A 114,605-nucleotide genomic window follows, 5' to 3' on the forward strand; every position below is an offset into this window, starting at 1 on the left:
GGCTGCAAGAGGAGGGGGGACGAGGGTAATTTGGTGAGGATGAAAATGAGGCAGCAGCATCATTCTGAATGAGCAGCGGGGGCTGGAAGAAGTGTTTTGGAAGGAGTAGGAGGAGGGAGTTGCAAGGGAAATGATTAAAGCTTGAACGTGGAGCTGGGTTGAGTGTAGTGCACATTGTAGGTGGAGATCACTTAGAGAATACATAAACTGATGGATGATGAGTGGACACACGGCGCGGGGACAATCTTGACTTTGGTTGAGCCCATTAAAGCTTAGAACTCGTCTCTCAAAGAATAACAATCTCTCAAGAACATGAAGTTTGGGGTTCTTCAAGACTTGTCACGGTGCATCTTATCGCCTTGTGTGGCTTTGTTTTCCTTTTTGTTGTGCACGTACCAGGAGACCCATTTCCCCATTTCTAATTGACATTCCCTGTTGCATAATGTTTCTAACTGACTGATCAGGTATCAGAGATGGAGTTCTTTGTGTAAATGCAGTTTGAATAATTCATACAGGGCTGTCAGAGAGAGAGAGAAGGGGCATTTTGGAAATCAGCTCGCTAGGCCCCTGACCATGAATAATTGATCTGAACTGATTAAAATTTGCCGTGATTACCCCTCACCTCCCCAACAGATAAACCGTGCCACACCTGTGTTTGCTGTCTCTTCACTTATTCTCCCCTTTCTTCCCCTTCTTCTCACTCAAACATGTTTCAATTAACCGCTCGCTGTCACACAGTGTGGAGGAAGGTACGACGCTTCGACTTTGTTTGCCATTTCATATTGTCAATTGGATTTCCAGCAACAAGCTGAATTTTCTTCTCTTTCATGTGCATTCACAGGCGCGCTCAAGCCGAATTCAGTTCATTAAATGCTCTGTTTGTATTCAGAAAACAGTATTGTGCTACTGTTCTCCATGTCCCCGATGAAAAATACAATTAATCTATGCTCTTACTGCTATTCCAAATATTAGACCTTGATTAGCTGATATTGCTGCAAAACATTGCTTCTCCTGTTCTCGCCTCAGGCATCCTCAGACAGCGGTAGACTCAAACACAACTGCAATTGCAAACAGCATACTGTCTGATAAGTTGCATCACTTAAGGAGACTGTGCTACCTTAACCAACCTGTCCCCACTCACTGCACATTTGCACATCAGATAACAGGCATGCACACACACACACACAAAGCGGGCTCGTTCTGCATTGAGATCGCTTCTCACTTCTCTTAACCTTCAAAGTCCAACTAAGGATGGCACTTAGACCTGTGTTCCAGAGCCGGAGAAAGAAAAGCGTGACAGAGAGCGACTTGAAGGAAGGGAGAGGCAAGGAGCGGGAGGAAGTGCGGGAGAGTGACAGCTAATGACAGTAGCTACAAGCTGTGACCTTTAGAGCGATCACACAAGCATGACGAACCAGGCTCAAGGTGACAGAGAAGCGGGCTACTTTGGAAGAGGATGTTACGGACAACAAAGCTTTGTGTGTCTCTGGTTTAGCAGCCATGGTGCGGCAGTGGTAATGGAGATTATAGGTGCACAGGTGATCAATACTACTGTCATTTCTGTCACAGAACAGTGGTTAACTATGTATCCATGTGCAGTTAAGATAGTGTGTAAGTGCACTTAAAGATAATAGGTTCACTCAGCAGTAACATTATTTACCTTTTTAACCATTATCTATCCAGGAAGGTCAAATGTGAACACACATGCTTTGCATCACTATCCACACATACAGTCTTTTTCTGTTCACCTCGCTCAAGAGTACATTGACAGCAGTTGCAGAGCAGAAAATGTTTTGTCATTAGATTTGCCTTCGAATCAGAAACTTTGCATTTTCTAAGATCTGAATGAGTGGTTTTGCATGTTTAATGTCTTTTGCCACTAGACCCCATTGTGATGTCATCTTAACGGCACAGTGATGCCATGGCTTTTACAGAGAAACCCACTGATGGAGTCTCAACACTGGTGGTGGCAAAAGAGTGAAGAGTGATGCTAACCAGGATTTCTGATGAGCACAATGTAAGGACCCCTGCACGCTGAATGTGATGACGACTGGAGGTGAATGGTGTGGAGGAGGGTCTCTCGATTTGTTTGAAATTACAGCTGACAGCAGCAAAATGAAGAACATCAACACATTACAGACAATAAAACAGGTTGCTCATTACATTTTGAATGTTTAACCCAGCCACCCCCTGGACTCCCATTCCTACCCCCACACCCCTCTCTTCATCTCTCTCTCATTCACCAACCAACAGGACAGTGATACCTACACAGGCAGAGCATGTTTAAAGAAATGTTCAAAAATCTCCAAAGTCAGTGAATACTTGAGATATCAGGAGGAGGTCTCCAATGCTGGGCTACAGTAGACTGGAACAGTTTTAAACTTTGACAGCAATAAAATGATCATGGGGTCATGGCAAAATATGACAGCTTTAACTGAAAGAGTGAAATGCCTAAGGTCAGCTTGGAGCAATAAGGGAGCATGAAGATTCAACTTCATCCTGATTCAACTTCCAATAAGCTGCATATAGCGTAGTTGACAATATTTCTGACCATTTTCTAAGGATTTTTTGGATTGATCTTTCCAGGCACCCATTGTTTTCCACAAATATCATTATTCTACAAAAAATATCAATGTGCTGAATTTGCTTCATATGGAAATCCATCATTGTGGGCCATCTGTCACCCCTCTTTTTTATCAGAGGTATTGTTGTGTAGAGATACATCTGCAGCTCTGTACTAAACGCTAATGTCAGCATGCTAACAAGCTCACAATGACAATGCTAGCAAATGACACAAAGCAGGTGTAATGTTAATCACGTTTGTCATCTTAGTTTAGCATGTTAGCATCCTAAAGTTTGCTGATGAAGGTGCTAGTTGAAAAGTCAGCTCACCAAAGTCATTTTCATTTCCATCCCTGTACCCATGCCCAGGGCCGTATTAATAGGACAGATTACACTAGGCAGACTACATTTTGGGGCCCCTCATACATACAGTTTTTACAAAAATTGATTTAACTGCCACAAGATTATTATGCTCATTAATTTGGTTAGGTTGTATTTTACCTTGTCTATTATTATCTTCATTTCAATATTCAAGCACAGTTGGTTAGTCATGCCTTTTTAGAAAAAGTAAACCAAACTTTTGATGTAGGACATGACCAAGTGTAAACCCCCCATGACATCACCCATTAGTTTGTAGACTATTGTTTTGTAGCCTCAGGTTTGACATTATGGCCGTCACCATCTTGTTTTGGTTTGGAACCAGTAATGACCATATTTGGTAAAGAGGCTGGAGATGGGGAGGACTTCCTGTTTTGATCTGACTGAGAATGTGAAGTCATGCCGTGGTTGCAACTTGTCAACCACAAGGTAGCCGCGCCCTCATGCAAGCCCTGCTTTATCGTCTCTTTTACTCAAAATGGGATATCAATTTACAAAATGAACATCATGTTGTATCAGAGAAGACCTGAAATTAGCAATTGAGGCCATAAAGTCATTAAGAAAATATTTACTCAGTTAATGAATGAGTAGGGTCATATTCTCATAAGCTTACTTTATATTGGGCTCCTTTTTGCCACCAGTGGAGGCGATTAGGAAGAATGCAGGTTTAAGGTAGTTCAGCAATGGCTTCATTTTATTTTATACAGTCATGGACATAACCAAATTTTCCATTTTCTCCTACACACCAGACTTATTCATTAATATTACCTCTGTCAGAAAAGTAACTTTTTCAAGTCGAAGTTTGTAAAACAATCACAAAATGTACGGCATGCGTTAGAAATGCTTGGCATTGATGTAAATTACTGTATATTCCATTTGTAGTTAATGGTGTGATACACAAAAAGGTGGTCCCCTTGTGTTCAGTCAGTCCACATGTCACGGTGGACTCACATCAGCAGGTCTAGGTCATGTTTAGGTCAACACATGACTATGAGAATTAATGCTTCAGCCTCAAGAAGAAGTCATCAGTTCTCTCAGGTCCAGTATGAGAATAGGCGGTCCACACAGTAAACCCATTGATCTACAGGTTTTTGTTTTTTTAAATGTGGGGGGAGGGAAAAAGGAGGTGTACTGGGAGGATGTGTCCAGTCCAGGTCCCTGGTGGAGGTTTTCAAGTGGCTGGCCGCTGTGTCTGTCCTGTCAGCCCTGAGCAAACACCCCAGCCTAAAAAGGAAGAAGGGGAAAAAAACTCGCAGCTAGCATCACACACGGCTGGCCAGGGCCTCACTAGCAGTCCACTTGTCTGCTCTCCCCTCCGCAGAGCCTTCACAAGAGATGGGAGGAATACTAAGAGAGCAGGCATAGATTTTCTGCTGGGGGGAGTGGAGGAAGAGAGGGAAGGCTGTTGGAGGGTGGTGGGGTTGACTGCCCACATCAAACTCCCCTCCTTTTCTCTCACCCCTCTCCCTTTCTCCTCCTCTCCTTCTCATCTGCCTGGCTCTGGAGGGACCCTCTGTTTGTCAGCCAGGCAGTGGAGCGTCTCCCTCTAACCCCACCTCCTCCTGGTTCTCTGTCTTTTTCCTTTTCTTTCTCGGTTTCTCTCTTTCTCAAAACGTCCACCTCTCTGCTGCTCTGTTTTCCTTGTCTTTTCACAATCCCTGTTTCTCCCTTTCCTCAGGTCTGTTAAACAGCATCTTCTGTCTTTAAGGGAGCGTCTATTGATGAAGACAATAAAGGCCCGAGACACGCGATTGAGTGTGTGGGGTAGCTTTGCTCTACAGAGCAGTGGGAGAGATGACGGGATTAATTTGATTCAAAGAAATTTTCCAACGATGTTGTTAAGAAAAATGTTGTGAATTACTGATAGCAAGTTGGCGAATGAGAGAAACTGACTCGCCGTAAGAAATCAATTCAAGGTCTGCGCAGCATTTCAAACATTATATAATTTTAAATGTTGCTTCATTATACTAATATATTGCACTGCAATGCACTGCAGGTGTGTCCTTGTGTAGCCTTGCAGCTTTTGTGAATTCCTACTTAAAGGGGAATTCCATCGATTTTATACATCAAAGTCTGTTTACTTGTCTCGGGGAGGACTATGTGAGAAAAGTTGTATAAAGCTTTTTGTGGCACCAGAGGGAGAAGTGTGAAATCTGATAAAGTGCCTCAAAAGAAGTCACTTGAGTCAGCACTAGTTGGGGACTGCAAGTCTAAAAATGAGAGAAATCTAGAGTTGTACCAGACCTCTGCAGCCTTGAGGCTACATCAGCCACTACTAGTGTAACACAGCCAAATCTCAAACCACACTGTCAATGGTCAAGTTGCATTGTGGGTAATGTAAGCAGTGGGGTTTTCACAAAGAAGATGATTGTATGAAGTAAAAAAAAAATGATGTTACCGTTGCATTTATTTTATATATTTTCAATGCTGAATTGGTGGTGGGGTCCAGTGTGTAGGATGTAGAGGGGGATAATTGGAGTATAATATTCATTATTACGTTTTCATTCATGTATAATAAATCTGAAACTAAGAACCGTTGTGTTTTCCCTGCATCAGACCGAGCCTCTTTTGTCTACAGAGGGAGCAGGTCCTCTTTCAAATATATCCAGCTGCAGCACAAACGTGAAGAACGAACATGAAGGGAGCAGAAGAAAGTTAAACTTCTAAATATGGTGTTTTGCAGGGGTCACAAAGACGTCATTTTCCAAAACAAAAAAATCTACATCCTGCCATCACACCGCTGATGACACATGTTGTTATTTAGCCCTGGTGGCATCTTGCCATGCAGATAGTTTTTGTTGAATTTCCCCAGCTTTTGAGATATTTGTTGTTCAGTTTTCTGCTGCTACCCCGGGACAACTGAGGTGAATGGAATTTTGTTTGTGATGCACTCAGTGTTAAAAAACAGTCGCTGTCACTGCAGATGAGCCACAGACCGATCAACTGGTTTTAAAAGGACTATTTCTTCAATGCGAAAGTCATTCTGAGGAAAACTGTTTATTCTTTTATTATTACATTTTATTAGCACCAAAAACAACATGTATTTTTCTTCCACTGTAGAAGGGGGAGCCAGAAGATGGAAAGCTAAAATCCTAAAAATAGAGGAAACTGAGAGAATATGTTGTTTTTTCATAATTTGGGTAAAACAACTCTTCTAATTTCAGCCTCTTTTCATTTCCTAATCTGAACTGAAACCTCATTATCTCCCAGGAACACATCCCCTCCCTCAGTCCACCCTCACCTTTCTTCCTCTCTTTCTTCACTGCCCACCCCCTTCACTCCTCTTTCTGCTCCCCTGCCTCCTTTTTGCTCCAGACGTGTGCCAAGATTAGAGGCAGAACGTAGGGCTTTATTGATTTCTGAAGCTGTGAGATGACAAGTTTGGTCTCAGATCTCCCTGTTTACATCTGATTCCCTGCAAGCTGCTTGCGGTCTCGGAGAAAGGGAGACAATAAGAGACAAAAAGCACCAATATTCCCCTCGTCTGAAGGAGATGGTGTCATGTTATTCTGCACTGCTGCATGTACGGGCATGTACACTCTCTATCCTCTGTGTCTTCAACATACAATTCTTTAGGGCTGTGTTTGTGAAAGTGCCAGGGGCGAGTCCATTGTGGCACACCACCGAGCTGCCAGGTCAGATTGTAGCAAACACTGAAACGGACGACGGTGAGTTGCAGTGGCGTTTGGAGGAGGAGGTCCCTGCTGACAGGATCCATCACGCCTGCAGATGTGGCCTGCAGCTGGGGCAGGTGGATCAGAAACTGCCACAACAACGGCAGATAAGAGTGAGGAGGTGTTCATCGACTAGATCACCGCGACTCAACACCATCCCATTAAAGGAAAGCCCCTCCACCCTCACTACAGACAGGAGAAACTGTGGCTGAGGTCCGTCTCAGAGGGATTAGATTTGACAACGTTTACTGATCCGTCATCGTTTTGTCAGACAAACCCCTGAATCCGTGTGACCTTTGACCACTGAGCTCGTTTCCCCTTATTCTTCGAGACATCTGACATGCAAAGGCGTGTCACGTACATTACAACGGTTATATGGGCCTGTTTTGGTGCGACATACACGACAAGCGTGCATCGGTTTTGTTCTGCTCACCGTGTCGATCAGCCAGGTGTGTGGCATTTTCCTCCTTAAGGATTCTATGCATCACTGGATGTATAAATCAGCCTTACATCAGACGCTGGTGTCACTGAAATGTGGACATTAACGGCTGACAGTCTATTGACTGGCCTGCCAAGCCTTGTTAAACCAACTGGCAGCTTTTTCCGAGACCAAAGCACACAACGCATCCTTTTATACCAACAACAAGCTTCCTTCCTCCCCTGCAGCTATTTATCTACCTTTCAATTCATGTCACCTTTCATTTCTCGCTATTGTTTTCAGCTGTCTTCTCCCATGACCCCTGGTCTCTCTTGAAAGAAGCATGTGGATTTCTGGCAGCTGACTGGCGTTTTTTCCCCCCCTACCGATATGCCACAATTCTATGATTAGCCTATTAAGGTCTCTTTGAAGCCTTCCTGCATCTCTCTAAACATCTGGGGCAACATCAAAGATCACACATTACAGGGGGCCAGAGTTCAACTGGGAGCCACTGCGATTCAAGCATCATCTCTTCTTTTCCCGTTCCCCCTCTTCTTCAGGGGTCTTGTTTCTGCACAGCGCGACTAAAGGAGAAGGATAGTGAGCAGGGAGGGGGGGAAACGGGAGGAGGAGGAGGAGGCAGCTTCTCTTCCTGCGTTTGTGTCCATCATGTGTCATGGCCGCTCTTGGCTTTCATGTTCTGTCTGGCTGAGTCTCCTGCTCCAGCAGTCTCTGTTTCCTCGCTGAAAATCGGTGTCCCTCAGAGGCAGGAGACGCGCTCTCTCCTCTGCATCCATTTCAGCTCAGCTCAGCTCAGCTCAGTGTAGCTGGGCTCTGCGCTCACCTTGCTGACACCAGCTCCTCAGCAGACACCTCCTCCCTGCATGGGCTCAGCTGGCTGACAGGCAGCTGTCCGTCTGGATAAAGCCGGAGAGGACACACACACTGTAGTATGCAGTCACCGTCACTGCCTACTTTCCTAACACCTTTGCTATTGCCCCCTCTTTGATTTACACTCTTCTTTTGGAGGCATCTCACGCTACCTCGCCAAAAGAAACTGTACCTAAAGTGACATCGGGTGATGTTTTTCTTACACAGGTTATACTTTTTATGTATTTTGTAGCTTCATTCTTGTTCGTTGTTTGTTTTTTACTTCACAAAATACCCTCTTCACCCTTTCATCCTGCTTTTTTGCTAACGTAGAATAATTATCCCCGCTACATCTCAAGTGTGGCTAATTGTTGAGTCTAATATAGCAGACTTTGACTCAAAAAACACTCGAGTCTGTGTTTGATTACCACGGGAAGGAGAATTCAGTCGCAGGGGCCCAAAACAAGCCAGCAGCTGATGAAGACAAATGTGCAAACACATGTTGGCAGAATTGCTTTTTGGTTGAGCGTGATCGGCTACGCTCAGGAGGGCGGAACCAGGAGTTGTGATTTATAGTTTTGTGCTGTCCCTGGACCACCACTGTCTGCTGCCTCCCACTACTGTAATTACCATGTGTGTCTATTAGAATAGTCCTGCTGCCCACAATGCATCACCTCAGCCGAGAGGAGAGGAGAGTTAGCACTCGCCCAGAGATAGTCTTGTTATTCAAACGGTGTTCTCTACAAAAGCATGATACACAGGCAGAGTGGAAAGCAAAAATACACTGCAGATGATGTGATAAAGGTCAAAAAGAACAATGCTGAAAGGTTGAGGGGTGTATTGAAAGAGGGTGTCTCCCTTCAGGAGGACATGTATGACTTTATTTGGATGCTTAACCATATAAAAATGTTAGCTATAGTATAAATCCACAATCATTCAAACTTAAAGCCGTCCAGCCTTTTTGTATTCTGTCATGAATGGAATTTACTTATATCATTTCAACAAACAAGTTGTTTTTATGTTTTTTCAAGCAGCCTCACCTGTGGATTTCACAACATATTCAACCATGTTTTACATGACATGTCCTCCTAGATCCCTGCTGACCACTTCAAAGTCTGCTGGTCTGGATTCAGTTTGCTTTGCCTTGGGCTTAATAGCATCTCCTAGTGGGCAAACTGCCCGCTGTTTTCAGTCCCATGAAAATTAATGCTTTGAATAATGCGATTCAGTCAATACCTTCAGGTAACCTGACAAGTAAGAGAACTTGACATATTCTGAGCTTGTTTATAAGTTGGATTTCTCTGCAGTGTTTCCATTATGGATCATTTTCCTTCGCTGTTTTGTAGTCAGAATGTGTGCTCAGTCCACTTCCCACAGACTTTGTCAAAACATTTGTATCCGTCTGCATCAATTACAGTTTTGTTTAGAGCTAATAACCCGTTTTCCATAAGATAACTCAGATCCTTTTCTTTCTCAAATGAATAATATTTGTTTCGTCTACCTAAGAGGAACTATATCACCTTTTTTTCTTCTTCATGAGAGCCCTGAACCGATAATGAGACCTGGCACTGAGCTCTGGCCAGTGTCATTTATGCTGTAATTGGCCTGAGGGTGTAAAGGGCAGCCATGCATCAGAGAAGGCAGAAAACTAAGTGGCTTACAATGACAGGACTGAGAGGTTGAAATACAAGTAGAGGACTCGCATAAGTCACAAACTGGGAGAGTTTATGAGCTGGTTTATGATAAGACATGCATTATGGCTACAAATATACATGATGAATATTACATAGATTAATAAATGCATGATTGATTGAATGAATAAATGGGCTTTTTTCATGCCATACCATCAAAGAGCTATTCAACAAGGGACACACTCACTCACACTCACATTTTCTGAATGTACTTGTTTTAACTAAATAATCTGAATGCAAAAGTTTATTTCTTGTTTTGAAAAATTAAATGATTAAATTACTAATCTTATTTTTCTTCTATGATGTGCACATCATTTTAAGATTTATATATCACTGCAAGAGCTGCATAAGAGGTATTGGCGGACTCAGGATGTTTGAGGGGCAGGGGCAAAAAAAATAAAAAAGGGCACCAGCTGTACGCGGTGGGGCACCAGCAAGGAGAAAGGTCACTGAGGGCACCCTAGAGGGCACTTTATCATGTCTTATCTGCCATAGGGGCATCCAAGAGGAACATGAACATAGGCGTACAGGAGGGTACAAAAAAAAGCATCTTATATCCAGATGTAAGAGAAAAGTCCAAACTAAACTCCTATTACTAAATAACAAAATTTATATTTATTCCATTATTGAAGTTTCCTTTCAAAATTCAAAGCATGTTTTTCCATACGTATTGTTGATATAGTCTGGCGAAAGGTAGTTTGTTTGAACCAATAAATATCTTATATACCTCAATGGAATCTGCTCACATGCTTTGTAAACTTGTAATCCCAATATATTACTCCAGAACATATATACAATAAATAAGATGTTGTTTAACATGGTTGAATCAAGGGTCACGGGAATGATTGAGGTTACACGGAGGATGGGGTTGTGTTGTTCACACTGATATCATCGCTCATTAGAGAAATAAACATGGTCTCAATTGATCTCTGTGACCACAAGCTCAAGTGGTTTCGGCTGAATTTGTGAGCCATTGATTTCTATGGCTTATTAAAGGTACGAGTATCTTATTGTACAGAAAGATGTGAAAGCAGGATTACCGGGAAATAGAGGTATTGATTGGGTCAAGAAGCTGCAGGCATTTCAAATTCCACCAGAGAGACAGGATTTGACATAAGAACGGTGTTGACTGAAAGATATGGGAAAATATTGTGATGAGTCATTCCTGTGTTTAAAAATGTGTTAAAAACACAGAATATTGATGTTTTGTTATTGTAAATAAATGGGGTTGTTCAGACCACAGCCAACAGTGTAGCACATAAATCTGGGCCTTGTACATACTGCATGGGGCCTCAGTGAGACCGCTTCTCCTTCTAACACATTTTCAAGTCTGCACAAAAAACTGAATCAGCAAGTGAACACGTGTATCTGCAGTGGTTATAAATTGAATCAGTAAAGAAGCATTTATAACACATCTAAGACAGTCTGCATAATCTAAAATCACATCATCTTGCTTTAAAATTATTTCTTTATTAGTTATATATATTTATAGTTATATTTATTAGTTTTTTAGGTCTTAGGTCCTAGCCATAAGACAAAGAAGGAATACCATTTTATTTATATTTTATTGTATTTCAAAATAAAAGACTAGGATAGCTCAAATATTAAAACAGAAAACACGGGATTAGAGTCTGTTATCACTGTTAGACAGATTGACTGGTTTTAGTAAATGGAGGGAATAAACTATTTAACATTTATGTGAGATTATTTGCATCAGTAATGTTTGTAGACACAATAGTAAAACTGATCAAGATGCAGATAGAGGCTTAAATATAGTTTAGAAAAAAATAAATAGTCTGTCAAACATTTATTTGGCCCAGTGATACCACTATGTTCATATAACTATACATCATACTTTATTGCATTATCATATGTTGTGTATGTAAAATATTAGTCTGTAAAGTTACTTGTGACTATAGCTGTGAAATAACATGGAGTAAAAGGTTTTAATTTAAATTCTTATCTGTTTCTATATTTTTGTCCAGTAGGTGGCAGTGTCGCTACATGCTCCATCCTGCATCATGACGGGACGACAACCCGGAAGTTGGAAGCCCAATATTCATATGTGCGATCTTTCTTAAAACAGCTAGCTGGTGCGCAGCTACATCCTGCATGCATAGCAAAAACAAACACTTGACCTACTATTACACCGTACGTAAAGTATTATGCTTGTTTTGTATTATCAAAAGGCTCGTTTTTAGTTTTAGTGTTGTCGCAGTGAAGTTTTTTGTGTCGCTTGTTTCCTTGCTAGCTAGCTAGCTAGCTAACCGCTATCTCTGTTGTTAAACTGACAGATGTTACGTTACTTGGTGTTGTTGTGTCTTGACAGAGCATTGCGGGTGGCTCTGCATCCGTCGAGCAGATCTTCTTGCCAGAGGGAAAATGTCGTCTGGCAGGGGAGGATCATGGACCTTTGCTGGAGCTGCAGTAGTGGCCTTGTTGCTGCTGGATGTTGTTGATTTTGCCCAGACGAAGGTAAAAATATACACGCAGCTAAAAACCTGATAGATACAGGCATTTGGCCTATAACTGAATCCCTTTGGCAAAGAAACTTAAAAATTAAGTCATAAATCTATCTGAAAGACTGGACTAACACTTCTCGTCATTGTAATACATTGACTTGTTTGATTTGTGTAAAGATTATCAGTAACTTTGTAGGTGTTTATTTCTATTTTCTTTTTTTGGGTGTGTTTATGAATACAAAATTTGTTTGATTTAATTTGAATTGGGTAAAACTAAGAGCAACATTTCTTATTGTATCGAAACATTAAGGAGGTTTGATATTATCAGAAATAAGTTTCTACAGTTTCATACGCAGACCAAAACAAATGCACCAACTTTCCTCTGCAGTTCCCTGCAAAAAGTACCTTTCATATATAAGCCTTTTTAAAGTTTCTGTCAATGATAATTGGCTTGATTTAAATTGATATATATTTCTAAAACCGTGTCCTTTCAGAGCTGTTGTGTTTTTTTAAGCTGGAATAACTGGAACTTTATGTACATGCCTTGTTTTTGTTGTGTAACTCAGTTTTCTTAATAAGGAGGAAATAAAGGTTGTTGCCATGGGACAATGGATAGCTGAGCTATAATATTAAATCAGCAGTTGGTCTCACATCAATGCAATTTATTTTTTTACTATTACAGAACTTTGAGGATGTTCGCTGCAAGTGCATCTGCCCGCCATACAGAAACATCTCTGGCCACATATATAACAGAAATGTCTCCCAGAAGGATTGGTAAGAGAAACACGTTATCTAGACTTTAAGTCATCTTCAGCTTGTTTTTGCCTTGTAAAGTAGCATAAGTAATAATTCATCAATTATTGCGGGTCATGAGGGGAGTGTAGCCAATCTCAGCTGACATTGTGCATGACTCACATAGAGACGGACAACCATTCATGCTGACATTCACACCTACAGGCAATTTAGGGTTACCAATTAACCTAACCTGCATGTCTTTGGACTTTGGTAGAAACCTATGCAGGGGAAGGGAAGCTGGTCGGCAGGTTCAGACCCAGAACTTGCTTGCTATGAACAGTGCCACCCACCTGTGACTGTGTAGAAGTAAAGACCTTGTATTTGTGAAAAAATGTCTAACCCACTGATGTATTTTCCAGTAACTGCCTCCATGTAGTGGAGCCCATGCCGGTGCCCGGCCATGATGTGGAAGCGTACTGCCTGTTGTGTGAGTGCAAGTACGAGGAACGGAGTAGCAACACCATCAAGGTACTACTGACTTTATTTGGGTTTTAATCTGACTTCTGGCAGTTTATGTTATTCAGTCTTATATCTTGAGTCACACTAAACAAGATTAACAGGGTTGCTGTAATTTGAGTGATCATGAAATCTCTAAAGTTTGTCTGTTCAATCAAAAGAAATATAAACTGTGAGAGAAATGTGTAACAGTGTTAGTGTTAACAGTTGATGTAACATTTGCTTCTTCCGGCACACATTACTGAAGAAATAGAGAAATTTACTTTCTGTTAATATTTTCACAATCTTTTATATCTCGAATTTTTAGTTTTAACATCCAACAATTTTAGTATTTCTAAATGTTTTTTTCTTCCATTCTGTGTCCCAGGTAACCATCATCATTTACCTGTCTGTTGTTGGCGCACTGCTGCTCTACATGCTGTTCCTGCTCCTGGTAGATCCTCTAATCCGCAAACATGACCCGTACACGCAGCCACTGCACAATGAGGAGGACTCTGAGGTAACCATTCAAACACATGCATTTATTTAATTTCATATGAATGTGATGTCCTTGAATTAATTTTTAGTTTTTGTATGTGTGTGTTCAGGAGATGCGTCCGCCAGTGGACCCCCAGGCCAGAGGAAACACAGTGCTGGAGCGGGTCGAGGGAGCACAGCAGCGCTGGAAAAAGCAGGTCCAGGAACAGCGCAAGACTGTTTTTGACCGCCACAAGATGCTTAGTTAAGCCCTACGGGTGACCTCAGACCAGGGTTAGAGTAGTCACCTTCTCTGGGCTCAGTGCTCTTACACTGTCACCAGCTGCACTATCACTAACCTCTTCATCACTGCTGTGCACTGCACCCTCTGAATAAATATTTCCTCACTAAGAAACATTTAAACGTTTTGATCTAACAAGCAGATGTTTTTAATTTATCGTATGTAAGACTTGAGGCTTAGTTGCAGTTGTGAAAGGAACTGCATGTATTAACTGCTAGAAATCATCTCAATCATTTCAGCAATTTTCAATGCAACAGATTTTGAATGTCTTGATACAATTAGATCCCTTATTACCCTTATTACCCTCATCAATTAGTCAGACTGTGAATGGCTTTTACGCTTCCGTGTGACAGTTTTTCCTGTTTGCTTTTGCAAAATTGGTATAATATTAAGTTGTTTTTCTTGTAATATAATTTATAAAGTTGCCTCAGGACAGGTAAACTTTATGTATGTGAATTGTCAATTTAGGTTAGAAATGGTACCCTACCTGTGCTATTGCCAAGCATTGCACATCTTTACAAGTTTAGCTCCGATAATAATTTATTTCTAGTAATTATTATTATCATGTGTTTTTTCCCCTAATGCTGTGAATAGTAACCTTGGCATAATTAGTATCATTTGCACTCGTAGAGATATTAAAGGATTGTACATTTTGTTTTTTTGTCATTTTAAAGCTTTTACATTGCTTCCTTTAAGATAGCCCAAACATGTGCCTTCTACTGTTTCTCTCCTTGTGTGGCTAAATGTGTGAGCAAAACTTGGCTCTTAAGTGTTAAAGATTCAGAGCTTGTAAAACATAACCCATACTTACAGAAAGGTCTACCAATACATTTTGGCGAGAATATTGTATATCAATTAGTAGCTGTACATTAACTGAAATCTTTTATCTTGAATCTGATCAGTGGAAGCTGATTGGAAAACAGTTTGTTCTGTGAGGTAGGCACAAGGCCACATTTGTGTCCAGTGCTTTGCAGTTTGATGGAACATACTTTCCCATGCAAAGAGAGAAATGGAGAACGGGGCATTAACAGAGCTTTAAAGCTGTCCTCAGTTTGGTCCAATCTCTGCCACTGGAGAATGTCCTAAATCAGTAAAGCTGCTGATAATGCGGTTAAGTGTGGCAGGATCGGGACGCCTCACGGCTTTGAAGTGCAGTGTGCGTCGTTATGTGTCAGTGAGTGTTCCCCCTCACATCCGACTACTGAAGCTCCAGCTGGGGAATTTATTAATACGATAAAGAGAGGATCACTGACTCACATTACCTCATGCACAACATGAAGTACTGAATTTTATTTGTCTGTAATGGATCGTTTTTATCACTGAAGTGTTTTTGATTGATTTATAAATATAATTTGATATCACTGGTATCAATGTTTTGTAATTATATTTTACTCCAGGCTAACTGGAGTTTTGCACTGCACGTGTCTATACATTCAGCTTGATGTGAAATAAAAAGACCAAAATATTCTGGTTGAGTACAAAATGTTTTTTTTTCCATTCCTTCAGATGTTTGGGAGTATTATTTTGTTTGGCACTAGGGGGCGACAGAGTACACAGTATGTAGTTTGCACACAGAAATGCATCATCAAAGTTATCCTCACGATGTGATTCACCTCTGTCTTATGGAAGATTATGTTGTTCGTATAAAAAGTCTTAAACTGTTGGTTCCCTTACACTTTGCACTATCAGCACTAATCTGTTTAGGGCTAGTTCATTTTTTATAATTTCTTGACTTTGATTTGCATTTTGTAGTGATCATGTGAGCGTATTGTGCTATTGTTTTATAAAAATCAGTGGTACATAGGAATAATTCTATGCACATTTTAATAAAGTCCCAAACCCAATATTAATTTAATTAAATATCAGTTGGATTAATTTGGAATTTTTTTATTTTCTATATTATGACGCACACTGGAAACACTTCCACACCTTCTATTTAACTTGAAATAGCACCACATAAATGTTTATCAAATGATTTATAATGCATTATAATGTTTTTACCAGACGTGGACATATTTAAAGGTGTAGTGTGAAGGATTTAAGGGGCTCTATTGGCCCGATAGGGCTATTTGCGTTTTTTTTGTTGTTGTTGTCGTTTGGTTTGTTAGCGCCCACCATAGGGGAGGGTGAGATGAGGTGTCCAGTTGGTTAGCTATAGATGCCACAAAATCTTACACACTGGACCTTTAACTGTTTATTAATGTACACTGTTTATCAGCAATTATAGCTTCTGCTATGAAAACATATTTTATTATTACAACAGTGTTTTACTAATTGTCATTCAACACGGGAGTTATAGGCAGTATTAAATCCATAAATACTTATAGCTGCTTACAACTACATAATAGTGTGATATAGACCATTTAACTAATGTTTATATACTGCCTCTAAATGTGTAATTGGAGAAGTTACAGTCAAGTTTTACCAACCACCTTACCCTGCCTTAAATGTCTTTCATGAAGGATTCACATGGAGAAAAATGCCCCACATGTAAACACACTGTGAAGGTTTGCTCCTGCAGTGAATATTTCCACCTGCACAATGTCACAACGAAGGCAGACACAGCGGTGTGTCTTCTCTGCTCCTTATTTTGCCACAGTTTAGGTTTCAACACCAGTGTGCAGCAGCAGAGCAACTGAGTCTGTTTTGAAAGGAAGTGCAGGTTCAGGGGCTTAGTGGTGATATTCTACTAGTGTAAGACCCCCCAAACTGTTTCTCTCCCCTTCTTTGTGCTCTCATATGCCACTGCTGCCCTGCCCCAACCCCCCTTTGATCCCATTTACTCCCATCTTCAACCTTCTACTCCCCCCCCCTCTCTCTTAACCATCCCCAAGCATGGCCTGTCACTGGTACACAATCTAAATTTAAACTGCAGCAGGGCCAACTGCTCCTCTAGCTTCTCTGGGCTCCTGTTATTTTTCCCTACTGAGGGGGCTTTTTCTGTCAGAGGCCCTCAGCCAGGAGGAGAGGCCTGTGGCTCTGTGTGTGTGGGACTGAGTCAGAGGAAGAGGAGCAGAGGGGAGAGAGGGTGGCGAAGGAGCGCATGAAGGATCAGCAGGTCTGGAACCTAGAGAGGGCCTTCACAACGGGGAGCTATACCTTGCCTCAGTTTGGGATTATACAGTGAGGACACATTTCTACAGGACTGGGAGCTTGTCTCAGGTGGAGGCTTCAAGATGGCGTCCAACGCAGAAGCCAAGCCGGTCATCATGAATGAGGAGGAACTGAAGAGGAAGCAGAGGGAGAAGCTGAAGAAGCTGCAGGCCACAGGGGGCAACCCTCGACCTGCGAGATCCCTCTTCTTCTTCACCCTGAAAAATCCCTTCCGCAAGGCTTGCATCAACATTGTGGAGTGGAAGTATCCTTTATATTACACACAGACACACACACACACTCCTACATTACACTTTGAGCTATTAAGTAGGCCTCAAAACATGCCCTTTAAGAAGTACTTTACTCTTAAAGGAAGGTATTATACAGTTATTACAGCAGCTGGCCTCTGGTTAAGACAGCCACAGAAATAAGGTGTCTGCAGGCCTGTGAATTATCAGCCATGTAGTTCACCTGTGGCAGGCCAAGTCTCTTTTGAATCAGTTGTAAGGCGATCCCTGTAGTGTTAAGACTTATGTTATGTATTTGGCAGCCCTGTGTCAAAGTCAGTCATGTCAGTTTGTAGCCTTCATATTTTCACCTGTAGAGCTTCTTAAGCTTATCTGTGTACATCTGGCCGACAGAAACAATTAACGGAGCCACCTCCTGGCATCCTGATAGCTGACATTCTGCTTTTAATGTGGAAAGAGCCACGCTGAAATGCTGTCACTCTATGAGGCTTGGCGCATGAACACAAGGCAGGCTGCTGAGTGATGTTATGGAACCTATGGGGAGTTTCCTGCTTTTAGCCTGACGTCCATTACTAGATAATATACATATGTGACACCCAAAGAATCATCTAGGCATATCTTCTATTCACAAAATGGTTACAGAGTTGAACAGTGAATGAGAATTTTATAACGTTAGTGTAGTTTTACTGAACAGTTGTGTCCATATGCTCTGGCAGGTCATGGGTTTTTTACTGCAGCAGTTTAATCACATTGGTATGTGATTCTGTAACACGGGGGATGTGTGCTGTATTTAGAGCCAAATTAGAGAAAAATGGACGAAACCTCTTTAATCCTCCTTATTTTAATTATTATAATTCTACCAGTGCTCACAAATTGTAGAATTAAAAAAAAATATCCAAGCATCTTTTTTTCCTGATGAGTGGTCTGTGTTTAAAATGTTTGGTCATATTCTTGGGCTGTGCAGCTGTCCCGCGGCATCACAGGGAGACATGATGCTGACCAGGCAGGGGAATTTCTTTGAGAGAGCCCCCTATGGATGAGAATGAAGCAGCACAGCAGACAAGATTACATTCAGGGTGACTGCTTTGCTGGCTACCCAATGGGCTGTTATAGGGATGATGTTTCAGGCAGCATTAACAGGCACTGACCGATGTTAGCTTTGTAGAGCTGTGTGATTTATTCAATTGATTTAATCACACTACATCCCAAGAAACGCACATGGAGAAAGAAATTGACTGATGATTTAAGTGTTTCTTACCCTTCCATTGTTAATATTAACTAGACATGTACTCAGTGTTGTAAAAAGTACCCAAAAGCCATACTTGAGTAAAAGTAAAGATATCCTGTTAAAATATTACTTTGGTAAAAGTGAAAGTCACCCACACGAATAGTACTCAAGTTAAAGTATCTGATATGATATGTACTTAAGTATTAAAAGAAATTTTCTGGCAATAAGTGTACAACTGAAAAGTAAGTAAAAGTAAATTATACATGTGTTTACCTGTACGTATAAACTGTACACTTAGTGTTGACTTGCCATTGGCGTTACCAGCATTGGCCTTTTCAATCTTGCCAATTATTGGATCTAATATTCAGCATTTTTCTGATTATCAGAATCAATGTTTTTGTTTTTTGTCAGATTGCAGATAAACTAGTAACTAAAGATATCAAGTAAATTTAGTGAAAAGTACAACATTTACCTCCAAAATTTAGTGAAGTGGAAGTATAAAGTGACTTCAGATTTAGAATGCTGTTGTACAAGTACCTCAAAGTTGTACTTAAGTACAGTACTTGAGTAAATGTTCTTGGTTACGTTCCCTCACTGCATGTACTGCTACATGATAACTCAGATATTATCATCATGAATTATTCGAGACTGATTAATGTTTCGTTTTTAACTGCATCAGTCCTCCTCATGTGTTGTTGTTATGATCCTGAGCTTCCTTGTCCAGAACCTTTGAGATCATCATCTTATTGACCATCTTTGCAAACTGTATCGCTTTGGCTGTGTTCCTGCCCATGCCTGAGGAAGACAGTAATAACACCAACACTAACTTGGTGAGTATAAACATACCTTTTTTTTTTTTTTATGTATGACTCAGAATGTGGTATTGGCATTTGTTGGTCATGCTTGGTCTTTTGTTTCAACATGACCAGGCAATATTCAGCTGTGCAGCTCTGTCCAATGAATTAATGTGACTGCTTTGAGCCAACAACGTCAGTCACTTTATAGCTAAGTGTTTCAGCTGGTCAGCCGAGTGCCAAGCCCCATTTAAATGCCTCCAGACACAACTCAGTTCTTTATTTGGAGTCCCATCTGCGTCTGCAGAGGAACAGTCTGTCAAACAATGTGCTATTAGTTTATCCTCTAACTGTTATAAGTTTGTCCTTCTCTGACCAGCAACTGGCTGTTAGAGAAGATAACTGTACAAGCATGATATGATGTGTGTAAATTACAAAGATGTTAAATCAGAAATGCCTTTAATGGCTATTAATGGCTAAAATCGCTTTAAAGCAACACAATGTAACTTCCTTTAGAATGATGGTTATTTGTTGAGTCTCTTTTTGTCCGTGCATCCATTACCCATATATCATCTGCAGGGCTGGAGTCAATCAAAGCTAACATTATGCGAGGGGCGGGGTCCATTAGTCTCAGGGTCTTTGGCTTTCGGACCCGAACGTGAACCCACAGTGTTGGTATTTGACGATGTGGGAATAAGACTCAACAATAAACTACCTTCCTCCAGAATTACTTTCAAAGTTACGTAGTGATGCTTTAATGTCTGTTTTTATGATTTTGTGCTTGGATTGAAATGCCTCCCAAACAGGTTGAAATATACAAGCTACTGAAACTGAGCTCGTTTTTGCTACATCAAAAATTGAGTAGGGTTTCATGACTCCTTTCAGTCTAGATAGCAGATGATTCACAGTCTCTCTCCGGTGCAGATGTTCGACCTCTGGATGCTTCTGCTATTATATTTCAGCCTCACAGGTGGTGGGTGTTTACACTGCTGCGAGGACGTGGACAGGAGAGTGTGTTGGTAGCTTGGGGACCAACTGAAACGACTCAGGGATTGTCAAACTGTGAACTTGTGGTGTAGTGAGCAACAGATATGTTTGCTCTTGCAGAGTGTACACATCCTGCCAATGTCTAGATATTTGAGGTTGTATTGACACTGGGTGTTATGATATTGAGGAGGCTCGTTGTGTGAGACTTGATATGTGGATCTCTGACAGCTCAAATGTCAATATATAACACCATCTGAAGCTAGCCAGCGCCTGCTTTCCAACATTCAGTCAATAAACTCCACACATCAATAGGTCAGAGCTATCAGTCTTGTTGGTGCCCAGCTGATTGACCTGCACCCCGCAGAATTTGATCAAGTCATCAGGTATCTGGACCTGAAACTGACCCCATTTGTGTGATATCTTTGCTTTGGCCGTGCTCACCAGCCTCCCAGCCAAATCCTTCTTACTTCTCACTGCACCATTCCTCAGAGGTGAGCAGTGTAAGAAGAGCAGGTCAGCTTCGCCCCCCTTCCCCCGTTGCTGTTAGAAGTAGGTCGACACAGAGAGCGTCACTCACCCGACTGACGCAGGTGGATGCATGTCGCCTCATGTAACCACTCATGGGTTCATAAAATATGATGGTTTGTAACATTGATACGCTGCAACGTTGTTGCCCCACTTAGTTTCATTTCATTTCTTCTTACTTGCAGGGTTGGCCTTGGAGGTTGTAACTGATTAGCGGTTTTGAGTCTGCTGCCGGATGGTTGAGCCAAACATTATGACCTGATTTGTTCAGAAGGACCAAACAGCCAATCAGATATAGTTTATAGTATACTATACCTCAAATGAACTCTCTCGATGATACTGTGACTCCATCATACTGTCCTCATATTACAGCCTCTACTCGTACATCATCTCTATTTACAGCGGTGATTAAGAGTGAAAGCAGAAGTAGTCTCTCTATTGATGACAATTTCAAGCTGCTTTTGTATGCAAATATGTGCGTTGGAGTGTTTTGATAGCACCTCATGTTTTCTCTGAAAATATCAACACTGATTATAAAAACACAGATTCAGCCACGCTGATCTTTACATGTTTACCACCTCCGAAATAATTTCATTTTCTGCAAACAGTTTGCGTCGTACAGTGTGACAAGGCTCTTACTTGTTCAATCGTGGCTCAATTTATTTCATTAATCACAATGTGACTCATGGGCCACCCATCTGTTCAGACCTTATGAGGTCATGTTTAATCTGCAAGAGGTTGTAAAAGCTAATGAGTTCATCTAATACGAGCAACATCTATTGCTTTTCCCCAGAGGGGCTGCTTAAATGCCAAAGTTGTCATTTACTCCAATTATTCCATATTCCACTAGAGAATCAAACCTGAAGGTGGTTTAAAAAAGGTAATTTGTTTGTTTGTCTTTCTGCAGGAGAGCCTGGAGTACATCTTCCTGATCATATTCACGTTAGAGTGCTTTCTGAAGATAGTGGCGTACGGGCTCGTGTTCCATGAAGGCGCCTATTTACGGAACTGTTGGAACATATTGGACTTTGTCATCGTCTTCATGGGGTAAGACGAGCTCAGAGCTGCAGCAAAGGACACAGCTTCCCACTGAGCACATCTAAGAAATGACCACTGACACTTAAAGGTTCATCATGTAGCAATCTACATAATTAGCAGTTAACAGTTTGGACATTATGCTAATCAGCTAGCCCTGGCCCATCCTGGTCCAAAGCTCCAATTTTAGCAGTGTAAACACTAACGCTCCCCTGGTGCCCCAAGCTCCCAGTCTGAACTGCTAGCTGCATGATTAACTGAGCTAACCACAGCTGGAGTTAGCAACTGTTGTTGTTATTCTGGTGATATGCTGGACCCTTATTTGTTTTATGTATGAATTCAACGAATGCCAATTCTTACATATTGCACCTTTAAATTTTAAGTGTAGAAAATGTAATATCTGACAATCATATCAAAACTGGAATAGTGTTCTGATGAATGCCCATTTTGTAACGCTCAGTTAAGTTATTGTAGGGGTAGACAGTTACGGTTCTCTAATCTTTTCCTACAGTCTCTTCACCTTTGCCTTGGATACCATCAATAAGATAGCAGGAGTGCCAATGGAGAAAGGTGGAGGGTTTGACATGAAGGCACTGAGAGCCTTCAGAGTGCTGCGGCCCTTACGTCTCGTCTCTGGAGTCCCCAGTAAGAGCCTAAAAAACCCTGTATTTATGTTACACTGGAAATATTGTACAGTATATGTCAAGAACGCTTTCTGGAGACGGCGCTGAGAAAATGTTTGTCAGGTTTTTGTTGTAATGTTTGGTTTTACTGTTCCTGTTCAGGCCTGCAGGTGGTGATGAACTCCATCCTCAAAGCCATGCTGCCGCTGCTGCACATCGCCCTGCTGGTCTTTCTGCTGGTCACCATCTATGCCATCATGGGACTGGAGCTCTTCAAGTGCAAAATGCATAAGACCTGCTATTACACTGGCACAAGTATGCATAAATATGTTGTCAGTTATAGTCATACCTAATATATTATCTGTTATAAATCCATGAAGCTAAATTCAAAAAATGATATTCATCTCGTCTCTTTGGTCCACAGATATCTACTCCACAGCAGAAGGTGAGCTGCCCGCTCCCTGCGCTCAGGCTGGTAACGGACGTCGCTGCTTGATCAACGGCTCTGAGTGTCGGCCAAACTGGGAAGGTCCCAACAACGGCATCACCCACTTTGATAACATTGGCTTTGCCATGCTGACAGTCTACCAGTGCATCACCATGGAGGGCTGGACCAAAGTGCTCTACTGGGTCAGTGACTGCTTGAACATCACCTCAGTTGTTTTTCAGTTTCAGGGTTGGGGAATTGTGCTCATGCCATCAAAACCTTTACATTTAAGGTATTTATTGTATATTTATTGTAAGTATATGGTACACCTAATACAACACATTGTTTCTGTCTCTCAGGTTAATGATGCTATAGGAAATGAATGGCCCTGGATCTACTTTGTTCCCCTCATTCTGATCGGCTCCTTCTTCGTGCTCAATCTCGTTCTGGGTGTGCTCAGTGGGTAAGACAACTAAAATCTTCTGTTCCTGCACCTATCTCTTAACATGAACAAACTTTAAAAATGATCACATGTGCTATGTAACTCTTTGCACTCAGAGAGTTTACCAAAGAGCGAGAGAAGGCCAGGTCACGTGGAGAGTTTCAGAAGTTGCGAGAGCGTCAGCAGCTTGACGAAGACCTGCACGGCTACATGGAGTGGATCACTCACGCTGAAGTCCTGGATGCCGACCGAGAGGGCAAAGGTCAGCGCTGTGAAGTGAACAACCTCAGCACCAAACCAATGTTGAGATACTGTTGACTTACACCTGTTATTCTCTTGTATGACAGGACTCCTGCCTTTGACCAGTGGAGATTCAGACACAGACAGTCTGTATGACCTGGAAGGCAAGACTCGAATTGTCTACTACTAGTGAGTCTGCTGTAAATGCGTAAATGTTTACAGGCAATATTCACCGCCACTTGGCAAATTAAGGCAGGTTTATTTTTCTGTTTAGCCGCCTGGCCCGTCGCTGGAACCGTTTCTTCAGGATGAAGTGTCTGGTGTATGTGAAAACAAAGGGCTTTTACTGGCTAGTCATGTTCCTCGTCTTCCTCAACACCCTGACCATAGCAACAGAGCACCACCATCAGTCTGACGGGCTCACTTCCCTACAAGGTTGGTGATGAATACATATATTATTGTAACCATTTTTGTTCATACATTAAATTATTTCACTCCCGACTTCATCCATTCATCTCTCTCCTCTCATATCTTCTCAGATGTGGCCAGTCGTGTCCTGCTGGTGCTGTTTATCATAGAGATGTTTGTGAAGATGTATGCGCTGGGTCCCAGAGCATATTTCATGTCTCTGTTTAACCGTTTTGACTTCTTTGTGGTCCTGTGCGGCATCCTGGAGATGATCATGTTTTCTGCAGGAGCCGTGGCTCCCCTGGGTTTCTCTGTACTCAGGTGTATCCGACTGCTAAGGATCCTCAAAGTCACAAAGTAAGTCACGTCCCCGTCAAAGGATCGTGTCATATTAAATTAGTTGTTGTATGATTTAATGTCATTTAACAGCTCTCTTCTTCCAACCGTTTTGCAGGTACTGGACCTCCTTGAGTAATCTTGTGGCCTCTCTCCTCAACTCTGTGCGCTCCATCGCCTCCCTGCTCCTTCTTCTCTTCCTCTTCATTGTCATTTTCTCGCTCCTGGGCATGCAGGTGTTTGGGGGGAAATTCAACTTTTCTGACCACAGACCCAGACGCAGCAACTTTGACAACTTCCCTCAGGCCCTCATCAGTGTGTTTCAGGTGAGGCTGGACACGGATTCATAAATACAGCACTATCAGCAATGTCTGTTTTGAGTTTTTTCCTGATTTTCTGGATCTATGCAGCATATCTACCCCATCCCTTTATAGCTCACATGAATGTATAATTTTTAACACTTGACTGTCTCTCAGATCCTAACAGGAGAGGACTGGACCGCCATCATGTACAATGGCATTATGGCTTATGGAGGGCCTGAGATTCCTGGCATCCTGGTCTCCATCTACTTTATTGTCCTCTTTGTCTGTGGAAACTGTATCCTTCAAATACACTTACAATGTCATCAAGAATTCAACAAGGTAACAAGTTTAAAGCCTTGTTAGCTGCTCTGGGATTTAGATAGTCCATCAGATCTGCTGTTTTAATTTCTTTTTTGTTTTGGAGTACTTGTTTAGGTGTACTGTTTATGATTTGGGCATACTTTTTGTTTATGTTTGTATAATTTATTCTTTCTGCATTTAGTTTTTTGTGTAAAGAGTGTGAATAATGTAATTTTAATATTTCAGATATCTTTTGATCATGTAAAGTTTTAAAAAAGCAGCTCTGCACAGCCGGAGGCCCACATCAGCACAGCTGTACTTTCAATTGAATGCTAATATCACCATGCTCACATGCTAGCATCAACAATGCTAACACCCTGATTTTTAGCAGGTATAATGTTTATCCTGTTTACCATCTCAGATTAGCATGTTAGCAAGCTAACATTTGCTAATTAGCACAGCATAATGTACAGTTGAGGCTAACTGAAGTGGATTTTACAAATATAAGTTTTAATCTGATAATAATAATAAAATTTGTACAAAAGAAAAATTGTAAACATAACAATAATGTTTAATAAAAATTAGAAAAAGTTTTCCTGAGCTCGGACGTCAGACATCCTCCTCAATGTCTTCTTGGCGATCGCCGTCGACAACCTGGCGGAGGCTGAGAGTCTGACTTCAGCTCAGAAAGAAAAGGCGGAAGAGAAGATGAGGAGAAAGCTACTTCGGTAATGAAAAAAATGCCAAAAGTCTGAGATGATCTACTCTGTCTCCTCATATTTAAACTCTACTCCATTCCCTGCCTCTCTTACCCTCCAGGTCCAAAATGCCTGATAAGACTGATGAGGAGAGGGAGAGGATAGCTAAGAAACTGGCAGAGCAAAGAGCCAAGGTGGAGAACATGCCCACCACAGCCAAGGTTAGCTTTGTTTCTGATTACATATCACACTCAGTAAAGTTTCAGGAAAGCCACTATGATACATTTATATTGTTTTCTTTTTCAGCTTAAAATTGATGAGTTTGAGTCCAATGTCAATGAAGTGAAAGACCCATTCCCACCTGATGACTTCCCAGGTAACACAAAAACTGTCCAAACCTGAACTTTCCTCCAACATCTCCAACTCTTAAACCTCCCACATTTATCAGTTGAAGCAGAAGGATGTCTCTGATTGCAGGAGTTCATATTCATTACACTGGCTTACCAGGGCGGCTGTGTTGGATATGTTACAGTATAAGTATAGTGACCCCTCATTATTATTAGACTCAGCCGATTACCTGAGCCAAGTTTATAACAGAGTCTAAAGTTAGGCTGTTTTCACACTACTCTGGTGACTACCATATAAAGTCTACAACAGGAGATTTCATGCTCTAACATAACTACTGGCAGTGAATAAATCTGTCATTACACTATAGTATTTTTCCCCCCACATCATAGGTGATGATGAGGAGGAAGAGCCTGAAATCCCCATCAGCCCTCGGCCCCGACCGATGGCCGACCTGCAGCTGAAAGAAGAAGCCGTTCCTTTGCCTGAAGCCAGCTCCTTTTTCATTTTTGGCCCTCAGAACAAGTAGGAACCAGACATAACACCAGAGTGTTTCAGTGTTTTCTCATACTGTGTCATGATAACGTAACAGTGACGGTATCTCCTTGCATATCCATCTGTATTCAGGTTCCGTAAGCTGTGCTACAAGATCATCAACGCCTCATCCTTCACCAACTTAATCCTTCTCTTCATCCTGCTCTCCTCCATCTCCCTGGCAGCTGAGGACCCCATCGACCCCAAGTCCTACAGAAACCAGGTGACAACCATGTCTACCACTTCACATTGGACATTAACTGTTGACAGAAGGCCACATCTGATAACAACTCGCTTTTCCTGCAGATCTTGGCCTATGCTGACATCGTCTTCACAACTGTGTTCACCATTGAGATTGTACTGAAGGTAATGTGCTGTTTTGCCATAATTGGGTTTGTCATGATACTAGATAACAGATATTGGTATTTTTGTCTTGAAGCTAATGATAAACATTGTTTTCTGATATTTTATGTTTTTAGATTTGATCATTTTATAGCAGATATGACAGAAAACAACTCAGTCTCTAATGTTATTGTTGGCAGAGAAAATGCCTCTGAAACAGCATTATGAGGAACAGGCAACTAAAGTCTTCGCTCATAATAATGAAAATGTTTTATGAGGGGTAGAAGTATGCCTGAGCAGGACGTGGCAGGTTTTCTTTGCAGGTCTTACATATTTCCACTGAGAACATCAAGGAATTGCTGCAAGCCTCCTTAATTTGCATTGATAGTAGCTATTGCCCTGCTAAATTATAAACACTAAACTCAGTGATATGTGTTTCAGCACTGCTGGAAGAAAAATCATGACATTTTTTTAGGGCTGCAACTAGCAATTATTTTTTAATGACTGATCTGTCAGTCATCTTCTCGGTTAACAGACGAATCATTTGGTCAAAAAGTGTCAGAAAAAAGTAAAAAATGTCATAGTTTTTTGGTTTTTCCGAAGATATTCAGTTTAAACGTGTGCTATGTACTCTTGTTGTATCTCACTGACAGATGACAGTATATGGAGCATTCATGCACGAGGGCTCCTTCTGCCGAAACTCCTTCAACATCCTGGATCTGATTGTGGTTGGAGTCTCGCTGCTTTCTATGGGAATGGAGTGAGTGAACATTTTGAGATTGCCGTATTAGATGTAGAACATCCCTAATCTTATTTTTTGTCCAAAATTGCAAAAAACACTGTTTTTCCAGATGCTCATATCAAGACTGCTTTTGTCATGTGTTACGTGCAGATCCAGTGCTATCTCCGTGGTGAAGATTCTCAGGGTGCTGAGGGTGCTGAGGCCTCTCAGGGCCATCAACAGAGCCAAGGGGTTAAAGGTACAAAATAGGCATTAATAGTTATACCCCCTCCACTGAGGAGGAAGTAGACAGATAACAGATTGTTTACTTAAGTTAAACTATCGATATAATATGTTGGACATGTTTCAGTTTCTTGAAGATGTTTCACCTCTCATCCAAGAAGTACTCTCGAAACGCGTTGTGTTGCCTACGATACAGCACTTGGTATTGATATAATAATGTAAAAATACGTAATTACCAGGCATTAGCAGGCATACCTAGGTAAGACAGCCTGACATATTTTGATCACCTCCATTTGCACCTGCTGGTTCTCTATCTTCTCTAGTTCGCCATTAAGCAAGACATTCAGCATCAAGAGCACCTCTTTGGATATGTAATGAATTTCCAGGATGTCAGAGTGCTTTTTCTTTCTGTGTAAAGTTGCTTTTGCTTTAGAGTTTTTCAAGGAGTTGATTTCCTCACAGACTGAGCGGATTTGCCTTGGATGAGTAATTCCAAGTGTTGAGAAGTCGCACGAGAGTGGAAACAAAGTCAGGAGAGTTGTCAGTATTTGGTTTTCCCTTCTTGCTCGGAGTTGGATCACACTGGACTTCAATTCATCACTCGCAGTATAGTCATGGCAGTTGTCCATTAGGGAATTGCAGCTAGCTCCTGCATTCCTACTAGAGAGGGATGTAGCATTGTTAGCAAACTTTCTGCGTTGGGTCAGGGTTAGGGGTCAGGCTTGGCTTCGGGAGTGTGTTCACAGTGCCATCTTGGATCTGCCTCCCTTTTCTCAGATACAGTTCTCCCATTCAAGTGTAACTACCTTTTCTTTAAAATGTCACGCTAAGGCTGCGACAGATATAGGTATAATATATAAGTTCATGCAAAGGGCAGCAGTAAAGTCCTTGTAGATCGTACACGGGGAGGTTTGTTAGAGGTCTCATAACACAAAGCTGATAAGCTGTGACACAAACTGAAAATCTTTGTGATTGTTGGAATAACAATAATTTCATGCAATGAGACATTTATTTACAGGGCAATGCAGCACACAGTCAGATAGATAACTGCACTCCATCCTCATCCCATCCTCCATCCTCACTGGAGAATTGTAGAGATGGACGAGGGGCAGCATACTCTGCCATATTGGGGAGTCCAGACACCACACAGCAGCTCAAGGCACTGCGTGATATCTCCATGTCACAAACATCAGTTGACATCGTAGCACTCGACGCCGTGGGTGGTGGTGCAGCCGTTGAAGCCCCCGACCACAAACAGGCGGTCATTGATCGCTGCAGTGCCGAAGTTACTGTGGGGGTTCAACACTTGACTTCACCAGTTTGTTGTCAGTGACACTGTCCATGATGTATCCTGGACTCATCAAAGCGAGCCTGACCTACACAGAGACATGAAGGTTAGAATTAAATTGTCTAAAATGCAGCCCGAAGAGAATCGTTCATCACTCACTTACTTTGGACAAAAGCAGAGAGATGTGTTCTCTGCGTTCCTCAGGTTTGTAGGCGATCCAATGAATGATAGCTTCAAACACCTCCTTCTCCTGCTTCACATTCTCAATGATTTTAGCAAGGTCCTGCATAGAGAGCAGCAGGAACTCCTCGGAGGTGGCAGCAACCTCCTTAAAGTGATTGAGCATGAAGAGGTAGGCCTTGTGTTTCAGTTCGGGGTTGTAGTAGACGTCTGTAAACCACCAGATGCCGATGCAGTTCTGTGGGGCCAGCTGCTCCTCCAGGAAGTCACTGCAGACTTGCATGATGCCCTCTACATTGAACTGGTCAGCTGCTATAAAAAGCTCCTGTATATTCTCTTGTGTCACAGGAACAGAGCCAGTGTAGGCAAACTCGATGATGAGCTTCATCATTTCAGGTGACACGTTGGGAATGTCAAAGACCTGGCTGTCTGTGGTTGACCTGCAGGCGAAGAGCGCTCTGTGGGCCAGGAAGGAGGCACAGAGAAGGGATTTCTACAGTTATGCTCAACGTGTGCAGAAAGTGAACTTAGTGCAACATCATTGTAAAATGCATCTTGGTTCATACAACTTTGTTTCACCAACTGGTTTCTCCATGAATCAGTTTCTCTCATTAATAGTGGGTTATGTTGCAGGTTTTAACCCCTTCAGCTGTTTTTCTACTTATTCAAAGAGTGTAAATTCATTAACACTTAATAATAACCGGCTCACCTGAAGTAGGGACTGCAGTCACAGAGGATGGTCTTGTGTGCTTGAAATTCAACGCCGTCCACTCTGATCACCGTGTCACAAAGATGCTGGAGCTCATGAAGCGCAGACTCCATCTTTGCTCTTCAATATGAGAACTTGAAATCTTGAAATCTTCCTGACTCTCAGTATGTGTCTCTAGTTGTCTGTGAGGGTTGTCAACTATTTATTGTCATGACAACAGTCCAGAATTGTCATGTTATATTATGTTGTGTAATGTTATGTTATTAGATATTGATTGACAGCTCATTTAAAGCTGGGGTCGGTACGTCTGAAAAACCGTCAAGTCCAGGTTAGATTTTGAAAGTATCCAGCCAGTAAGCCCCGCCCCCCGCACTCAGGCCTCTCCGCAAAGCGAACGCGCACTTTCCGAAAACTGCCGACGGAGTCCGAGTCGTCACGAAGCGGTGCATCGTTTTCATCACAGCCTCTAACTACAAGTCACTACCTCATGTCTCACCCACCTGTAAGTAAACACCTCATATTATCATATTGAACCTGAATAACCAACATAGCCATTGCTAGCGCTGACAGCTGTCAAGCTAGCTTTGTTAGCATTCAGACATTGTTTTGAAAGTGTATTTTGATGTTGTAACTTCATATGATACTATGATAACGTTAGACATGGCAAAGCTAAAACATCAAGATTAGTGGTGGGACTGCTACAAGTGATTTTTGTTACCCTCAGTGATTCACAGACGAACATGAATATTGTGTTGGACTCATGATGATACGATGTTTTGCATGTTAGCGCTTCCACGATGACTCTGATGACGAGGACACGCCAGAGCGGAGCACGTCATGACGTCAGAGGACGACAGGAGAGAGAGTGGACGTGGGAGGGCGACAGGTCAAGGAGCAGATGTTCAATTTGTGTTTTGGTGCATAACAATAGACACAGTAAGTAGAAAAATGTAAAGAAAGATAAAAAGCTGGTAGTCTGACAGACTGTCGTTCTGTATTTACTCCTTGTTTTGTATTATCTCTAACTTGTTTCAATAAAGTCTTGAAAATGATAAACGCCTTTTCTTTACACTTCCAGCATAAACACCCAACCCATTACAGTTCTCACACTTTACGTGCTGCACTAATCATTTTACATACGTTTGTTCTGTAATAATCATTCAAATACATTCATTTGAAGGATGCCCAAGTCAACATTATTCAAAACCTTTACTCTATTAGCATATGAAAGGGACAATTCAATCATTTTCCCAAATCATTATCACTAAACAACTCATAGTAAGTCTTCTGTTGATCACTCTATAAAATATACAGACTCAAATGTTAAGCAAAATGGCCCTATGAGTCAGTAATGTTACCGTGAGGGTCAACTTTCACTTATGTTCCTCTTTCCTACTGTACATTCAGTTTTTCCATTTTTGGAATTTGTCGTCATGATATTTATAACACCTTTATTAAAGTTTATGGCTTACCTTTCAGCAGATTTTTAGTGTTTATGGAGCATTTTATGCCCTTTATGGATCGTCGGCAGTAGAGAGACAGAAAAAAGAAAGAAATGCAAAGACGGTCCTCGGTAGGACACCAACCTTAACCCCGAGGCTGTTCCCTTAAAAAGTATCCTTCTGAAATGTAGTCAAGTAAAAATATAAAGTCGATGAAAAATGGAAATTCTCACAGTATTAAGTGGCCATTTGTTTTGTTTGTCTTTACCAACAGCATGTGGTCCAGTGTGTGTTTGTGGCCATCAAAACAATCGGCAACATCGTCCTGGTCACCATGCTTCTGAATTTCATGTTTGCCTGTATAGGAGTGCAACTCTTCAAGGTGAGTTTTGATGTTGACAACATATGTAGTATGAGACTTTAATATTTCCAGATGAATCTGCTGTAACATAGAGGCCTTACTACTAAAGCATTAAATGTGTCACTGATCCTTCCCCCCTCCGACAGGGTAAATTCTACAGCTGCACAGATGTGTCCAAAACGACTGAGGAGGAGTGCCAGTAAGATAAGCGTCACTCACACGTCATAGATTTAAATCCATCAAAAAGGTGTTTTAAAGTGACCGTTCTCTGGGTCTGCTTTCAGGGGATACTTCTGGAAGCACATGGATAATTCCCTACAAGACACAGTGTTGGCGAGGAGAGAATGGCTCAACAGTGATTTCAACTTTGACAATGTGCTCTATGGCATGCTGGCTCTCTTCACTGTTTCCACATTTGAGGGCTGGCCAAAGTAAGCAATCAATTTTGATTTGATAAATTGCATTTTTGTCATCCTGTCTGTCTGATTGAGTTAAAAGACAGAACATCTTATTATGTGGATATTGAGTCGGCAAGTAATTACATTATTTGGAGCCAGAGATGGTAAAAGAGGCAATATATCCTTTTTAATCTGCTGAATTATACTTTTCATCTCTACAAATTAGCCTTATTGTATCTCTGATCTTTGATCTTTGTCCTGCCAATTTCCCAACTTCCCAGGCTGCTATACAAAGCCATTGATTCAGATGAAGAAGACCAAGGTCCTGTCTTCAACAACCGCGTGGATGTTTCCATCTTCTTCATCATCTACATCATCCTCATCGCCTTCTTCATGATGAACATCTTTGTGGGCTTCGTCATCGTCACTTTCCAGGAGCAGGGCGAGGAGGAGTATAAGGACTGTGAGCTGGACAAGAACCAGGTACATGGAGACTCTCAGTGAATCTAAATCTAAAACATGTTGCTCAAATGCAGAATGACTCATTATTATGTTTTTTAACCCACTGTCTGCCTCCCTTTCAGCGTCAGTGTGTGCAGTACGCCCTGAAGGCTCGTCCTCTGAGGTGCTACATCCCCAAAAACCCCTACCAGTACAGAGTCTGGTACATTGTCACGTCCTGCTACTTCGAGTACCTCATGTTCTTCCTAATTATGCTCAACACCTTGTGTCTGGGGATGCAGGTATGCAAATTAAAGCCGTCTTGTAATTTAAAGACACTGAGATTGTATTGAGGCCGCTGACGGACAGATTCAGTGTCAATATTCAGTATCTTTTGAGAGAAGAAGAGTTCAGTGTTTGTCACAGCATTTAATTAACGATCAAGTGGAAACTTTGAAACTTTATTTCAAATACGGGACATTATGACTTTCTGGCAAAATCCCAGACTAATTAATTTTGGTGAGGATTAGGAGCGCATTAATGCAGAGTGCCCTACATAATTCTTTGTCGCTTAATTTACTAAACTTAACTTTGCATATAAATTTTAGCTGTGGTAAGAGAGGACTGGACAATACACTTAGTGGATGAGATCCAGTTGTTAAGTTTCAATATTAGCTGGATTTGATTATTATTGAGGGCTAATCTGTTTTATTACAATTTGGATCTTACAACCCCGATTCCCAAAAAGTTGGGACAACAAGTCAAACATAATGTGATAATTTGATCATCCGTTTGAACATATACTCAATTGAAAACAGTACAAATACAGTATATTTAATTAAATTTACCTCATCAACTTTATTGAATATTAATACAGACTAGAGCAAAGCATCTGATGAACACGTTTGTAATACTCACCAAGGTAATTGTGACGTAAAAGTTTGATAATGGGCCAAAGCTACAACCAAAATAAGACCTAAATTATAATAAACGGGCCCTTTGATCTTCTTGAAACTGATCTCTGCCAAAGTTAGAGCAGCTTTTGTTATTTCACATAAAACAGAATTCTGTATTCCTTCTTTTTTTTATTTTTAAGTTTGTGCTCTCTTCATTGGTTTGAAGTGGGTGGGTGCGACATCATCCATTTCAACACATGAATCAGGGGTTCAGCAACATTTGAGTCAGAATGTGATGACAGTTGGTGGGTTTGTTTTGTCTCTGTCATTCAAATCTTATCAAAACACACCCACACAGCCGCGATGAAGGAGAATAGTGAATTTCTGGGTGGTTAAACTCTTCATAAATAATAGCTGCAGATGTTGTTTTGACTCTGAAGTTGCTTCTTCGGTCATGAATATTTAACATTACGGAGAAAAACTTGAGACTTGGGTCTTCAAGGGCTTTAAGTCAGTACATTACTCGACTATTTAAGATAAGATAAGATAAGATACGATACGATAAGATAAGATAAGATAAGATAAGATAAGATAAGATAAGATAAGATAAACCTTTATTGATCCCCTGGAGGAGAAATTCATTTTGACACAAGGGAACAAAACAGTGTACAAACAAAACAAAAATTAGCAGCACGAGGTAGGAATTGACTAAGAGAAACATAAAATTGAATATAATACAAATACACTCGAATAAATAAGACTAATATAGAATAGAAATGCTAAATATACTAGATGAATCTGTGTGCATATACCTTTGCAAAGTTCATATTATATGTAATTATCCTTCTTAAAACTACATCTTCTAATAATACAACAGTTGTAACATGTTCAGATTAATATTCGCTTTCCACTTCGAAACAGCACTGCAACCAGTCGGACCATGTGACCAAGCTGTCAGACACTCTGAACTTGATCTTCACCGTGCTCTTCACTGTGGAGATGATTCTCAAACTCATGGCCTTCAAAGCGAGGGTAAGCACTCTAATGTTTGTTTTTCAAGCGGTTCTCCATCCAGTCTAGCGTCCTCTTGTCGCAGCAATGCTTTACCTCTCTGTGCAGGGCTACTTTGGGGACCCTTGGAACGTGTTTGACTTCATTATCGTCATCGGTAGCGTTGTTGATGTGATCCTGAGTGAAGTCGATGTGAGTACATATCATTAAACATTATTTAAATCAATCCGAATGAATTCCTGAGATATCAGATTATCATTGCAGGTGCTGTGTATGGAAGTCCATGGCGTTGTCATAATGAGACATTCCCAGTCAATAGTGTGATTTTAACTGAAGTGATTACATGTGTTTATTCAATGCTCTGACCCAGAAGCATACAATCGTGGCCCAACAGCTGATTGGTGCTAGCTCATAGGACATGGTCAGTACTGTTGTTGGCCTCTCTCACCCTCCTCAGTGCTTTGTCCAACCTCAGACGAGCCATTTTCATCAACAAACCACCAAACTGTTCATTATTCCAACAATGATCCATAACAATATTTCAGTAATATTCTATTATGTTCTGTTTTCTGCGTGTTGTCCAAGCACTCTCAAAAGAGCACTATATTAATTAAGGATTCTGTTTGTTTTTTTATGCTAAAGCTACACAAACTCAATATTTTCTCTTTGTCAGTGACAGTTTTCTTCCTGACATCGTTGCACTGCATTGTCCTCATCCTTTTCATCCATGAACACAAGCTTTTAGCAAATTCAGTTTTCTCCGTCCAAAGCCTATTTCACTCATATTCTTCTTCTTCTTTTGCCTCCTTTTCTTCTTCTTAATCCCTCTCAACTCCTCCGTCCTCCATGCACCTCACCTCACTCATCTGTCTACTCTCCACAGACTGCCCTGGCCTCCAGTGGAGGACTGTACTGTCTCCATGGCTGTGCTGTAAATATCTGATCTCCACTGCACTGCACTGCTGCATGAGCCTTGCTGTGAGAGCACTCCATTATGTTCTCTACTAACCTTGTAGCGCTGCTGTACTGAACCGTGTGTGGCCTTAAACTGCTGGAGAAACATCCGTGTTTCTACTGTCTGATCTTACAGAGCGAGTGTAAGATGAGACCTCGAGGTGTTTTTGCTATATTGTGTTCCAGTATGGCTCAAGTTTATACACACGGGGCTACAGCTCAACACAGAAATACTGTATGTCAGCATAGCAAGTGTTAAAGTGCCATTTTGTAAGATATGGCCAGATTTAAAAAAAAAAAAACAGAATGTGAAGAAACAACAGCATTGAAGTTGAAGTTAAAGGCGTCTGTGTACAGTGATGCTGAGATGTCTACTGAAGTTAGCATGCTAACCAGCTAGCCCGGTCCTGTCTCCCTATACCCCCTTCTAACGCAAGAGACAATAGTCTGATAGCCCTTCTAGTTTTAGCTAGGACATGTAAAAGCAGCCAGTTTGCTACTTAGTCTCATAAGTAATAAAAAATAAACTAATTAAATGTCAAGAAAGGAACTATTTTTACACCTATTTACTTTACTGAACAGAAAAATACAACAGCACACCATCTGAATTCAAGTTTCTCTCTTTTATCGGACCAAGAAAAGCTAATAGGGCCAGTTAGCTCCACGGCTAACTAAGCTACTTGCTAACTGAAGCTAGTTGCTACAGCCAAAGATTGCTATGGTGAGCAGCAGTTAGATGTTATGTTGCCCCCCCTAGTTTTGGCCATTTCTTACAAATTACACTACTTGACTTAATGGTGGCTGGATTGGCTGAAAGATGTTAATGTTAGATGTTGTCTATTAAGTGTGTTTATATTGTTTATTTGGCATGAGTTATAAATAGCAGCTGTTCTTCTAGTTTTCAGCAACTAAGACCTGGAGGCTTTGTAACTCATCAGAGGTGGAACAATGTCTCTAATATTAACCCTATTTTGTGATTTAAATCAAACCTTAATAACATTTAACAGCTGATCAATGTTATGTCTGCTATGTGCCCCTCGTTAGTGATATGGTAACTTAGGTCATATACAGCTCATGTAACCACACTATCATCTTTTCATGTTCTTTGTGCAGGAGACGAATCCTATGCAAGCAATTGCGGTAAGCCTTAAACATTCCCAGGATTAAAACCGGCAGTGTTTTTCTTTTTCTATGTTTTATTGTTCTCAAATCCTCCGGTTCTTTTCGCTGTAGGCGTCTGAAAATGCCTCAGTTTCCATCACGTTCTTCCGACTCTTCCGTGTCATGCGTCTGGTCAAGCTGCTGAACCGTTCTGAGGGCATCCGTAACCTGCTGTGGACCTTCATCAAGTCCTTCCAGGTCTGTCGCACATTCATCATTTTCACTCTTTTTATCCTGACTTTTTACACACTTTGAATGAGGTGACTGGTTTATTTCCGCAGGCTCTTCCTCACGTGGCTCTGCTCATCGTGATGCTTTTCTTTATCTATGCTGTCATCGGGATGCAGGTACAGTATTTAATATTTATTTTCTGCATGAAAACACTGTAAACTGCTGAAGATTGTAATTTGTTTCTGCTAAGACTAAGTTTTTGTATTTGGATTTTGACTGAGATTGTAACAACCTTTCAGATCTTTGGAAAGGTAGCATTAGTGGACGGCACCCAAATCAACCGCAACAACAACTTCCAGACATTCCCTCAGGCTGTTCTGATGTTATTCCGGTGAGTCTCTGAGCCAGGATCATTGGTCAAAATTACTGGTTGCAAAAACTGAGCCAAGATCTCCCTTTACGTATCCAGATGTGCTACTGGAGAGGCTTGGCAGGAGGTCATGATGGCTTCGATGTATGGGAAAAAGTGTGACCCCAAGTCTGACTTCCTGCCAGGAGAGGAGTTCACCTGCGGGTCCAACTTTGCTGTCTTCTACTTCCTCAGCTTCTACTGTCTCTGTGCCTTCCTGGTGAGCAGCATCAGGAAGTCGACATTTATTCTTTAGCTGCATTATTATCTGTTGTTAAATTTCAGTGATCATCATACAACAAAATTACTTTTTCTCTGCCTACTTCAGATCCTCAACCTGTTCGTAGCTGTCATCATGGACAACTTTGATTATCTGACCCGTGATTGGTCTCTTCTTGGTCCGCACCATCTGGATGAGTTTAAGAAGATCTGGGCTGAATATGACCCTGAAGCCACGTATGCCTGAGCACTGCTCATGAAACTTTACTCCCTCTATTTTATTTATGCTCTTACCACACAGGAACTAGGTCAGATTTAAGTGGGTGCCCTCAGACATATTGTGAGTATAAGATGTTCCTCTGATCTAACAGGGGGAGAATTAAACATCTGGACGTGGTGACGCTGCTGCGAAGCCTCCAGCCTCCACTGGGCTTTGGCAAGTTCTGCCCTCATCGTGCTGCGTGCAAGGTACATAAACAGGGTCAATGACATTGACATATATATATATATATATATTTTTATATATATATATATATATATATATATATATATATATATATATATATATATATTTAAATACAGATGATGATAAAAGACAGAATGCATTACATAAGATACAATAAATATATAAATAGATAGATGCCACTGAATAATGATTTAAAAAAGAAGAAAACAGTTAAAAATTGAGTAAAAACATTAGTCAATAAAAGTATAAAATGGGCAAAAAAATAAAAACTCAATTTCTCTCTGCTTCCTGTCCGTAGCGTTTGGTCGGTATGAACATGCCTCTCAACAGTGACGGCACTGTCACCTTCAATGCCACCCTGTTTGCTCTGGTCAGGACAGCCCTCAAGATCAAAACAGAAGGTGCAGACATTCAAAACTTGCATGGATTACAAGTCATATTGTGACATTTGAGTTTGCTTCAACTGTATGATACTGTAATTCCATTAAAATCTTAATTAACTTCTCTGATCAGGTAACTTTGAGCAGGCCAACGAGGAGCTGAGAGCCATTATAAAGCAAATCTGGAAACGCACCAGTATGAAACTGTTGGACCAGGTCATCCCCCCTATAGGAGGTGAGTCTAGTAGTTGAATTCACCTTTGTAAAATAATCCGGTCTTTCTCCCGCTGAGAGCGTTGTGACACGTCTGGTTATAGATGATGAAGTGACTGTGGGGAAGTTCTACTCCACCTTCCTGCTCCAGGACCACTTCCGTAAGTTCTTGAAGCGTCAGGAGGAGTACTACGGCTACCGGCCCTCTAAGAAGAGCGCCTCGGGCCCGGAGATCCAGGTGAGCAGTCAGAATGGGGTCAAAACCAAATGATGTTAAAATTATAGCATAATAATTTGAAATCACTCAGAAATACTCCAGAGGGATGTCGAGCATTTTTCATAATAACTAATATAATAATAATACTCTTATTACATAGTGTAACAAGTGTAACACCTCCTGCATTTTTTACACCAGTACTCAGCCTCATCTTTCCTCTCCTTGTGAACACGGCGCTACGATGCCTTTGCACTAAATTTTTTTCACACTTACTTTCTTTTTTCAGGCGGGCCTGAGGAGCATAGATGAAGAGGCAGCTCCGGAGATGCACAGAGCCATTTCAGGAGACCTGCAGAACGAGGAAGAGATGGACAGAGCTATGGAGGAGAGTGGAGAGGAGACCATTTACCATGTGAGAACCACTTTGTGTAAATTGAAATAACAGATAAAAAAAAAACAGTGTATTCATGCACATATTCTGCGTTATCATTGTTAGGAAATCTTGTCACTCTAGTTTAATTGAAACTTATTTTTGGATGGAATGAGTAGGAGTGACTGGTCAATATGTAGACTAATACTGGACTCTACATTTCCAGCGTTCACACGGCCTGTTTGGTAACCGGGTGGACTCCTTCACCAGCGAGCCCGCCAACGCGCAGTCCCAACAGATGACCCAGCAGCGGCCCCTCCAGTTCTCTGAGAGCCAGCCTGAGTCTCCACCAAACTCCTCCGGCTTGGAGCCCACGACTGAATTTTTCCCCACAATCCCGCCAAGAAGCAACACTAACAACAACGCCTTCGCCTTCGAGTGAGAGCCCAACGCACGCCTATTTATAAAGGACATGTGTGTGAACATAGGTGATGGGTGACAGTTGTTGTTGTCTTTCAGGTTTGACAGAGAAGGCAGTCCTGGAGAGTTTTATAATTCCAGTGAGGATGCAGAGCCAGGTAATCAATCAATCAATCAATCAATCAAACTTTATTTGTGTAACACCTTTCATACAGATTAGTGCAACGCCATTATTGTATTCTTTATTGACCCTCGTTTAGGCAACATGCGCTCCTGGAACTTCACAGTGAGAACAGACAAAACACAGGTAGTATTTTATTCACTCATCCAGCGTAAATGATGGTAAAAAAAACAACATATACAGACCAGACATGGCAGAATATCTTGTCTTTGCAGTTCCCTTATGACCCTGACTACGGTGACAGTCAGAGTCAGAGCTCCCATACTGCAGCCGACCAGCTCGTCCATGAGGTAAGCAAGAAGGATCTCAGACCGTCCACCTCTTTAATCACACACTAATTAATTCCCACCTCTATCAGCAGGAAATGTCCTGATGTCCACTGTCAGATCTGTCATGGACGGTGATAATGAACAGAACTCCTTCACCAATACCAGGCTCATTTCCTGGACACAAATTAAGCCTGGTGCCCTGAATTGAACCGCATTAATTTGTCCTGAAAGAGTGAACACAGTTACGTTCTAGTTTTGCTTTGTTTGAGAACTGAGTGCATTAAATTTGAGAGCTACAACATCACATAATTAGCTGCTGTATGAACACTGATTTATGACTGAATCTGTGGATTTCTTAGTGTTTTCCGATACTTTCAAACTCATTTTGGCCACTTGCTGATGCCGATACAGATATATGCAATATGTATTTTTCCACCTAATTGCAGAGAACACTAAGTCTCTACGGAAGCCCTGAGGGGCAAGTAAGAATAGTTTCGATGATCCATTATCTAAGTCCAACCAGAAAATAATTTGGATCAGACTTAGAAAATGGACCTCCACAAAAAAAAAACATTCATGATTAGGTCTAGTCTTATTGTGATGGCCCTGCTGGTAGATGCAGACATACAATGCTTTTCAAGATCAATATATTCTCTGGGCAAAATAAATCATGTTTAATCATGTTAAAGCCTGTCATATCAGCCGAAATGTTCATTTGGGGGACATTTTAAGACTTTATTGGCTGATATTGATGATGTGCCGATATTATCGTACATCCCTAATAACAAGAAACTCCACTATTTGTGATGAACTGCATGTTGTTTTCTTTTCCAGGCTCTAGTAACGGGCGGTATGGCCTCCCTGGCCAGAGACCGCGGCTTTGTCTCAGTGGCTAAAGAGCAAATGGCTGATGCCATCCGCACATCTGTGGACGATTTGGAGAGCGTGGCTCAGGGCATCCTCAGTGAACGCCCCGACAGTGTCGCCTCTGTGAAGAAGAGACGTCCCATCCCGGTCCCTCCTCCCGTCTCTGCCGCGGCAGCACTGCAATCAGGCCAGCCAGATCCCGCTGCGAGGAGAAAGAGACGTCCAATCCCAAAGATTCCCTCCGTACAGGAGGCGGCCGAGGCCGACTCCAAAGTTTAGAGGTTGAGTTAACATTACTGTGATATTTTTTTTTACACTTGCAGGTGGCTCCACCTCACCTCACTTTACCAAGCTTGTGACAATCTGTATCTACTAGCCTGTCTCAAGGCAGGTTGGCTCAGGTTTAATATATTGTCAAGTGTGGTTGACACTTAACCAAGGAGAAACAATACATCTGATGATGAAACATCCTCTTAATCTTCAGATTTATCGAAACTAATAAAGACACAAAATCGTCTCATAGCCAACAGATTGACGCACTTCTTTCTTTGTAGCGTTTGTTGAGGTTATCCATTCCATATGACTTATGGGACAACCATGTGAGTGAGCTGAGTGTCTTACTGAAGCCTCACTGAAGGAGGCAGGAAAGTGACTGAAATGACTCACTGAATATACGAGGCAGGCAGCTGTCGTTAGCGTGCTGCTGTTCAGTGAGGACAATGAGAAAGGACTCCACTTTGAGGAGACGACGACTGAGTTTCTGTGTATCCAGGCCCAGAAAAGTTCAACTGAGTATTCAGTTCACACTCTTAAAAGGGCTCTGGTGCTATGATGAGAATGAAAGTTCAAGCATTTATTTCTTTGTTGGTAAAGCAGCGTCCTCTGACAGTTCGGACCTGCTGTCTTTATTACTGAGGTTTTCTCCTGCTCACCTCTGCTCCCATGTGCAGTTGGTATCAGCATTTTTTTTAAAGAGGAAACGTCTTTTTTTTTCATTTTGGACATATGACCTATAAAATAATGATCTAATGATTTAGCTTTGTTCAATTTAGTCATACTGTAGTCAAGCAGTGCATGTGATCTTTTACCAAGTCACTTTAAGTCATGCTGCTGCTGCAGGTTTTATGTGTTTTTCATTTACATGAAGATGTCAAACCTTTTGAGTTGGGGACACTTTGCTCGACCCGTACAGTTTATGTCTCTTCAGCATACCTGGAGTATGGTGGATTTAGCTTTAAAGCTCACCTGGGCTTAAAAGAAATTGTATTCATAACTGCACGGGCATAATTAATTACAAATGGTTTCATGTTTTGTGCCTGAATGCAAACAGTGACAGGCCTTTTTCTTTTACATTACCTTCTGATCAGCCTGTTGCTGTCAAACAAACATTTTGTTCCAAGGTTTGAGATAGTTTGAGCAAACTTTATAGCTCAACCTCTCACCTCGAGTCACTTCTGAATCTGTGCCATTATGGCTGATGTCACAGTGGTGTTTTCACCATGGCAAAAGAAATAAATCATCCAAACATTCATTTTTCTGTGTTAGTTTTCTTTCTGCTGGTAAACCACAGGTGGACATCCGACAACACAGGTGAGTTTGCTGCAGTAAACAATCCAAACTAATGATAGAAAAGCCTGGAAAGTTGGGGCAGACGGAGCCTTGATGAGAGGGTAGGTGCATGCTTCAGATGCTCCCCCCTGCAGGAGTTAGTGTGAAAACTGAGAGCCTCTATAAATAGTCTTGCCTAGCAAAGCACAGACTCCCCCTTATGGAATGGAAACTAAAGCAGCAACATACATGCTGCATTATAAGTTTAACTAAAGGGAAGGAAGTGCCTTAAAACTGATGCACAGAGGGGACAGAGCATTCTTTAGTTACTTATTAATAAAAGTAAACAAAGCTTAAATAATTCAGATTTTATTTATTGAAGCAGAGCAATCAATAAAACAGACTTGACAGAAAAGTCTCATGTTGAGTTTTTGATTCACCTAATGCCGATTCAGAATGTCACTCCACGAATATGAAGAGACGGTCGTTATTGAAATAGAAATAATTTCCTGATGACAGTTTTGACAAAGCTCCATGATCTCATTTTAGCACCGCCAGCTGCAGCTAACTAGTGGCTTTATTTAGCTATCACACATGGGAATGTATCCACCACACTGTAACAACAGTGTCCTGATTAAGCTTTAAAAAAAAAAAAAAAAGGTAGCACATGAAAATTGCAAATACATTTTTAGTACACACAACAGAGGACAGGCAAAGGCTTTAAAGCACACCAGGAGGGCCATGAACAGTATAAAAGCTCTGAGAATACTTGCCTCGACACATTTCATCATGTGATACAAATTCTGCAGTCTGTTAAAAAGGTTGGATTCCCTCTCATCTTCATGATTAAAATTATTTTTAATTGATTATTATAATCACTCTTAAATGGCCAAATTGAGAAAGGGCTGGTTTATATAAATGTACATACATCCTTGGTTGTCGCAGTCTATAAAGAACGACCCCCCCACAACTAAAAAAGAAATCTCACTAATCCACTACTCTAACATATTCAAAAAATACATAATCATTAAAAAACAATAGGAAAAAATAACATGTGGGACCTAATGAGTACATGACCTGTGACTACAGAATACATTAGCGATCAAGAGAGAGTCACTGATGAACTTTCCAGTGTTTGGAGTGCTCGTCTTATTCGTTTGGATTTGGATTGGCATCAGGATACTGAGAGAGGTCAAAAGTGAGCACTTTGCTGATGACACAATCTCCTTGCTGTGAGTGGAAAAAGAAAGAGAGAAAGAAAATCACTTAGTACTTTAATCTTACGTACAGCAGATGTTACAGATGTGCATTTAATTAACAGCTCAAGACGCTTTGTTGTTACTAGCAAGTTTCTGATGGATTCTGACAGGATCAGGCATGTTTGAAATTAGATCTTCCAAATAGGACTTAAAACCTATTCTAAAAGTTTTCTGCAGAATTAAAAGGCAGTTTTTCCTCACAACTTTGGGTCTCTGTTTATTAAAGCGTATGTTCTTCACCTGCTCTATGAGAAGCGTCAGGAAATAACTTTTGTTGTGATTCGGCACAACATAAATAAACTGACATGACTATTTAAGACTAGATTTTTATTACCACATAGAATTGGATTTAATACCCTTTCCACAGTCATATCCGTCATGGAATGAAAGGAAATAAAACGAAATAAGACCCATTACTTATTAAAGCTATATGAATAACATATATATCTATAACAACATAAGTTATATAATAATCAATTAACAAGACCTCGACCCAAAGAAGTGTCAGAAATTTGATGGAGGGATTAACCTATTTAAAAATCCTTAATTAGAGTTAATTTAAGTTTTGGCTGAAAACAGCTACAGTACAGTAGCTCTGGTGATGCTGACAGAACACAAAAAGGATTTAACACCCTGCTGCAAGCAAAAATCCACCATCACACCAGTCTCACTTACACTGTAGCCTGCAACTACATCCAAATCCCTCATGACTAATGTTACTGCCTGTTACAGGCAAGAAAATATATTGATATAATAAACAATAAATGCATTAAAATATTCAAGACTTTCAGAGACTTGCAGATATCCTGACATATACACTCGTCAAAGCTTCATGGCTGCAACTTATTGAGTTATTTGTTTTTTTTGGCTGTATTTTGTATGACAATATTAAGAAACACACCTCTGGATAAACACCGATGAGCGAGTCTGCCTTGGTGTAGAATTCCTCCTTCAGAGAGATGACAATGGCCTGGAAGTTCTGCACTGACTGGTCTTTGATGTAATTGGCCACCTTGAGGGTACAGAGGGATGTATGAGTTGTAGTTTGTTTGTATTTAATGTGCAGCTATGATTAAAAAAGCACAAGACACTGAATCAAACATCTGTGAACAGACCTTGCCAATGTTAGTGTTGTCCAGAGCAGCGTCAATCTCATCCAGGACAAAGAAGGGGGCGGGTTTGTAGCTAGAAATGACAATAAACAATGTTTAAACATTGAATAACTTTATGCAAATAAACACTTCTGTGACTTTTCTTGAGACTTTTTTTTTTTATTTACTCCGTTGTTTTACCTGTGAATAGCAAAGAGCAGTGCCAGAGCTGCAACAGTCTTCTCTCCTCCAGACAAGTTGTCCATGGGTCTAAACCTCTTTCCTGGAGCCACACAGTTATAGTTGATGCCGTCCAGATATGGCTCCTCTGGGTTTTCTGGGCCCAGGAAAGCCTAAAGGGGAGGGACACATTAAATGTAAAAGGTTTCGCTCTTGATACATAAAAGCATTATTTTTAATACTTTAAAAATAAAGTTGGTACATGAGCTATGAATGTACTGAAATGGACTGAATCTATGCAGGTTATTGTAAAAGGAAAAAAACACTGAGGGATACCTGAGCACTGCTGTTGCGTGAGAGGGCCTTGTAGATCTCATCAATGTTGGTGGCCACGGACTCAAAGCAGGTATTGAAACGATCAAACCTCTCCTTCTTGATCTGCTCAAAGGCCTGTTTCGCCTTCTTGGCTCTCTTACGAGCAGCCTCAAACTCTGAGGGAAGACAAAAACAAATCCATGAGATTATTAAAAATCTAGAAAGGTGCTGTTAACCTGCATCACTTCCTTTATTCCTCATTTAATCCCGGCCTCTACCATCATTCTGTCATCTCACCGTCACTGGTCTCTTGGAACTTGTCTCTGACACTCTCGAGCTTCTCCATGGCTTTCATGTTGGGTGCGCTGATCCTCTGCAGGATACTCTGCTGCTCGTTCAGACGCTGCTGCAGTGTGTTTGTCTCCGCCTTGATCTCTTCTTCTGACAGTGCATCCTTTAGGAAGTCAAACAGGATTATACGTTTTAAGTGTACTTCATAAGCGTATTTTAACCATAGATGTCATATCTTTGCTGCAAATGTCTCTTCTTCTGCTTTTGTGTATTGTTAAACATTTCCAACTCTAAAAAAATGATGGGAGGATGTCCAGTTGGACTGTTTAAATCTAAGGCATTGGTGCGCTGTGTGCAAACTACCTTAAGGTCTTCAGACAGGTTGCTGTAGTCGATCTCTATGAGAGCCTCTTTAGCGAGAACAGTGCTGGACGTCCTCTGGCTGCTCGACTCATCATTCTGGGAGCTCCCCTGGAAAGACAAAACAAAAGAAGGATGATTATTTTCAGTTTCAGTCCCACTGGTATAAAAGTTGGACCCTGTATTAGCGTGTTTGTGTGTACCTCTCCCTGGCTGATATCATCCATTGTTCCAGAGCGTAGAGGCAGCCTGATGTCCTGCATTTTGCAGGCTTGCAGCAAGTTGTGACGGTCACTGCGCTTCTGCTCCAGTTTGGTCTCGATGGCTGTCACCTCTTTCTGGAGCTGAGTCAACTCTCTGGAACGTAGAAAAATATTTTTTTTAGTACAAAACAACTCTTTGGTAATATTTAGATTTACATGTCATGAGAATTATTGAAGTTTGTGTGTGTATTTGCAGCCACTGACTTGTTGGCACCACCCAGTTTTTTGCGGATCTCCTCCATCTCGTGGTTCTTATCATTGACTTCTGATTTCTTGGTGAGGTGCTGGTTCTTTAGGTCCTGTAGCTGGGCCATCGTCTCATCAATGATCTTCATGTGTCTGTGCTCCTCCTACAGGAAGAAACATGACAAAAAGGCAAAAAAGTGAGCATTAACTTGATGTGAAAACGGAGGACAAAATACATACGTTTTTATCTTTCACTTGATGGTTTCACCTTCTTGAGTCGCTCTATTTCAGCCTCGTCCTTCTTGACAGTCTGCTCCCACATCATGACTTTCTCCTGGTCCTCCTTCAGCTGATTCTTCTCATAGTCTACCTGGATACCCAGACGGGTCTTCTGGGTCTCGAACTCAAGACTGCAGCAAAAAGAGGGATGTCCTGTTAGACTACACCTACAACAAGTTACCTAACAATGTGTATAAGAACTGACTTAGTGCTTAACTCACCGCTTCTTGGCGATCTCGTTCTGCCTCTTGACCTTCTCCTCCTCAAACTCTCTGATGTTCCTCACTCCAATCTCCTTACAGAACTCAATAAACACCTCATCCTCCACCTGGAAAACAAACACATTTATATCAATATGACTGAAATGCAACATAGAAGTGCTTCTAAATGGACCTCGCTTTGTGTCAGTCTCACCAGGTTCATGCGGTCTCGCAGGTCAGTGATCTCCTTCTCACGGGACTGGATGATCCTCTTGATGTCGTTGATGCGAGGGCCAAAGTTCGCCAACTCGCTCTCTAGCTTAGATTTCTCCTGCATGACACAAATAAAAACAGGTTTTAGAGCAACAGTCGCCACAGAAATAATGAAGAGGGAAGAGGACAACACTGAGGTGTAACCAGGCTGTACCTGCATGTTGAGGGAGAGGTGGCGGGTTTTCGTCTGTTCAAGATCGCTCTGGGAGTACTTGAGTCTCATCTGAAGACCATGGGCCTGAGACTGCACCTGACGCAGCTCAGCCTCCTTCCTCTTGGCTTTCATTTGCTCCTACAAAGAAAAAAGAATAGACGTGGTTGTGAGTTTTCCTTGATTGACAATCCATCAAAGTTTAGCCAAAACCACAATCTCCTTAATCGAGGTACTTGTAATTTAAGTCACCTTGAGCTCTTCTGTGAGTTTTTCTTTCTTTTCCTTGAGCTTGTCTACTGCCTTCTCATCCCAGCGCCTGGCCTTGGCCTTCAGGTCACTGGCTCCTCCAGAGATGACACCAGACTTCTGGAACAAAGTGCCGTCCAGGGCTACCGTCTAGACACAAGGACAAAAGGAGAGGTTGGGTAGGGAAATAGACAAAATTGACACCTAACAAATATCCAATCCTTCCATCTTCAGTCAATGACCTAAATGAAGTGAAGTACCTTGTGTCTGTATGGCCCTCCAAAAGCAATCCTTCGTGCATCCTCCACGTTCTCACAGACCAGGGCGTTACCACATGCATATTGGAGGGCTTTCTTGATGTGGGGAGGTTCATAGCGAATGACATCGATGACCAGTTTGGCTCCTCGCAGCTCTCTCAGTTTCTCGTCTGTTGGTTTCACCTTTGATAAGACAAAAAAACAATTAGGGAATGTTTTAAAATAAAGCTATTTAAAATTCCCTTTGAGTTTACATTGTTTGAGTGTGTGTGTATGTGTGCTGCATTACAGCAGAAAAACTGGTGCCTAATATTGAGCAAGAAATTAATAGCTTAAGATAAGTGGCTGTCGAAGCTTGTTTACTAACATCCAAATTGCTGGTATTTCAATTAGTAGCTCTGAAATGAACTAATACAAATTATGTGGATGTTCATCAGCAGTGACAGACTGATTAAAGATGCTTTAAGGCAAATTCAATCTTCTTCTTTACGGAGTTTGTTTAAATTTGACATTTTCATTTAATTTTGTGATAGTCAAGACTAACATTACAAAGACTTTCAAGTAGTGCCTGTATCTATACTTTCTATTGTTCACCTCGAGGTAGTCGAGAGGAAGGAAGGTCTCAGGCTCTCCTCTCTGCTCCTTGATGTACTGAATACAATCTCTGCCAGTCTTCTCCGAGTCGACAATGATGGCATCCATGTTTTTGCCCAACACTTTGGTCACAGCGATCTGATACTTCTTCTGAGTGGGCTGGCACAGGTCGATTAGACGGCCATACTGAAGAAAGAGAGAGAAGCATTTTATTTTTTTTTACTCATCCAAAATTCTGAGTTTATTGAATACATTTACTAAATGTAGCAAGCATAAGAACGTTAGACACTATTGCACTGAGTACTGCCACCGTTGCCTTACCACAGAGCCAGGGTAGAGTCTTTTAATGCTCTCCATGATCTCGGCCTTGCGCTGCTGGCGACTGTTCTCCTGCCTGTCGATTCTGGCATCTCCCAGCTGCTCCATTACCTACAGCAAAAAAGCCAATAATAATGGGATTCGTTATGGACTATTTCACAGCTGACATTTTCACTTGTCAAACACTAATAACATTAACAACAGGGAGTGCCAAAGCCATTCCCCAGTATTGTACATGCTGGCCCACTGGCATGGATTACTGGCACACCTACCCATCATTTATTTTATTAGTCACGCGGGTGCTTTTGCCCGATATGTGACATTTTCTGCAAACGTCTATTGATTCACATGAAGAAATTTAGTTTTTTAGCTTCTCACTTCCAGGAACAGGTTAGCTATAGTTGCTCCATGCAAACATCCAGAGAAGCATCTCTAACAACTACAGCACACAGATACTATTGAGTACCTGGTTTAGCTCCATGTTGATTTCATCAATTCTCCTCTTGGCCATTTCCACCTCCTCCGTCAGCTCCTCCTCCATGCGTTTCTGCTCATCAAGTGACTGCCTGAGGGGTAACAAGACAAAAGTGTGTGAATGAAGAAGTATAATGGAGAAACCTATTAAATCAATAGGCTCAACACAGTTCTGTACAAACGGTGCAAAGATGAGAGCAGCATACCTGCTGGTGGAAATATAATCCTCTAACTTCTCAATACGTTTCTGGTTTTCCTCAATTTCACGGATCTTCTGTTTGATTTTGGCCTGGAGAGAAACGACAGAATAAATGGTTGTATGAATTCACATCAGTTAGAATCGGTTTATTGGCACAGGCTGACTTGCCATAATTATCTTATTTACCTCTGTCTCGACTTTCTTCCTCTCCTCCAAGTCGAGGCGATCCTGATCGGCCTTCTGGTCGCGGTTGAACTTCTCCAGCTCCTGTGCCAGTGTGGCAGCACGTTTACTGGCCTCCTCCTTCAAACGATGGTACTGCTTGACCTGGAGACAAAGATGAGAGAAAAATCGGGTCATGTAAAGTCATCTATATTCTAAGATCGATCTGATTTCACAACAAATATTTGTGATGCAGTTCAACACACCAAAGCTTGTTCTAGCTTTTCAATTATTCCATTTTGATGTCAAACCACAGGAAGGATTTTGAAAAGCCAAGACTGCCTACGCAAAAATGATTGTACTACAGTTGGGACATTAGTCAGATGTTTTTGCGCAGTCTTTATATAATATAAATGGCTCCCTAAGCAATACAAGAATATACTCAATAGGTTGGAAGGTACATTTACATTTTTGTTCACATGCCAGTATTTCAGTTTGATCAACGATATTCTGCATTCTACAATATTCTGACATCAGACCTGGTTTTCCTCCAGGGTAAGGTCCTGGCCCTGGCTCTGTGCCTCCTCCTCCATGCGCTCCTCAAACTCCTGCTTGGTTAACTCCACCGCCTTCATCTCTTTATCCAGCTCATCCATGTCCCCCTTACGTTTCTTGTACATCTTCTGGGCATTTTGCAATGATTTACGCGCTGCCTCAAGCTTCTTGATCTTGTGTGAAGTGTTCTCTTTAGCCTTGATGTACTGCGGCCTCTTCTGGTTCAACTCAGAGTCTTTTTCTCTGTGGGCAGAGTCAAGTGTTTAACAAAGCGCTCAGTTTTAAAAAGCATTAGCTTCACAGCAGGTCAGTAAGTGAGCTGTGATTGTCTCTTACTTGATTTCTTTCTCAATGGTCTGCTGCTCCCTCATCAGTCTACCCAGCTCCTTTTTCTTGTCCTTCAGCTCCTCCTCCACATGGTCCATCTTTTTACGATCCTTATCAATCTCCTTGTTCCGCTGTCCCAGCTCTTTGTTCAGCTTCTCGATCTCAGTCTCGTTGTGGTACAGCTTGAAGAGCTGCAACTGAACGCTGGCCCTGGCCACTTCGTCTTTCAGACGCTGGTAACGCTCCGCCTGGTGGAATAATCGGAAGAGAGAGATAGATAGTGTGATGAGGCACATTTTTTTTGTATACTGGTCCTTATTAACCCAGGAAAGTTTCAAAACAATAAAAATAGGGAACAGACAAATACTGCATTTCATTGTCCCAGTACAGTGCAGTGACAGTGAAGGTGAATCTAATATAATAACAAAGATAAGAAAGATAACACAAAATATGCACTAAGTCATGTTTTTTGTGTTTTTGTAGGATTCTGCTGCAAACCATTACCCTGTGGGGCACAATGAATATACTTTCAAACTTAAGGAGCAAAAGTTACATGAAAGCACTTAATTTCGAATCCAAACAGGACACAAGCAGATAGAAATGTAATTCCAGAGATTTAGACTGAGCGCAGAGTACATACCTCCTCTTTCTCTTGCTTGGCTTCTTTTCGCTCAGCAGCAATGTTTTTCTTACGATGGTAATTGAACTGCGTGTCCTCCTCTGCTTTCACCATCTCCTTCTTCCTGCGGTCGTACTCCTGGGCCAGCTCTCCAGAACGAGAGATTTCCTCAAACAGAGCGGTACGCTCCTTGGGGTTCTTCATGGCGATAGACTCCACAGCGCCCTAGTGGGAAAATAAGCAGAGAATAAAACAGGGGGTGCCAACAGGAACTGCAAACAGCATTTTACCAGATTTTAATCTAATTACACCAGTAAAGTGATATTTTCGGTCTCTGCTCTAACTGGCTGAGTCACATTTCAATGTGTGATGCCCACTGAAGGCACCTGTATGGATACAATAACCACACTCCAAAGTGTTCATTTAACAGATGCAATAGCACGGTAAAATCATGCAGAACAACACCTCTAAACTGTACTGAGATTACTGCAAAGCAAAAGCGTCTACCCTGTGGCCTAGTACAGAAGCATTAAAGAACATTAATGAATACATTTCTCTTAGAAGAGATTATTAGGATTTCAGTCTCACCTGGAAGACCAAGAAGTTCCTAGCCTTGATCAAAATACCAAGTTTTTCGAGCTCTTCACTGTATTCTGGCAAGCTCACCACCTTGCTGTTGATGCGGTACTCAGAAGAGGAACCTGAAACACACAATATATGCAAATTAAAAGAGATAAAACATTATAAACATATGCTTATCAAAACCACATACAAGATGCTGCATGGCTGTATGGTTTATTGTCCTTGTAAAATACAGGGTTGTACGATGAAATCCATGTAAAGATGCCTCGTTTTCAAAACAAGAGTACTTGCAGGGTTTTAAGGCAATGTTCAAAAATATTTAACACTCGTGATTGTGCAGCTATACTTGAAAATATGAGCTTACAGAAGCACTCAATGACATTAGAACAATTTCTTATGTGTTGCATTACTTCCAATTCAATTCCTTGAACTTCGATAAACTGGAAAGCACACTGAATACATGAACAGCAAAGTCAATGCCCTCTAATCGCTGATTCAAGTGACAGAAGTTAATAGAACAATATTTACGAGTTAATACAGTAACTGAACCATACAATGTAGTATGACTTTGAATGGCGGTTCATACCAATGATGACCCTTGTGAAGGAGCGCTCCTCTCCGTTATCCTCCTGGTACACCATGCTGACAAAGGCTCTGTTGGCAGCTGGCTTCCCTACGGGCGCTCCATGGATTAGATCCTTCAGAGTCTTCACACGCAGGTTGCTGGTCTTCTCTGCCAGCACGAAGCTGATGGCATCCATAAGGTTGGACTTTCCTATAACAACAGCATTCAGATTTATATTAGATTTCTATGCAACTTTAACATGAGACTACAGTATACAGATTTAAGTTTATCAGTTTATTGAGTGCACTATCCAAGTTGAACTTCATGACCTTTATAATGAATAGGTTTCAGTTAAATTCATTGTTTGTTCAGTTTGGTCTTTGTCAAAGTGGTGCCGGCTCACATCACATCATTTAAAGGGTTTCGTTAGTTGTGACGTTTCATTGTAAAGCACGTTGGACATAACCCATCTGTGATTACCTGGATGCTAAACTATAACTTTGCTCGAAAAAAAAGAAGCAATGTGATATTAACCCTTTACACAAAGTCATGTGCACAACAAATCATTTGATCTGCACACATACAACATTGCTAGTTTATAGTCACAAACCATAACACAACTAACACTGAAATAAATATCAGAATTCAGAACGGTAAGGTTGCATAATTCTTAGAGTAGGTTGTCAAAACGCTGTCAGATGCACCACAAACATAAACTACATGTGTAAACTCAAATGTGTCTAGACAGCGGAGTATTGCTGCACTGTTTACCGCTAGGCACTGCTAGCAAGCAGCCTGCATTTTCCTTTAGCCGTGAGCTAATATTTGCAATCATAACATACCAGATCCATTGGGTCCGATGATTGCAGTAAACTTATGAAAAGGTCCAATGATCTGTCTTCCCTTATATGACTTGAAGTTCTCGATCTCTATCAGCTTTAAATACCCCATCTTCGTTATATGTGTGCAGCTGTTTTGCAAAGAAAACTGCACTGAATATTAGCCAGCTAGTAAAATTTTACCTAGCTAATGCTAACAACCGATGTCTACCGGACAAGCTAGCTCAAAGACGAAGCATGCACGCAAAGAAATGAACCCCTCTGTTCAGTCGGTTGCTGGCCTATGCACAAGTGACATTATGAAGTGCATATTTAGTTTAATAATCTAAATATCTTCATAATCGTAATCAGAAAAACGCGATGCGGCGGTGACAACAATGCGCCATTTTACAATCCGACAGGAAGACCTTCGAGCGCGCGAGACACGAAACCCCACGGTTTATCGCGAGAACTCATGGAGGAATGGCTTTTTTTTACGAGCCCCCCTGGTTTGTGCCCCGTATTTCATCAAGAACAGTAAAGTATGTATGTAAACAATACATTATTTTCATTTCAAGAGCCTTTTTGTACATGTGCATCACTCGCTGTTGGGATTTATGTTAAATAAATCGTGCAGCGGCAAATTGAGATGTTGCCATGGTTACCAAGGGCCTTCAAACACAACAGGACTTGAATAGCGACACAGCTTCATTGACTGAAGTGATACTTGGACCGAAAACCCCCAAAATAAAGTGATATAATTTATCCACATCTAACGTCAGAGGTAAGTGCTGCTTTGAAAAACCTCCATCCCTTTTTTCTATCATCTTTCATTGTTTATTCATCATTTCTTTTTGCCTGTAGAGTTGATTTCACTGTCATTTGCTTTGATTATACTTTCTGACAGTTGTTTATTTTCCCTGTAAAAAGGACGAAATAAAAATTAAATCATCCATCAAGTCAGTTGCTTAAAGAGTCAGTGCAGCCTCGCCAGGTTTAAGTGTGATGTTGTCAGGTCATGATAGGATCAAATTAGGTTAAAAGGGGCACTATGGAGCTTTGGACAAGACATCAAAACTCAGTTTATTTATTATTTACATTTGATATTTATAATATTAATGATGTAATAATACAAACTCAGAAATATTCATTTTTTCCCCCAATAACTGAATAAAAAAGCTGTTCTCAGAGTAAAATAAGGTCCCAGAACACTGTTTGAAGCTGGAAAGGTGGCAGGGTCCGCCAAATATAAACAAAATTAAAACAGCATGAAATTGTGTTGTCTGTTTGTTGATTATTTATAGAATAATTTCTTTCCACAAGCCATAATAACCAGGGCTGTTATGTTGTGTCTCCCCTCTTTAGGCTCATTTGAACTTGAGAAAATGTACAAATTGGATTTGCCTGTAGACCAGACTGAAGAGAAGGCTGTGGAGAGGCGAAGGTCTGCAGAGACTACGCGGAAGGCCCGGATCTTCAACACCCGGCATCGTGTGATGGGCATTGACGTTGATGCTCTCAACCAACAGGTCCAGGAGAAAAAGCATCAGCAGAACATGGAGATGCAACGGGACAAAGCTTTTGGTAACCTACATGAGATGAGAGCCAGGGAGGAGTCAGAATTAACAGGGAATACTGAGAATACTGTCTCCATTTATGAAATTAAATTAATTATTAGCATTGATTTCTATTTATTTTCTTTACATCGCAGATAAGCTGAGAAAGTATCATGATGATGTTCTGCTGCAGCAACACATTAATGAAGAAGAGAAGCGGGCAGCTTTGCACACTGACCTGACCCAGTATTGGGCCACTCATCAGCGTGTGGAGGACTCTCGAGATGCTGATCTCAAGTGTGGCCTGAAGGGGGCATTCAGCATCACTATTCCAGAGGGCGAGCTGGGGCCTGCCAGTATGCAGATCTTTCAGGTAGGCATGGTGCAACGTGCAGGTGCATCAAAGACCAGTGAAACAAAATCTAGCGGATGGTTTAAATAAATATTCACACCACCTCCTGAGCACTGTGTTATTGTTTCATGTGCAGGGAGAGGGAACTGGAGAGGAGCAAAAGAGGAAAGAACAAATGAAGATAACAGAAAGAGATCTGCAAGCACAGAAGGAATTAAATGAGAGAAAGCACATGGGAGACAAGCACAGAGGTGAAAAGAGACGGGCACACACACCATGATCGCTGATGAGCTAACATGCTGTACCCTATAGCCTCTGTAAATCACACACATGCTTCATGCTTCCCTGCACAAACAATCACACACTCCTACGCACAGCCCTTACTGCCAGGTGGCATTGATGGATGCTCATCCCTGAGAGCCGTTATGCATGTGCGAGTGTGTCGTTGAAGAGCTTTGTACAATGGGTAATGGCTGTTGCAGGTGTGAAAAACACACAGTAGCTGATTTCCAACACGTGTGTGTGTTACAGAGGTGCTCGTGAGCAAGGAGCTGGTGCTTCAGGACCTTAGGGGGCTTCAGCTGCAGGCACTCGAGGAGGATTGTAAGAAAGCTGCCCGCATCTCGCTCGCCAACTACAATCGAGCTCTGGTACAGTACATGCATGTGCACACACAGATGGACACACAGATGCACACACATGCCACCCGCTGATGTGGGGGCTCAAAGCAAAATCCAATGGGGGTTGGAGCTCTGACGTGGTGTTCTCAGGTGGGACTGTGGAATTAAAATCGCTAATTGAAAATGTTAAGTGATGCGTGCACACACACTTGCTGCAGGAAGGCAGCCATCATATTAGTTGGTACCAAGCAACTGGATGGTTAAACTGCTTTGATGTATGCGTGGGCCCTGTCTGTTTTTTAGAAGCAGCCATTTAGCTCTCCCTTTCATTTGCCTGAATGCACTCAGCTGAAGCCTCCATTGGGAGGCATCATTATAAATCCTTCAGGTCATGCTATTTTTCATGACAATTATGTGGTTTCTCTAATAACCACTCACATGCGCACTGCACAGGCAAGTAACACTGAGTGAGTGGATCTCTCAGGGGGACGTTCACCATATGTCTGAGTCTTGCCTCTATGCTAGAAGTAACATATTAGAGGATGCTTTTCTAATCATCGAGGGCATGTTCAATCAACTGTCTGTGGATCGGTGTTACCACTTCCTGTCCCCCCCCCACAGGCTACAGAGCAGGCAGAGACACTGAAGGAGCAGCGCAGGAGGGAGGAAAGGGAGAATGTTGCAGAACTGCTGCACACACTGACGTCCGACATGATGACAGAGTGTGCAGAGGCAGCGGAGAGAGAGGTGGGAGGAGGGAGGCCGCCCCGTGTCCTCATAGACAGGTGGAAGGGGATGAGTCCTGAACAGCTGAGCGCCATCCACAGGGAGAGAGAAGAACAGCGTCTTCAGAGACAGGTGCTGGTGTCACTTTATAAAAGACAATGCAACTTCCATACACACACACACACACACACACACTCACCTCTCACTCTGCTTTACTTCAATTCTACCTTTTTTGCCAATTTCCTTTCAAACTCACAAGAAGGGATGTTAAAGGTGCAATATGTACGAATATAAGTGTTAAATGTTCAAAAATTGACTAAAAACTACTGACAGAATGTGAAGAAATAAGTGGTTTGACATTATGTCAAAGACGTCTGTTGCTTTGTAGAGATATTTACTGAATTTAGCATGCTAACCAGCTAGCCCCAGCCCGTCTTTTCTCGTATTAACACTCCCTGCTCCCAGTCCAGACCGAAAGCTGCACAGCTAACAGAGCTAACTGAGCTAACTAGCCAACAGCAGCTACAGTTAGCATCAGTTAGTGGTTAATCTGGTATTATGCTGCCCCATACTTGTTTGGAGTATGAATTCGAGAGGTGGACGATTATACATGTTGGTCTTTTAATGATCAATCATTAATCAATTAATCGCTTAAAGAATTGAACCAATTTAAAATGTTTAACTGAAGATCGTGACGGGAGAAAATATTAATTAAAATTCAAGTGATTTGTCATTTTAAAAATACAGAAAACATTCTATACAAACTAATACTATGACATTTGAGCCATTTAGTAGCCTCCATATGGGTTGGATTTTGTTGGCAGTTGTGACTAGCGACAGATGGCATATTATTTTGTGTTATTTATTTAATCATTCAATTAACTTCTTGTTTACTTAATCTGTTCTTTTAACTCCCAATGTAGCCTACTCTGATTTCCCATCAGAGATCATGTCAGTGGTTAAAACAGTTTTCTAATGGAAAATATGAACATAATTCATATGTTATTAACAATTAACCCAAAAGGGATTTTTATGGCGGCTGAGTATCAATTAAAGAAACTGCTTAAAATTTGCATCCCTACATGCAACTACTCAAAATTGGAGCATAAATTGGTGACAAATTAAAGGACAAACTAGCAAACAGTGTCTTAGCAAGGTGTAAGGCCAGAACAGCTTCAGTGCACCATTCACTGACCTGTATGGATCTGAATGTATTCTCCACTAATTTATTCAGGGTTTTCCTTCAATTTGTCATCCATGTCTATGATTATTTGTGAAACTGTCCTCACAGGTTGCATACGTCTAAAGGTTGTGACCAAAGGGATATTATGGATGCACAATATTGGATTTTTGCCAATGCTGATACTGATATATGCACATTTTTTGTTACACCTAATTGATAACAGAACATCAAGTCTGCATTGCTATTCAAAATGTTAACATTCACTGGCAAAATAAGAAAACTATTTAGTTTAACGGTTTGCAGCACATGCTCATAATTAAAGTTTCATCTTGTCGGCTACATGTATGGGTAGCAATGTTCATTTTGTGTTGTTCATCTCATTTTGAAGCCTTTATTTGCCAATACCGACACCATGCCAATATTATTATGCATCCCTAGTATTATCCCTTCTTAGATTGTTTTAAAGGTTTTTTTTCTTCTTCTTTTTTTTACTGAAGTACCAGAAAAAATAGTTTTGTGTTGCAGAAATATGATTCATCCTAGTAACCATGTTGGCACCCCTCAATTTTATCTTGCAACCTTTTTGCCATGTCCGTGGGTTTGGAAGAAAACTTTTAAAAATATTTTTAAACCCCGTATCCCACATGACAAATCTTCTCAGGTTTTGCATTGAGACCTTTTTTATTTTTGCATCTTCAGAGACAACGTGATGCTGAGAAGGCTCAGGATGCAGCCAGGGAACTCCAGCTTCTGAGGCTGACCAGAGAAGCAGAAGAGGAGGAGAGGAGAGCAGAAGAGCTCAGGAGAGAGAAGAGGCTTCAGACAGACCGTTATAACGTGCAGCTGGCCAGAGAGCAGCAGGCATAGTGAGTACAGCACACAGACATACTTACACCAACTATTCAGGCAGTAGTCAGCACATGTATTTTGGGAGAAGGTGATTTAGTACTCTTCGGTAGAATTCAGTTTCAAATAAGCATTTTTTGGAAATAGTTACTCACCATGTGTTTATTTGTGTCTCTGTCTGCCCCAGTCAGGAGTACCTGAACAAGAAGCTCTACACTAACAAACCCACCAAGAGCTACTTTAATCAATTCAACACCAGCTCCCGCTGACCACCGCAAACCTTACACAGGCTTATCCTCCTGTGACAATGTGCTAATAAAATCTATTGATTGTTGTACTCACACCGAATGTGAATTGAATCCTGAGTGATCAATACTTCCTGCTCACAACGGACACATACGCATTGACTTTATTGGCGGATACTGATGACAACAAAGGAACCCTTTTTGATACAGATTGTTCCACGTACTTTATTTTTCAGTCATATATCCAGTTACAGTGGTAGAATCATAATGCAGTTACAGTTATATTGGCCCCATGTGTGGTATAAATCCACCCAACGACATCCGACATGTTGTTCACCCCATGATACATATAGATACCACCAGTTCCATTGTGCTAATTGTGCACCCCACACACCACAAAGAGGCACATCTACACTCCGGCAGCGACAATCACTCCCTTCCTCCCCTATGTTCTCTCCCTCCCGTCCCATTCAGGCATTGTTGTTTTAAATCTGCTTGTCTGAGTTCTGAAGAAGCTTCTCTAAACAAACCAATCCACTTTTTTAATAGGTTTTTATCTTTTCACTATAAAAAGGGGGGGGGGGCAGCAGTGGAAAAGCAAAGGCCAGCATCCTCAGCTTTCCCCTCGACACATGAAAAGCAAAGAGTGAGTGGCAGTCGAGTGAGTATCTGTGTGTGTGCACTCATTCCTCATTCAAAGCTAACATTTGCCCAGAACACTGACAAACACAGATGTTTAGCAGCAGATAGTCAAGTTAGAATATTGGCATATTTTGTGTCATTCACCGCTCCTGTATGAAAATAGATTTATTTTTTTAAAAGCTTTATTTGTCCTGAGTGTGTCTGAATAACCAACAACAGGGAGCTTACACACACCTGCTTCACTGCCATCGGCCTTTTTAGACGTCCCGTATACTTTACCTCAGGGACTATCAGGTGATGTTTGGCCAGTGTCAAGCTTTTATTTGAACAGAGAGAACTGAGGCAGCAACGTTGCATATAGGTACTCCCTGTGGTATGCACAAACTGACCTGCTGCATCCCCGCCTCTCATGACTGCATCAGACAAAAACTCCACAGATATTCACTGCGCTGCAATGCATCGCTGGATGGTTATGGGCATGAACGCAATCTTAGCTTTCATTGTAATGTAACTACTACTATCACTAAATGACACTAATGTACAAGTTTTTTTTTTTCTTCAAGTGTTTGCAAACATCTACAGAACAAATGTGGATTTTTTTTTTCTCCCTTTTTTATTTTATTTTTTCCTCTACTATGAACTATTTTTGCTAAAACAGCCAAATCTCACTGCAATCGTTAGTCAAAAAAGGAAAGTTTGAATTCATAGCAACAGTACAAAGAAGAAAAATGCAACATTTTTAAATTAGGTGGTTTCAAACCTGCACATTTTCACATTTTTTTATATCAAACATGGTTGGAAAACAACTGTAAGGGTTGTATTTACATTCTGTGGGGGGAAAAACGGGCCTTACAGGTCTTTTCATAACCACTGTTATCTCTCCGGTACCTTGAAGCTCAAAATTGTGTTAATCAGTAGCATGTTGATACAATTTACACGCCCATCTTTAAAAAGAATACATTCTCTGTGTTTGATGTAAATACCAACTGCTTGTCTTTATTATACATCATCACGCCTGTCTGCAGTACACACTTGCATTGATGAGTGTCTGAAAATAAAACCTTGAGAGTGTTTCCACTCTCTGATCTGTAAATATACATAAATACTGCTCCCTCAAACAGTTTGTGTGGTATGAGATGGACAGGTATGAAAAGATTGTTAATTAGAGACAACAATGTTTTTAATACAGTGTAGAAAGAGACAAGGACAGATACAGAAAGCTACACATAGGTCTCGACACAAAAAATTACAATATCATCTCCAATAATGACATTACACTTCTGGTGGGAAGGCGAGAGAGTAATGACATCGATCTGGTGCTCTATGCAGACCCAGCAGGCACAGGAACTTAGAAGGAGCATGTACATATCTATAATACTGTATTATGGCTAAATAGATAGATGTAGATGCAGCTATATACACCAGATGCTACTCAGCATTTTCACAGCAAGTTCCCATAATGCATCCAATGTTATAGTAAGAAACTTGGCTTCACTTAGTTTCAATTAAAACAACTTTTATCTATGAAATGTGTCAATAAAGAGAAGGTTTTTTCCAATAAATGGTGTAGAAAACAATATGAAAAAGTGATGATATAAACAAATGATAACAAAAGGATGTTTTGTATTCAAACTCATTTGTAAAAAATAATAAAAAATGTCACTGGCGAGTACAATCTTAGACATCGAATGGCGTTAGACGTACAAAACACGTGCGAAAATCATATAAGGCATGATAAATATCTAAGATTCAAGACTTTACAGCAGCGTGTGCCGCCTGTTTCCCCACACTAGGCTCTACCATCATCCTCTGCATCTCTATAGGACCACACCTACGATCCCTCCGATATGTCTACCTGTACAACATTCTGTCTTTATCTTTCTATAGAGTTGTTAGCGGAAAGAGAAACAAAAGAGAGGAAAGGGAGAGAAATGAATGTTAGTCATTAAGCTCTGCTGTAAACCACACAGGTAAAGGAGGGTGAGGGGGGTCAAAGGACATCATCAGGTCAGTCAGACTTGTATCACATTGTCCACTACTTTGGACACTCCTTTGGTCAAAAAAGTCCGGTCGATCAGATGACGGCCAGGTCCATCTGAATAGTCAATATATTGATTGCGTATTGGTCGTTAAACTACGGATCAGCGAGTCAGTAGGGAACAGGAGCGTATGGGCACGTATGTGTTGACATGTTTTGGTCTGATGGTTCCCCGGCGGATGGTGGGGGTTAGGGGGTTAATCGAGAATGGTGACTGAGTTGGGCATGCCATTGGTGGCTGGAGTGATGGTGGTGGGGTTGAGCGGGGTGTTGTCTCCTGGCCCCTCGCTGGGCCTACTGAACTGGCTGGCCAGGGACTCGTCCATGTTGAGCTCCGTGGTGATGGCGCTGCTGCCGTTGTAGTCCAGGTTGTCCTCGCTGCATAGCTTGCTCTCCTCGCCCAGGGACGGCAGGCTGGCCGTGCGCTTCTCCTCGAGGTCACTGAGAGCACAGAAGGGGTCAAAGCAAGACATATTATGAAAAGGCATGCTAGAATATGAGAACGGCGACAGTTTTAACAGTATAATTACAACTTTTAAGTAACTTTTAAGTTTTAGAATGTGAAAAATTACTGATTTTCTTGATCTTACATTAAAATTAAATTGATTAGTTTTTGGGTTTGGCAAAATAAGACTTTTCATGGCAGCACGTTGGACTATAGGATAATTTAATTGCCATTTTTCAGTTTCTAATGTTCTATAGACAAATCATTTACAGCAGATTAATCAATACCAAAAGTAACACATTTCACCATGATTATACCAACTGATACAGGGGAGTCAGACTGTACGTAAGGCTTTGGGATAATAAATGAGCTGGTTTGGGATAGCAAATCACAGCACAGCATACCTTTCTAGAGATCTGCAAAGCAGGGGCAGGCATTGGGGAGAAGAGGGACAATGAAAGGAACACAAAGGGTTAGGAAAACCAAACAGTGCCGAGGGAGTCAGGGCTGTGCTAGGAATCAGAATAGAAATGATCCGCAGAAACATAATGTAACACTGAAAGAGACGACGTGCATTCAAATGACAAACCTGTACTCTCCAAAAGTCTCATCCTTCATAGGCCGCGCTTCTGAGTCCATCGGCCCCTCTTCTTTATCTTTCACTGAGGAGGAGATTATTGGATTTTATTATCAGGAAGATCTCATCCATGTTTCTCTCTAAGCCACTGTCTCAGACATGGATAATGACATTCTGTCGCACGGCGAGATAACACCAAGTGGAAAAAAGAAGATAAAAAGATTTGGCCTGATCTGTAGACAGAACCTGTTGAGCGTAAAAACTACAGCTATGAAAATTACTGTTAAAACTCAAAACAATTTAATAATTAATTAGTCAGAATGGTCGTATTTGTTATTCAATTAATCCTTGCTTTTAGCACAGACAATAAGGTTTACTTTAAAAGGAGCCAGCCACGTGTTTCTCTCTCAGGAGGAAAGAGATAAAAGGCTGGTGCTTTTCTCTGACCAGGCAGACGGTGGCCTGCAGGCTGCAGTTTCTCCTGTGGTTTGTGATTAATATTTCGCAGTCCTTTTTGGGGCAAAGCCTCTCTTTTTTATTATCACAGTAAGGAAGAGCAGGCTTCGAGGTATGTTTCACTACATGTTTGATGTGACGGCTGCGAGGAGCAAAGTTGGGCCAGCGAAAACCGGCCAATTATTTGAAGTTGAAGCCACTGTATGGATCACACCGGGAGCTGTTTGGGCAGAATTTTAAACATGGTGCAATCTTATTTAATTCTTTCCAGTAATAATAATCTTGTTTACTGCGGTGCATTACTGTAAGTGCTTGGCTTCTATTTCTACCGCAGTGTCGTTTTCATTATCAGACAGCTTTATGGCTCCAGACAGCCCAATGTTACCCTCAGAGCTTGTTTAGAGCGTGACTCAGCAGTAGTCTAACATTGTATTGTTCCTGGAAACAGCCTTAGAAGGACGACCGGGTACAGGACATTCTTAAAAAGAAAAAAAAAGAAAGCTGTATAAGGCTTCAGCCATTTTGTATTCATCAACAGTTGAGTAATCTCTACTGATGAATGCTTAACATTCATTGCACTTGCCTGAATACTTCCCCCCTTTACTCCTCTTGATGAAGCAAAGGATGAGGAGTATAAGCAGCAGCAGCACGATGGCGCTCACAACACCGATGAACCAGCCCTGCGTGGCAAAGCTTGGCTGCATCTCTGTCACACCTTCAAAAAAAAAAAAGAGGGAGAAGGAAAGAAGAGCGGGTACATTTTTTGTTTTGGTGGAAACAGGATGAAAAGGGTAGGATAAAAAAAGGAGTAGAATCTGGAGCAAAAGAGACAGCGCATTATGCAGCCTGACAGGGTGGCATTTCACTTGGGAACCAAAGAATACAGCACAATACGCCAAACAAACACGAGTAATGGATCATTTCATATGGCTAACCAAGCTCTCTTTTTTTACATAAGTCTTTGAAAGCACTTCACAGGCAGTGGAGAGAACTGCAAGACACTCTCAGTAGGATCAGGCTTTATATTTAGAAGTGGGAAGCCCAGAGGAGAGAGCGGAGAAGATGAAAGGAGAGAAGATGAATGAAGGCAGAGCGCTCGGAGTACCTGTTCCGTCTGTCTTGATGTTGGTGTCCCAGAAGGTGTTGTTGTTGTAGGTGAAGCGTAGATGATAATGAGAGCCCGGAGTCAGGCCCTGGAGTTCGTAGAAAGACTGTGAGGAGTTCACCTTCTCCGTCATCTTCCATTTACTGCCATCTGCAGAGACATGAACCATGATTGACTTTTCATCGTTTAGGATCGTTAAACTATTCCCATGATGGACTAAAAGATTGAATGTAATGAGGTTTTAGTGTACCGTACCATCTTTCTTGAGGTAGTGCACCTGGAAGCTAACATTCCTGTGTCTCTTCTTAGCCACCCAGCTGAGGTTGACTGAGTTTTCCCCCACAGACAGGCTGATGTTGGCAGGAGGCGCTGCAAGACATTCAGTCAGAGCAATCAAACTCTTGATTTAGTGTGACTTGGTCCTCTAGGTCTCAGATCTGTGATGGTGAAGCTTTGTACCTCCGTCAAGTGTGGTGGCACCCTCCCTCTTGATGGGCTCTCCATCCCCTGCAACAGTGCGGCCCCTCAGGTAGAAGCGGTAGTGGCTGTGGCGGTCCAGGCCCTTCAGGGTGAGGTGGGTGACCATGTGGTCGTCTATTGTCTCCACCTGCATGGGGCTGTCATCGCTCTCCACAACTGACCACGGCACCGCCAAAAAAACACTCAATCACTACTTGATCTTCAACACATCGTTATGGGTGACATATGACTGACTGATGAGCATCATTAGGAGGCTTTGCTTTTGACATTTTTCTAGTCTTATTGATTTAGCTGGAAATGTGTCGTGTGGTGTCATTCGCACTACTGATGTTTCTACCGATGTCTTTGTTGACACACTTATTAAAGAGAAGAATTTATGTGCCTGATATTATATTTTTTGGGATGAGGGTGTAAACGATGCTCACTCTGTTGGTACTGCAGAAGATATCCAATGAGGACTCCATTGGGCTCGCCAGGAGGCGTCCAGACGAGGGTCATTTCTGTCTCTGAGGGGCTGTCCAGCATCAGGGACATAGGAGGACCAGGAACTAGCAGAAAACAACAGGCCTGATTAAAATGCTCTTTGCTTAAAAAATCACTACTGTCACCCATATTCACCCAACATCCGGCTGCTCAATATTATCTAGCTCTGCCTCAATTTCACCCTCCTTCCATTCACTGCCATTCTCTGGATCTCAGTGTCATTTCCTCTGTTGTAACCCACCATCCACCCCTCCTCCCTCCCTCCCTCCCTCCCATCTTGCTCCATCTTTGTCTCTTCCTGTCTCTAATTAAATCTCTTCACCCACTTTATCTATCACCTCCCACCATTTGTCGCCCACATCCCTCTTCCACTCACGATTTTTCCCACTCTTTCTCATTCTCACCTCCCTCATGAGTCTTGAAGGACAGCGGCTCAGAAGGGGGTCCCTCTCCCTTGCTGTTGAATACAGTAATGGCCAGGGTATAGTGGGAGTATGGTCTGAGATCGCTGATCACCTTCCTCTCCTCATTGGCTCCAGTCTCAACCACCACGGTGCTCTCCGGCTCCCTGGCCCTCCGGTTTCTGTGGTGGGCCCTTGAGCCGATTCTGGTCAAGTAGATCTGGAACAGAGAAAGCATTTAAAATTAAAAATTTGTTTCCTACACGTCTTACACTTAAATGCAAAATATGTCATTTCTGCCTCTAGGGGTCTCAAGTCGGGTGCAGAACCAGACCTTCTGGAGGAATAAACACCCAGAATCACACCGGACTCTGCTCTGATCCAGAGCCATTTACCAATGGGAGGAGAGCTGAGAGAAGACTTTTGTGAATTAATCTTCAATCCCATTTATCAACCTGACTGCAGCAGCAATCCGCCGCGGTGACCTCCATTGTCCGGTGTTTATGTACGGTGTTGTTGGCTGCCGACTGCAGCTGAAGGGAAAATGTACTACAGGAACAAAATCAAACACCCTCTCCGTGTGCCGTTGCTTGCTAGCTTAGTGGCTTAGTGTACAGTAAAGTAATCTGGCTGTTTGGGGCAAGTAAACACCCACACGAGGCCGCTCTGCTGGTGGTGAACACACCATTTAACAACCACTGTTGCTGATAAAAATGTATCTGTTGTGATTCAGGCAGACATTTTCAGAGGAGGGGTGATATAAGTTTTATTCATGTTAAGTCTCGTTCTCGTTCGACTCTTGGTGGAAGTTATAGTGACGAGAAACCGAATGAAACACGTGATCTTGAGTAAACTGGATTGCTCTGAGTTTGAACAAAGCTGGAAACATTTAGTATAATGTAAGCACTCATGTCAACAATATATATAACTAAGGTCTGGTCGTTTTAATGCAGAATTTTTGAGTGATGTAGTCACATGTGAACCAACATTTTCCTGTGGCTGCATTAAAACTGAGTTTGCTAAAAGCTGGTTGAAAGGTATATAGAGTATGGTGTTGAATGGAACATGCATCAAAGAGAAGAGAAGCGGTAGGACTGGAGTATGGTGAGATCATCTAAAATGAAAGAAGGCTTTATTCTTCACAACCTTGAAACTAGAGAGAACTCTGAACCTCGCTTCTGCCTCTGCTCCAAACCCAGCGCATGTATTATTCATGAAGACAGGGGCTGAATATGTTATTCAAAACAACAGAGGAGATACAGCATCAGTACCTTGTACCCCTGCAGGTGTCCTCTGACCGTCTCTTTCTCCACTGGTGCCCAGGTCACTCTGATGGTAGTGCTGTTTATAAGTACAACACCCACGTCCATGGGAGCATCCAATGGAACTGAGAGACAATGACAGACAGGATGAGTGAGATGTGAGAAAGATTACCAAGCGAAATATTCCCAGAATAAGAAGAAGAGGAGATGTTTTTATTTTACCATCTTCTCCTGAGTAGCCAATGACGGGGTCTGGCTCAGGTCCCCCCCCTTTCTCATTGACAGCCTGAACTTTGATCTCAAAGGCAGAAAAGTTGCCGATGTCACTGACTGTGAATGGTGGTGCCGTTGTGTAGTTGGTGTGCCAGTTAGGCCCGCTGCCCACCACTCGCCTCCACATCACCCGGTACTTGAAGTCAGGTCCATTGAAGTTACGTTTGTCCATTTCCTGCAGAGACAGGAAGAGCACCCAATAAGGCCCAAAAACATTTTATAAATATATTTTTTGATGAATTGTACATTCAGGTAACAGACGTACCTCCCAGGTGATGACCAGAGAGTCTGGGTCTATGGACTCACTCCTCACATCTTCAGGGTTACTGTCAGGAACTGTGATTGGAAACAAGTTCAGTGTAGAGCCTTGTTTGTGCATTCATTGAGACTGAAAGCTCGTGGTTACGAAACACCAGCTCTTACCTTCAGCAAGTGTGTTGTGGGTTTCAGATGGCTTGCTAGGGTCACTCTTGCCCACATCATTGATGGCAATGACCCGGAAACGGTAGGACATGTAGGGCCACAGAGGGAGGCTAGCACGTTTCTTATTTCCTGCAACTCTCTTCAGCTCTTCCCAGCCTCTCTCCTTCGAACCTTGGTCCTCAAACTCGACCACATACTCTGTGGAGAAAGAAAGAGAGAGTCAGGGAGGGATGGGGGAGAGAGAGGAGGTAAACAAAAACAAAGCAAGCGAAACATAAATAAACAGTGAGTGACACTTTGAGCTTTATGAAGGTCTGATGCTGCAGATCAAATTATAAAACAGAGCAGCCTTTCATTTTGCCAGGGGGAGATAAATGCTATGGGTTTGTTGCTCTGAGTGTTGGAATTAGACAAGATGAAAAGTTCTGTGTTTGCATTTATGTGTGTGTCAGTGAAAATCCTCCTCACTTCTTGGCACCAGTGTAAAAGTCCAGAGTAATTGAACGTTTTCTCAAAACTCAAAAATCAAATCCATCTCAAAGCATGAAGCCGACAGGTGTGTGCAGATTAGTGGGTATCTATGTTTCTGTGTCTGTACTGAACCTAGCACGGCGCTGTTGTGGTCGTCTCCAGGAGTCCAGCTGAGGGTGACTGCACGACGCTTAGCATCAGTGATCTGGAGGAGGGCGGGAGGGTCTGGACGATCTGAAGGAGACGAGAATGACATCGTTACTGCGACAACATGCACATTACAAGTTTAAACAAGTCTAATTTTCAGAAAAAATACAAAAAAATGACTGAACAGTTTTGCAAAATTTCCACTGTTTTTGTGATCTTACCACATAAAGTGAGGGTGTTGCTGGCTTCAGCCATGTCCAGCTTAGTGATGACCTGACATGTGTACACGCCCTCATCATTTTCGCCCACGTTGGCAATTATCAGGTCAGGTCCTTCAAATGTGTATCTGAGGACAAAGGGTCATCATTGTTATCCTCATCTTTCTCTTTCTTTAAATTGTGATCACCTTCCTTCATCGTGTTTGCTTTCTTATATATGTTACCACAACTATTTATGTAATTGTTTGTTTATGTAATATAGGTAAATATTGTTACATGGGAAATGTGACAGATGCGATGTATACATGGTGTCTAGCTAAAGCTCATTTAGACACTGCTCCTTGAAAACCGGAGTTGGAGCAACGACAGGGAGCTCTATGGGGAGAAAACAGCTGTCTGTGTTGAACCTCGAACCTTGTTAGGCTTTGAGGTTCAGAGTAAAATAAAAAACGAACAAATGGATAAAATTATAATCATCCTGTCAGTGAATTCTAACACTATCATTATTATTGTCAGCGCTCTAATGCATTGAATTCAGTCTTACTTTTCGTCACTGTGGGACTCAAAGAGCTTCTGATCGTTCTTTCTCCACTGAATGAGCGGAGTGCCGAGTTTGGGGTCAACAAGGGACAGACAGGTGAAGATGGCCGTGTTCCCAGGCTGCACTTTCAGAGCCTGAGGAGGTGACAGGATCGCTGTCCTGTCTGGAGGAGAAAGCAAGGAGACATATGATGCTGAGAAAAGGCTACATGAGGTGCAAATCACATCAGCTGCTAAGGGACACGGTGTCTCACTCACTGAGCACTTCCAGCTCGGCGCTGATAGACAAGTTGCTGTTCTGCACGGTGCAGGTGTAGATGCCCTCGTCGTCGTGGGTGATATTCGAGATCTCAAGCCCCCCGTTGGTGAGCAGGTTCACTCTTGGGTCCGCCAGTAGGGAGGTCAGGCTGGCGCTCTCCCTGGAAAAGACAAACACACATGCATCCGAAAACTCACATTAGTATTATGACAGGTTTTTTTTAGCATTGTATCTAACCTGTTATTACAGCTTAATTTATCCACTTATCTCAATAAGATTTTCCTAATCCAAAAGACATTTTTGAGAATGACTAGCTTTGCTAAAAGATGAAAATTACAGACATAACTTTCTATGTAAATTGTACATTTATATCAATTAATAATTACTGGTAAGTCTTGAAAATTGGATGATTCATCCATTTTAATTTCAGAATATCTTGACAGCTTGCACTGGAGCTGGCATCGACTCAACAAGTTTGTGTAAAACCTGATGACTCATGTTATCCCAGCATGATTTGATAGAGATCCAAAGAGCTTGGAGGAAAGTCCATGACAGTCAGGACTCCTTGGTCTTCTTTGGTCCTCAAGTAGTTCTGTCAAAGCTTTGAGGTGTGTTTGCAATGATTATCCTGCTGCAGTATGAATCATTCCCCACAAAGATCAGACCAGAGGGTGTTGCACGCCTCTGAAGAATGGAGTGGTACTTCTCCTTTGTTAGGTCGGAGTCAATCCTGTCCAGAGTCAAGAGAAGGCAAAACAGCCCCCGACTTGAATCTTCCCACCACCATGTTTCACTTTCGGTTTCTTTTCACTGTGGTATTATTCTCTCTCCTGTTCATCTCCTTACATACACCCTTCTGTTGCTGCCATACATCTCTAACTTGGATTCATCAGTAAACAGGACTTTTTCCATCCACAGTGAAAGTCTGGTATTTCTTAGCCCATCTCAAGTGTGCGGCCTTGTTTTAGAAACTGCTACTCCTCCTCTGAGACCACTACATGACAGCCTTCTTTTGACAAGACTTTTGATGATTGGGGTTCGGTGTTGTTTAAGTCTGTATCTGTGATGAAGTTGCTTTTGTGTTTCTCTAAGCGTGAAGTATTGAGCTTCTGATGGTGTGGTCCCTTTGTGTCTGCCTGATCGTGCTTGAAATAATACTGATCCAGTTTCGGTAAAGCATTTTAGAGCTCCATGCACTGCCCCCTTGGAAACCTTGAGTCTAGTCATGATTTGATGCTGAGAAAGCTCCTCTTTGCTTAGAAGAACAATTCAACTTCTGATACTTTCTCTTACTTTCTGCATCCTTAGACTTTCTTATTATTTCCAGGTTTACGTGACAATATTAGAGATTTTCAATGTGGTCTCAGACTGTTGCAAATAAACTAAAAATAAAATTAGAAACTTGGCAAGCAGAGTTAGAAATAAACCTTCTCGGCTACTGAAGGTGCTGATGAATTCATCAGTTCATCTTGTCTTTTTTGCCAGAAAGAACAAAGCCTGGTTGGATACCCACCACACTGACAAAATCCACAGTCACAGCCCAGATGTAACAGCATTTGGCTGTTAATTTATGCATATGAAGAGCTACCTACGCAAAAATACCACCTCTGTGAAAAATGAAAATCTGCCAGACAGCACACTAGAATACACAATATAATACAACACAGTTAAACAGAATAAGAGGGTCTCACCATATGACTTTAGGTTTGGGAGAGCCAAAGGTCTCACAGTCCAGTGAAGCCTTCGACCCCTCTGTAAATGTGTACATATTCATGTCCTCAGTCAGGATCTGGGGAGCCAGCTCTGAAACAACACACACAAAAAGTTGAGAGAGAAGTACACACACAAAAAACTGTTAAATAAGTGACATGTACAAATCAAACATTCACCGATGACATAGACATTGGCGTTGGTCAGGATGTTCCCATGCTTGTTGGAGGCCTGGCACTGGTAGATGGCAGTGTCTCCGTAGTTGACGTCCTTTAGGATTAGAGATCCGCTCGCTGTCAGGGAACGTCTGGGTTCGGCGTCAGTCGCTGTTAAAAAAAACCCAAAAAAAACACACAGTCAAAACACACACACAGTGTTTGAGGTTGTGTGTTGTGCATTTGCGGGGGGGGGGGGGGGGGTCTGTGCACCGACCTGAGAGGGCTTTCCCGTTCCTTGTCCAGCTGATGATAGGAGAGGGGATGCCGTCTGCCTGGCAGTCTAGTTTGACAGTCTCGCCTGGGGCATATAACTGACTGACTGGTTCGTTGGTCCAGTAGGGAGCCGCTAAAAGGGACAGGATATTTAATTACAAACACAATAAGATCACAATACATAATTCTCAAAATATCCTTACTTCACATGCAATTTAGCGTATGCATGTGCAGGAGCGTGTGCGACGTACCTTCCACAGTCACAGTATAAGTGTGTGTGGCCTTCCCCTGGGAGTTCTCAGCGATACACTGGTACTCGCCCCCATCGCTCTCAGAGATATTACTGAAGCGCAGGCGGCGGTCGAACATGTCTTTGGTGGTCCGAGTTTCAGATAGCTCGCCGTCCTTTCTCACCCACGACACTTTGGGAGTCGGACTGAAGAGGAGGAGAAAAGGGGGATGTGAAAGAGGAAAGGACACATGGGACAGAGAGAGGAGAAATAAAAGTGAAGTATGTTGTTTGAAAGTGAGACATGAAATGTATAAGGCAGGCAGAGAGAGAAAGAGACATGCAGGGTGAGAAGAGAAGAAATGAAATGAGGAGGCAGTGAGAGGCAGAGTCAGCAGGAGACAGCAGAAGACAGATAATGGAATGTAGGGAGTGTAGGGAGGCGGGAGGAGGGGGGAGAGATGGATGAGAGGCAGGTAAGATTGATTAAAAGGAGTGGCTCAAGTTTTGTGATTGATGGGGGCACACACATATGCACACACAGACACTCACAGGCCTTGGACGATGCACTCAAGCTCAATGGTCTGGCCCTTGAGGGCATGGTAAGAGCTGTGACTTCCAGTAGGTCTCATCATGTGGGGCCTCCTGTTCCGCAGTACGGAGTTGGCTGAAGAAAGAGAGGTGGAAACACAAAGAGGATGCCGAGAGAGATTCATACATATGTATGGGTAATTTTCAAATTGCCGTGCTGCTGACACAGCAGCCACTTTAGAGACTCGGACACAAACACACACACGGATGCAGGGTGTGGAATCCTGCGGAGAAGACTTTAGCTTTCTAACATCGCATCATCATACAGATTTTCTAGGCACACACACATACAGAGAGGTCTCATGTTAACATGTGCTCATCCGTCTGACCTCTAGTTGGGCCACAGATGCTGGCAGCCACATCTCAGTGTGAGCTGCATCTCATTACCGCTGGACTGAGGAGGTGATGGGCCCCCTGCCGGCTCTGGGACCGTCTACTGGATACGGTGCTGCTTCGGTCAGCACTACATGTCACCACATGGGGGTGAGTTGACTTTGGTTTAACTATGTGGCCTCTTGTGGCCTCAGTGGCTCTTAAACTGTCATTCTGAATATTTATCACACTGCATCACATGGGCTAATTTCATGTACAGCCCTAAACAGTATTTTACTGTAAAAGATTTATCTTAAATAAAGAAAATGAGTAAGACAACTGGTTACTGTCAAATTGTCCAGGCTATTTTTCAAAATGACTGTACTTTATGTAATTACAATACATGTATTGAGAACATAATAATATTTGTAGCCATGCTGGCAGCGCGGTGATCATCTGACTTTTCTTCGCTCCACCAAGACGACAAGTATGTAGTTTTATAAAAAAAATGTTTCAACAGCCATTAGATGGATTGCCATGAAATCTGGCACAGACATTAATATTGCCCTCGGGATGAATTGTAATCACCATGGTGGGTTTTTTTATCGAGCACCATCATCAGGTCAAAATCGTAATCTGTTTATGATCAAATACCTGCCAATTAATGACATTCCTGTCAACCTCAGCTGTGCTCTGTGTTCAGTGCAGAGTAGCAAATGTAAGCATGTCAACACACTCAAGATCATTATACCTGCTAAACATTTTAACATAGCTATTGTAAACATTTTATCATTCTGTCATTAGCATTTGGCTGTAATCAGCACTGTGCCTAACTGCAGCGTCACAGATCTGCATTGAACCTATTTTACGCCGAAGAAAACTGTTGACAGGGTGTTAACTTCTCGACAGAGATGTTGCTGTTGCATTTATAAACTGTAATTTCTGTCAGTGAGGTGGCAGCAGAAATCTCAGATGCAGGAATATTGAAACCCATTCCTATCTGCTTGTCTAGAAACGACTAGAGGCGTAGGTGAGAAAATATCTATTTGTAATATAAGTGACTCTAAATTGTTTAAGAATACATTAGGAGAAGTGGGGCCGTTTGGTTTGACATTTACATATAGGCCCTAATATACTGTAGCCTGGATTTTCCATAGAATTACATTTTTGGAAAAATCACACATTGAACACCTGTAATGTAATGAATAAGAGCAGTCTTAGCCCAAAGATGCATCTCTGTCACTCAGTTCAGTTCAGGTCAGTTTATATTAGATCATCCCGAGCAAAACTCACAGGGGTTGACAGAAAGAGTGATGGGTTCCTTGGCCAGAATGGTGCGCGTTGCCAGGTACTGGACGTTGCAGGTGTAGTCATCCCTGCTGTCCGCAATTGTCAAATGGGCAAAGTATAGGTTGCCATCCTTCCCCACCACCACCCGATCACTGAGCTCGATATGATGCAGCCCTGCAGAAAGAGGAGACGATAACAGATAGAGGCAGCGGAAAAAAACGGGAGAGAGAAAGAGGAGCTTAACCGCAGAATAAAATAGTGAGATGAAATATCAGAGGGAGCCATTGAGATACAATGAGATGAGAGAAGTAGAGGAAATGATGATAAAGAGACGTGGGAGAAAAGGGGTAAGAATAGACTCTGCTCGGTCTACAAAAGGTACTGAAGAGGTTTTCAGAAAAGTAAAGCATCCAGGGATAGATACATTCATGGAAGGATATTCTGGACATTTCGTGAGAAATAAATAATCAACTACCTGTCTATGATGTGAAAAGAGCGGACAATGAAAGGATGGATAGAGTGTCTAAGTGGCGGATTTATCTAGGAGACGGGAAGGATGTAATGAAAGGAGAGATGGAGAGGTAATGTACTCACTCCAGTCCATCCAGTGGATGATGGGCTGCATAGAGCTCTGTGGGGGGTTGCACTTCAGAACAATACTGTTTCCCTCGTCAGACTTCACGCTGACCTTCTTTTCTTTCTGCTGGGATGGGGGAGCTAAAGGGAGGCAAGAGAGGGAAAATACACACCTGTTAGTGTGTGCACAAACATGTACACAGCCACCTGTGCACACATTTCCTGCGTCACGTCAAGATTGCCTGAGGCAATTCACATCGTGTGTTGACTTCACGCACACAATGCAGTGGATGAGGAGTTTTATCTATAAAATCCCAGTTTGAGGAACTTTAAGATTTCAGGAGAGGTGCGTTCAGAGAAGGCGCCAGGTTGTCTTTTGTCTTGCAGAAGCGGAATGACGTGATTTGTGAGTCATATGTGTTTGCCCCCCCCACCCCTTTTCTCATTGTTGATAACCCAACAGGAGCTACTGAAGAGTGCTTCACATGAAACCGTTGTCAGGGAAACTGTGAAGGAAGGAGGTCGCCCAGGAGAGAGGCAGTCACACAGGTGGATGGATACACAGAGGTGCTCTTTACTTTTGCCCAGGGGCCCATGTGTGTGTGTGTACGTGAGTGTATGCTGATTATCATGTTATTGCATGTAATTATATTCTGGGTGGCGGTATACTGGGAGCTCTCGGTGTGAGCCTCCATCTGCTAACAAATGAGCTCTCTATAAAGCAGGGCAAGGGAAAGGTTTATACGCAGGCGCCTCTCCGCTTTCACAGCTTTGTAAATCGCTCTGTTATTGCTGATAAAACCGACAACAAGAACACAGCTCGCTTCTAATCTGGACCTTGAAGGCATTCACAGGAGCGCTAACGCTGAAACTGGCATCTATAAAGGACATGTAGCTCCTCTGATGTGATGCAGCGTGTTTGAAGACATACCAGAGGATGTTTGATTAGTCTGATGCTATTTCAGCTGGTGTTATTCATGTCTCAGATCATTACAAATCAGCAAATACTCACTGAGCATGACAGAATAACAGAGTATTTAACCATCAAATTTTAATGACTGGTCAGCGGTTGCTTTAGGATTAATAAGCCGTCAGCGCGCACTTACCATCAGTGTTGAGTATGGCCTCATTAGAGACAGCAGTCCCCAGATTGTTGGTGGCGTAGCAGACGTATTTGCCTTGGTACTGCTTCAGGGTGTCCATGGTATTACTGAGTGTGTAGAACGCAGACGAGCCAGTGCGCTCAGTGACCTTCAGCTCCGGGTCGCTGCCTGGGTCAAACTCCTGTCCATCCTTGGTCCATCGGAAACTTGAGCGAAGAAAAAGAAAATCTGTAAAAAACTGATGGCGCTGTGCTCGCTCAAATATCAAAGTCAGAAAAATCATTTCCATGCCTTTGAAGAAAACAGTTTTAACACATACAAGATGTCCTTACATGTCAGTGGCTTTAATGAATTACTGCAAAATTTACACGAGATGCCCCAGTGGGACTCATAAGCTTGTGCTGTGTAATTGCGATATTCATCTTTTCCTCGCCAGTTGGAGCACTTTTCCACTTCAGAGCAGCTAAGACACTCTGAAAAGATTGCTCCAGGGCTTAATGACATTTATCCCTTGTTGGAATGAGAAGTCTGACTGGGAGAATCTGTGCCCTCATGTAATACTAATATGTAGATGTCAGCTGAACAAGGAGAGGGAAGGTCACTGTTCTCACTTGTCCAAAAAAGATAACCTGTGGCGAGGCTCCTCCATGACTAACATAGCTTATTTTTTAGTTTGTGCGTGTGTGTGAGAGGACTAACGTGGGTGAAGGGTTGCCATTGGCTTCACAGCTCATGACGAGGTCCTCGACACTAAAGACGGTGACAGACTCCGGCTGTGTGGTGATCGTAGGCGGTTTCTTGACTTCTTGGACTAAACACAGTTAAACGAGTTAAAAAGCAGGCTTGTGTGCTGTTACACACCTGTATGGTTTGAACAGATTGAGACACATGCACACACTGCAGTCTTCCTCTGCATGACCTGCTTTCATTCTGCTGTAATAACTCTAGCTATGACACAGACACATATATCACACACACATCTCTACGGCTGCAGGTAGGCTCAGCAAACAGCACAGAATAATCAGAGACACCACTCATTTTCATACTTTAACAACTGCCGATAAGTATATTCAGTCAATATCACTTAAAAAGACTCCCCAGAGGAAGAGATGAAATGTAGGACGAGGGAAATGGTGAGAGTAAGAGAGCAGGCAGGAGAAAATGGGTTGAGATGAGAGGAAATTGATATGGCGTAATGTAAAAGGGAGAGTTCATGTAGAAGAGATATACGGTGCAGCGCTCCTGGTGAGACTGAGAGACAGGAATGAGTCTGCGGGGAAATGAAGCAGGGATTTCGAAGGGGGAAAAAGTAATGACGGCCAGAAGAGGTTTCTCTTTCTCTGTCACCACTGTCCATAACAGCCATAAAGCAAAGCCTCGATAACAGACTCATAAAAACCTACACGCTGGGATTTGGTGCCACTGCTGTATTGAACCAGCGTGTTTGATTTCTTCGCATGCTTTATGGCCCATGTCATGTTTTTATGTTCTGCTATTCAATACTTATAGACAGAAATTTAAATCTTTTTTTCCTCCACAGAGCTTCGGTGACTACACACACAGCCTCGAATGGAGGTCACAGCTTGTTGGTAGAGTCTTTAATTTGACTCAAACGGAAAGAGACAGGGCCCGAGTCAGAGTCGAATTTACATTATGTAGGTAAATGAGTAAAGGAGGACACAGAGACGGAGGGTGGGGGAGAAGAAGGCGGTGGAGATGAGAGCTAAGCGGACAGGGGAGGTGGATGGAGGAGCACATGCAACAGAGGAAACAGAGCAAAGAGAGACGGAGATAGAAGGGCGGAAAACAAACAAGGGGTAGATTCACAGAGATTTAGGAGGAGACGGATAGGACGAGTGAGAGAATTTAATGAAAGAATTCCCACTGATACAGGAAATAAGCCCATTTCCTCAGCTGATCAAATTGAAGTTCGGGCTGCAGGCGCTGCTCCATTATTGGCAGAGGAGGAGGAGAGGAGCCGGTGCTTAGTGCTTTAACTCCTCTTTATTTCCCCGCGTCTTTGATCTGACAGCCCTGCTGTCTCCTCGCAGACAGCAGCTCCTCACACTTCCTCCTCCCTGCTCCTAAAGGGAACTCACCTATTGGGAGCCAATGAGGCTAAACACACACCCACGCACAGAAAAAAGAGCGCACAGAAACGGGCGCATATGCACACCACGGCACAAACACACATCCACGCAATGCAAACACACATGCGCGATAACCCTGCGTAAACATGGACACTCGCACAGAAGCATAACGCTGCAAATGCACACTAATGCCAGATTCATTAAAGTGCAGCACACAGTGCAACAGGACTTTTACTGTGTGCTGGATGGAAAATAACCTCTCCGGCATAATGAAAGTGTTTACAATAAGGTTTGCCAGCACCTGCATTAAGACAGATGGACGTCAATAAAGTCAAAAGCACTTACGATCACTTATGTGGTCTGTTAGTCCACAGTGGAGGCAAGAGTAAAGACAAGGAGGAAAAAATATTTTAGTGTCAGTGAACAAGAAGAAGAAAGGAAAAAAACAGACAGATAGATAGATAGATAGATAGATAGATAGATAGATAGATAGTTTCACTGATAATTGAACAACAATTATGATACATGGACAATAAAGCAGTGTAATGTTTCCTGTAATGGGGTGTGGCTTTTAACCCCAGCCTCCTTGACACACACATTCTAGCCCATCTCCTTTATTGATCCCGATCGTGACTCTCATTGACATGGCCGAGGCTCGCTAATTGAAAGGCAGGGGACACCTTGACCTTTTACATCTTTGACCTGCTCCTCCTTCCTCCTCCTCATCATCTTCCCTTCATCCTCCTCCGCCCTCTCGGCCCCCGTGTCACCCCGAACCTTCTGGGATTCGATCGGGAGATTTACTGCATCTCATCATCATTTACAGAGTTATGCGCGTGAGAGCGCATGTGCGGTTGCTTTGTTTGTACACACACACTTTTGAATGCTGCGTGGGCGGTGAAGGACTGACTCACTGCAAGTAGTCTTAGATAAAGAATGCACAACAAGCAGCAGTGGAAACAATATTCCCTCCCTCTCCCTCCATTGGAGCTCTGTGGGCAGGCCGGCAGCAGCAGAGGAGATGAAGATCAATTTCCCTGCAGGGCCACAAGCTCAGCTGTATTTCTAATGCCCACATATTGCATCGAGGAGGAGGAAGAAATGAGGGCGAGTGAGGAGAAACCTTGCTGGATTTTTGTTGTGTAACTCAATTGTTGATTAAATTACTCCCCAATCAGATTCTGGTTTGCACCAAGGAAACCAGATCAATACTGGGACTAATCCATGCAGTATGAGGGGATCAATTACAAAGTAATTAGACGCACCACGGGCACAGATGAGTGCGAACCAAAGAAACCTCAGACAGGGTTGAATTTCGAGCATAATAGCGCAATTCAACCCTGAACATTTGAGGTTACCGAAAGAGAAAACACATGTTCATGTCTCCTCATTTGCACTAATTAATCATGATGAAAGATCATTATTAGAGTGCTTTGATGAATCAACAATGTAATTAACACAACAAACAGATCTTTGAACCTCATGGAAGCATTCAGCTACCATTGTTATGAATGGTACGGCACAAATCTGTACTCACAGTTGGGGGGTATGTGTATGGCTGCTCGGCTGGGCTGGGCAGCGAGGGAGAGGAGGAAGAGGAGGAGGGGGAGGAGGCGTGAGGAGCACTGCCCCCTACTGCCAACCTGCTGTCGCTGCGTTTGAGGCATTGCTCACTGTCCCATCAAAGTCCCACCTGCTCACACACACGTGCAGTAAAATGCACGCAGAGGGCAACCTCACACGCACACACTTGTGCAGAGCAAGTGCGAGGCTGTGTTTCTTTTCCAGGAGGCCTTGGCTTTGCCTCGTCTGTCTTTGGTCCCCCTTGTCTTCTCTCTTTTTTTTCCCACTGTCTTCTTGAAGTCACGTCCACGCCCTCCTGCTGGTCTCCGCTCTGAAAGATAAAAGAGAGAGGGGGGGAGAGGGGGGTGTGAGGGGAGGACAAGAGGAGAAGCGAGAGGGAGGGGCAGAGCGGGGGCCATGTGTCAGAATGGGAGAAAAATTACCCTGCACCATGTGGTCAGGCCTATACACAGGCCGAGGCGTGCAGTTAACACGCCAATCAAGAGCCGACAATCACACATCCCAACAAAAAACACCAACAATGCCTATCACCGAACCTGTTCCTGTAAAACAAATCTCCATTTGGTTAATTATGTGACCAGTGGCCCATATGGAAGGGCCAGTCAGCAGGACAGATGGACAGAATACCACAACAAGAAGCTGAACAGAGCCTCCCAGCGCCCAGATGGGCTGTGGACGGACAAATGCAGACTGATGAAGTGTCAAATCAGATAATACGCAAGACAGACAAACAAATAGTTGATAATTAGGTTGACTGCTCATGGCTGCGTCACCAGAACTGAACAGTTCTCGGTGTACTTGGGCGACGACGGTGCTGTGATAAGTGTGCGATAAAGATGCTATCAGTCGCGGTGTGCGAGGCGAGCCACCCCTGCTAGGAGTCTATCCGTTCTCCATCTGTACCCTTGGATCCGGTCCTCGCCACAACATGCAGGCTGTCCTCCCCCGCGGCACCACGTGGCGCAGCCCGCTGACTGTTTACACTACTCAGTATCACACACAAAGAACTGTTACAGCACACCATGATTAAGACGTGCATGCGAGACAAAAGAAAATGGCGATAATAGAGAGAGGATGCGTCTTTGGCAGCTCTGCGGTAATGGCAGCCTGATTGAAAGAGTCTTGGCTCCACACAGAGCTGTTTTGTTGGCAGTGCCACAGCGGAGTGATGGGTGACCTTGGAGAGAGGGGGAAGGTCAGGGAGGAGAGGAGATGAGAATGATGGAGAAGAGTGGAAGTGATAAGAGGGTGGAGAGACGTCATTATCATTCATTTTCCAGTGGAAGGTTAATTACTATACTGTGGGTATCTCCACGCCACTCGTTGAAGAATGTATTGAACAATATCTCAGAAAGAGAAGCAGGGGTGTGGAGTTTGTCTACATCAATAGAGCCAAATTAGATTAAATTAAAGACCAAACAAGAGCTGAGCTCTTAATAAGGCAGTTTAAACTAAGCATTAGGATTAAATGAGCCATTACACTAACTTGCTTTCCTTGTCAGAAGAATGGAACAACAAGCGCACAGACAGGGAGAGGAAGGAGGGGTGAAGTGGGAGGACTTTAGGGGAAGATAAAGAGGAAAAGTGGAATTGAGGAGGAAAGTGGAGAGGGAGAGGCGGAGGTGAGGGAGGAGAGAGGCAGAGTGAAGGAGGGAGGGCGAGAGGTGATGGGAGGAGTGGAGGGATGTGGAGGAGGAGGGATGACAAAGGATGACAGCTGTGACGCTAATCCTTTCCATCTACTCGCGCACATACACACACATGTGCAAGCTCTCCCAATCAGTGCGCATCAGTTGTTCACTTGCTTCTTGTTTCTCTTCTTTTTCCTGTCCTCATCTTTAGTTGGTTGTTGTTCTCTGGAGACAGGGGGCCAATTACAGTGATCCTTAAACCGTCCTTTTCCGAAATGCCATTAGAGGCAGATGAATGAAGCGAGGCTAGTCAGGGTATTAGTACTGGTGTTAATGCGATCTAAGGTGGGAGCCTGCCTATCAGTGCCCCCTCCGAAGAGGCGGAGAGGGAGAGCCGAGCTGAGCTGAGCAGGACGCTGATTAACAATGTGGCACGCCGTAGCTTGTCCTGACGCCAATCACAATTCACCAAGGGAGTGTGCCGCATGTGCACACACACACACACACACATTCAGACACACACAGGCATACAAAGAAGCTTGTAATGCATGGATAGACTGACAGAAAGGAAGGCAGTCAGACAGACACACACCTCCAGTGGCCTGACAGAAGAGATCAGACAAATAAAAGTGCATGGTCCAGTGGGCTCCAGTCAGGAGGCAGACCTTGCCAAAGAATATTCCAGTCATGTTGAGTAGGAGCAGTAAAGGGGAACACTATAATGGGTTGGGAGGGGTGTGTAAAGGAGGGACTGTGGGCGAGAGAAAGGCTGAGACAGACAGAAGGAGAGTGGCATGGAAGGTTGCCATGTAACAAGGCTAACCCAGCCACCACAAACATGCTGAGAGCACAGGCTGATGTGGCCTGACACACTAACATACACACACACACTTCCAAGCTGTGTGCACGACATGCAGCCTCGTGGCGCTCCATTATCACAGGGGTGAGAGACACTGACATGGAAGCAGATGCCTGATTTCACTTCTTCAGGGTGGCCGCTGTGCAGCTGTCAGAGATCCAATCCCGGCCCTGTTACCTGCTTCATTGGACAGGGTCAAAGATCACTCCTGGGATGGCTGCTTGCAGCTGGGCTGAGATGACCCATCGCAGTGTTTCTGAGTGCTTTTAAAAACTATTATCACCGCTGGGATGTCAACTGGCGCCATCAGACGTCGTTCAATCACGGGGTGATTGCAGAGCGAGCAGCGCTGTGTGGAGATGTGAGGGCGTGGTCGTTTCTTTTTTTCCAGAAGAAAGCCCGATTGGAGAAAATTAGCTGCCAACAGGCCACATATCAAACACGGCAAATCGACCAAATCAATTTTGCAACTCCTTCAATTATTCATGAATTCCTGCTTTGAGGCGTTTTGCTCACAAAAACACAACTATTTTGTATTATGCTGCTAGTGTTGCTATCATTAGAGGAATTTAATTGCTGCAGACTATTGTGTTGTTTACCCCCCATGTCATCCATTAGACAGAAAATTGCACCCTTCCATGCTCTGCAAAACAGTAGCAATTAGGATTAAGTAGACATGTTGGGCGTTGTCAGTGCTGAATAGGCTCTCTTATCTGTGGAGGAGGGGGCAAAACACACACCAGATCAAACCTCGAGAGTCAAATCATGTTGAGAGTTTCACGCATGTTCTGAAACCCATCGTGCCAAACGCCCACAAGTGCATGAGAGACTTCTACTGTTTACTTCACATCCTCACGTATCCGTGTGAGGAGCTGCTATGTTGCTGAGTGCAGCCTGGTGTGTTTTCTCTCAACACAAGTGAGTAATGCAAATATCAACTCCGAAAGCTTCTCTGTACTTTGATCAGATGTGTTGCGCTACCGCATTTGTGTATGAGCATGTGTGAGTGTTTCTGTGTGTGTGTGTGCATGTTCAAACATGTGTGCAGGTCTTGTGTCCTGTCATGCCTTGCTTTTAAATATTAACTACCTCCAGCTGTGAAGATGTGTAGGGGGAGAGGATGCGGGACGGAAGGAGGAGGGAGAGAAAAATAAATGAATACATGCCCCCCTTTACCCCTTATTCTTCCCCCCAGGGTCTGTCTGTCTGGTGAAACATCAAGCTGAAAAGAGACAGAGGAAGAGAGACGGAGAAAGAGACAGGAAGAAGATTGAGCAATTTAGACATAAACAAAGAGAGCACTCACTAAGACTAACGGACTGATGGGCATTACAGCAAAAAAGGCAGCGAGAGATTATAAGGGTCAATGGATAGTAAAAGTGAGGAGGGGGTCTGAGAGACAAGGTGATGCTGACGGGGGGTAGATGATCAGGCCCCCTACAGAGTGAATTATTCATAGAAATCCCCTTCCTGTCGGCAAAACTTGCCCCAAATTCACCCAAATTAATAATTCATCCGCACCCCTTCGCCATACATTTGGTTTGGCCCCAGACTGATGCCGTCCATACCTGGCTGTGCGGACGTCTGACTCTCTCCTCCACTCCCTCCCCTCTTCCTCTCTCTGGCAGGGTCATACTTAATGCATGAGCCTGTTGCAGTGAGACAAGTCTCGGGCCCACTTTGTCGCTACAGCAGAAAAATACCACAAATCACGTGAAATAATACTGGCTACCTGTTTCCGCTCTGCTCTACGATACACTTCTCAGCGCAGACGTGTCTTTCATCATTCACCGCAGTGAAGATTGCGTTTCTTACAAGCTCCTCTCACATTTTCTCAAAGCGAGGAGCCGAGCCTTATAATAGGGACTGTCCAAGAACGATGAGTGCCCATTTTGCTGTCACCTTTTTATCAGTCGTCTCCTGCTCGTCTCTCAGCCCCCCCTGGTAGCTGACACTAAAAGCTTTCCTCAATTCCCCTCCGATCACTTTTCACAGTACATTTCCCAGTCCCTCCTCCTCTCTTCCTCCCCTCTTCTTTCTATATTCAACACCTTCTCTCTCTCCATCAATTTAATAAACTGCTTGCGGTAGCACTCTGGCCTGGACAATGGGCAACGCGGCTAACTAATTCAATATTTGCAACTTTAATGGAAAAGGGGCTTTAAAGCACAGTGGGAAAACCAATATCTCCCTCATGCCGGTACTCTCTGTTTAAAAGGCCACCGATGATCCATGGTCAACTCTAAATGGAAATTTACCAAGCTGCAGAGCCACAGCTTATCTGGAATCAGGGTGGACAGACAGCACATTTATCAATACCACTATTAGCATAAGCTTGGTCATTAAATACTTTGCTACTCCCACCAGTGTCAGACGCAGCTACAGAATGCACACCATGTTTTCCAAACGCCTGCACCGTTTTCGAAGACCCCGCCCCCCCTCCACCCCCCACCGGCCGTGTCAAGGGTTAGGGGTTAATATTGGAGTGACACAAAGCTGGAGAAAATAAAGGTTGTCAGAGGAGACGTGAGGGCAACCGCCCACTTTCTTCCTCCCTCGATCTCTCTTTCTCTCTCCATCCTGGTTGCCATGACAACAGGGTCTCCACACAGCATCCCCCCTTGTACATACAAATTCAGTTATTCACACACATGGACACTAACAGGTTTGCGGTATCACTTAGGTATGCGCACACACGTACACACGCACACTCATTTGCTGGCGCACATCGACAGGCCGTCCCTCAAACACACGCACGTGCAGGTGCAGGTACAAATACTAAATGTCTTCACAGCACATCCACATACTTGAACAGACCAACAGACACAACATGCAGGCTTGGCCGTGAGTGTTTAAGTTGCTCAAAGATTTATAAGGTAAAATCATTCGCAGGCTTATCCAGGAGAAAGTTAAAATACAAAACTGAAGAACAAGATTCCCAAAGTCCTCGACAAATCTCTCCCCTCCCTCTTTCTCTCCTCTGTACACCAACAAACACACACACACTCATCCCTCCTATTGCCAAGACTGCAAAAGCAGCTACCTCTGGCGTGATTTATTCATTGATGTTTTTCCCCTGAAGACACAATGGGAATGGTAGAATAAAAGAAGTGGTGAATAATTCAAGGAGAAGGGAGTGGACTCATTAAGACATCCGTGAGGGCTGGAGAAAGAGAGGAGAGGTGGAAGGATGGAAGGAGGGGACGGAGGGAGGTAAACTGACAAAGAAAGAGAAGAGAAAGGGGGCAACACCGGTGGGAGATCAGAGAGTGGGGGGGTGTCAACAAAGTCGACAACAAAAAGTCTGAAAAATTAATAAAGAGTGAAAACAAAGGGAGTGAGAGAGTAGACGGGGATGGAAAGAACTAAAAGAAAAAAAGACGGGGTGTAAATGACAGATGTGGCTGTGGGATCACTGACCAGTAAAAGCTCTGTAACGATCAAAAAAAGGGGTGTTACCCTAATGTAATAGTGTATCACATTTCCTCTATGTGTGTGTTTGTGTGCACACTTGACTCCATTTGTGTTGGCGCGCGTATCAGTAAAGATCAGCCTGTGTGTCAGCAGGTCAGCTAATCTCTCTTGTCAGCTAATGGAGCCGGTCTTGCAGATGGAGTGCTGCCTCTGGCTCTCTCTGCTTCTAGCATGTTAGCTGCGGCTGCTCACTTCAGTCCACAACTGATAAGGTAATTTGCTTATGGCTCGCCTGTCAGTCAGTCAGTCAGTCAGTCACAGGGAAATGGAGCGGTATGGTATCAACAAACAAAAAGAAAACTGAACGGGAGCAGACTGGTAGGTGTGTGTTCAGGTAGATAAAATCAGGACTGTAGGCTTTTATATGTGATGGTTAAAGGGACAGTTCACCCCAAGATCAAAATTATATATTTCTCCTCTTACCTGTAGCGCTTTTTATCCATCTAGATTGTTTTGGTGTGAGTTGTCGACTTTTGGAGATATGGTAGCGTTGTCTTCCTTCTCTTGAATATAATGGAAGTAGAGTGTAGGAACTGTTTTCATCTACTGAACTACAACGTATCACTGTGATGAAGGGAGTGGCAACCCAATCATGGACGAAAGGCTCGTGCTCCTGACAGCGTTGGAGGTTTTAACATTAATGGCTGAGCTGTAATGCTTACTAACTTAGTTAGCTTAGTGAGCTAGCTGCTTGTCTATGAGTAGCTGATGCTTCAATCTGTGCGTTGACACGATGTAATGCGATGTAAGAAAGTAATTCCTGCATGAAACTGCTCGCAACAAAGTCTGTGGATTATGTTGAGTAACTGGGTCATGGTTTCTGAAAAGCAACATTGCTGTTGAGTTCTATTATTTTTATATTTTGGGGTGAACTGTCCCTTTAAATAAGCATAACATAAGCATTGTTGTAATATTTCCATTTCTTCTCAGTTAATCTGCAATCTAAAGGCAACAGAGCTGGGGGTAAAAAACAGACTATTTAGTCTCAGTGGGGGAAAAAAAACACAGACAAGGAAACAAATAAAATCCTTTTCTGTGCACTTAATGAGGAACATATGTATTCTGTATGTACACACACATGCATAAACTCTCCTTACACTGCTGCACTGCTGCCTGCAGGCGTCATTTGCTTCATTAGCAGCAGCATCAGTCAGATTCTGCGCCTGCAGCACAAAGCGCAGTAATTACGGACACACCCTGCGTGTCAGGCAGAAGATATAAGACGCGATGCATACAAACGCCCTCCGTGCACACCACACACCCTCACAGGCACATTGTTATGCACTCTATGTACAGCAAGAAGGAACATGCGACGATGAATGCGTGAAGCTCATGTGGATACTTTTTTTTTTTTTTAATGGCAGAATGTTTTAGTGTCCAGTACAGTAGACAGTTAATGGCGTTAGTGGGAGTAAATAGGGGCAATCATGACATTATGAAATTACGTGGAAGAGCTATTAGGAATGACCTTCCCTCTTTCCCCTTTTATGTCTCCTGCTCCGTCCTACAGCCTCTGCTTTCTCTCGCTCTTTATCTCTCCCAGTCAGCCTCTCCCCCTTCCTCCTGTTCCTCTGGAGCAGCCTCGCTCGTGTTTTATTTATTTATTTATTTATTTTTTGACGAGCATTTTTTTGACCTTCAATGCCACTTCCTGTTTTTTCTCTCTACCTTTCTGATGTGCTGTTTGGAGAAGTGAAGCTCAGCGGAGATCCTTCAGTAAACGTGTTTGTATGCAGCCATTCATCCCTCAGAGAGACAAATTAGAGGGAGATCAGACGGGTGAGAAGGAGATTTTATGAGAGTGTGCGAGTAAAGCCTTTGGGGATCGAACTGGAGCCAGGCGGGCGAGTAAAAAGAAGCTGACATCAGTATAGTATCTGTCAGTGTTTGCCCTGAAACCAGATGCGGCAGCTTAACACTGTTGGAGATGACAAACCAGCTAACAACAACACAAACAGTGTGCAACGGCACCAGAGGGAAATCAGCCACTGAAGCAGATGCTTGAATATCTAAGCCACGGCATATATAAAAGGGCACAAAACATAAGCATTTATGTGACTTTATGGTGAATTTTCCATACAGGTCACGTTGTTACTCAGTCAGTCATGCATAAATACAGTACAGAGCAGCAGAAGAAGAAGCTGTGTGAGCTTCAAAGAGAAGGCAACAGTGTTAAGGTTATCTGATAAGCCTCAGGTGCAAATTGGAAGCATATGTGTGCACTTGTGTGTGTGTGTCTGGGTTGCATCAAGTGGAATGTGAGGGTGGGGGCAGTTTGGTGTTGGCTGTTGCAGGTACTGATGTCTGAGGAGGGGCTGTGCAGTCAGTCATACAGTAGACAGAGAGGAGGAGGTGGAGGAGGAGGAGGAGGAGGTGGAGGAGGAGGAGGAGGAGGAGGGAGTGGTCCCTTGGGTCAGGTGATAAGTGGTCCATACAGCTCTGGAGGACACAGCTGCAGGAGGCTCGTGTGACATGCAAGGACACGTGGCCGCCTCCGCAGGGAGAATCGGCACGCCACACCCTGAGGAGAGGAGAGAGGCGGAGTGTGTGTGTGTGACCTACGACCTCCATCACAACAGGTTAGACATTTGAGGTGCTTTTGTCTCCGAGTGAAGAACACTCTTACTGAAGATTACATTTGCCTGGTGTGAAATTGTGACATGTCTTAACCACGTGTACAATGTCTCTCCATTTCAAGGTAATTCCTGTTCTTAAGCTTCCCTTCAGAAAGCTTACTGCTAAGATTGAGACTTTGCCAGCAACATTTGACAGGGTCTCCTTAGGTTGGATGTAATCCTGTCTTTTCCACCACTTCAGGGAAATGAGCTGTTGGCAGGGCAAGGTCACACAAAGTGCTTTGCTGACACATTTGCATAGACGGGCCCCAGTGGTTCAACGACTGTGGGAGAGTGGCCAGTTTTAAAAAAAAAATTATTCTAGGCCAAAACTGGACTTGTGGAGACATGAAATTCCAGTAAGTCTGTGAATAAAAAAGATAAATCAGACATGCTTGCGCCCATGCAGAGAGAGTACAAACACTGTCAAAGCAATGCAAATGAGAGAAATACAAACAATTGCAAATCTTGTAACAACAGAATCAAACCAGAACAACTCGAGCATAACCACTCATAGTATCAGGTGAACTGACTACAGTAGAGGTGAGCAGAGCAGCTCACAGGACCTGGTGAATCGTGTTTTGAAGACGTTTAACCAGGTCAGACAACGGCTTCTTGGCAATCCCATTAACTTTGTTAAAAGTTGCAAAAGCAGCACTTCCCCTTAAGTGCTCCACATCTAATCAAATACAAGGTCTTCTGGGGATGAGGAGGGAGACGTAAACAGCTAGTAAATGTCTTCTGAGTGGGAACGGAAGGGGGTGATGGTGTGTGTGAATGAAAAGAAAGGAAAGCAGGGGCAAAGTGAAAATAACTGATATTGTAGCTACCTTCTCCAAAGCTCAGACTAAAATGTAAAAAATGATGACAGTCCCATAAACTGTGGGACAATTTGTCTACCCTAACTGCACCTTCCAGCACTCTGTTTTCTGTGAGAACATAACTAAAAACCACATCTTATATAAGTGCTAACATTCTGACTGAGCAATTTTATCGATTTGTTTGTCGTCCGATAAGAAAATCTCTTTTTCCTCCTGCTGCGTTTGCACTTTGCTGTGTTTCCTTTGTGCTTGGCGTTTCTTGCCACACTGCAACGACAAGTCAATCTGTCAGATTCTGAAAGATATTTCCAGCCAGACATGCAGAACTTCTAGCTTCTGGTGAAGTCGTCATTTTTTAAGTCAAGTTTAATTTGTTTTGAAGGTAAAAAAAATCTTTGTTTCCATCTTAGTAGATTGATGTTCTCTATAAACAAGCTCTCCAGTAGTTCAGAGTAATGACCCTTTATTCAGTTCATGTAAACATCAGCTGTTTCTAAACACTCTAGAGATCCTATGATGCAAGAAAGTGAATGTTTTGCAGTTAAAGGATGGAAATGTGCTTATATGCAGCATTTTTGGTCCATATAAGTTTTGTTTTTTAAAAAAGTCAATGTACACGTCATTATTATATAAGTGTGTGCACTGGCTCAGAAAACCCGTGCCCCACTGAAGCTGCCGCTTGTCTCAACATCAGCTTGTTTCTGCCTCTCTCATCTGTCTGTGTCATCAACACACAAGGCAAAACTCACAGCTCAGACATGTAACGACTCGCACACACAGACTCACACACGTGCGCAGCAGCAGACTGAGGGGTTGGTTTAGGTAATTGTCCGTCAGTTTGAGGGGATTTGCCTGCCATTCAAATAAGGCTGAGCGAGGATGAAGGGCAGCAGAGAGATAGGAAACAGGGTTTGCATGGTGACATGACTGCTGAGCTTCACACATGGTCTCAGCTTACTTGCGCGCACCACCTGTGTGAGCCCGTGCATGTGTGTGAGAAAGTGTGAGGTGTGTGTTTACTTTGGATGTAGCAGGTCAGTGTTGTTATGCATGACTCATTTGGTGTGTTGTACTGTGTGTCCACATATGTGTGTGTGTCTAGGTGTCAATACCCATGCCTCCCTTTTCCTTTTCTCACCCTGCTATCACCATGACAACCTCCTGACTCCAGCTCAGCCGCACACAGCAAATATTTCTCTCCCCTCCCCCTCCGACATGTTCGTCTTCCTCACCCCATCCCCCCATCCCCTCTCTCCCTCCCTCCCTCTCTCATCTATCTGTACTTTATACGCCACCTTCATCTCCCGTCTCCAGTGTCTCCATCTCTTGCTCTTTCCCCATCCCTGACTTTCTCCATCTCCCCTGTTATGTCTACATGCTACCCACACTTGAAAGAGTTCTTCCTTCCTGACTGTCGTCTTTGCAGAATATATCTTTTATTTGCGCTGCTCTATCTCTTTCACTTCAGTTCTTTATTCTCTGCTCCCTGCTGATTGCCTCTCACTCCATATATCGGTTTGAAACTTCCCCCTTTCTCTCCCTAAACTTCTTTACCCCGCCCCCCCCCCATAGTATTCTCCTTCTCCTTCTCCTTCCTATAGAAGGAAGTTTATGGAGTACCGGCTTCCGTCTGTCCTGCACTACATCTTCATTACAACCACCCGGCCATGATCATACACAATGCAATTACAGGTAGCATTCTATCAACCTCTGCCATCAACTTTTATCAAGCCTGAGCGAGACTATCCAGTCCAAGGGGAAATATGCAGGCTGGCGCAGCATCGATACACTCCCCACGACCCTAAGTGGCTGACTAACTCCCACCGCATCTGTTATCATTATCATCAGCAAACCATTTCTGCTCTGTAACTAAATCCAATCATTACCATTGGAGTCCGCGGCGGAGATCTATTCGAGGCGGAGCCGCTTGTGCTCTCCAACAGAGGAGGCCCGGGCTCCATCAAAAGCTGCAGTGTTATCTGAGGCGCACAGGCCCGTCTCTGCTGCAGACCCCCGTCTCTGCAAATCCCCCTCCCCACGTCGGCTCCAGCCCCTCCAACGCACCACCAGTGTGTAGTGGTGCAAAGAGATCAAGGACATGACATTTTCCGGAACGCGCAGCAATTTTCAGCAAGGCGCGAAATGAAAGAGTAAACAGACAACCTGTTCCATCCCGCCAGTGTTTGCATCTGTGTGTGTGTGTGCGAGTGTGTGTGTGTGTGTGCCTCGTCTCCCGTCAGACAGTTAAAGGGAGTGACAAGTATATCTGGTGTTATATTATCTATTCCAGGAGGCAGACAGAGTGAATAAGCAAACAAGAAAAAGTGAGGATGCTGGTTCATCTCTTCTCTATTTATATTGTTTCGCAGAGCTTCACTGCTCCTCTCCCTCCTCCTGCCTGCATCTTCTTTTCTTTCCCCCCCTCCTCTTCCTCCCGGGGTATTGCCCCGTACGCTGAAGCCCCAGCTGTGGCCGCAACACCGCCGCACTCCCTCATCTCTCTTTCCTTCCCGTTTTGCCTCAGTTATGAGAGATGACAGAAAGGGTTCGGCCCCAATTCCAGGGAGAGAGAAAGCGAGAAGGGGAGAGGAAAAAACACAGATAGAAACAAAGAGAGAGAGGCCACGGGGAGGCAGAGGAAGCTGTGGTGACCTTTCCCTGCGGCTAAACAACCAGTTGATGAGCTTTTCATAGAGAGTTAGGCCAACAAGGTCTGACAATCCGCATCTATACTGTAGACACACACAAAACAAAGACGCTTGCGGCCAGCTGTTGATTCTCTAGTGTATACACCCACAGCTAAACATATAGTAACAGATACACACCGTCTCAAGGAGAAAACAAACCAGTGGCAATATTTTAATAAGCTAAATCCCCTGCTACAGTGGCAGCAATCTAAATCATCTCCATCCCATGATAGCATAGCTTAAAACATGCTGATGGTGCAGGTTCCTATATAGGACACCCACCTAGCTCGTCAGCACCTCCTGCCCGCCAGCAACAGCCCAACAAACACAGCTTTTTGCATGACAACAGTTCTCAGACATCTCAGACACTTTTCGCCTTTATTCAAACTGAAAGGTGAAACCAGCTTTTCTGACACTTGTGGAGGCCGAAGGGCCAAAAAAACACTGGGAACAGGGAGCACGGCGAGTAACAGCCCTGTCACTAACATTTACCGTTGGATTGTTTGTCCCTCTGTGAACCACAGGCTGGTCAAAACAGTGCTGTCATAAATAAAACACACGGACTGTCTGGACCGATGGATGGAGGGGAGACTGAAGGAGAAATTGAAAGACAGAAGGGACGGGGGGAGTGAAAAACAAGAGTTACGAGGACATATAAAGATGGATGATGCATGAGAATTGAGAATGAAGTCATTGCGGCTGATTTCATCCCGTCAGTTCAGTCTTCTACTATTTGTGTTTGGGGTTGTGCTCCTCTTATCTAATTAGTGTCACAGAGTCAGCCTGTACACAGCCTGCGAAGATGCAGGTGAGCTGCATGTGTGTGTGAGCGTGTGTGTGTGTGCCTGGCAGGTGTGCATCTGCCTCTGCACACACTGACATTTTAATCGCTACAGGATCCCATGTCCTTTACCCTCCCATCTCTCCCTGCTCCCCACATCTCTCCCCTCTTTATCTTCCCACATTGTCCTCCCATCTTAACCTCCACACCCTCACACTTCCTGCTCGTCGCCCCGAGCTGGATCACACTTTAATGCTACAATCAACATTATTAAAAGGTTACTGATAATAAACGTTCTTTCTTTCTCCCCCTGTGTTCCACACTCTCTCCTGCTTCCTCTGCCCCACCCAGCTGTGTAAGGCCTCGAGGATGAGGTCTTTGCTTATAATTACCTCGTTAAGCTCGTTAACAATGTCCGGGCCCTCTGTCTGTCTCTCTCCAGCGTGTCTCTTTATCTCCATGTGGTTTATTTTCTGCTCTGCGTCTTCTCTCTCCTCATCTCCCTCCTTCCCCCGATGTGACATCTGCACCCCTGAATAAATCTATTTTTCCTTCTTGTTGCTCCTGTGTTTTCTCTCGGGAACCGGGCCTTTTATCTTCTCCTCTTATTAACAAGACGCCTCACCCCATGTCTCCTTATCACTTCCCGCTGCATCGCTCAGTCCTCTCTTCAGCAGATTTCAACAAATGGTTTACAAAAACGGTTACACCAAAGCGTGCCTTGCAAGTTTGGCCACAAAAACACGATTGCTCAATTCTCCCCGCTGTGCAACAGAGCATGATGGCTGATGTAAACAGACAGTTTTATAGCTAAATATAGAGTCTCATTATTGCAGCTCGGGCACTGTGCGAGACTCAGTGTAGCGCCATGCCCAATTACCCCTGATCAATTCAGAGAACAAACTCCAACGACTCCAACACAAACCTGATTTAAAAACACAAAGTCTGCATTTAGAAGAGGCTAACAAGAACAGATCCTGAGACATCCACCTCCTCAGGTAGTGTGTAGCAGGCTAGCATGGCCTAATTTATTCAGGCTATGAGAAGATGAGGAGGGATGACGAGAGGGATGTAGGTCATAAATGGTAAAGAAAACAGCAGAATAGGTTATGTAAACCTCTACTTCACAGTTTTAAGTCTCCTGAGCATGCAAATTATTTGCAACTTGGCCAAATAAATTTAATGAGACGGGGAGGCATCCCAAAATAGTCAAAAAGCGCACTGGACAGGTTGCCAAACTGAAATAGGTTCTTTTTTCAACCCAATACTGATGAATTTGTGTGATAGAAGGCTGAGACTGTGTTTTATAATGTGACAAAACAGGTCACATGAAATACACAACGTGCAATGTCAATTATTATGATTTAGATGGTGTTGGTGGTGTTAATGAGAAGGCTATAGGCTATAATAATTTTGGTGCATGTCATATTTTATTAGTTCAATTTCTATTGGCTATCTTCGTCACCAGCTGAGGCTACAGTTGTGCATGGTTTGAGAAAATGTAGTCATCTATAAGCCCGAATCAGGGCCTTTTCATCGCTCCTCTTAGAGTATGAGAAGTTGGGTATCTTTGTGGCCGCTTGGTTAAACTGTCAGTAGATTAGATTTTGGGCTTTATCATTGTGAAGAAAAGTTGATTAAACAATGTTATGGTTGGATAGAATAATGACACCATCAGCATTTAGATCGGTTCCCTATAAAATGTATTATTTTGTCTGCTAACATGCACGAAATCTCTTGCATGAAGGCTGACTGGTGATGAAGTCAGGCTGGCAGCCTGGCACTATTTCTATCTGCTTTCATGTCTCCATTATAGCCTGAATGAATGAATAAACTCAAATTTTGTCCTGTGTTGTTGTTATTTGTGACTTTGAGAAAAAAAGAAACAACCGAGTTCTCCTTTTGACAGCGACGCCAACTATAATACTACTTGGAAACGTGAAGGGGTGGAAATTGTCTGTTTCCGCTTTAAATAGCGACTTGCAGGTTGGAAACCCCAGTGAATCAATGTGTCAGGAAATGATGTATGAACTACATTTTCCAAAAATAAACACATATATATAAATATACATTACAGTGACTTCTGAAGTCACTTTTGTGAGAGAATTTTGCTTCCGCATCTTAAAAAGTCCACCTAAAACAGGAGCGACATAACTCAATGCCAACTTTCACACCAAAGAGGTTGTATATGTATATTCATAGGCGCATGATGGATCATTAACTTATAATAATGAGCCTGTAGATGTCCAAGATACCAGGAACAGACAAGGAATAGAAAATATAAAGAACTAATGGGAAAAAAATGGAGCTGTGGTGTGAGAAGCCCCAGCGGGGAACTGGGAGTCTGGATGATTGCCCAGTGTTTATACAGTTTATCTGTGACCGTTAGCTAACGATATCTAATGCTGTGTTCACTTCACAACATCGTAAAATGTACTATCAAGTATCAGGCTATAACAAGAGTAGTATTGGTTGTCTAATACTGGTAGGAGTATTGATAAAACAAGGTGGTCTTTAAGACACACACCATATATAATGACAAAACATCTCTCGATGTTCCTTGTCTGTCTCTACCGTCAATCTCAATACAGGCAACACACCAAAAGTGACAAAAAAACCTAAACATGTGGGACATACTTTCCTGCATTTCTTTTCTACATATGCGTAAAGGACATGAGTTTATGTACATAAAAGAAGTGTCCTCACGTGCATTCTGAAAGACGAATGGAAAGAAACAAGCCAACACGTCTGTTGCTACTCACGAAAACCAACTTAAAGATCACCCTTCTCTAAATCCCATCTATCTCCACTTTTGTCTCTGACATTTCTTCACTCCTTGACATTTTGTTTCTTTCTCTGTCTCTCTCCTGCTGTTCATAATCAATTTCCCTCCTCTGTAGCTCTTTTCTCACAACCCTCCCTCTTTGTCTCCACGCCTCTTGTCTGACATTACCCTGTTTTAACCTTCCGTGCCCCTCATCTGCTCCTCCTCCAGCCAACGCCTGTGTGCGCGTGGTGGATGCAGTGTGTAATAGGATGGCACAGTAGGTGAGATTAAATTAGGCCAGTGTATGGGGATTACAACCCACTCAAAAACCTGATCCCCTCCCACTCTCTGTAATCCAACCCTAATGAATATATCATGGCTGACACAGCAGATAAAGCGCCTGCAACAAAACTACAGTCACAACATCACCGAGACACACCGTGGAGACAAATACAGACAGCCTGTTTACTTAGATTACCTGCAGTACTCGAGGATGCTGTGTCTGTTCGAGTGTGTGTGGGTGCTCTTGCTCCATGCCCCATCTATTTCGATTATGGTTAACTCAAATGAAGTGTAGTTATAGAGTCGGGAAGAGCCAAGTGAAACAAAATCAATACACTTCAATGTAAACAGCAGAAATAAATAAGCCTTTGAGATGGATTCACTAAATTATAAAACACTATCAAACCACACAGCGTTTCACCTGATGATGCGTGCCAGCCACAGTCGCATTCAACTCAGCACACTCACTCGAAAAAACCAAGATGCGTCACTTGGCTGCAACATACCAGACACTGCCTCCGATATTATCACTGCAATTAATCAGACTTAATTAATCTACGACTGAAGCAAACAGTTCCCAGACTCAATTTTTCAGAGTTCCAGGGAACATTATTGAGGACTTTTGGAGTGCAGTCGAGTCCGTGATTTCAGGAAACAGAGACGTGTCAACACGTCAGCTTCTTCAACTTTGTCAAATCCTACCTGTGCAACAGCTGCACCAGTGAGTATGAATGCTGGCTGAACACAGCTATTCCTCTGACAGTGTACTGGCTGTCGGAGTTAACCATTTTTGCTAAGCTGAAGTATCAGCAAAGGCAAAAAAAAACTAGGCTATAATGAAAGTCATGCCAAGGACATTAAGAAGCATTGGTGAAAGGAAACGGATGAAAAAAACGCAGAGCACAAGTGAGAATTAATTTGTATTGAAAGAGCCTGTGAAAAGTTTACCAAAAGAGTATGATTCAACTTAAATGAAGGGAACAGTGCTGAAGTAGCCTACAGTACTGAGATACAACATGCCCCCAAGTTTCATTAAAAATGCAGCTGGCCTCTCAGCAACAAATCAATAAATTAGTAAACCAATGCTGTCTTGTCCCCTTCATAAACAGTCTGTGCAATGCAATCAAAGCCAGGATGGTACAATGACAGTAATTCCCCAAGGTATCACAATATGGTCGCAGTGGTCTGAGATATTGTCCTTAGTAAATAAACCTATTAGCTTATAATGCTATTTGCGCTAAATTTGCTATGTTGGAATATCCAAAAGCACTCGAAGGCAGCATATCCACCATTACGTGGCACTGCTAACTGCTATCTGTCGTCCTACCCTCTGCAGTTTTTCTCACAGCGAAAGATGTAGGAAAAAACTGAAGCTCAATATTTTGATTCTGAAACAATAGTTTCCTCAATGGACATATTGAATACAACCATCGAACAACACACAAAGTGGATATTTTTGTCAAAAAGTAGGCTGTTATCTTGCTGCTGTGAGTCATTCTGTTTATAGCTACTAAACTAGCTAAGGCTAAGATCTCCTTATCTGATCTTAACGTATCTTATAACAATAGATAAATTGTATAATTATGCCTGGTTTACCAGTTAAGCTCAGGAATTTTGATTAAGAAGTATTATGGCAGGAGGCTAACCAAAAACTGTTTACTGAGCCAACCAAATAGTATACAACTGGAGGCTGATTGTACCACCACTTCTACTACTACTAAAATTATTACTGTTACTAATATTGTTACTACTAATAACCCTTATCCCAAGATAAGGAGATCTAAGCCCTGATAATAATAGCAATAATAATGTAGTTTGCTTTTATGGTTAAATTAGTGTCTTATTTAGGCTTGTTTCTGATTAAATCTTTAGGGACTTGAAGATAAATTGTAGTCTAAATCATGAAAAAGATTTTGAAAAGATTAGCGGATTAGCAACTCAAAGCTCCTGTATTTTAATTAAAAACAAGCTTTAAGGTGGAAAGAACGAGAGGAGAAATAAAAGCATTAATAACTTTGTGTGAGGGTAAAAGGTAGGCTATTACATAATCTGTTGTTTAACTATTTTAAACCAGAAACCATAAAACACGTTCTGATCCTCGGCACTGCAGCCATCAGACTCTTGACTTTATCTTGCACAAATGAAAAGCAATACATCCGCATTGTATTTGATGTACAGATAATTCATTCATGGAGGCATCACATACTGGCCACTGTTCGTGATGAGTCAGGCACGCACATAAATGCACAGAGAGACATCTTTGACAATCAACAGACTACTTCATGGATGCAACTGGGGAAAACACTGGACAGAGGGTCAATTCAGTCCAATTATAGTCACTGATGTGGACAATAAAGCCTTTTTAATAAAGCTGACTGGGGTCCAGATGAAGTGACGCGAAGGGGATTTCTCTGTTAAGCTGAGACAAAGACATAATTTAGTCAGAGACAGAAAAAAAGATGAGGAAGGCATCAAGGAGACACAGAGGTCAGATATGGAGGCTCATATCTCCCCTAATTTGTATTCGATCCTGCTTTTCTTCTGCTTTCTAGTCTGGTTCTTTATTTTGTGCATTGAAGAAATTTAAATCACAGACTTAGAAGATTTTTTGCTCTGTAATAGATGGAAATTGATAAAAAAAAAAAAAAATGTTTTTTTACTCTCTCATTTTTAAGATATTTTCCTACAATATCTGGTGCCTCAAATTGCATTATTGGTTTGGCCGTGATTAATTTTTCTCCTGATTTGAAGTAATATCCACGGTGGGCTTCCAGTTTTGCAATTTTAACAGCCAATATCATATTTCCTACCCAGGGGAATTCTACCATTTCTCGTCTCTCATACCATCACTTCAGCAGGCTGTAATAAGGTAATTCACTCTGCCAAATTAAATTCATTTCCATACATGACGCCTCTATTTGTGCCCTAGTCTCCATCACAGGTTCAATTGTATAATAGGGTTGGATTTATGAGTCTTTGTCTGAGAGCATCTTTTCCGGGAAGGCTAATAGGAGTCTTAGTCATTATTTTGATTAAGACCCCGATGTGGGTTTCTCTGTCCAACACTGCATGAATACTGATATGACAAGTGAAACCAAAGAACTGCACCGCGGGAAGAGAAAGGGAAAGAGATAGAGAGGCAGTGAAAGAAAAATGGATTACCCAGGTTGAAGGGTTTGCTCTGGCTGTCTAAGAAGAGAGAACATGACTCTTAAGTGATGACTGGAACAAGGTGGTTCAGAGAAATTGCCATGACAATCCTCTTCCACTTTGTCTCGTCTTCCGTAACAGCCTTTATCGCTCCGCCATCTCCGTACCGTCCTGCTGTCTTCTAAATCAATCCCTTCCATCTTTAGGTTTTCCTCCCTGCCTGCCTCATTTCACCTCCGCAAATTTCATTCTCCCCTTTTTGCAGGCCTCCTTCCCTCCTCCTCAATTCTCTTTAATCATATACCCGTGGCTGGCCTGTCAATCCATCTGACCCTTAGCTCCCTAAATCACCACAATGTATTCTCCACCAAACCCTGACAGCATGTCTACACGATCCCCCACTTGACACCCAGTGGGCTGACTCCCATCTGCACAGTCTAAATCAAACAGCCTCCAAGCTTCAACCAGGGAGGGTGTGTGTGTGTGTGTGTGTGTGTATGTGTGGGAAGGGGTGTAGGGGATGAGGGGGGTTGACTCTCCATCTCGACAGCATCCTGAAGGTGCACATGCAACCGCTCGCACACAAGCGCGAGCAGGGCATCGAAAAGACGCACGCTCTCTTGAAGATAACTCAAGGGAGAGAGTTCGCTCACAAGCCTTTGAATGTGCGATTTTGTGAGTTTGTAACTTTACAACTACGACTCTCAGAGGAGGATGAAAAGGAAGCCAGAGATGAAACAGTTATTGTTGACACTTCAGTCTAAGATCTATTTCCTCGCTCTTAACCCGTATTTTACCCCGTCGCTGCTTTAATGGCTGAATCCCCCAGAAAGTGGCGAGTGCGGTCTTTGATCACTAGCAGACGCTTAAGCAATCAGGCCAGGGAGGCAACATTGGAGAATCGCTAATTTGGCGCACTGCAACAGGATCTCTGCAGTTTGTATTTGCGTTTGTTTGCGTGTGGTGTGCCTGTGAAGATTCAGATGTGTTTATGCGTGTAGATGTGTGTTTGGTGACTGGCAAAGGTGCCCCGAGGCTATAACAGGTTGCTGAGGAGCGAAGGGCCAGTGCAGCGCTGCTCTTCCCGGGAGTTGCTCCTAACTGGCAGATTGAGAGCAGATCACTCCTCTCCTCCTACACAACACCAGCTCTCCACTTCAACTGCAGGACTAAAGGCACTTGGAAAAAGGCCAGCCTCTGACATTATCATCCCACAAAAATTAATACAGAAAAAACATAAATATCTGAGCAACCATTGCAGGGCATTTCTCTCCTAATTAACTGTAAATATAATGTGTAGAAATCCTCCTTTAAATCTCCCCCTCATTTGAATGCTTCTCTCTTTCGCCACAGCCCATCCTCCCTTGTGACCTTGCCCTTTTCTATATCCAAGTTGATCCCTCTTTCTGCCTCTCTCTCTTCTCTCTTCGATACCTATAGCAGTGATCACGCATTAAAGGATGCAAAGTGCTTTGCCTTTCAAAAGGAAGTCCACTTTCTTCTCCTTTGTCTTTATGTTGCTTACACCATCCTCCCCTGCCTGTTCTCTCTCCTTTCATTGCAGATCCCTCCGGTCTCTCTGTCCCTCTCTCCTCACATAAATCCCTGTTTCCATCCATCTCTTTGATGGAACAGCTCAATTAACCAGCCAGCGTCATAGGGGAGATTACATTCTGCACCATACTGTAGCGAGGGTAATCATATACTCCCAAGTCTAGCCAGCTACTCCGACAACATCCGTGCTACACCAGCAGCTCCCAACACCGTCTAGAGATCCTGCTGCCGCTGCCATACGAACCCCACTGCATTAAATAGTATGATAATGTGACCAGCAGTGGGTCTCTGGAGCATTGCTGCCATGGAGAAGATGCACACACACACGCATAGACTCATTCACTCCAACACGCCCTCTTCAGCAGCAGCTGTATCTCGATCTATTGTGTGAACGTGTGCAGTGCAGTGTGTTTATGGATGTTGTACAGATGGTAACAAGTCATTGTCAGGCGCAGCGCCTTCCCTCCCCTCCAGTCCCTTGACTGGGTTCATCTGGGACGAGCTGCAGGCTACTGAGGCATGGAGGGAGGGAGGGAGAGAGAGAGAGAGCAGGTTCGCTACACCACCAGCACACACAAGCACTTGCATGATCCGAGCAGAAGCACATAGATATGTACACATTTTGTGATATTCTTGTGAATCTGGTTGGATCTATATGATGTGAGCAGATGCAGAAGACGCCATTACCAACAAAACACCACACATACAACCTACAGACGAAACCAGCTCACAGCCTTCAGCAGCTGCTTCTGGCAATACAGTTTTCTACATCATTAACACAACTGCTGGAACATTGTCTTTTTTCCGCCGTTGGGTGGAACAGATGTGTAACAGGCTGCAGAGGGTGACAGCAGGCAGCCGGATGGCATACGGCCAGGTGAGTGCCTCCTTTTCATGGGCACACCTCCACAGTCTGCTGCGAACGCTGCCCCACCCTTATTTGTACATCCCCTGATGTACATCCTCCTTCCGTATACATATCTCTCTCACGCTCTATTTCCTGTTGATATCTGAATCTTTCTTCTCTTCCAGTTCTATTTAGATTCCTTCTCGTTTTTGTTTTTTTTCCTCCAAGGTCTTTAGTTTCAGGTTACCCAGCTCTGGCACTGCCCTTGCAGAACAGACCCACTGCAGTTGCAGGAGATAAGATTGGTAGACTAGAAAATTGTTGTAGTCTGCTGCGCTGTGCTGTGCTGTTCACCATACAGCTGAGTCTCATCCTCCACATCAATGAAAATTGTAGCTGCACATTGCAATCATGGGCAGTACTTAACATTAAGCCACTCAGCTATTAGCTGGGGGAGGGGAACGTTGAGAGAAAACGAATATTCATAATAAAGTAGCGAGGTAGAAGGAGAGGCAACGCGTAGAATTAGCCTGAGAAACGACCCGCAGTTTGCAGAAAAATGCACAATGAAACATGAACTGCACGGGAGAAGATTTCAAGCATATTTGCATCATATATTTTTCACATTTGTTAGGAAAAAGTGCATTTTTGCTACAAATATATATTAATGCAAGTTCAATAGACTTTGCAGTTGCTAAAAATCACATTTCTTCTTTCTACAAACACCAACCACAACATATATCAGATCATCATATCAGATGTGAAATTTTAGACAGTAAATCTCGTAATCTGATCAGTTAAGACTTCCGTGAGGCGGTGCAATGGCACACAGCACTGCTGAATATTCAATATTAATGTCAGAGGAGACCCTGTTGCATGCAGCACACTGAATGTTCAATCAGCAAGACAAACATATAAAAACAAAAGAAGCAAACATTTCTCTAAAAGTAATCTGCACCAACAGGTTATCAATGACACCTGACTTTAATACTCCGAGTTTCTTTTGACAGTTCAAAGTAATGCAGCACTACAGTTTAGTGTAATTAATCACAACCCCCTGCTACCACTGGGAAATAAAGAAATGCTTTAAAATGTGTCTAATTATCTTTTTTTCAAAGTGGCTTGAAATTTCATAGTTTTCCTAAACATCAACACACTTGATGAGAATAAAAGAAATTGCCAAAGAGAATAAATTTAAATGTAAAAGTGTTTTACATGAACCAGAATCATCTTTTACTGCCAGTGCAAGACGAGGCGAAGGTGCGATTCCATAACAAGCCACCTCCACCTAACAGTCTAATTAACCAGCTCACCAGCTCCCTCCCGCTCTCTTTCTGTCTAATGACAAACTGTCCATCTCTCCACAAAAACATCCTCTTACCTTCACAGAGATGTCCCTGTCCTCTGGCAACTCCTTGCGTCCCTTTTTTACCTCCCTCTCTTCCTTATCTACTTGTGCCTTTTCTTCTTCTTCTCTATGAAATTGATTGTGCCCCTCTCCTCTCTGCTGATGCTGCAGTGATAGAAAAACACACCCTCCTCCGGCCGCTCTCTCTCTCTCCCTCCCTGACTCTCATTGGCTGCCTGTTAGAGGTGACATCACCCTTCTTCTCTGCCTGCCTGCCTCCCTCCCTCCTCCTCTGTTCCCTCCCTCACTCTCTCTTCACCTCACTCTCTGTGGATTCTGACCATTCCTTTATTGTGCCCCCCGTTCTTCCTCCTCCTTCCTTCCTGTACTCTGTTGCCTCTGCCCTCCTCGTCCTCCCTATATACAGTCTGGAACCTTGAAGCTGCTGTTATTACCGCTCTTTTAATCAGCCATGCAGTGCCAAGCATAATAATGCATACTGTGCATTAGCATATAGCACACAGCCTATGGCCCCTCAGCACTTCTTCTCCTTCCTCCTCCTGCACCAATGCAGGAGCTTACAGACTACAAAGGTGAAATAATGACAGTATAGGGTTTTGTGTTAGTAATGTCTACGCTCCACTGGGCTCAACTTTCATAAGCTTATTTAATTCATTCTGCCACAAAGACATCGACGGGGCTTTCAGTTCATTATAGAATAATCAAAGGCATGACTGGGATGATTGTTACGTAACGCTGGTGAATAAAAATGTGTCAGGAATTACTGCCGTCTCTTATCTGAGTCGGGGGGTGGGGGATCAACGAGATGCAGAGATGCACTGATTTCAGGGTAATAAAGGGTTGGGGGGTTGTCTGTGTGTGTTTGCTGTTGTTGTGACAAGATAAATGTCATCGGGGGACTGTGATCCAGCACACATGATGATACAGATCAACAGATGCTTTATTTCACATGCTTTGTGTCTTTGCGTCTTGATTACTGTGAATTTATATGTCAGTCCGTTGGCATTATTTCCCCGCCAGCTCATCCAAAATCCAGCAACACAAAACTCAATCTTCTTTTATCTGCTTTAAAAGTGCGGCATGGACCGGAGCCAGTTTATATTTTAAACCTCCAAAGTCCCTATTCCACCCCCCAAAAGCCTTAGATCCTCTGAACAATTACTCCCCTCTTCCACCCTTGCAGTTAAATCCGAAACTCTATGAGCTTTTCCCACTGCTGCCTGCAAGCTGTTGAGCAGTTTGCCCCTCTTTGTTGGAAGGACACTGACATTTTAGAAATAATGTCTTAAGATGATTCTTTTTTTAGCTCCTATCTTTGAAAGGGACGATGAACAAAAACATTCATAAGTAATGAAATCTCATGATTTGCACCAGACTTAACTACTATGTACTTTCCATCTGCAGTCCCTGAACAAGTAGAAACAAGCACTGCAGAAAACAATAAATACCAGCTGCAGAGCTTTTGAGTTTACACAACTGTTGTTGTTGTGACTACATGATGGCATTTATTCTGTGTTTCTGTTAACTAATGCTCTTTGGTGTATTCATTAGCCAAACCAGCAGCGTGGCTCTCTTGATGGTAATATTTGCCTGTTGGTTTATTGATCAGTTGGTCCGTCAAGACTGAAATATCTTAACAACAGCTGGATGGATTGCCATAAAATTGTAAATACTTAATTTAAAAAAATAAATAAATTACGCTTTAGTGATGAATACTACTGACTGTGTTGATCCTATGAATTTTCCTCTAGTGCCACCATGAGGTTCACATTTGTGTGTTTTGAATAAAATGTCTAGTACTGGAAGGCTTGCCAATAAATTTGGTGCAGACATTAATGTTGCCCTCAGGATGAATGAACTAATATAATGGCATCATCAATGTCCGTTTTTCTGATATTTTGGTTTATGATCAAATACCTGCAAAACTAATAACATTCCCACCCAACTCAGCTGTACTTTGTGTTTAGCTTATGTTTGTATTATAACACATTAAACTTAATGGCTAAAATGCTAAACTAAAAGGCTTACATACTAAACTAAATGGTTAACATGCTAAAGTAAATGGTTAACATGCTAAAGTAAATGATTAACGTGCTAAACTAAATGGTTAATATGCTAAACTAATGATTAACATGCTAATGTCCCTAGTTAACATGCTAAACTAAATGGTTAACATGGTAAACATTATACCTGCTAAATATCAGCATGTTAGCATCGTCATGTTGAGCTGTTAGCATGGCTGAAGAACACTGACTGTTTAAAATATGGATGGAGCATCTGGGTCTGAAGGTGAAGCTAATGTGAAAGTGCCTTAAATTTGTATTTTTTTTTTCTAATTGCCAGCAGGGGGCGACTGCACTGGTTTCAAAGTATGTATGCAATGTATGTAAGCTTATGACCGTACTTATTACCTTAGTAAACAGTTTTCTAATGATTTTATGGGCCCAATCACTAGTTTCAGGTTTTTTCAATACAGCATGATGTTTGTTTTGTTAAATTATGGTCCCAATTAGGGTAAAATAGACGATAAAGCAGGGTATGCTTTAAGGCGTGGCTACCTTTTGATTGACGAGTTGCTACCACAGCGTGTCCTTCAGTTCTCGGTCACATCCAGTCAGGATATCCTCACCAGCTCCAACCTGGTGGCAGATGGCAACAGGCGCAATGACAAACTCAAGGCTTTCTCCAGAAACCGGTGGGTGACGTCACAGTTGCTTTACACTTGCTGAAGACTCTCAGTCTTGCGAGAATATATCAAATGATTTGTTTTAATTCTGAACATCTAATTGTAATTTTAACATTATTGCTGAGCTTTTTTGACAGCATTTGTTTTTCAGCGAGGTAATTACATGATACTCATCTGTTGTAGACTGGGCAGCACTGAACCTTCCAAAAAGTACACAACCACTGATGTTCAGATGAATTTGGATCTTGTCCTGAAGTGAATGAAGAGAAAGACAAATGAAGACAAATGTTGGAGTGAGGACATAAGGACACACATATACACACTCATTTAACACTTGTTCCTAAAAATAAAGTACTCGGAACAATCCAAGTAATTGGGGCAGCACCACGTCCAGTCAGAAAACCCCATTCCCACTGAGCTGCTGTAGTTTGTCTTTGTGCCTCTCCAACCTAAGCATGCCAGCGTGCCCATCTGCCATTGGTGCCCGAGGATATGCCAGGCATGCAGACAAAAGCTGCTACGGGAGCAGACAGCATGGGAATAATGATTGATGAGGCCAGTTAAGGTAGGCGAGAACCTCTGCCACTATCCTCAGGAGAGGTTGGATGGCTGGAGAACGGCTGAGAGTTCAGGGTCAAAACTGTGGCTGGATGAAGGCCAGGAGAGGAGACAGAAACTGGATGAGGGATTGGAGAAGAGCACAGGATGGACTTTATATTAAGGTCCTTGAAACAAGCATTAGTTTATAGGTAATAAGGCCATTACATGTCCTTATAAGATTATTATTAACATTAATAAGACTATATAAGCATTAATGAAAGATCATTAACATGTGTTTTGTTAGATTACAAGACATTTTTACTATTTTTTTACTAACATATTGCTTAAGAACACGGATAAAAGTTTCTTGTAATGGTTTATAATAGCATTATAAACACATTCATTGAGTTTAACTGACGCAGCTATAATCGCATTGTTAAACCTTTACTCAGATTTTTCATTGCTTTATCAAGTTTAATACATATTCTACATACATAAGTTTTTATATTTTTCTTTTGTTTTTTCTCGGATTCTCCTTTAGCTGTCTTTATGTTGCCTGTATTTTGTTTTTTTTGGTTTTCAGCTTTTGTTTTTTTAACCTGCCTTCCTTGGGTCCTTTTTTGACAAACCATAGCAATATGATGATTAGAACTACAATTTTTCGTAAAATGTTCTCATTTTATCTTTCATTTAAAGTTATTCTTCTAATGTTATCATTACTAATTTCTGTTTTTATGCTGTAACAGCCGAATCTCCTCTCTGCTAAATCAAAAAAGGATTATCTTATCTTACCGCAACCTTTTGTGTGGCAGATTTGATTTGCAGAGACAGGGGACAGTTGTGTTCATGCCCCTAAAAATGTTTAACTACTGCAACACAAATTCTTTTTGGTGTCCTTATTCTACCCTGAAAGGATGGATCACTTAATCAACAGGAAGTTATTAGTCAGTGTGATTCTCGTAACCGCTGCCTGAGCCATTTTATCACCACGAGCTATTAGAAGCAAAACAAACACTGTAATATTTAGAAGGTAGTAGCAAGTAGATGATGGAGGGAAAGCCTGTAGGAAGCCTCAGTTAGACCAATCAATACAGATACTGTCTCTCCTGTCTGTTCTTTTCACCTGCTCATAACCAGAGTCTCATGTTAAAGAGACCCAAGCTGGAGAGAAATCCTCTTCCCTGACTTCTGATGTATAAACTTATCTGTAAGGAGACATTCACCTCAGCCGTCACTCCTTCATACAGCACCCACGGGCCGGGGCCTTCACTCAAAACCAGTCATCTGTGAGAGACTTCTTACTTGCCCTTGCAGAAGCTCCTGCTCATTTTCCTTCCTCCCGACTCGACTGTAAGTGAGTCAGCTGGCAGACTGGCGGGAGAGATGGAATGATATATGGGGAGGAAGACGGGAGCGGGGAGAGAGAGGGAGGAGGGAAGGCTATGAATGAACAACTTAAAGTCTGGAGTTGCAGGAAAAACAGATGCAGTCAGCAAAATAAAGGGAGAGAGAGACAATTCCATCAGCTTAAAAAGCGAAGGGGATGGAGCCAATATAGTAAATGGCTGCAGTATGGGTGTGGAGGCTGAGAGAGTGAGAGAGAGAGGGGAGGGAGAGAGGGAGAGAAGTATTGAGGTGGAGCGCACGCCAGATTAAATTACAGATAGACACTGTGTGGCGGACACGTAAGTATGCAAGACAAGTGCCAAAAAAAGACGCCACAAAACCAGACTTTTTATGTCATGTCCTCAATAGGAAGGAGGGCTGGTGATATGGTCTACACATAGTAATGCAATATTTTCAGGCTATATCGCGATATACAATAAATATCTTGATAAGGGATGTCAGTTTCGGTTCATTTTGCTTTCGAAAAGCCAACATCCATCAACTGGTAACTAAAAGGTAATACAATTAACTCAGTGAGCTCCGGCGCACCATGTCAGCCCTCGGCAAGGCTGCCTGACATGTGAGAGCTGTCCAGCAGCCGCTAGTCAGAGAGATGTTGTGATATGAGACTATATATTGTTTTAGATTTTGGATATTGTCATATCGTGATATGGCCTAAGTGTTGTCTTTTTTTCCTGGTTTTAAAGGCTGAACTACAGTAAAGTGATGTAATTTTCTGTACTCACCAGACTGTTGTACTTGTTCTAATATCTACCTTTACCCACTTAGTCATTATATCCACATAACTGATGATTATTTATCGGAAATATCATTGTGTTAATATTTTGTAAAAGGTTCATACATCAATATCAATAATAATCAATATATTGCTCAGCCCTAATAGAAAGTAAGCCATAAGCCCTCCAGTCCTGGAATATCAGGCAGCATGGACACAGTAGGATTAGGTTAAAAAGGGGAAAAGAGAAAAGTCACAGCAGGTCAGCTCTGTACAACAGCTGCAGAAGTTGAGGACAAACAATTGAGGCAAACTGACAGAAGTAATTAGATAATGATGAAATATTTAATCTTGAAAAAAAATGTGCATGAGAAAAAAGAGTGAAGAAAGAAATGGGGAAGGAAGCGGAGTGGACACAGATGGTCGAACACAAACATTTTCTAGTTTATGAGAAATCAGTGATCAGTCAAGTCTTGGCCAATAATGACTGGCAGAAACATGAGGTTCACTGCAAAAACGGTTCCAGAGAAAATGGACAGTGAAGGGAAAAACAGGAAATGAGAAGTTTAGAGTTAGTAACATTCAAATACTCCCAGACCCACCACCCGTCGCTCCACTTAACGAACTGCTTATAAAGCGGAACTCAAATGAACAGTTTCCCTCTGTTTTCATGACTTTTCTTACTGAGTGATGAAGCAGAGAACCAGAGGCAAGATACGAGTGTGAACAGTGGGGATCCAGAGACAGAAAGATAATACTCTCTATGATTTTTTTTTTTTTTTTACATTGTGGTTTGTATGTTTTTGGTAAACAAGAGCGTAAAAAACATTCAGTCAGACGAAGAATGAGAGAAAAAGGTAAACAACGTATACAACCACACAAACACAAAAATCACAATAAAATTCAGCAAAATGGAGCGAGATAAACAAATGAACGACAAAATATGGGTAGAAAGAAGACAAATAGAGAAATGTTGTCATGCAACCAGTTTATCACAGATGGTTCGATTAACGCATCTGTAATAAACTAAAGTAATAGATGCATATGGTCTGTAACCATAATTTGGCATAAAACATACTTTTATCAATAATGGATCAATAAAGATGACCTATTGGTTTATGTCTGTCTTCCATACTCCATTTAAAATCTGATTAAAAATCCAACCCCGACATAAGACATCAAACATTTCAAACTCAATCTCCAAACAAGCTAATAATGCTATCAGAAGCTGGTTTTCACACATTTATGTGATTTATAGCACTTTTACCTGCTTCAACTAAAACTCCTCATTCTTCAGCTGTTTGAAGGTTATAAGTGCAACAACTTTCAGCTTAAAAATATTCATCAAGTTTATCATTGTTCTTCTGCTTTGATACTTTTTAATGTTTAATCCATTTTTATTGTTATTTAATGTCTTCTTCTACATTATTGAATAAAGCACATGACCTGTATTTAAAGCTGCCTGGCATTATTTATAACAGAGTAAAAGGGTTCCCATTAAAGAGCTCATATCTTCTCATCAGTGTTGTAAAAATTAAATATGTGTCTAAGCCAGAGATAAAGACACTTAGTGGTTCTTCTAAGATGCTTAAAATTAACAGTCCCTCTGGAATAAAAGGTATATTTGCAGCAATAACCTTCAACAACTGTTTCACGTCGGAAGATGCTGTCATTAAATAAGTGGTGTGACAGTGAATGTAAGGACAGAGGCTGTGCTGGTGAGGCCCTCGTTCCTTTAGGACTAATCATTTGTTATTTATTAATAAACTAGATTTATCGAAATGCGGTTGTATGGCTCCGCGCACCAGGCACGTTGCTGTTGGCCTGAACATTTTTTAAATGAAAGAAAATAGAGAATATTATGATGTCATGGTGAAGTTGACCTTTTTGGATATAAAATGACTTCACTTGCTCATTTTATCCCAGTAGACATTTGTGTATAAATGTCATAGTTGTCGTATAAATTGTTGAGTAATGGCCAAAAATGTGTTTTGCGAGGTCACAGCGACCTTGATCTTTGACCTTTGACCACTCAGAGATAATCAGTGCTTCCAAATTCTCTCAAGTCGTTTCTGAGATAGGCCATGAGCTCACAGTGACCTTGACCTTTGACCTTCGGCCACCAAAATCTAATCAGTTCATTCTTGAGTCCAAGTAGACATTTGTGCCAAATTCAAGTTCACAAGAATGGGACGGACAGATGGACAACCCAACAGCATTTTTGGTTTTATGCGTAACATTAGCAGGCTCCTGCCCCACAAATACAGAATTTCCTGTTTTTCTCTGTTTTATATTGTGAACATTTGTCACCATGACATTATTTATTTGAGTATTTTAGATAGATTGGATTGTTTGTTGGACAGAGCAAAAGGGATGAGCACCCTCTCCATCTGTATCTGTTTAACCAACTTATCTGTATCTGTATCTGTATCTGTGTCTGTACGTAGAATGGGTGAGGCTTAAACTGGTGGGTGGTGCTGAAAACCGGACCTTGATATGACAAACCGGAAGTTGTTAATTTATCTATCTAAAATCTGAAAAAATCCATCTTTAACTTCGTTTACTGTTTGTTTTGTCTCCTTTTCCTAAATGATTTAGACTCAAAATGCAAGTGTAGGGAGGTAGAGAGTGAGTCTGTAAACATAATTACACTGAATTAATTTTTCAGTTTTATGGTGGGTGGTGTTAAGGTGCATTACGAGCACCTACTATGACGAAGCAAGAACGGAAAGAAATGGAAATTTACTGAAGAGGTTCTTGATTATTTGCACGATATTATCATGTGTGCGTTATCACGGTATGACAGTTATTGTCAATTCGGGTATATTGCAACACCTCTTGGTTGATCAGAAGTTGTTATATTTATAATTAATTAAAAAAATATTTACAGAACAGCCTCAGAATTAAGCTTCTGATCAACGTTTTTGATCACATATGTAAAAGAATGATGTTTGTTTTTTAAATGACAGATCTTCAGTCAGCTACCCAACAAGGATTTACCTCCCTTATCAATATGGCCTGAGACACATGACACACGTACATTATCTGCACCCCACACTAGTTTCAGCTGAGTGCTCGGTCAACCCTACGGACCGAGCTATTGCAAGACATCACTCTAGGCTTTTTTGGCAGAAGACATCTCAGTGGGAACACCTGTGCCTTTCCTTCTCTAATAGGTCAAAATGTCTGCTGTGAAAGGGGCACATTTGCTCTGAGAAATTGTGATGGGCATTTTCAGTATTTTTTTAATGATAAAATAATTCAATTAAAAAAACAAAATAATTAGTCGATGTTGAAAATAATAATGTGTTGCAGCCCCGGTCTAGAAAGTGCAGGTAACACAGCGTTAAAAGAAAAGCATAGCACAGTGAGAACGTGTTGAGCGTGTCGAGGAGGTGCTCGGAGCCACAGAGAGTGACAGAAAAAGATTAAAAAGATAGCAGTGAGCCAACAGTACGAGGGGGAAAAAAGAGGAACTGATGTGACAATTTTAGAGAGAGAAACAGAGAGGTGACAGACAACAGAGCCAAACATAAAAATAGTGAGAAGTGGGCAGTCAGAGGCAGCTTCAACAACTCCCCTTTCCTACAGGGTACACTGACTGCACAGTTCCTGGGTAGCTGATGTGGCAGGCGTTTGGAGATCCATTGATCCGGTTAAAGTCATTAGGCGGCCAGAAGGTCAGCCAGTCGTCTCTGACCTGGCGTTAATCACTCGCTAATTGAAGGGAAATGACTCTGATTTAGTTTCCTGCCATTCTCAGAGAGTGGCTCGGCTGCCAGATATGACCAGCACTCTGCTTACCAGAACACATCTCATTAAGCATGTTAACTGCATGTAAGCAGCTATGAGTCAGCCTCAGACAAATGCACAGTGGTGCACCAAAGGTTAGAGCACCATCAAAGATAAGTTGTTGTTGTTGTTGTTGTTGCCAGATAAGCAAAATGAGGGCAGCCAGTCAGAGGGGAAATGGCAATTTGCAGCTTATTTATACTCAAATTTTCATCATTGATATTCAAATGAAGGTTTTGCATGGACTTTGGTAGTGCGCAGACCACATTGTTATTGTAAAGGATGACGTTTGCTAGTTTACTGCCTTCACTTCCAAGGCGCCTCCCCTCCTAAAATAGAAACGACCCTTTACCGTCCTTTAGCCTGTATTACAATGCACCGTGTGGGAATTACATCATACCATGATTTGCATCTTTTTAACGCAGCGTAATGAGGTAGCCATGAAAATGTCACCCACAGGAGATTGAGATTTTTTCTTATCTACAGATGAATAAACTGTTTATTTCAGAGGGAGCCCCTGTATCGCGCTGCAGTTATTGCCTCCTGCTATATTACACCTCTCTCAGCGGCTCAACATTATTACTTCCCCGAACGATAACCTTCAGTAGTTGACCACATTGCATGATCTGCAATATGACAGGGCTGAATTTCATGCAGCGGCTCGTCTCCTGTAAAATGTCACAAGGTGCCCACTGCTGTGCCACTGAGGGGAGGTGAGGGAGAAGCTGAAAGAGGAGGGGGCTGCAGATGCAGTGTGGTAAACAGATAGTGACCACATATACTTGGAAGCTCAGAGGTAATAAAGACTATGACCTTTTACAGTAGATAGGCTGTCACTCCTGGTTTGGGTCTGGACTCGTGCGGTCCCGGCATGTGTGTCGGTGACCAAAGGCCAGCCTACGTGCACCCATCCGAGCCAGACTTTTTTTCCACTTCTCCCTAAAAGATGCACACAGACACACAATTATATCAGCACTTGTAGGACAATGTGAAGCTACGCAGGGATCAGCTCCTCATTCATTTCATTTCTGCAGCTCTCCTCCCCGACACGTCGTCCTCACAGGAGGCGCAGAGGCGGCAGCCTAATCAGGAGGTGATGACAAACCTGACGGATTCACAACAGCACATAACACCCTCCCCAACCCGTCTCACTGCTGTCAAAACGAGGGCTGCTCCTGTCCACCTTGATATGTCAAGCTACTCCTCTCTATACATTTGGTGAACAGGCTTCAAAACAACATTTTGCAGCAAGAGATTCTGAGAAGAAGAAGAAGAAGAAAGCGAAATGTGAGGAAGAAAAGCACAAAATTATGCCAGCTGTATGAGTCTGATTAGCAAGTTTCCACTGGGATACTTTATATTTGGAACATCTATCATGAATAAACCACACTGAATTAATGTGGAGAAACAATGACAAGCTGTCAGCGTGGTGCTCACACCCTGCAAATAGCAACACTGCTAACTGGCTCCTGCTGCAAATGAAGCCAGTGTACACTAATTATGAATACTCATCAAGCCTCACCCCTATGCTCGTGATTCTTTGCAGGATCAAGGAACAGGGAAGGTGTAGACATGGAGGATGAATTCTGCAAAGAAAGGGTTAAGCACCATCATCAATTTTCTCCAGTATAAACAGCTCTCTGGCTAATTAGAAACATTAAACCAATTACTCTAATGAACTGAGTTTGTCCCCGTGCCCGTTTGGGCTCTGTGCAAAAGAAGCCTTTTATCATTTTGCAATGTGAGCGTGGCTGTAATATTGTGATTTATTCCAGAGACACTGAGGACGGCAGCGGTGAAATGTATTAGGCTGAGAGCTTTCTGGGCTCATACACAAAGTAGTCATTATTAATGAACTCCACCGGCCTTCATTTCCTCCTCAGCTCCACCATCACTGATGAGGAGGGATCACTGTTATCGGCGCACTTTGTTGACTGTCAACAAGTTTTAAATTCCCTTGTAGTCGTCACGCAGTCTCGTAGGTATCGGCCCGTCTTTTAAGCAATTGGCCATTGATGTTTCACAATGTAGTGTGGGAAAAAAGCTCAGTTACCGTGGTATGAAAAATTCTGACTTTGTCACACTGTTACTCACATGCAGGCTACAGATATCAGTGGCGCCAAAACACACAAATCATTTCAATTCCCACAACAGTCGCCCCAAAATTGTTCCCAGAGCATGAAATGGAAAACATCACTGAGTGACTTTGCTGGAAGCCAGAATGCACTGACATGGAGAAAGCGTGACAGGGAACATCCTGTTCACTTGGTGTAGTCTAATGATCCCCACCCAGTGGAGGGGCTGGCACGGTGCACTTTGCTACAGCTCAATTTCCACAGCACTACTGATATCTCCATCTCTGACTGACAGTCACAGGAAGCCAAAGTTGCAACGTAATTTCTTCAACAGGACATCTAAAATCCCTTGAGTGGCAGAGAGGTTAACCCATTTGTGAGGAAATGTATTGTGAAATCTTTCTTCCCTGCACAAGTTAATTATTTTTCTTCTTTAATTGCAAATCAAAGCCCCCACGCAGCAACAGATGCTTACACAGTACATGTAAATCAAGCGTGGAAAACAGAAAATTGCATCTGTGCTTCATACGCGAAGGGGCGGGTTGAGGGGGCAAAAACCTGGCTGGCCAATGTGCTGTGAAACCAGGGCTTACTGTGAGGTCTAAAATCCCTGCATGACAGCGCTGTAATTTCATTTATCATGCCTCAGCACACACCAAATCAGACATGGACGCTCCCTATTCTGCAACCTGTGTGAAGGTTTTCAGTGGGGGTGGGGGAGGGTTACAGAAGCAGCAGGGGAACACTGGCAGTGGTGGTGGGGGTGGCGGGGGTTCGATTTCTACTGTTGTCGTGGTTCCTCATGTGGAACGAATTCTGCACGCAAGAGCAGGTAGAAGAAGACGAATACACAGGGGAGGATGGAGAGGAAAAGAGGGGACGACAGGTGAAAAAGTGTGGACATGCGAGGGCTTAAGTACAGCGGCAAAGGGCCAAAGAGGGGAAGTAACCCAGAGAGGCAGAACAAACAGATGTATGGGTGAGGTGGCTACACAGAGCACATTAAGTTATTAGTCTTAAATCTCTGCTGACATTTTTCTCGATGAAAACAAGGAGTGCAACAGTGTGTGGGCAGGTTTCTGTTTAACTGCAGTGAAAATGGAGCGGTTCCCAGTAAAGTTAGGATTTAAATCTATTTCCAAGAAGCACGTGAACTGTTTGCAGGTAGTGGGTTGTGGTTATCTAAGAGTGCACGCTGCTTCTTTATTTCCATTTCTAACGTTTTTCTTCGTCCACAGTATGAAATTGACCTTTCAACCAAAGATGGTGTTGTTCAGGCAAAAGACCATGTAGAGGTGAACTTTGTCAGTACTGTTTTTGTGTGAAAGAGAAGAATCAGATATTTTTGCCATTCTTACGGAAGCCCTAAAGGGCCATGCATTCATACATTTTATTTCCTCCGTTTTCCCATGATAACGAGTTAATCTCCTTTGTTTTCTCGAGATCTCGAGTTATTATCTCGAAATAACAACTGCCGTTTTCCCGAGATAACGGGATAATTTTCTCGAGATCTCGAGATAACGAAACTTTGTTTTCCTGAGATAACGATATAATTAATTCGAGATCTGGAGATAATGACTGTGATATGATAGGCCTGAGATTATGGAGACGCCCAGGACCTCGTAGCTGGTCAGCTATGTAGTTAACGACGACATCAGGCTCACTTAGATTGCGCCACCGACATAGCTGAAGCCTTGCTAACGTCTTTTTAGATTACGCACACTAATGTGTATATTATCTGTAATAGCAAGGTATAATGCAATTTCAACAATATAATTAATTCGAGATCTTGAGAAAACAAAACCATAGTGTAGTAT

The 114,605-nt window shown here is 42.5% G+C and overlaps 6 protein-coding genes across 8 annotated transcripts; 3 read left to right on the forward strand and 3 right to left on the reverse strand.

Moving 5' to 3' along the window:
* The first annotated feature begins 11,624 nt into the window (after positions 1-11,624).
* tmem9 (transmembrane protein 9) lies at positions 11,625-15,530 on the forward strand. Its single transcript, XM_084365600.1, has 6 exons — positions 11,625-11,744; positions 11,923-12,068; positions 12,738-12,829; positions 13,210-13,318; positions 13,674-13,805; positions 13,894-15,530. The coding sequence occupies exons 2-6, from the start codon at positions 11,976-11,978 to the stop codon at positions 14,029-14,031; spliced, it is 564 nt and encodes a 187-aa protein (XP_084221726.1). The 5' UTR covers positions 11,625-11,744; positions 11,923-11,975; the 3' UTR covers positions 14,032-15,530.
* A 1,509-nt stretch (positions 15,531-17,039) lies between these two features.
* Positions 17,040-42,488, forward strand: LOC311265691 (dihydropyridine-sensitive L-type skeletal muscle calcium channel subunit alpha-1-like). The gene is made up of 45 exons (XM_084367608.1): positions 17,040-17,421; positions 19,357-19,462; positions 21,846-21,985; positions 22,485-22,618; positions 22,759-22,911; positions 23,021-23,226; positions 23,383-23,486; positions 23,582-23,727; positions 23,813-23,894; positions 23,980-24,140; positions 24,245-24,470; positions 24,568-24,775; positions 24,926-25,046; positions 25,665-25,779; positions 25,871-25,970; positions 26,056-26,125; positions 26,487-26,619; positions 26,722-26,851; positions 26,935-26,994; positions 27,624-27,730; positions 27,863-27,950; positions 31,828-31,935; positions 32,061-32,113; positions 32,199-32,345; positions 32,594-32,795; positions 32,897-33,055; positions 34,571-34,681; positions 34,769-34,852; positions 35,544-35,591; positions 36,728-36,754; positions 36,848-36,973; positions 37,057-37,122; positions 37,246-37,337; positions 37,416-37,575; positions 37,684-37,811; positions 37,946-38,042; positions 38,339-38,441; positions 38,554-38,655; positions 38,738-38,871; positions 39,137-39,262; positions 39,447-39,658; positions 39,740-39,798; positions 39,901-39,947; positions 40,037-40,111; positions 40,925-42,488. Exons 1-45 carry the CDS (start codon positions 17,240-17,242, stop codon positions 41,234-41,236), a joined length of 5,550 nt encoding a protein of 1,849 aa, XP_084223734.1. The 5' UTR covers positions 17,040-17,239; the 3' UTR covers positions 41,237-42,488.
* Positions 28,896-30,616, reverse strand: LOC311265141 (kelch-like protein 10). Its single transcript, XM_084366491.1, has 3 exons — positions 30,112-30,616; positions 29,386-29,860; positions 28,896-29,310 (listed from the first exon to the last, which is right to left on the reverse strand). The coding sequence occupies exons 1-3, from the start codon at positions 30,222-30,224 to the stop codon at positions 29,221-29,223; spliced, it is 678 nt and encodes a 225-aa protein (XP_084222617.1). The 5' UTR covers positions 30,225-30,616; the 3' UTR covers positions 28,896-29,220.
* Positions 42,489-42,858: 370 nt separating the features above from the next.
* LOC311265694 (structural maintenance of chromosomes protein 1A) lies at positions 42,859-53,462 on the reverse strand. The gene is made up of 26 exons (XM_084367614.1): positions 53,097-53,462; positions 52,276-52,464; positions 51,696-51,808; positions 51,129-51,332; positions 50,498-50,736; positions 50,146-50,404; positions 49,631-49,771; positions 49,452-49,534; positions 49,238-49,337; positions 48,775-48,882; positions 48,454-48,639; positions 47,863-48,042; positions 47,606-47,752; positions 47,357-47,494; positions 47,144-47,260; positions 46,951-47,057; positions 46,719-46,860; positions 46,469-46,614; positions 46,205-46,358; positions 46,005-46,112; positions 45,648-45,804; positions 45,372-45,526; positions 45,057-45,208; positions 44,880-44,949; positions 44,666-44,776; positions 42,859-43,735 (listed from the first exon to the last, which is right to left on the reverse strand). The coding sequence occupies exons 1-26, from the start codon at positions 53,203-53,205 to the stop codon at positions 43,655-43,657; spliced, it is 3,696 nt and encodes a 1,231-aa protein (XP_084223740.1). The 5' UTR covers positions 53,206-53,462; the 3' UTR covers positions 42,859-43,654.
* Positions 53,463-53,594: 132 nt separating this feature from the next.
* Positions 53,595-58,698, forward strand: ribc1 (RIB43A domain with coiled-coils 1). The gene is made up of 8 exons (XM_084367615.1): positions 53,595-53,856; positions 54,438-54,656; positions 54,784-55,001; positions 55,117-55,231; positions 55,512-55,630; positions 56,222-56,458; positions 58,209-58,375; positions 58,543-58,698. Exons 2-8 carry the CDS (start codon positions 54,458-54,460, stop codon positions 58,622-58,624), a joined length of 1,137 nt encoding a protein of 378 aa, XP_084223741.1. The 5' UTR covers positions 53,595-53,856; positions 54,438-54,457; the 3' UTR covers positions 58,625-58,698.
* Positions 58,699-59,834: 1,136 nt separating this feature from the next.
* l1cama (L1 cell adhesion molecule, paralog a) lies at positions 59,835-104,212 on the reverse strand. 3 transcript variants are annotated; one of them, XM_084367610.1, is made up of 29 exons: positions 104,132-104,212; positions 78,690-79,046; positions 77,498-77,512; positions 75,762-75,873; positions 75,066-75,268; positions 73,978-74,100; positions 73,387-73,557; positions 71,743-71,857; positions 71,213-71,397; positions 70,963-71,094; positions 70,710-70,856; positions 70,512-70,623; positions 68,820-68,980; positions 68,566-68,725; positions 68,025-68,149; positions 67,789-67,890; positions 67,186-67,383; positions 67,028-67,098; positions 66,712-66,937; positions 66,499-66,614; positions 65,231-65,447; positions 64,769-64,891; positions 64,323-64,499; positions 64,119-64,232; positions 63,864-64,013; positions 63,342-63,473; positions 62,315-62,387; positions 62,130-62,141; positions 59,835-61,721 (listed from the first exon to the last, which is right to left on the reverse strand). In XM_084367610.1, exons 2-29 carry the CDS (start codon positions 78,817-78,819, stop codon positions 61,478-61,480), a joined length of 3,846 nt encoding a protein of 1,281 aa, XP_084223736.1. In that variant the 5' UTR covers positions 78,820-79,046; positions 104,132-104,212; the 3' UTR covers positions 59,835-61,477. The 3 variants fall into 3 exon arrangements, with proteins under 3 accessions (XP_084223736.1, XP_084223735.1, XP_084223737.1); XM_084367609.1 differs by lacking the exon at positions 104,132-104,212 and adding an exon at positions 101,586-101,725; XM_084367611.1 differs by lacking the exons at positions 62,130-62,141; positions 104,132-104,212 and adding an exon at positions 101,586-101,725.
* Positions 104,213-114,605: the final 10,393 nt, after the last annotated feature.

Source organism: Pagrus pagrus (assembly GCF_965226575.1).
Source record: "Pagrus pagrus genome assembly, chromosome: 11".
Lineage (NCBI taxonomy): Eukaryota > Metazoa > Chordata > Actinopteri > Spariformes > Sparidae > Pagrus > Pagrus pagrus.

Bases quoted from the DNA above. Each gene is read 5' to 3' on its own strand.
- LOC311265141 (XM_084366491.1), bottom strand. From the start codon at position 30,224: ATGGAGTCTGCGCTTCATGAGCTCCAGCATCTTTGTGACACGGTGATC. The intron at 29,861-30,111 runs GTGAGCCGGTTA...CCTGGCCCACAG, and splicing joins GACTGCAGTCCCTACTTCAG to AGCGCTCTTCGCCTGCAGGT. The intron at 29,311-29,385 runs GTAAGTGAGTGA...GTCTCTGTGTAG, and splicing joins TCTCTCTGCTTTTGTCCAAA to GTCAGGCTCGCTTTGATGAG.
- l1cama (XM_084367610.1), bottom strand. From the start codon at position 78,819: ATGCCTCAAACGCAGCGACAGCAGGTTGGCAGTAGGGGGCAGTGCTCC. The intron at 68,150-68,565 runs GTAAGACTGAAT...CTTTGTCCTCAG, and splicing joins GAGTCCCACAGTGACGAAAA to ATACACATTTGAAGGACCTG. The intron at 64,892-65,230 runs GTGAGAATGAGA...GTTTTCTGCTAG, and splicing joins CTTCAAGACTCATGAGGGAG to TTCCTGGTCCTCCTATGTCC.
- tmem9 (XM_084365600.1), top strand. From the start codon at position 11,976: ATGTCGTCTGGCAGGGGAGGATCATGGACCTTTGCTGGAGCTGCAGTA. The intron at 12,069-12,737 runs GTAAAAATATAC...TTACTATTACAG, and splicing joins TTGATTTTGCCCAGACGAAG to AACTTTGAGGATGTTCGCTG. The intron at 13,319-13,673 runs GTACTACTGACT...TCTGTGTCCCAG, and splicing joins GGAGTAGCAACACCATCAAG to GTAACCATCATCATTTACCT.
- ribc1 (XM_084367615.1), top strand. From the start codon at position 54,458: ATGTACAAATTGGATTTGCCTGTAGACCAGACTGAAGAGAAGGCTGTG. The intron at 55,631-56,221 runs GTACAGTACATG...CCCCCCCCACAG, and splicing joins CCAACTACAATCGAGCTCTG to GCTACAGAGCAGGCAGAGAC. The intron at 58,376-58,542 runs GTGAGTACAGCA...TGTCTGCCCCAG, and splicing joins GCCAGAGAGCAGCAGGCATA to TCAGGAGTACCTGAACAAGA.
- LOC311265691 (XM_084367608.1), top strand. From the start codon at position 17,240: ATGGCGTCCAACGCAGAAGCCAAGCCGGTCATCATGAATGAGGAGGAA. The intron at 26,852-26,934 runs GTGACAACCATG...CTTTTCCTGCAG, and splicing joins CCAAGTCCTACAGAAACCAG to ATCTTGGCCTATGCTGACAT. The intron at 27,731-27,862 runs GTGAGTGAACAT...TGTTACGTGCAG, and splicing joins CTGCTTTCTATGGGAATGGA to ATCCAGTGCTATCTCCGTGG.
- LOC311265694 (XM_084367614.1), bottom strand. From the start codon at position 53,205: ATGGGGTATTTAAAGCTGATAGAGATCGAGAACTTCAAGTCATATAAG. The intron at 52,465-53,096 runs GTATGTTATGAT...CTGTTGTTATAG, and splicing joins CATCGGACCCAATGGATCTG to GAAAGTCCAACCTTATGGAT. The intron at 48,043-48,453 runs GTGAACAATAGA...GTCTTATCAAAG, and splicing joins TTCCTCTCGACTACCTCGAG to GTGAAACCAACAGACGAGAA.